The sequence below is a fragment of the Dromiciops gliroides genome, chromosome 4 (genome assembly GCF_019393635.1).
Source record: "Dromiciops gliroides isolate mDroGli1 chromosome 4, mDroGli1.pri, whole genome shotgun sequence".
Classification (NCBI taxonomy): Eukaryota; Metazoa; Chordata; class Mammalia; order Microbiotheria; family Microbiotheriidae; genus Dromiciops; species Dromiciops gliroides.
In genome coordinates, this window is record NC_057864.1 from 437,251,925 (window position 1) to 437,368,155 (window position 116,231).

The 116,231-nt window shown below is 44.2% G+C and overlaps 1 protein-coding gene across 2 annotated transcripts; it reads left to right on the plus strand.

Annotated features, from left to right (window-relative positions):
• The first annotated feature begins 31,100 nt into the window (after positions 1-31,100).
• SLC6A17 (solute carrier family 6 member 17) lies at positions 31,101-95,079 on the plus strand. Of its 2 annotated transcripts, XM_044001596.1 has the most exons (13): positions 31,101-31,847; positions 34,813-34,899; positions 56,875-57,253; positions 63,676-63,833; positions 67,274-67,400; positions 69,231-69,412; positions 71,659-71,769; positions 73,612-73,853; positions 74,145-74,337; positions 76,741-76,933; positions 78,771-78,930; positions 88,179-88,341; positions 89,926-95,079. In XM_044001596.1, exons 3-13 carry the CDS (start codon positions 56,968-56,970, stop codon positions 90,292-90,294), a joined length of 2,184 nt encoding a protein of 727 aa, XP_043857531.1. In that variant the 5' UTR covers positions 31,101-31,847; positions 34,813-34,899; positions 56,875-56,967; the 3' UTR covers positions 90,295-95,079. The 2 variants fall into 2 exon arrangements, with proteins under 2 accessions (XP_043857531.1, XP_043857530.1); XM_044001595.1 differs by lacking the exon at positions 34,813-34,899 and having other exon boundaries at positions 31,102-31,847.
• Positions 95,080-116,231: the final 21,152 nt, after the last annotated feature.

Here is a 116,231-nt window from a genome sequence, read left to right on the forward strand (position 1 = left end):
CACTCACTACTTCCCTAGAATTTTTGCTGCTTTGATCTTCCATTCCCTGCATGTCTCATTCTTGGGCAACCCCTCAAAATCCAGTTCCCCTGCTCTAACAGCAAGGCTGCTGGGCACTGCTGGAGAAAATCATGATTTTTCCCACTACAAATTCATATATTTACATGTCATTGAGCCCAAACCCCTTTATTGTACAGATGAGTAAACCGAGGCCCAAGAAGTTAAGTGACTTACCCAAGGCTACAGAGTCAGTAAATACCTGCTGGTGGGATTCGAATTCAGTTCTTCCTGATTCCAAATCAAGCACTGTCACTGCTATATCACATTGCCTCACAATTCATGGTGGACAAACTTAACAGGATTCTTGTTATTGCTCACCATTGGTTCCTTCCCTTCAAAATGTTCAATCCCCCCCTCCACAACCCTCCCCTACACACACACACACACACACACACACACACACACACAGCTCATTATATTTCCCCCTAACCCTGATCCTCCTTCTGACATCAGTGTTTCTGTCTGTGGCATCACCATTTACTCTGGCTCCCTTGTGTGCCATATTGGAGATATCCTTGAATCTTCTTTCTTCATAATGTCTCATGCTTAGTTAATTACCAAGCCCTATGAATTCCACCCTTGTGACATCTCTGTTCCTTTCTCTCTGTCCTCATGCCACTCTCTTAGTATAAGCCTCCATTACCACCACACTGGACCATCGCAATAGTCCTTCCTGCTTCCACTCCTTCACATCTCTAGTGCATCCTTCATACCACCTCTTATTCATAGATCTAGCCACCACTTCTTGGCTCATAGCATCTTCAGGGGCTCCTAACTGCCAAGTAGAGAGTCGGTTCCTCTCCTTGGTATTCAAGGCTCTCCACAATTTGTTGTCTCCCTACCAACTGAACCTATGTCTTATTACTCCCTCCATGTACTCTATGCCGGCCCAACTGGACTACTCTCTTGACCAGATACACGTTGCACTTTTACAATGTGGTGCCTTGGCTCATACTTTTCCCTTTGCAGGGATGCCTTCACTCTCCATTTTGTCTGTAGGACTCCTATCTTTCCTTCAACCCAAATGCCACCTCCTCCTCATCCTTCGCTTCCACTCCCTACACACACACACACACACACACACACACACAGCTCACATTGCATGTTGTTTTGTAATTCTCTAATGCACTTATTCATTATTATATTATAATTAGGTCTATCTATCTATCTACTCATCTATCCATCCATCCATCCATCCATCCATCCATCCATCCATCCATCCATCCATCCAATCTATCTGTCTATCTATGTCTGTCTATCTATCTATCTATCTATCTATCTATCTATCTATCTATCTATCTATCTATCATCTATCTCTGTGTCAGTTTCTTATCCTCTTGTTGTTGTTCAGTTGTTTCAGTCATGTCTGACTCTTTGTAACCCCATTTGGGGTTTTTCTTGGCAAAGATACTGGAGTTGCTTTGCCATTTTTTTCCCAGCTCATTTTACAGTTGAGGAAACTGAGATGTTCAATGATTTGACCAGGGTCATACAAGTATTAAGTGTCTGAGGTTGGATTTGAACCTGGGTCTTTCCTGACTCTATCCACTCTATCCAACCTCTTAACCTCCTTCTAGACTATAAACTCCATGAGGACAGGTAACTTGCCTTCGATGGTCTTGGTATTTCCCCCAGCCCTTAGCATAGTGCTCTGCATGGGGTAAGTGCTTGTTAAAGTTTGCTCTGTAGAGCTGAGTCTCATGTAAGTGAAGGTGAGTGAAGAACTCATTTTTTCTGTGTCTAGAGGGTCATGCCAGGCAGCTGACCCAGACAGAGATGGATCAAGAGAGAAAATAGAACTCTGCTGACAGGGTCAGGCAGGGCTAACTGAAGAGGAGAATGTCTTTGTAATTGGACATTTCCAAGCCTCTGCACATGATTTTTTATATATTTTACTTTCTCCCTTCATAACCCAGTAAAGTCGCCCTTATTTGTGAGGACAATGATCACAACAGTTCTCAGCTGGACGGCTGCAGATCACGGGGACACCACTTTCTATGGAGAGTCGGTGTTGTGGAGGACTAGAAGGGCCATGGAAAGATGCTTAATGGGCACAAGTAGGCGGCAGCATGGTGCCAACACTGACTAGATAGCAAGAAATGCCATCAAACAACAGCTCCCAGGAAGCGTATGATTGGAAGAAGGAGGCGAGCTGGTCATGAGACCAGAGGGAGCCTTGAATGTTGCTGCACTGGTACCCATGAAATCCAGCGTGGGAAGGAGATCTTTGATAGAAGGTTTATTGAAGGACAGGGCCAGCTAGGTGGTGCACTGGATAGAGTGCTGGCCCTGGAGTCAAGAGGACCTGAGTTCAAAATATCACCTCAGATACTAGCTGTGTGACCCTGGGTAAGTCACTTAACCCCAATTGCCTTAAACATCCAGGGTCATCTCCAGTCATCCTGATCTGTATCTTGCCACTGGACCCAAATGGCTCTGGAGGAGAGAGCGAGGTTGGTGACCTTGCACAGCCCTTCCTCACTTAAATCAAATTCAGTGCAAGTCATGACATCACTGGACTCCTGATGTCACGGCCCTCTTTGAGAACAAAGGACAAACAACAGCAACGACAACAATCGGAGGATGGCACATGTGCGCTGCTGCTGTTGACACCATTGAGGGATTAGACAAGGTGTCCCAGAAGCCTTGATGCTGCTTTATATTTTTGTTGTTAGGTCTTTTGGTCGTGCCCCACCCAGTGGACAACCGTCCATGGGATTTTCTTGGCAAAGATACTGGAGTGGTTTGCTATTTCCTTCTCCAGTGACAAATAGAGAGTAAGTGACTTGCCCAAGGTTGCACAGCTAGGATATTTCTGAGGCTAGATATGAACTCATGTCTTCCTAATTTCAAGCCCAGACTCTAGCCACTGTGGCACCTAGCTGTGTCTGGTTTACTTTATTTGAGCTTAAAACTATACTAAAAGACTCTTGGGAGAACCTGTATATATGATTCTGCATAACCAGAGGCAGCTAGTTGTTAGAATGGATAGAGTACTAGACCTGGAGTCAGGAAGATCTGAGTTCAAATTCGGCCTCAGATACCTATTAGCTATGTGACCCTGGGCAGGTCACTTAACCTTTGTCTGCCTCAGTTTCCTTATCTGCAAAATGAGGATAATAACAATACCCACCTCCCAGGATTGTTGTGAGGATCAAGGAAGGTAACATTTATAAAGAACTTTGCAAACCTTAAAGTGTTATGTAAATGCTGTCATGTTCATCATCATTACCCACCTCAGGGAGTTCAGAGAATTATTAAAGTATTGAATTATATAAAACGCAGCAAAGGTGATCCTGAGTCCAATGAATTAAGTAAAGAATGGTGTCACTGATATCTAGTCCATAAATTATGAGGAATATTTAAATTCCTGGGTTTAATAATAGATATAATTAGAGGTATTTATTTAGGGTGCTCCCTTACATTGATGGAGAGAGCTTCCTTTTTCAGCAGTTCCCTTTATCAGTGAAATCACAGGTACAGCCTCTCTTTCTATCCCTTTCGAGTCTGCAAGTTCCTTTACATGAATTATTTTGTTTGAATCTTACAACAAACTTATGTTTTAGGTACCACAGGAATTATTTTCATTAAGCAGATAGGGAAACTGAGGTTCATTAGAGAGTAAGTGACTTGTTCATGGTTTCACACAGTAAATGACAGGGGAGGAATGTGAACGCTGACCTTCCTTATGCTAAGTCCAGAATGCTTGAAACTAGGCTACTTAAGCTGATAAGGAGAGAAGGAACCTTATCTGTTAGGAAAGGGCCTTTAAATGCCTGGCTCCTGATTCAGAAGCTGTTCCTGGCCTCGTAGGCGCATTGCTTCACAACCCTACCTGAGGTTTTCCCTTTGACCATCTCACAGCAGACATAGAGAAACTGAGGCAGGCATCCAGAACATCAGAACCCTGATTCTCTGAATGTTTGCCCAGTACTATTTGAAATGGAGGGTTGGAATGACCCAATTTCTTGATCTAGAATTTTCAAAATCATTCCCAGAGTTGGCAGAGGTTTGCTGGAGCCTGCTCATACTGGCTCATGAGAGCTGAGTGTTAAATTTTCAGTACTAGCATTGGGAACCAGCAAATGCTACAGATCAAGGCATTATTTATTGTTTTGTTGCTGTCTAGACTTAAGAAAGTAATGGAGAAAACATTAATAATTCAGATTAAACTTAAAAGTGGGTCATTCATTTTCTGAGAGTCAGTTGTTAAATATATACCAGCACACCCCTGGCTGTTTGTTATATGACAGGGGGTGTCCCAAAAGTCTGGGTGCGGTTTGAGCTTATTAAAGTCTAAGACTTTTGGGATGCCCTGTATAAGATAGCTGTCTGTAACAAGGATTCTTAACTTTTTTATTATCATGGATCCCTTTGACAGTCTTGATGAACCCTCTGGACCCCTTCTCAGAATCATGTTTTCAAATACATAAAATAAATCAAAGGAAACCCTCAATTTCACTTAGAGGTTAGTACAAATAAACATTGTAGTTTGTTGGGGTTTTTTCCTGTCCAAGTTCACAGATTCCCTGAAATCTATCCATGGACCCCAGGTTAAGAAGCCCTGGGTCTATACAGATCAAATTCAAAAAGTGTTATGTAGGTCTCTTCTTAGGATATGTCATGTAGATGTGGACTCCTGCTATATACAACTTACTATGTTCTAGGCACTGTGCTAAAACGCTTTACAAATACCTCACCTGATCTTCACAACAACCCCGACAGGCAGATGCTGTTCTTAACTCCGTCTTACAGTTGAGTAAACTGAGGCAAACAGAGGTTAAATGGCCTACCCACAGTCACACAGCTAGTAAGCATCTAAAGGCAGACAATACATGTGAAAACCCTTCTTGGAGAAATTGTAAAGTGTTAGAGAGAGTAAATGCAAATTTTTATTCTGTTACTTGGTTTTGCGGTCAAAGAAGGGAACTGGCTTTAATGAGGTTATTTAGAAAAGTGGTGTTTGCTGAGGCCTTCCCAGTCACCCTGCAGGGAAGCCATCTCTCTGGGACCTTTGAAATGTGTAGAGATCAAATATACCCTAGTTCTGGAGCAAGAATGCCCTGGCCATATGGATTTTCTTCCCCACGTGTCCCTTCCATGTGCATCCATCCCTGGCAGCTCTTCCAGACTTCTCATTGCTGGATTCAAACATTAAATTATTCCACACCCTACAGGACACACAAGAGACTCCTTCTGTGGATGGTGATTGGGATTGTGGGGCCAGAAGAACAGGACCATGAGTACCCCTGGTTTAAGACCCAGTCACAGGAGGGCTTCTCTGGAAAGACAAGGACACTCATCCTATTAGGGCTGGAGAAGTTCCAAGGGACACATGTGCAGCTATAAACCAAGATAGAACTCCCCAACCCTAGAGTCCTCAAGGTATATTTCTGTCCACAGGGAAGAACTGACTTGAAATTTGGTCTCCAAAGATGTCAGTATATATAAAATTCATGCACAATCCTGAGCCCCGGTTTTGTCATCTATAAAATGGGAATAATAATAATTGTACTATCTGCAGTGGACAGAGTATTGGGCCAGGAGTCAGGAAGACCTGAGTTCAAATTTGACCTCAGATACTAACTAGCTGTGTGACCCTGGACAGGTCACTTGCCCCCGTTTGGCTCAGTTTCCTCATCTTTAAAATCTATCATCCTATAATCTATGATGCACAGCTAGGTGGCATAATGGATAGAGCCACAAGCCTGGAGTCAGGAAGATGAGTCTTCCTGAGTTCAAATCTGACTTCAGACACTTATTAGCTATGTGACCCTGGGCAAGTCATTTCACCCAGTTTGCCTCAGTTTCCTCATCTGTCAAAAGAGCTGGAGAAGGGAATGGGAAACCATTTCAGTATCTTTGCCAAGAAAACCTCAAATGGGGTTGGACACGATTGAAAGGAGTAAAATCTTCCTACTGGAGTTCTTGTGTGGTTCAAATTGGAGAGGAGGATGAGAAAGAGACAGAGTCAGAGACAGAGGGATGGAGACAAAGACAGAAAAGAACAGAGAGCAGAGAACTGGCCTGGGAGTCAGGAAGACCTGGACTGGCTATGTAACCCCTATCTATAAATAATAAATATTCCAGTGGCTCCCCATTAGCTCTAGGACCAAATAGAAAATCCTGTTTGTTTTTTAAAATCTTTCCTAATCTAGAGCGTTTCTACCTTTCTGATCTTATTATACCTCAGTCCCCTCTGTCCTCTACAAGATCACGACACTAACCTTCCCAAGATCCTCCATCTTCCAACTCTGTTCATTCTCTGTTCCTCTCGCCTGGAATTCTCTCCCTTCTCTTCCCTCCCTCTTGGCTTCTCTGGCTTTCTTTAAGTCTCAGCAAAAAATCCCATCTTCCCATCTTCCGCAAGAAGCCTTAAATGCCTAAGCCTTCCCTCTGAGATTATCTCCAATTTGTCTTGTGTTTATCTTGTTTGTATGTAGCTGTTTGCACGGTCTTCTACCATTAAACTGTGTGGGACCTCCTAGAGAACACAGGAGCTGAATCTTTTACTTCTCTCTATGTCCCCCAAACTCTGAACAGTGCTTATAGGCATATGCATTGTAGGCACTTAATAGAAGGTTTCTTGACAGATGGACAGACTGACTCTCTCCCAAACTTTGGGTCTGCTTTGTTGTTGGGCCTGGAGAAAATCCCTTAAATCTCTGGGCTTCAGCTTCTCCATCTGTAAAACGGGAATAGCTATTTAGGGAGAAAATGAGATCTTAGTTGGGAATAGATCTTAGGTCATACCTGACAAAGTACAGGTTTGAGAATGTCATTTAAAAAAGTCTCAACCACTAAGTGCTGGCGTCTCCACTCTGCATAGCCCCTCGGAGGTTCTTTCTTTCCCGGCCACTTTGGACCGCATAGCCCCTAGGGGAGAGGCAGCCGGAGCCTCCCGCGGCCCCGCCTGCTCCGGGGGCAGACAATGCAGCACTTCGAAACCTGCTGCTGCAGGGGAAGCACGTCCCCGCGTCTATGTGTCTGGTCCCGACGTCTGCGCGTCAGCTCTCAGAGGAACCATAGCTCCTCCTCGGGAGGCAGCTGGGGGGCTCTGCAGGGCGTGAGTGGGGGCGGGGCCCAGGCACCTGCAGCTGCCCGACGAGGCCGGACGGTGAGCATCTGCCTTGGGTGCCCCAGCCTGGGAGTCTGGGCAGCCCCGTCCGAAGGCACCGCCCGGAGCAGCGGGGAGGGGCGTCCGAGGACGCACCTGCACGTAGGAAACCTGTAAAAAAAAAGTCCTCGCCTCCCCAGCCTCCCGGCTCTGTGCAGCCAAAGGGCGGCTCATCTTTCACAGCTGTCATGTGATTTTGGCAGGCTGTATTTTAAGCCTCTGTTTGACGTCACTCTCTCGCCTGGTCCCTGGGGGATTCTGCCTTGTACATTTCCAGGCTATTGAGGCCAAAGGCTTCCTATCATCTGGGGTCCCTCCTGCTTCCCCTGCAGTCAGCCTCTGGCTTCTCTCCGGCACGGAGAGGAGTGCTGGGAAAGGATGGGCATTCGGGAATGGAGGAGGGGGCGAGGCTGGGGGAGAGGGGCTGTGAATGGCTGAGCCTAGCGGTGATAAGCCCAGGTGAGCCCGAGTTTACATGATGGGTGTGTGTGTGTGTGTGTGTGTGTGTGTGTGTGTGTGTTTGGGGTCACATCACTGCCAGGAGGCAGGAGGCAGGAGGCAGGAGGCAGGAGGCAGGAGAGGAAGGCTATTGTTTGGGTTGGGGAACCGTTTGTCTCCATCACAGCTATCCAAAACGTGCTAGACACTGGCCTGGGCAGTCCTCTGTCAGGTGATTTGGGAAACAAGAGGGAAGAATTAGTGGGGGGAGGGGAAGAGAAAAAGAAAGAGGAGAAGAAAAAGAGAAGGGGAGAGGAAAAGTTAGGAGGGAAAAGAGAAGGAGGGGAAGGGAAAGAAGAAGGAAAGGAAGAGAAAGGGGAGGGAAAGAAAGGGAAGAGAAGCGGGGCTGCTAGGTGGTGCAGTGGATAGAGCACCGGCCCTGGATTCAGGAGTACCTGAGTTCAAACCCGGCCTCAGACACTTAACACTTACTAGCTGTGTGACCCTGGGCAAGTCACTTAACCCCGATTGCCTCACTAAAAAAAAAAAAGGGGGAAGAGAAGGGAAATGAAAGGAAGGGAAGAATAAAGAACAAGAAATGAGGGAAGAGGAAGGAAAGGAAAGGAAGAAAAGAGAAGAGAAAAGAATGGGATAAAAGAAGGGGAAGCAATTTGATTCAACAAATATTTATTCATGCATGTTACAATTTAATTTTTTTAAGGCATCTAGACAATCATTTGGTTCCTGAATATGCTCAGTGCTCTTCTGACTTCAAATCAATGGTATTATGATCCTGTGACCTTCCTGTTTTCTGTACCCCATCCTGTCCTCTATCCTCCATCTTCACCTGTTGAGTTTCTACTCATCCTTTAAAACCCAATTCAGATGCCATGAAGTCTTTCCTGATAAGTACAGAAGAGTACTGGTTCTGGAACCAGACAGCCTGGGTTCAAATTCTATTTCTGTTACTAGCTTTGTGACTTGGGAATTTACTTAACTTCTGTGGGACTCAGTTTCTTTATTTGTAAAGTAAACAGGTTGGACCAATTGACTTTTGTGGTCCCTTCTAGCTCTGTGATTCTATGGTCTTATGTGATTTCTCCCCACCTCTTTCCACCTGTGTGCTGGTAAATGTTTAACAACCAGCTCTCATTCATACACATGAATGTGTGTGTATACACATACATAAAGGACACACTTTTAAGTTTAATCTACAATATTAACATTTTCTCTGTCACTTTCTTGTGTCTAGACAATAAAACAATAAATGAAGCATTGATTTGTAGCATTTGCCCAATTTCTGAAGTGTAAATGCTTACCCTGAAAATTTAACAATAAGCTCTTGAAAGCTCCAACAAACCTCTTATTTCTTTCCCTAAACAGTGACCTCCCCATCTTGTACCTCCCATAACACATTGTTTTGTTACTGTCTAAGGCACTTACCCTATAATTCTGAGTCCTGCAGCTATCTGTGTTTGTGTCTTATCCATTCACTAAACTATAGACTCCCTAAGGGCAGTGTCTTAACTAAAATTTTAATCTTACCAGGGCCTAGAAGAGTTCTAGGCACATGATAGATTAACAAATGTCTCTTTCATCAATGAATGAACTCTGTGCATGACATTGTGTTGAGCCCAGGAAGAGGAGCTTAGTTTCAAAGATTTCAACAGTCTCTTCCCTCTTGAAGCTTACAGTCTAGTTAGAGGGCAAGACAAAAGCACAGGTAATTATAGCTTATAATAGTAAATGCATCATAGAAATAAAAAATGAAGTGATATATAAATTCAAGGGGGAAAGGTCATTACTGGGGGGGGTCAAGGGATGGAGAAAGACTTATTGGAGCCAGCATTTGAGTTGGGATCTAAAGGATGGATAGGAATGCAAAAAAAAGAGGAAGGAAGAATATTCTACTAAAAGGGAACCATTTGAGCAAAGGTACAAAGATGGAGAAATTCAGGGCATGCTTGGAAACAGAGTAGTTTGTTTTGGCTTGGGTGTAAGAGGACATGACAAAAAAGCATCCTGGTTATGCTGAACTGTAAAGTACTTGGTAGGGCAACTAGGTGGCACAGTAGATAGTGCCAGGCCTGGAGTCAGGAAGACCGATTTTCCTAAATTCAAATCTGGCTTCAGACAACAACTAGCTGTGTGACCCTGGACAAGTCACTTCAGCCTGTTTGCCTCAGGTCCTCATCTGTATAGTGAGCTGGAGAAGGAGATGAGGAACCACTCCAGTATCTTTGTTAAGAAAATCCCAAAAGGGGTCATGAAGAGTCTGTCATGGCTGAAACCACTGAACAACAACAAAAGTACTTGGCGGGGCTTAGTGTGAGATAGAGCTGCCAAGCAATGATGGCTCAATGATGGAAATCATGACCTACAGGAAGAGAAGGAGAAGAATCCTAGAGGAGTGACCTGATTAACATCTCAGGACAAGGTAAAAGGAACCTCAAAGACCAGCTAGTCAAACTCATGTCTAAACAGGAATTCTCAATAACATCCCTAAAAAGTGTCCATCTACCTCAACTTGAGGATATCTATTGATTTTTTTTTTTTTTTGCAGGGCAATGAGGGTTAAGTGATTTGCCCAAGGTCACACAGCTAGTAAGTGTCAAGTGTCTGATACCGGATTTGAACTCAGGTCCTCCTGAATCCAGGGTTGGTGCTTTATCTACTGCGCCAGAGGATGTCTATTGAAAAGGAGCCTGCTACCTCCATAGACAGCCCATTCCATTTTGGATATCTGTAATTATTAGGAAATTTTTTCTTACTTCAAGCCTAAATCAGCTTCCCTCCAAATTGTACCCACTGGTCCTATTTCTGCCCTTTGAGGCCAAGCAGAATAAGTCAACAGTAGACTGAGATACCTCTGAGATTGAAGGGGGGGAAGTTATACTAAATACCATAGAATCTTAGACCTGGAAGGGATCTTAAAGGTTATGGGGTATATAGAGTATTATAGACACAGGACTGAAAGATACATTAGTAGTCATCTGGTCCAAGCTTCCCTTTTTGCTAAAGAGGGCTAAAGTGCTGACATGACATCCTCAAGGTCACACAGAAAGGAAAGATCAAACCTTGACCCAGCATACTTTCCACAGTGCCAAGTTGCCTCTACTTCCCAAGTAGTTAGTGTCAAAGCCAGCACTGTCTCTTCCACCCAGCTCAGTATTTTTCCCAATTAGTGATGTGCAGCCAAGGAATAGGGTATGAGTATGCAAGTCTTAGGTTACATTTATTTCTGTTTCTGCAAATCTGCAGCAATGTGTGTGCAGCTTTTCCTAGCCATAGGTCTTCTCTATTGTCCTGGACAGTCCTAGAGGATAGAGTAGACCTATAATTTCAATGATACAGAGAACTCCCAGATGGGGAATGTTCCTTCACCAATGGCACTCCTCTCCAATTTCTAAAAAGCAGCCTAGAATACTGAGTGACATGTGCAGGTTCACACAGCCTGTATATCTCAGAGGTAGGACCTGAACCCAGGTCTTGCTGGCTAAAGACCAGCTCTCTACCCACCACTCCACATTACCTCTCTGTAATTCCTACTTTTGCGAGCCGCTGCCCAGACCACCTGCTTGTCAAACAGCCATTCTTAGGACACTGGCAGGCAGGAAGAGGGTGATTCATCTCCCCCTCACCTTTAGCCAGCAGGTGTGGAGGCTGCTGCTCTTACTCTCTCCTACTCACTGTAAGGGTCATTGAAATCAGAAATAGCAAGATTTTTTCCCTCACTCTTTTAAGGAAGTGACCTTTTGATCTTTTTCTTCTCCCAATCAACAAACATTTATTTCTCTCTCTCCCATCTCCGCCCACGCGATTGAACAAAAGAAAACCCTCCTAACAAATATGCATAGTCAGGCAAAGCAAATCCCCACATTTTCCATGTCCCCAAACATATGTCTCATTCTTGAATCTATCCTTCTCTATCAGGAGCCAGGTAGCGCACGTCATCATCAGTCCTCCAGAGTCAACGGTTAGTCATTGCTTTGCCAGAGTTTCTAAGTCTTTCCAAGTTATTTTTCTTTGCAATGTTATTATAATAAGTAATTCTCATTCTGGCAAGACTCTTTAAAGGTCATCCAGCTTAACCTCCTCATCTCTTTAACATTATGATATTTTAGTTAACAAGCATTTATTTTCTCTCCACACCTCCTCCCCCTCCCATTTGCTTTGTCATTTTACAGAAAGAGAAACTGAGGCCCAGAGAAAGAAAGGCGTCTACTGGTTCATGGAAGAGCTGAGAGAAGACCTCAGGTCTTCTCAGTCCCAAGTATGGTACATTTCCCCCTGTCCCACATATCATAAACACTTCTGGAAATGGCATCTTCATGTACAGGGAGATGGGGTAGAGATAAAGGTCCTTTCGTTAGGAGATGGATGGAACCTCATGAGTAGTCACAGGATAAAATTTGGGAAGTGCTTAGCAGTGCCTAGCACATAGTAGGCACTTCATAAATGCTTATTTTCTTCCTTATTCATTAATGTCTGAAGTAAGAATGCACAGTAGAACTGTGATATCTGCTTACTTTTGGAGTCTGGGGAGCCTCTGCTGAGGTAGGAACCTCAAATGAGTTTTGTTTCATAGATGCTCCCCATCCCACCCATCCCACCCATCCCACTTCAGGGTTCAGGACAAAGACCTTTGGTGGGGGAGGGGGAGATAGACTGGAAGAGAGCAGGAAGGACAAATGCTTACTCTGCTGCCTCAGGAGTGCTGTCCTCGGGGCCCAGTGGATCCATGCAATCCAGACCGTCTCTAAGGCCTGGCTTTCTTATCGATAAAGCAGAGAAAGTGAACCTTGCCTCTCTGGCAGGAAAGGCAAAGCGATGAGCTATAAAAATATGAGATGGATCTCCGTATGGAGCCTGTAGAGATGAGTCTGGTTACTTTATAGTCACCCAGTGTATAGACCCTGGAGTGTAAAAGCTTCCAAGTGGGGCCCAAGGGGAAGCTCGGGTCGGTTTGCAGCACCTTGAGGACACCATCATCTCCACTGGGTTCAGAATATAAAGGTCTCTCAGCCTCAGTAATTGACTTGTATGGCATCCAGGGCCTCCTGGCTTATAATTCACCCCCAGTGATATATCATCTTTAAGGAAAAAGATTCATCACCCAGGCAGAGGCAGCCACGCATGCTTGACTGGAGTAGAAAATGGAATAATTCCTCATCCCTGCCAGCAAGTTTGCTTCCCTTCCCTGGGCTCCAAAGCAAATTTCCTTGTGTTCTCAAGCTCCTTGGGCCCAGGCCTAGGCTTGAAGCCAATTATAGAGGATTGGGAGTTGTTGGTCTTTAGGGACCAGAACAGCACGTGGGGCCTGGGTTGTGGGAATAGTCTTGGACCAGGAATACAGAGACCACAGTGTCTAGGGCTTCCTCTGACCCTAAGCAGCAAAGCAACCTTGGGCTCACCCTTGCATCTCTGCTTCTCTCTTTGTAAAATGGGAATAACCATTGACTTTCCCTATCTGCCTTACAGGGACGTGTGGCAATAATCAGTGAACAAATCATCCAACAAACATTTATGGTCGCTCGTTACCACTGTGACCTTGGACAAGTCATTTATTCTGTTTTTCAGCTATTTCCTCTGTAGAATGAGGAAATTGGCCTCGATAGTCCTTAAGGTCCCCTCCAGTTCTAGATGTGTGACACAGTTAAGGGTTCTATACATAGGGTGTTAAGGGCAGCTGAGGGGGATGCAGTGAATAGAGTGCCTAGTCTGAAGTCAGGAAGACTCGTCTTGGTGAGTTCAAATCCAGCCTCAGACACTTACTAGCTGTGTGACCCTGAGTAAGTCTCTTAATCCTGTTTGCCTCAATTTCTCATCCGTAAAATGAGCTGGAGGAGGAAATGGCAAACCACTGCAGTATGTCTGCCAAGAAAATGGAATCACAAGGAGTTGCACATGACTTAACAACGACAGGGATGCAGGGTTAAATAAGGCATTGGGCTTGCCTTCTAGGATCACAGATTGAAAGGTCTTGGAGATCATCTCATCTAACTCCATTTTACATATGACAAAACTGCTGTCCAGAAAGGTTGGTACTTGCCCAAGGCCACACAAGCGGCAAGTGGCAGATTCAAGATCTGAACCCAAATTTTCTTTATTTCTTTATTTTCTCTATTTTCTTTTTTGCAGGGCAATGGGGGTTAAGTGACTTGCCCAGGGTTTCACAGCTAGTAAGGGTCAAGTGTCTGAGACTGGACTTGAACTCAGGTGCTCCTGAATCCAGGGCCAGTGCTCTATCCCTGCACCACCTAACTGCCCCCCAAACCCAAATTTTCGAACTCCAAATCCACTACATTTTACATCATAGCAAAGAACTGGAAGGGGCCCCAGAGGCTAAATCTGAACCTGCCATTTATGTTAATTGTTGTTTTTATTAGTCAAAGTCAGGATTTGAATTCAGGTCTTCTTGACTCCAGGCCCAGCAGTCTATTCACTGTGCCACCTACCTGACCTGAACCTGTCATTTATGAAGAAATTGAGGCCCAGGGAGATTGACAAGCTGGAAGTGGTGCCATAACCAGGGTTTCTTTCTGGCTCTCTTCTACCCCTCCCCCAGGGCCCTTATTCCTCTGACCCCATCAAAATATGCAATGGAAAGCATGCAGGCTTAGAGGCAGCCTTTCCTGTCTTCTTCCTACTCATCTTCTTCCCACTGTTTTTCAAGGCAAGCCCTGGTGATATCTGCCTTAGTAGCCTTGGTAGGCTCTTTTGGAATGCTTTAGAAAGACATCTCTGAATTGTTCCCTACTCCCTAAAGATGAAGATAGAAGGATAAGCCTGGCCCAGGGTTGACTGATAGAGCCATAGTGAGATCCCAAAGTTTTTAATAAAATCCAAGAGTAAGACAAGACCTGAGTTGTCACCAAGTCCAACCATCACAGACCATGAGACTATGAGCTCCTTGAGAGCAGACACTGGTTTTTGCTTTTCTTTTTATCCTCAGAGCTTAACACAGAGCCTGGTACATAGTAGGTGCTTAATAAATGCTTGTTGACGACTTATTGTTGCTCTTTTTTTTTTTTTTGAGACTATTTTTTTTGGGTGAGGCAATTGGGGTTAAGTGACTTGCCCAGGGTCACACAGCTAGTAACTGTTAAGTGTCTAAGACTGAATTTGAACTCAGGTCCTCCGGACTCCAGGGCCAGTGCTCTATCCACTGCAACACCTAGCTGCCCCCAGTCTAACTCTTAATACAGGAATCCCTACATCAAGTAAAGATTGACAAGGGGTTGTTTCAGTCCTTTGCTTGAATGCCTACAGGGCTGCGAGATTCCTCATGCTTCCATTCCATTCTAGGACAACTTTAGGTATTTAATTCAGTTTCTCAGAGATTTATTAAATGCCCACTGTGTGTGGTGCAATAGATAGAATGTTGGACTTGGAGTCAAATAGACCCTGATTCAAGTCTTGCCTAACACTTGCTCTGTGACCTTGGATAAGTCAGTTTGCTTGCATCAGGCAGGCTCTCAGGATTTATCTACTAAGTGATAAACCTGTCTGTTTTTTTACTGGTAGAAAGAGTACCCACACCAAAGTTTCCCAACACCGATACTGGTGTAATCTGCAGAATATAGATGTGGGAGGGGAGGCACTTTTGGAATTCTTCCAGCAAGCTGAAGCCTGCCTCCTTTTTACTCCCTCCCTGACCCTTTGTTCTAGTTCTAGGCTGGCTAGAGCATTAGTCTAAACTGAAGTCAGGAAGGCCTGAATATGAATCATACCTAAGTCACTTGCTAGCTGTAGGATTCTGGGCAAATTACTTAGCTTTTCTCAGCCTCAGTTTCCTCATCTGTAAATTGAAGGTGATGATAGCACCCATTTGGTTGTTGCTGCTGCTGCTGTTGTCAAGTCGTGTTCAATGCTCCATGACCCCATTTGGGATTTTCTTGGCAAAGATACTGGGGTATTTTGTCATTTCCTTCTCCAGCTTTTTTGACAGATGAGGAAACTGAGGCAACCCCATGTCATAGATTAAATGAGATCATGTATGCAAAATGCTTTTCAAACCTTAAAGTACTTGCACATAGTAAATGCTAGCTGTTGTTGCTGCTACTGTTCTACCCTCTGAAATCATACAGGATTGACTAGTCTCATTTGGGAGGATCCTCAGAAGTCATCTTGTCCTACCCATACCTGAGTAGGCATGCTACTGACATGTGATCATCATTAAATATCTTCAATGAGAGGGAAGCCATTACCTCCAGAGCCTGCCCATTCCACCTCACGTCAAAACTAAATCTTCCTCTTTGCAACGTTCACCCATTGTTCCTGCCTCTACTCTCCGAGGCCAAGGGGATAAAGATCTAATCCAGCTTCCTTGTTATAGCTCTCCAACTTGAAGACAGTTCTCTTGTTCCCACTTTCCTTCCCCTTCTCCTGGCCTCCTCCATTCATCTACTTCAGGCTAAGCATTCCCAGTTGCCTTGACTTCTCCTCATATATCATGGTCTTCACACCTGTGAGTGTCTTGGTTGTCTTGGTTGCCATCTTTAAAATGAGGTGGTTGGATTAGATGGCTTCTGAGGCCCTTTCCAGCTCCAGATCCATGGCCCTAAGAACCCTCCTCTGTATACACTCTGTTTTATCATTATTGGAACAAGAGCTGGTTTTTGTTTGTTTACCTTTTTTTGTATCCCCAATGTTTAGCACAGGGACTGACACATAGTAGGTGCTTAATAAATTCTTGTCGATGTATCACTTGCAATCCTTTTTTTCATAGACTGATTCTTGAGACATTAGAATGCCATTATCGTGTCCCACTCCCATCCCTTAGTCTTCTTCTCTCTAAGCCAAATATTCCCAGTTCCATTTTAAAAGATAAAAATGTTAGGGTTCTCCAAGACCTTCAAGGTCATTTAGTCCAATGCCCTAATTTTAGAGGCAAGAAAACTGAGGCCCAGAGAGAGGTAAAATGATATATCCAGGGTCACATGATATATCCAAGGTCACAGGCAAAGATGACATTCGAATCCAGTTTCTCCTGGGCTCCATTGCCACCATTCATTCCCCAGCACCATGCTACATCCCAACAGTGAAGGTGGCTCTCTTTCCCCTATTTCCTATACTGAGGATACTGTTCTAGAACACAGAGATGTTCCCTCTTCTGCCATCTTTGATTAAAATCCCATTAGAAATCCAGCCTAAGCCTGGTCTTCTGCCCACTTGGACTCACCATCTCCATCCTCCTCAGAGGAAAGAACATGGATGAAGAGCACATTGGCCCAAGGTCAGAGGAAACATGGAATTCTGGGGGTTGACAGGTCTACAAGCTCTCCCAGAACTCTTGGTTTGTGGACTTGCCACAGGCACAGGCTGTAGGATGATGAAGAAAGAATCAAACCACCCAGACTGGGAGTCAGGCAGCCTGGGCTCTGCCCCCAGGTCCTGATACTAACAAACAGGGTGACCTCCCCTTGCTGTGCCTCAGTTTCCTCATCTGTAAAATGTGGGGCTTGGAATAGCTGATCTCCCAGTGATTCAAAGGCACCTTCCCCATCCGCCTCTAGAATAAACATGCTTTTTCTTTAACAATCATGGAAGATCGATAAAGCTGTCAGCATGTCTTTGCCATAAGCCCCAGCTTTGCAATGGATGGAAACTTTTAGCCTGATTATTATTCTTTAAAAAAAATTCATTGCTTTTCTCTCTCCTTCCCCCTGCCCCCAACCCATCTCCTCCCGCCCCAGGACAGCTCAGAGAGTCATCATGAATGAAGAGGGCATGATCACGTGGCCTCATCACCATGACAACAGATCCCAGCAGAAGATGCAGGCATCAAAGTCACATGAGAGCCATGGAAAATTGGCTGGGATATTTATAGAATGCTATGCTGCTGGTGCCTTTATGGAAATGGGTCTATATTTGACTGTGGTACCAAAGCCTCCATTCTGTCTCCCTCCCTCAACCCCCACCCCAGGCACTGTCTAGTAGGGTGTGGCAAGGCACTCCATCTGAAATTGATCTCACCAACAACTCCCCTGATTCTAGGCATAAAAAATTCTTTTTTTATTTCTATCATCTCTCCCCAAGGTCCCCCCAGGGCAACTCCATCACCACTGCTGCAGTTCTTAAGGGAAAGAGATGCCCTCTCTGCCCTTGCAAACAGGGACCCAGCAAATACCTCCCCAGTTGTGGGTGGTGGTGGTGGTGGTGGTGAAGTGGGAGTGAGCCTTGTTTGTGATATGAGGATGCCGGCAGTTTGGCAGGGGTTTTCTTACACATATCTCTAATGAAAACAAGCAGTCTGGCTTGGCTTCCAAGGGACCCCAGGCTTTTCAGTTCAACAAACCATTATTAAGTGCTTTCTATGGAAAGCTGAGGAGTGGTCCAGGAGGAATTTGAGGAGTCAAAGATGAAGTTAGGTGTAGGTTTTGCCTTCAAGGGGTTTATAATCAAACCTATGCCCAATCTCTGGAGACAACGATTCAAATCCTGCTTCTGCTTCCTGCTGTCTGTGTGACTTGAGTGAAATCATTTAACTTCCCTGATGTTCAGTGTCCCTATCTCTAAAATGAGGGCATTGGACAAGATGAACTCTGATGTCCCTTCCAGCCCTTGATCTACATGATTCTATGATTTCCTCTTATATTGCCATAAATTCCTTTAGAGAGCTCAAATAACTAGTTTTTTAAAAATTTTTATATCCCTTTCTTTGCAGCACCTAGCAGAGTGCCTTGCTCAGAAATGCTAGCAGCAGCTAGTATTTTTATAATGCTTTAAGGTTTGCTGGTTGCTTTACAAATATTATCTCATTTGATCTTCACGACAATCCTAGAAGGTAGGTGCCATTATTGACCCATTTTACAGATGAAGAAACCGAAACAGGCATCGGTGAAGGAACTTGTTCTGAGTCTCACAGCTAGTAAGTAAGTGTCTGAGGTTGAATTTGAACTCAGGTCTTCTTGATTACAGATCCAGTGCTCCAGCCACAGATCTAGATCTAGATGGTTCATACATGTTTGTTGAATTTCTTGAGGGAGTTGGCATCTGAGTCGGGCCTTGAACAATTGGGGAGTTTCTTTATTATTATTTTTTTAATACTAAACATTTTTATTTAAAGTTTTGAGTTCCAAATTCTATCTTTCCTTCCCTTCCTTTCCTCATCCCTCCCCAAAGCAGTAAGGAATCAGATATAGGTTATACATGTGCAATTATGTAAAACATTACTATATTAGTCATTTTATAAAAAGAAAAGAAAATGAATAAAAGAAAAAATGAAAGATGGTGAAAATAGCATGTTTCAGTCTGTGTTCAATCAATATCAGTTCTTTCTTTAGAGGTGGATAGTATGTTTCATCATTGGTCCTTTGGTATTGTCATCGTTGTATTGTTGAAAATACTTGTCATTCACAGTTCTTCATCAAACAATATTGCTGTCTCTACACACAGTGTTCTCTTGATTCTGATCACTTCACTATACATTAGTTCATACAAGTCTTTCCAGGCCTTTCTGAAATCATTCTGCTTGTCATTTCTTATAGCACAGTAATATTCCATTACCATCATATACCACTTGTTTAGCCATTGCCCAGCTGATGGGCATTAATTTGATTCCCAATTCTTGCTATAATATTTTTTTGTACAAATAGGTCTTTTTCTCTTTTGGGGATGTCTTTGGGTTATAAACCAAATAGTGGTATTGCTGGATCAAAGGGTATGCACAGTTCTATAGCCCTTTGGGCATAGTTCCAAATTGCACTCCAGAATGGTTGTATCAGTTCACAACTCTACCAACAATAGATTAGCATCCCTGCTTTCCTACATCCCCTCCAACATCCAATCAAATTGAGGAGTTTCAAGAATGCAAACCTGGACATGGCATCTTAGACTTCCTTAGGCTGTCTGGCTGTCTTATAGTACAATCTAATATGGAGAATATGAGTCTCAGACAGAGAATCTAGCTAGGTGGTGCATTGGGTAAAGTGCTGGGCCTAGAATCAGGAAGACCTGAGTTCAAATCTGGACCTCATAAACTTACTAGCTGTGTGACCCTGGCAAGCCACTTCACTTCAGATTGTCTCAGTTTTCACATTTGTAAAATGGGGATAATAATAGTACCTACCTCTCAGGGTCATAAGGATCAAATTATTTAATGACTATAAAGTGCTTAGCACAGTGCCTGGCACATAGTGCTATATAAATGTTAGCTATTTATTATTACTACAGCAATATTCTTATAGGTAGACCTCTCTTTACACAGCAGACATGCTCTGGAAAAGTTGTTTGTATGTGAAGTATTTGTCAATAGAATCCTTACGAGTTATAGCTAGAAGGGATGTCAGTAAAGAAAATTTAGTCCAATTCCCTTATTTTAAAGATGTGGAAACTGAGTCCCAGAGACTTGACAGAAGTCACATAGCTAGCTGGCATCAGAACTAGGGTGTATGACGAGATCTGTCTGATTTAAAGAAATCTGTGCTGAATCCTTTTTGTAAAATGAAAAATGCCTTATAATACTGTTGACTCACTATTTTAGTCTTTTTAAAAATCTGGGCTTGTACATCATAAGAACACAGAATTTAGAGCTAGAAGATATCTTAGAAATCATCTTAATTTAATACCCTCATTTCACAGATAAGGAAATCGTGGCCCAGATAGATCAGAGTTCCTTCAATTGGGGCATACCTATGCTGTGCAGTGAAATAATAAGAGCTGGTATTTACATGAGCTTTAAGGCTCACAAAATGCTTTGCATGTGTTAACACCTCAGCTCACATGGGACAGTCCTCTGAGGCTGTGTGCTGCATTATGCATGTATAAGGGGGTATGACTCCTGATTGGCTGAGAGACTTCTGAGCCCAGAGGCTGCGTAAGGCAGACACACTTCAGAAAAGAGGTTTGAGGAAGACATTGAATAGAGCAAGCATCAACCTTTGAATGGGTTACTGGAGATTTCTTCAGACCTACAGACATGGGGGTAAGCCAGCTCCCACCATTGTCCTTGATTCTTAGCACCTGGACTAAGAACAGACTCTCTGCAGTGAGGTCATTGTCTCTTTTCCGTTGAGCTGAGATCTTATTTGCTCCCAGTTGAAGAGCTCATTTATTCTGGTATATTCTGCCATTAATCCTAAACTGTATAACCACTCTGATTTCTGTTTACTTCTTATTTTGATAAAGAGGTCTACTGGCTATTTGTGGTTGCCTCTGGTGTAACCAGGGTTTGATAAGAGGGAGCTAAACTGGTGAGAATATGCTGTTACCCTACCATTAAGAGCAACCAAGGATTTATTAAAGGAACTGGAGATTTTATTAAAAGAGAAGGCTTGAAAAAAAAAAAAGAGAAGGCTTGGGGTAGGAGACACCAATAATATGGTGGTGGTGGTTGTTCTCATTTAGTCATTTCAGTTGTGTCTGAATCTTCATGACCCCATTTGGAGTTTTCTTGGCAGAGATACTAGAGTGGTTTGCCATTTCCTTCTCCAGCTCATTTTACAGCTCTGAGGCCAGATTTGAACTCAGGAAGATGAGTATTCTTGACTTCAGGCTTGCCACTTTATCTCCCAAACCATCTAGCTGCCCTTAAGAATATGTTTGCTCCCGGGGGCAGCTAGGTGGCGCAGTGGATAAAGCACCAGCCCTGGATTCAGGAGTACCTGAGTTCAAATCCGGCCTCAGACACTTGACACTTACTAGCTGTGTGATCCTGGGCAAGTCACTTAACCCCCATTGCCCCACAAAAAAAAAAAAATATGTTTGCTCCCTCCAAATGTTGGAATGTCATCCAGAAGAAGATTTAGTCCAGAGGAAAGAACCAGGACAAATGGGGAGAAGTTAAAGGAAGATTCCAACTCCAAATAAAGAAAAACTTACTAACAATTAGAGTTGTCAAAAGGTGGAATTAATTAATGACCTCAATAAGTAGAGAGCTCCTCATCACTGAAAGTATTCTAGGATTTAGAGCCATTCCACTTATTTTGCAGATGATCAACCTGAGGCCCAGAAAGGTTCAATGATTTGTGCAAGACCATATGGGTTCTCATGGCAGATAGATGAGTACTGGGATGTCTTAGAGGGGATTTCTGTTGAGATTCATTTGGACTGAATGACCTCTGAGTGCCTGTGACTTTGTGACCTCTCTTGTATGACACATCTTGTGCCTACACAGTTCTCTCTACTGTTTTTTTAGTCATCTGGTAGGTCTGACCTCATGTTTCCAATGGAGATGAAAGAACCTTGAGGTTGAATGATTTGCCTTGAGTCACACAGGGAGGCAGAAGCAGAGGCAGGATTATAATTTTGTGCTCCCTATTTCTTCAGTAGCTTCTACCCCTCCCCTGACTTCTCAAGCATCCTATGTGTTACCCTGTATAAATTCAGTAGACTTACCTTCCCCCTCTCATTCTACCTTGCTTACAAATAAATTTTGGTTCAGGATTCCAAACTTTACAATATATATCAGTGGCATTTGGAGGTGGGCTTTGAATTTTACAGATGGGTAAACCAAGGCTGGAGAGATTTGGATTTACTTTAAATGGCCCAACCATCAGGGCCACAGAGTCCTGAGAGAGCAGTAAAAGTTCTAGTCCTGTAGTCATAGTTGGACACCATCTTCCTAAAGACAGATCCAAAGTCATACACCCATTTCAGTCCCAGCCCTGATGCAAGACAGGCTCATCCAGCCACAAAAGCTCTGAATCTAAGACTTAACTGTGTCCACTGTGTGGTAGGTGCTTTTTAGAGGTTAGAACGTTACAATCTAGTGTTGTTGCCATTCAGTTGTTTTCAGTGTTTGACTTTTGGTGACCCCCATTTTGGGGTTTTCTTAGCAAAGATACTGGAGCAATTTGCCATTTCCTTCTCCAGCTCATTTTATAGATGAGAAAACTGAGGCAAATAGGATTGTTACTTGCCTAGGGTCATACAACTAGTAACTGTCTGAGGCCAGATTTGAACAATCTAATAGAATGTAGTAAGTGCAGAGTAGGGATCAAACAAAGAAAGATGATAAAGTAGGGCTTTCAAAAGATCATTGCTCATTAAAACCCTTACTACCAAGATTAGCAGAATGATATAGGAAGGAAGGATAAATGTAAAGTCTTATACTTGGGTACAAAAAAATCAGCTTCCTAAGTATAAGTTGGGGGGAGGTGGGGAAAGGCAGGAATTGACATCAGTTGTATGAAGAAATGTCTTGAGACTTTAGTGGCCTTCAAACTCAATAGGAGTCAGCAGTGCAATGCAAAGAAGATAATTCAATATTTCACTGCATTAAGGGGGGGTATAGTTTCTATGAATAGGTAGTGATAGTCCCACTGTACTGTATCCTTATTATTTAGGTTACTGTGTTCAGTTGCAGGCATCATGGTTTAGACACAAACCCAATGGGATTTAACAATGGCATCTTAAATGTTGAGTAGGTCAAAGAACAAATCAAAGAAACAATTAACAATTGCATGAAAGAAAATGATAATGATGAAACAACATAGGACAATTTCCAAGATGTAGCTAAAGCAGTCCTCAGGGGAAAAATCATATCTTTATAAACATATTTAAACAAAATAGAGGATTAATGAACTGAATATGCATTTAAAAAATTAGAAATCCAACAAATGAACAAATCTAAAATAAACACAAAAGAGGAGATATTAAAAACTGGGGGGGGAGGAATAAACTAAAATTCATAGAAATTATACATAAAACTAAAAGCTGACTCTTTGGAAAAACTAATAACATTTATAAATCTTTAATTAATTTGATTAAAAAGAAGAGGGCAGAAAATAAAATCAAAACAACAAATGAGGAAGGTGAAAACCAGAAGAAATAAAAAGGACAATCAGTACTATATTCTAACAAAACTGAAAATACAAAAGAAATACCTTTAAAAATAATATTAAAAACTATCAGAAGGCCAGATAGAGATCTTAAATAACCCAATCTCAGAAAATGAAAAAGAACTAGTTGTAAAAACAACAACAACAAACTATCAACAGGGGGTGGGGGTGCGGGGGAGGTGGGAGGCTTGGGGGGGAATTCTTGTTCAGATGGATTCACAGCAGAATCCTATCAAAGTTTTAAAGAACAATTAATGTCAATACTTCACAAAATCTTCTCAAAAACTGAAGGAAAAAAAAGCACCCGAGCAAAATTCTTTTGTGAGATAAATACAGTCCTAATACCTAAACTAGGGAAAGATAAAACACTGAAAGAAAACTATAGACCTATATCATTAATGAATATTGGCTTAAAATTTTTCAAGAAAATCCTGTCAGACTGGTGATTTATCTCACAAAACATGTACTATTTCCAAGTGAGATTTATACCAGGGATGTTCAAGGATGGTTCAACATTAGAAAAACAATCAACATAATAATATTAAAACCCAAAACGTACAAAACCAGAAGATCATCTTGAGAGATGTGGAAAAAGCCTTTGACAAAGTATAGCTTGACTTTGTTTCCTGGAAATACAGAACAATGGGCCAGATCTTTTTCAAGTCCCTCAGTTAGAGTATGAGCTCTCAATTTTTGTTTGTTTTGTTGCTAGTCTTTCATTTTCGAGTAGGATCAGTGACATCACAGGTGGTTTCTTCACTTGTTTGTGAATTTCATTTAAGTGAAACAGAGTTACACAAAGTTATCAACCTCATGGTGTCTTCCAGAGTCATCAAAGTCCAATGGCAAGACAAAAGTCAAGACTAGCACAGTGCCACATAGTAAACTTTTAATAGATGTCTTTTCATTGCCTTTCCCCCACTTCATTCTATCTTCCTTTTCCCTCCTCCTCTCTCTGGGGAAGAAGCCTACATAGGCAGAATGTTTTGTGAATACAATTTGTTGAACTCAAAGGCTGTATGTGAACATTCAAGTTTTAAATCTGTGTGCCTCCTATCCAGTGATCAAAATCTCGACAGAATTTATCCTTTCATTAACCCTCAGAAAAATTACAAAGCAGTGGGAAATCTCTGTCTCCCACATCTTCAATACTCTCTCTGAAATTTATAAGGTGGCAAATTTAGTGTGGAGGGCATCTTTGGTCAGCATTACAAGAAAAATGAGCTTTTTTGGGGGGGGGAAGGGAGTTTGGAAGGCCCTGCCTGGGCAGCTTAATGCCCATAGGATTTACCTTGGGCATTCTTCTTTGCATCATCCTTATGTTGTGGTAGAGCTATTTGTAGGTGTTGTAGGCATCAATCTAGGTTACACTTTGTGTTGTTTCTGAACCTTGCTGTGTAGCATTTATCAGTTTGAGGAATCAGATGATGGCAAAACTGTAATATCAGATTTAATCTGGTTCATATTCTGGTCCAGAGAACAGGATATTATTGGTGGGACACTGAATATTCCTACCTTGAGCCACCCAACACTAGAAGGACTACAACTCAGTGGCAAAGAATTGGAAATTAGGGGAGGTCCATCAATTGGGGAATGACTGAACAAGTTGTCATATGTGATTACAATTGAACACTATTTTATTATAAGAAAAGATGAGCAGGATGATTTCAGAAAAACCTGGAAAGACTTACACGAACTGATACAGAATGAAGTAAGCAGAACCAGGAGAACATAGTAGATAGTAACAGCAATATTGTACAATGATCAACTGTGAATGACTTAGCTATTCTTGGTAATATAATGATCCAAGACAATTTCAAAAGACTCATGATGAACAATGCTGTACACCTCCAGAGAAAAAACTGATGAAGTCTGAATGCAGACTGAAGTGTACTATTTTTCACTTTGTTTTTTGGGTTTCTTTATTTTTTTTGTCTGTGTTTTCTTTTACAAGATGAAGAATATGAAAATGTGTTTTGCATGACTGTGCATGTATAACCTATATAGAATTGCTTACTGTCTCAGAAAGGGGGAGAGGGGAGGGGCAGAGGAGAATTGGAAACTCAAAATTTTTAAAAATGAATGTTAAAAATTGTTTTTATATGTAATTGGGAAAAATAAAATATTATCCACCAAGATGCAGATTTTTTAAAAGCCTACATTCCGGATTACTGAAGTTATCTTCCTCTATTCTTAAGGTGCTATCTTCTCCCAAGGGGGATACAATGTGCAAAGATAAGTAGATAGAATATAATTTGAAGATCGAGAAGACATTAATAACTTTGGGGAATCAGGGAAGATTTCCCAGTGGAGATGACACCTAAGCGGAGGCCTTGAAAAGAAAGATTCTGAGCAGTAAAAACTGAGGAGGAAGCATGCTCCTGGTATGAGGAGTGGTTTGGGCAAATGCCAGCAGGCAGCAGATGGAATGTTGAGTTCTGAAAACAACTAATGGTCCAGTTTGTCTGGTACATAGTTTGGGAAAGGAAGTAATGTGAAATAAAGCTGGAAAGGATGAAAAACTTCCACAGCTCATTCCACACATCAATTGGCAGTACCTGGCATTTGACATCAGAAATGGAAGACCAAACAGACAGGTCTGAGTCCTATAAAATAGATACCTACTTCTGTTCTTCATTGCTGACCATCTGGGTTTGTCTAAATGAAACTAGGAGTGATGAGAACCTTGTAGGACATGGATGCTAGGTCAGGAAGGTTGTGTTTCACCGGACCCTTTTCCTTTTCTTGCTATTGTCTGGTGGTCATTTCCCCTGAAACCATCTTTCTGTTAAATTTCAGGAGTACCCTGTCCCCTCTGAGGGCAAAGAATTTATCTAGTTACACTGTGTTGATGTCAATAGGCAGCTGGGTGGTGATGTGGATAGAGCACAGGGCTTGGAGTCAGGAAGATCTGAGTTTGAAACCAGCCTCAGACACTTACTAGCAGGGACCTGGGAAAGTCAATTAAACCCTATCTGCTTCAGTTTCCATATCTGTAAAGATGGAGATAATAATAATACCTAGCCCTGAAGGTTGTCATGAGGATCAAAAAACCTGTAAAGTGCTTTGCAAACCTCAAAGGTCTCTATAAATGCTAACTATTATTATTATTACAAGAGGATATAATGAGGGTGAATGGGGGCCTATAACCTGACCACTTGAATCTCCTCTAATTTGCAATTCTTTACCACAGCACACATAAGGCCCAACCAGACCTACTCAGTGCTGCCAGTTCAGCAGACTACCCTGAGTAGCCCTGAAATATTGGACCTTACACTGGATTATACTTAAAACAAAGGGAACTGGAGATCTTTATAAATATAAGGGAAGGGTAAGTAGACCCTTGGAAAAATTCCTGGGGTACTCAGTGGTTATACCTATGGTTAAATGGACGTTAGCCATTTCTATGCATCGTCCCTTAATCTTCATCCTCGACCCTCCCTCTTTACTGAGGGAGGGGCCTGATCTGACTAGATTATCTCCTCTGTTTATGTGCTTATTCTGGTTTCTAATCGGACACCAATCATAAAATGATTAGGATTTATTACTTCCAAATCCAATCCAAATCCTTCATGCAACTGCCAAATTAATCTTCCTTACACAGGAATCTGTTCTGTCAGTCTCCAGTTCAAATGTATTCAGTGGCTCCCTTTGCATCTTGGATAAAGTTTAAAATCCTTTGACTGATATATACACCACTTTACCTTTCCAGTCTTATTTCATATTATTTTTCCTCTGTGTAATTTATGCTCGAGTAAAATTGGACTGGAGGCATCCAGATGGTACAGTGGATAGAACACTAGGCTTAAAGTCAGGAAGACCCGAGTTCAAATCCTGTCTCCAACACTTACTAGCAACATGTCCCTGATTGTCTTTATCTTAGTTTCTTCAACTATAAAATGAGAGGGGTTGGACTTTATGACCTTGAAGGTTCCTTCCAGTTCTACATCTATGATCCCATGACCCCATCCCCTGTCTTGGTTCCCAGATTAATGTCCATAGAATGCAAACTCCATGAGGGAAAACACTATTTTCCTTTGTCTCTGTAGTCCCAGTGCCTTATATTCCCTTATTCATTCACTAGTACTTATTAAGTTACTGTTATGTGCCAGGCATTAGGCTAGACATCGATTGACACCAATCAAAAACAAAACCATGCCTGCTCTCAAGGAATTTACATTCTTGCACATAGTAAACATTCAATCACTACTTGTTGGATTGTTAGATTTGCTTGCACTGTCTTTCTTGGTCTAGGCTTTCTCCCCTTTCTCTGTTTATTTGTGTAATTCCTATCCTTACCTTAAAGCCCAACCTACGTGATACCCACAATGGAATTTTCACTGATCCCTCCTATTCCTTTCCCCTCAGACCTCACTGGACAAATGGTTTTGTCCCTCTCTAATGCACATAGTTTGTATTATACTTTTTGTTTGTTTGTACCTTATTTTCCTTCTAGACTAGAAGTTCCGTGAGGATCCAGACCTACATCTTATATAAACTTTTCATTTTTTCCAGAAAAGTGCTCTGCCCACATCAAATAGTGCATAATAAATGTGTGTTGAATGAATAAATTATCCTTGCTTTATGGCTCTATTTTGCCAGCTATGAAATTGGGAAGTATTTGCCTCATGGAACACCCTATCACCCCCTGCAGTTTATTCACACTGGAAAGTAAGCTCCTTGAGAGCTGAGACTTTTTTCTTTTTTGCTTGTATTTGAGTCCTTAGGGTTTAATGCAATGCCTGGCAAATAGTAAGTGCTTAATAAATGGTCCCCCTTCCCTCCTTTCTTCCTTTCCTTCTTCTTTCCTTCATTCCTTCTTTCACTCCTTCCTTCCTTTCCTCTTTCCCTCCCTCCTTGCTCCCCTCTTCCCTTTTTTCCTTCCCTCTTCCCCTCCTTCCATTTTCTTTCCTCCCTTCCCTCTTTCCTTCCTTCTTTCTTTCCTTCCTTCAAGATGCAAATGTAACAGATAAATTTAGACTTGATTTGCTTCAGTTTCCCCTGGCAGAAAACCATGCCCAAAATGTCACACCAATTCCTCACTCCTGAAAACAACTGGAACAAGTATGCCTAGGTTTGACTCATAAAGGGAGATAAAATCAGGTTCTGAGTTGGCATGGCCTTGCCTCTCACTGATTAGAGGCAAAGATCCAGAGGCAAAGTAGAGTAGGGAAAAGGAGACTGGTCAAATATTCCAAACACTCAAGACCTGAGAAAAATGGCAGAGGTATATAAGACCAAAGCAGAAATAATGGTTCAATCAGTCAACCAACCAACAAATATTTATGGAATAGTGTACCAGTTGAGGTGCTTAAGTGCTGTGGGGGATACAAAGAAGTTAATCATTGGCATTTATGCAACCATTTAATGTTTGCAAAGCACTATGAATATGTAACAGCCAGCTATGGACTGGAACCAGGCAGATTGGATCCCTAGAGGAGAGGGATGGCTGGTCCAAGAGTGCTGTGTTCACTGAGGTTTTCTTTAACAATCAAACAATAAACTCCGTTCTTTAGCAATGGCCTTTACTCTAACAGCACATCAAAAAGAGTAATTATGGGGCAGCTAGATGGCACAGTGCATAGAGCACTGGCCCTGGAGTCAGGAGTACCTGAGTTCAAATCCAGCCTCAGACACTTAACACTTACTAGCTGTGTGACCCTGGGCAAGTCACTTAACCCCAATTGCCTCACTAAAAAAAAAAAAAGAAAAAAAAAGTAATTACAAAGCATCTCCTCCCTCCCACCCCTTCAAAGACCACCAAGTCTTGAGGGCCTTGCTGACTTTCCTTGGACCTTTCAAGTTCAGTGTGGGGGTGTGGCATTGTCAACAGAGCAGCTTTGTTGCCCAAATGAGCTGGTTTGTTCCAGGTGTTGTGAACTGGATGGACAAATGTGCTGCTGGCTTGGGCCAATGAAGCAGTCCACTCAGCAGGGCTTTTGCTCTGCTGGACTAGACCAATCCATGTAGGCTGCTTTTGGTAGGGTGGGAGCCTTCCAGGTTAGGCCTGGTAGGTTACTCAGTCATGGAGATCTTCCCAGCATATGCCATCTTTGACAGACTGGCTAAGAGCTATGTTCTCTTTGGCTGGAGTATTACAAGCCTTAGTTCCAGATTGGTAGAAAACTCTTTTTTTTTTTCTTTTTTCCAGGGCAATGAGGGTTAAGTGACTTGCCCAGGGTCACACAGCTAGTAAGTATCAAATGTCTGATTGGAACTCAGGTCCTCCTAACTCCACGGACTGAGCTTTATCCACTGTGCCACCTAGCTGCCCCCAACCTCTTCTTTTCCTCTTGGATTCCTTCAGAGACTCATTCTGTTCTGAGGTTATTTGCCACTGCTTCAAAGGAGTTGAGAAAGTACAACCTCCCTCATATAGAGCGTGCTTGACACTTCAAAAATCCTTTCCTTTAGTTAGGCACTCCACCTTGCCTTAGGGTGATCATTCTCAATTCAGTCAGTTATGCTTCCCATAGTTCTTTAAGGATCTTATGCAGATGAGTGACCAGGAACAAAGATATGAATGAAGTCTGTGCCCTGGAGGCATATTCTGTGTCTACCAGGCTTCTTCCCACAATATGAGTAATTCAAGTCTCTGCCCTTTTCTGGTGTGGAGAAAGTCTATGTTGTCTTCTATTTACATTTCAACGTCCCTAAAGACCTCCTGCTTTCATTAGACTCTCCTAAACACTACCTTTTTTTTTTTTTTTTTTGGCAGGGCAATGGGGGTTAAGTGACTTGCCCAGGGTCACATAGCTAGTAAGTGTCAAGTGTCTGAGACTGGATTTGAACTCAGGTCTTCCTGAATCCAAGGCCAGTGCTTTATCCACTGCGCCACCTAGATGCCCCCAAACACTACCTTTTAAGCCTTACCCATTATCACCTCTATTCTTACAGATGAAGAAAACAGAGGTTCAGGGAAGTTGTGATTTAGCTTTTGCCACCCACCTAGTAAGTGAAAGAGGCAGGTTTCACATGCAGGTCTTCCTGACCAAGTCCTGAACTATAGGTTCACCACAGGAGAAATGGACTCCTGAAAAGTTTGCTTCCTTTATAAGTCAGAGGAGTGGTTGTGTCCGTAAGTCAAAGGAATGGTGGTTGTTGTTCAGTCATGTCTGATCTTGGTGACTCCATGGACCACAGCATTCGAGGTCCAGCTATTCTCCCCTAAGGAATAGTACAGATCTTAAGTGGTTTACGTGTTTGGAGGGAGGAGAGATCACCTGCTGTTGGGCTGCTCGGGGGAAGGAAGTAAGGAAAGGATTTGATTCTTAAGGCATTGGCATCATTTCTATAGGTGGAGAGGAGAAGAGGGAAAGGGGCATTCGGGGCCTGGGGAGAGAGAGGAGAGCAGAGGCAGGGAGCTGGGAGTGTACAAATCGCTTTAAGGGGATGGTAAATATTCCAGTTTGGCTAGGGTGGAGGGATTTTGTATAAGTCTGGGAAGTCCAGGAAATCGGGACCTACTTCTCCTGCAGGATTTCGATCAATGAGGCGCAGGATCTGAACCACAATCGGCTCTCTCTGGAGGCCTAAGAAGCCTCAGATGTGGAGATAGCCTTCCTGGCACCCTCCTGATGTGTGTGCCCAGGCGGTCCTTGGCCAGTGCTTGCAGGGCCAGCCATCTGAAGTGTCGTGAGAAAGTGAGAACGTGTTACTGAGAAAGGAAGACCAACAGATACTAGCCTCAGCTTGGGCATCCATCCCCACAGATGGAGACTAGGGCACCCCTCCTCTCTTCCCACTCCTCAGCCTCCTGTCCTTATCAGAGCTCCGTCTACAGCACGCGTGCCTCTCCCATTGACGCGGGACCGCGAATGAGTCAAGCTTGCGTCACGAGCTCAGCGGAAAGAGTGGCCTTCCGGAAAACCAGGGACAGTACAAAGTGCCGCTGTCCCCCGTGCTGACAGGGGCATCCAGACACGGTGCCAGGGTGCAGGGCAGGGCTGAGCTGAGTTCCTCTGAGCAAAGCACAGCGTGCGCACCACCAGATTAGGCAGCCTCACGTCGGTGCTCGTCAGGAGGAGAGAAGCGTGGCCAGAGACGACCTCACCATCGCGGCCGCCACTACCTCCATCACCATTATCAGGCGCTTTGCCCCACTGGCGACCTGGAGACAGAACCGCCCCAAACGAACCTCCGCTAGCCCTGTGCGGCAGCTCCCGGAGCAGCGGGCCCAGGATAGCTTGGCTGGGTAGGATTGGCGCTCCCGAACGCTAAAAGCAAAGTGAGGGGGGCGGAGGGGGGGGTGCTTGTCGCGTGCGCCGGCGTGCGCAGCTCCGCCTGGAAACGCAGCCCCGGGCTCTGGGCGCTGCACCCAGACTGTCGGGCGTCTGGACACGGGTGTGAGAGCGCGTGAGCTCGGAGCCTCGGAGCCAGGACCCAGCTAGGATCTCAGCTGCTCCGGTTGCACTTAGGGCGGAGGCTCCACGGAGTCCACTGGACAGGTGAGTTGATGGCCGCGGCGCTGTGCTCCTTCCTCCCTTCTTTCTTCACCTCCCGGCGCGGACTCTCCTTGGAGGTGGAGCGGACATTTCCCTGAGCCCCGGAGCCTTTGCCAGGGTTTCCCGTTGCAACTTTCCCTCTGGGCCGTAGCACGGTCCCATTCACTGTTTTCCCCAGCCTAGAACTCCACCTTCCCCTCCAGGAAAGCGCAGGGTGAATCCTTTCTCAGCCCCTTCCCCTGAACCTGCCCTGCCAGGCCTGGGAGTGGAGATGCTGGAAGCCCTCTCCCCTAGCTAGGTGCCAGGCACCTCGGGCTGTAGTCCCTCTCCAGCTGCTCCCACTTCTGTTGCTTGGTTACCGAGCTGACCGCTCTCCAAGGGGCAGAGCACGGAAGCACTCTCTGGGGCGGGGTGTGTGTGTGGGGGGGGAAGGGAGTGCGGTGTCGAGGACGCCTGGGTTCCCAAGGATCTTGGAGAGGGCAGCTAAAATTGCCCAGGCCCAAGGGCAGGACCGTAGGACCCAGGAACCTACTGAGATCCAGGGGCTCATCCCAGCACAAAGAGGTTACTTCTGAGGTTGCATCTCCCTGGATGGGAGGGACGCTGGCCACCCTGAAAGACCTCGGCTGCTGGCCCCAAACCATAGGGACCGCGGCTTCAGCCTCTTAGCATCAGATCCATTTGACCTTGAATATCACATTGGCAAAGGGAGCTGAAGGCTCACCACTATAATGAATATTTAATGCTTCGCCCCAGAGTTTAGCCCTTCGTGAATTCAGAGCAGGGATGTACTCTCATGGGGAATTTCTATTTGTGAAAGGGTTGTGATTGATGGGGTGAGGAGATTTTGGGGTGAGTGACTTGTATGCTATTTTAAAATGTAACTGCAGTTGGGTTCTTCCCGTAACTACGGGAGTACCTCAGAGGTTTAATTGATTTGGAAAAGAAACCTGCTGTTTCTTTTTAGAAGGCCAAACTTATCAAGTCCAAGCTGCTTTACAGTGCAGTGAACACCCTGAAATCCCAGGGGCAAGGACTTCTCTGACTGTTTCACTCTTGGTTGCTGTAGGTTTTTAAAATTTGTCCCAGATTTTCTCATGTGGCCCTGGCTCTTTGAGAGTTATATCACTAGGGCCTTTGTTTAGAGAACTATTACTAGAACTATTCAAATGTAGCATTCAACGCACGGGCTTGAAGCAAGGGGTGGGGGAAGGAAGATGGCAGGAGTTGGGAGGGTATTACAAAGAAAGATTTTATTTTCAAGAGACTTTCTATGTTGATAAGAACTTTGAGAGCTTTAAAAAAATGTGTTCAGGACACAGAATGTGTAACTAGGCTGTCTGGTTATCAGAGGATGGGGGAAGCAGTTTTGCTGTTTTTAGACTAGATGGCTTCTGTATGAATGAAAAACAAAAAAGCTTTCAGGTTGTATGTTTGATTGTCCTTGACAACTTCCCCTTTTGATTCTGACTCCTCAGCTGGCTTGCATCTTTAATGGCCAAGTGCGTGGGTTACATTTCACCAGATTCCTGTGGCTCAGCACAGAGGGTGGGTGACTCAGTGTGTAAGCCAAATTGTGCCCACCAGTTCTGATTAGAGTGAGTTTGTTTACCCTGAGTCACACTCAGTCATGTGCCCAGCCTTCTTTGTGTGTGTGCTGAATGTAACTATTTAGCAGAGATCGTGTGTGTGTGTGTGTGTGTGTGTGTGTGTGTATAATAGTATGAGCCCTAAAAGCCAAAACTTCCAAATGAGGCCATGGGACTTGGTATGGGATATTTCCCATCCTGCGGATGCCAGGCTACCAGACCACCAAGCAGTTTCCAGAGACTAGTTTCCAGAGGTCAATGTGCGGAGGGCAGCTACTGAGCAGATGTCTAGCTTGACCTTTGTGTGTGATGGTGGGGGTGATGGGGGTGGTAGGATGATATAGTTCTAGCCTCAAAGAAACCCCTTTCTCTGGAGCTTTGTGAACCATGATATAGGAAGAATACAATCCTTATGTTGTTTCAAGGGATGAAAAAGTGAAAATGCAGGATTTCCTGTGGTTTGGAGAAAGGTCAATACCTGCATCAATGTGACCTATTTCTCTACCTTCAAGTCTTCCCAGGCAGATGCAGGTATCAGAGAAGGGTTTTGGTTAGAAGGAAGAGTCACTCTATGTGTTGGGAAGGGGTGGTGGTGGTACACAACCAAATCTACCTGGTAATGTCTGGTCTCCCTCTAAAAAACATTAGGACAAGAGACCCAACCCTTACCATGACCTCCTTGTTCAAGTCTTTGCCCTGGACCCTCACTCTAGCCTCCTTCGGAGCTCATTCAGTAACCCCCAACACTTTGGGTTCTTCTTTCATCTTAGCCTTTACTACTCCATGATGAAATTAGGAGACTAAGTTAAAGCTGCCAAGAAGAGAGGGGCTGTCTAAAGGGTCAGGATGGGAGGATCCTAGGGAGGAAATTTAGAATATTGGCTTTATTTTTGTATCACAAATGTTCTTCCTGAAGGACCCTGGGCCTCCTCATTCCCTCCCTTGCTGTGTCTGGACTTGATACTCATTAATTAATCTGCATGTGCTTAGGGTCAGGAATCATGTACATCACTGGGAAGAGCCAGTGCATACCAAATTAAAGATACTGTGATGGGAAGCATGGAAGGTTATTTCTCCATGGGGAACCCCTCCCCTCCTCTTAATCTTCCATGCTTGGCCCTTGGAGAGTAACCCTGATTTGGGAGGGAAGTATAGAGGCAGCAAGAAGATTTCCAGAAAATCGGGCTCCCTTTTCCTCCTTGTTCTATCCCCTTTGTTCCCTGTAGTCCTTCATATCCAGTTTTGCCGCAGTAGGAAATTTCATCTCTAATCCCTTTTAAAGCCACTGAGATAAGCAACAGAAAAATCTAAAGGGAGGAAGGATTTGGACTCCTCAGTGAGTTTGCCCATAATCCTCTCTGGTTATCATTCACTTCCAGACCAGGCTGCAGGTGTTCTCAAATAATCAGATGTCCTGCAAACACCACAGGCACATGATGGGATGGAGGAAGGACCTATCAATTCAGGTATCTCAGGCTCTTTTTAAACCACTCTTTCTGTTCTTTGGCATCCCTGTTGGCTACAGGTCAACCTTGGCAAGTTGTATTTTGGAAAGAGACTTCTGTTATTTCTTTATGAAATGGGTGAGAATCCCCTGAAGATAGTCTCTGGATGAACTTGATTGAACTCCAAATTTTTTTGGAGAGGGAAAGGAACAGTAGGGACCTGAAGCTTTGAAAACTCAGGCTGGTCACTTAAGCATTTTTTCAGGACAGTTAGGGGAGGTCTTTTGACCCAGACCTATGCCCAGAGATTCTGGGGATCTCTATAAGGGACTACTTTTAAAAAACGAATGACCCATTGAAAGTAAAAGTGGGAAATGGGTGTTTTAATGTTAGCCAGAGATATCAGGCTGGACCTAGGTGGCAGAAGTGGATGGGTACCCCTCTTCTTTACACGGAGGGTAGCCAAAGTAAAATACACAGCAAAGGGAGACATTGTTTTTGGATTCAGTTGTTTATGGGTCCAGACAAATCAAGTCAATAAGCATTTATCAAGCACCGTGTGCTGAGCCCTGTGCTAAGAGCTAGACACACCCAGAGCTAGGTTAAATCCCAGTGCTTGATACAGGACCTACCTTTGGCTGTCTCCTCTGCTTTTTCTCACCTCCTCCCTACTAGTCCCTCCCAATTTTGCTTTCTTAAACTTTGCCTGAGTCAATAACAACCAAGAGCACTAATGGAAGAATCAGCGGAGGTTTGAGACTGGCATGTGGTACAAGTGAAAGAAGATTGGATTTGGAGTTAGAAGTTCTGCCATATTGTCCATGTAAAATTGAGCAAGTCATTCCACCTTCTCTGAAGCCTCAGTTTCCTCATCTGTACAATGATGGGGGTTGGGGGGCGGTGGACTAGATGACCTTTATCATATCTTCCAGCTCAATTCTATGATCTTATGATCCTGGATATTGTCCCTGAGAACTTCTGAGTCTGCATTATCAGGGCACAGCTCGCTCCTGGTGAGGGCCCCCAGTGTGTCAGATTTCTTTGTTGAAGGGAACAAGTGCCAAGAATTTGCAGCAGTTTGTGCTAACGACCCAGAACCCAAAGTAAAACTGATGGTGCTCTAAGGGTGTTTATAAGCCGGTGTTGGCATGTGTCACTGGGTGGGAAGCAGCTTCCTCCATGTGTGGCCCACTCAGAGGAAGCCTAAGGAGGAGAAACCCTTGCTCCTTCCTCCTTAACTCTATTCATTCCTAGGGCTGAATGATATGATATTCCCAGGAAGCTGGTTCTCTGTATGTCTGAGAAAGCACCAGCAGCAGCAAGAATAGGCTTTGCTGTCATGGGCACTTTGTCATTTCTGACCAACCTGAGAACTGTGAGGGCATTTTCCTATAAGTGATGTTGGATAATTACAAGGTTCATCATCATTACCATCCCCCTATCACGGTACAGCTAGTCCCCCTCCCCAATCCCTGCCCCAACTGAACACTTTCCAGAAACCTTTGCTTCATTTTGTAGCAGCCATTTTGTAAAGATGTGTCCATTTTAGCACATCTTGCCTTCTCACCAAAATTTTCTTGAAAAGAAACATTCCAGAACAGGGGAAACAGTCATTAAAAAATGAGTATTGAGTATTTGCTGTCTACAGAAAAATGCAAATATGCAAGGACATACATGGGAAGGACATATATGTGTGTATATTTACATAATGCAAATGACATCTGTGCTTAGCTGCATAGATATGTTAAGATGCTATAATGAAATTACTAGAGCTGTATGGGATTTCTCTAGGAAGACTTCCTGCAGTAGGTAAGTTTTTCAAGAGAATGAGCTGATTCCCTGTTAACTACTGAAACACAAGATCCAAAAGTGTATATTCTGTAGGCTTTTTTTTTTTTTGGTGCAGATTGAAGGCCAAAGTAGGGCCATTTAAAAGGAGAAACTGATACCCCAGCTCTCAAGGTCCCAGATGATTCTTATCAGATGTAGTCGTCACCACTAGGATGTCACTTGATCTCATAGAGCTCAATGCTGGAACTCATTTGAAAATAACAAGTTGCCTCTCCTACCACTTCATCATTTCTAATTACTGCTTTAATTGAGTTTCTTCTAGGTTTCGTCTTTCACTAATTTACAGCCTGGTCTTCTGCTTTAAAATGAATTTTCTTCTGGTAGCATTTTCCCCTTTATTGCAATCTTCCTTAAATCCTAAGTTTTAAAAACCATAGACAAAGGATTAAGTGCTACAATATTAAAATTCTTTATCAAGGGAGTTGCAGCCAGTGTTTGGTGTTGTATCTCTAGCATATTCTATTTTATATGTACCTAACAAGGAAAGTGATGTTTCTTACTTTTTATTTCTTTATTTATTTATTGCTGTGAATGAAGGTAAAGGAGTGGTGGTGTTAGGGGGTCCAGTCTCTCCCTCTGCTCATAGAACACTTGGTGATGCTGTTCGAGGTCCTGAAACATGGTGCTTGGCCAGTTATTGGAATCCTGCCCTTTGAGTGACTGGAAGGGGTTCTCTTTTGGCCATTTTCAGGAAAATGGCAGGACCCTATATGAGAATACTGACATGGGAATAAAAAGATGTGGTTTTCCCAATAACTTGGTGGATTATAGTTGTCCTATAAATTGTTCTCTCATTGATCTTTGTCCGCTGCCCACCCCCATCAAAAAGCCTTGTTGAGAAAAGATACATGTAATCCTTTCAGTTCATTTGGAAAAAGACATCAAGCAAGGATTGTGATTAAGGGTATCTGATAAATATTCTTTCAAGTGCTCTTCACTGGTCCATTGTATAACTCAGGTAATTGGATACCCACTGTTCCCTCTGCCACCTTCTCAGATTCAAGAGAAAACATTCATCTTAAGGAAATTCAGGTCAAAGGGTTTGGGGCAGATGCTCTGAGAGCCCATCTGTCAGCAATAGGGACTGTCATACTAAATAAGAGAGGAAGGGAATATATTAATTGGACTTGGTATTTTTCTTTTGAATTTGATTTTTTAAAAAATGTCCTTATTCCAAATTGGAAGAATTATGTTGGTCCCCTGCCTGGAAACAGACACATGCTTCAAAGCAGTTTAATAAGAAAAAATGTCATTATGGAGACGTAAAGGAAATAAAAACTTGTCTAATATCTGTATTTTCCAAACTCTGATGCCCTCTATTCCCCACTGTGAGGAGAATGAAGGTCATGTTGAATACACAAAGGCTGACATCACCTACCCTTCTACCCCTTGCCCTCACCCCTATAACCCTTGCCCTCACAACTATCTATGGGCTCACATCCTTTGCAACCCTGCTGTGCACAGCTTTGGGGACCTCCATAAAATGAAAGGATGGAGCTGCTTCCTGTAGGGGGTTCTCAGTTCTTCTTGGACAGTTCATTGCATCCATGATCCCATTAATGTAGATACACCTGCCACCCCCCACCACTGGTGTAGACCACAGACTACCCAAATTTCCTGTTTCTGTGTCATTCTTTTCCACATCTTTCTGTAAATCTTCCAAAGAAGATTCACTCAACTTGCTAGAGGCCTTCCTCTGTTTGTTATTATTTATTTATCTATCTATTCATCCATTTATTTATTTATCTGCCCATTCGTTCCTTCATTTCTATGTTCATTTATTTATTCATTCATTCATTTGTTTGCTTATTTATTTATTTTGTGAGGCAGTGAGGGTTAAGTGACTTGCCCAGGGTCACACAGCTAGTAAGTGTCAAGTGTCTGAGGCTGGATTTGAATTCAGGTCCTCCTGAATCCAAGGCTGGTGCCTTATCCACTGCACCACCTAGCTGCCCCCTCTGATTATTTTTTTAATACTTTATAGTTAGGCTGTCCTCATGTCTCTCACTCTCATGACATGGCAAGTCCACTGTGATATGGGCTTGATAATGTCTCTTATGCCTCATTACTGTCAATATGCTGTAGCCTGATGATTTCCATCATGTTCTTTCCATTGTCCTTTGGGTTCTCTGAAATTTCTTTTTTTTTCTTTTGAGAGCATGATGTACTTTGATTCACAGCTATTTGGTATCATTGGGAGACATCAGTGTCAAAATAAATGGGCTTTTGTGATGACAATCTACTTGGAATCTCCCACTAATTGTATCAAATGTATTTATGGTCAGACAAAAGAGGGGATATAATAAGAGAAAATACTTCTCTTACCAGTTCAATCCAGAGGGCATGTATTTTCTTCCACACAAAAGGGTGGAGATGAGTTGATTAGGTCAAACAGTTCTTTGTCCCTGTTCTGTTCACTTTTCCCAAGTCTATGTGCCTCTTCTCTCTTTCCTCCTGGATACTTTCTCTTCTCTTTCATTGCTCTCCCTGTCTGTATAATCACTTCTACTTTTCTAGATCATCACCCATAGCATTTGCCTAACTATAGTTGTGTCACTATTGCTCAGTCCTGGGCCCTCTTTTCTTCTTCTTCTTCTTCTTCTTCTTCTTCTTCTTCTTCTTCTTCTTCTTCTTCTTCTTCTTCTTCTTCTTCTCCTTCTTCTCCTTCTTCTTCTCCTTCTTCTCCTTCTTCTTCTCCTTCTTCTCCTTCTTCTTCTCCTTCTTCTTCTCCTTCTTCTTCTTCTCCTTCTTCTCCTTCTTCTCCTTCTTCTCCTTCTTCTTCTCCTTCTTCTTCTTCTTCTTCTTCTTCTTCTTCTTCTTCTTCTTCTTCTTCTTCTTCTTCTTCTTCTTCTTCTTCTTCTTCTTCTCTCTCTCTCATTTCTTTTGGTGACCTTAAGTAGTCCCCTAACATGCTAAATTCTAGATGAGTTGTGAATTTGCATGGGTGAAAGAATTTGACTACACTATTGAATTCATGGACTTGTACTTTTCTCCAAAATTTATTAAGAAGTGACTTGTTCATTGAATCTTTCATTTATCTATCATTCATTCAGCACTTTTCTATATGTAAATATAGTGGTAGGTAGTGAGGGAGATACAAACCTAAATAAGGCAGGAGTCCTGCTTTCATGGAGTTTACAATCTAGTGGGGGGAAATATGACGAGTACCCAAATAACTACAATACAGTAGAACTTGGAAAGTACATTAGAGAAATCTGAAGCAAGGTCTGAAGAGGAAGAGATAATTTATGACAAGGGAATCAGAGAAAGCTTCATGGAGAAGATAGTAAGTAGCAATGACAGAATTGGGCTTCTTGACTCCTGGGGGACAATTTTGCTAAGTATATGAAGGTGGTTAGGACCACAAAATGCTTTCAGAGGGAGGAATGGGGTATGGGGTGGGGCGAGATCAGGTTCAGCAAAATCTGTGAAGGTGAAGAAGCACTGGTGTCATTCATCCATTTGTTTAATCAATATATACATTTATACACACACACATATATAAGTATATGTGTGTATACATATACAAATTCATATACCTACATACACACTTGTGTGTGTGTAGGTAGCTAGGTGGCACAGGGGATAGAGTGCCAGGTCTAGAGTCAGGAAGACCTAAGTTCAAATCTAGCCTTAGACACTTACTATCTGGTGACCCTGGGCATATCACTTCATCCTGTTTACCTCAGTTTCCTCCTCTATAAAATGAGCTGGAGAAGGAAATGGCAAACCATTCCAGCATCTTTGCCAAGAAAAATGCCAAAATGGGGTCACAGAGAGTCAGACATGACTAAAACTACTGAACTACAATTTTATATATGTATGTGTATAAATATGTACATGTATTTATATATACACACACTATACACAGAGAGAGGGGGAGAGAGAGAGAGAGAGAAAGAGAATCTACCATGTTCAAGAGGTTAAGCTTCTGTACTATTTTAGAATCTAAGGTGGAATGGATGCCTAAGATAGAGAGCAGAGGATAGTTAAAAATGAAATTGACTTGGGACATGGAGTTAAATTATACAGAGCCTTCATCTTGGGTAGAGCACAGTTCGCTTTTTAAAGGGCTTTCCCATCCATTAAGTTCTCTGATCTTTTCAACACAGAGAATCCATTATTATCAGATGAGGATCTATTTAGACTGAGAAAAAAATCAGTCTGTGAGACCTGAGGCCCTCCCCACACATAGCCCAAGGCTGCTGTAGAATCTAGTTGTACTTGTGTGTTTAGGCCTCAATAAGGAGCTTTTTGACCCTATTTCTTTGTTGCAAGGAGTAATGTGGGGAGGGAAGGCTAAGATTCAAGTTCCATTATAAGGTTCAGGCCACTCTCCAAAGGTGGGAGTGGAAGGAACCAGGAGTATATGTAAGTGACAAATGTTGCTAAGTCATCCAGAATCCATGAGAAGGAAAATTTACACTCAGTGTTGGTTCAGCAGTTTTAAGAAAACCAATGAAAAAATGAACTAGTTGAGTAAAGTAATAATAGCTTTTTGTTGTTGTTCACTTGTGTTCAACTCTCTGTGACTCCATTTGAGGTTTTCTTGGCAAAGATACTTGGGTGGTTTGGCATTTCCTTCTCCAACTTATTTGACAGATAAGGAAACTGAGGCAAACAGGGCTAAATTACTTGCCCAGGGTCACACAGCTAGTAAGTATCTGAGGCCAGATTTGAATTCAGGGAGAGGAATCCTCCTAAAGCCTGACACTCTATTCACTGGGCCACCTAGATGTCCTAGTAGTGTGTGTCACATACATACGGGCATGTTTATTTATATACACATATATCACACATATGTGTTACATGTACACGTGCATATACCACACACCTGTATTATGCATACACATGTGTATATCACATGTGTGAGCATAGTGATTTGTGTACACGTGTGTGTACACATACACACGTACATGAACATATATACACACATGTATCTATATAGCACTTGATTATTACTGAGCATGGAACTATTATTTGATCCTCACAACAGCCCTATGGGAAGGGGGAAGATATAAAAATAAGTTGCTGTTATCATTTTACAAATGAGGAAACTGAGGCCCAGGGAGATTATGACTTGCAGATTACATTTCAAACTTAATTTTTTGTTTGTTTTGTTTTTTGTTTTTTTGCGGGGCAATGGGGGTTAAGTGACTTGCCCAGGGTCACACAGCTAGTAAGTGTTAAGTGTCTGAGGCTGGATTTGAACTCAGGTCCTCCTGAATCCAGGGCCAGCGCTTTAACCACTGTGCCATCTAGCTGCCCCCCCAAACTTAATTTTAATTAAAATTTTAAATTAAATTACAGTAATTAAACTTAAAAGTATTTCATGCATAAATCCTTGCCCCTGCCCTGATTGTTAAATATTTACCAAGACTCCCCTGCCTATGCCACATTGGAAAGCTGTCAATTCACCTCCATAGTAAAGGTCCCAAGGTCTACGCTCTTTCCCTCTCCCCTGACAAATATTCTTGAAACAATCTTCAAAATTTAGAACTGTGTGTTCAATATTTTGTCCCTTATAGCCCCAATTCATAGGGGATTTTGGAAGCTTCGAGCTAACTTAGCATGACAACAATGGGAAGATGACTGAAATTTGGAGTCAGATGACCTGAATTCCACTTACCACCTGCATGACTTTAGGCAAATCATATTATCTCTGGACTTTATTTCCTCAACTGTAAAAATGTTGGGGTTGCTCTCCAAGGTCCCTTCCAGTCATGATCCTTCCTTGAAGATCATAGTTTATAGAATTTAGAGCTGTAAGATCATCTTGTGTAATCCCTCTTATTTACAGAGAAGGAAACTGAGGACGTTGCCAGGGATCACATGGGTAGCAAGTAGCTGAGGGACTTCTGACTCCCAAATCCAGTCCTATTTCTATTTAAGCATTTCAGTCCTGTTACCTATTTGTGTCCATGTAATTTCCAAATGCTCCTAAGTTATTCACCTATTTGTGTTCATGTAATTAACAAATATTCCTTAAGTCATCCAGACACTCAGTCGGGGCTATTCACACCTGGTCTTGGCCAATGGCTTCAAGGACACAATGGAAAATAGAAGCAGTTCTGATGATCAGGACTGACTCACAGAGAGTGACATTATTAGCTGTCATGGTATTATAGCAAGGGGAAGGAGGACATCACAGGATCTGTCTGGTCTCATCAAAGATGGTGGCTGTCTACACTTTCAGTTGCTCTTCTTAATTAAAAAAAAATAGCAATAATTTCTCCTCGCCTCTGATTCCCTGTGTGCATCGCAGCCCAGGCTCAGCAGGAAGAGACCCTACAAACCATTACCAGCATCCTAGTGACTGCTTTGAGCCTTCCGGATGTGACTCAGCTCACAGGGACCCTCCTCCCTCCACCTCCCTGGGCTTACACAGTCAGGCAGAGGGTTCCTAAACAAAGCTGGGAATGGGGCTTTGAGATCAGCCATTCTCTGCTGTTTGAGTCAGCCCTCTACGTGAAATGGCAAAGAAATGTGGCAAGGAGATCAGCCCTCTCTCTCTACCAGGAGATATTTTTACCTCTTTGTCTTGCTATATTTTTCCCTTCCGAGAAAACTCACTCATCTCTTCTGTTAAACGTGCTATTTTGGGCTCCTCGGTGCCTTTGTTGCTAAGTGACAGATTTGGAACCAGGGGCTTGCACAGTGTACTGAGACCGTCTCTGAAGTGTGCCGTAAGTAATTGAGATATTCCTTTAAGTTAGTATCACAGAATTTAATCACCTGATGTATGGCTCATGAAGGTGACTTTACAACCCAATGGAGATAATACAGGAGAATTACTGGCACCCAGATGACTTAGTTACCGGAGATTCTCAATGAAAAAGACATGGTAGTAAAATGGAATGAGCCCTGAGATAGGAACTGGGAGGGCTAGTTATGATTCTATCTCAGCTGCTAACTAGTTGCGAGAGCCTGGCAACTCTGTGCCTCAGTTTAATGAGGGGTTGTCTGGTCTTCTGTGCTTCTATGGATCCAGTTGGGTAACTTTGGGGAAGGAAAACTACACTGGCTGGAAATACACAGCTAATGTAGAGTCTCACCACTAATAGGTTGAGGAGTCAGTGGGCAGCACCTCTTAGAGTCACGAGAATTTTGAGGCTCCCTGGTGGATGGAAGACCATAACTATGAGATCAGAAGACTCTAAAATGAGAGTCTCATCCCTCTTCCTGCCCCCAGTGGAATGTAAGCTTCTTGAAGACAGAGACTACTTCAATTTTGTCTTTGAATCCCCTGCACTTAGCACATTGTTGTTCAGTTGTGTCCGACTCTTTGTGACCCCATTTGGGGTTTTCTTGGCAAGGATAGTGGAGCAATTTGTCATTTCCTTATTCAGGTTATTTTATAGATGAGGAAACTGAGGCAAACAGGGTTAAGCGATTTGCCGAAGGTCATACAGCTAGTCAGTGTCTGAGACTAGATTTGAATTCAGGTCCTCCTGACTCCTGCCCATCGTTCTATCCATTGCACCACGTAGCTGCCCCTGGCACTTAACACATGGTACACACTTAATAAATGCTTGAATTGAATTGAATGTTATACAAATTTAAGCAGTAGAAAACCCTTAGAAATCATTTTATAGATTTGTAGGATTATAGAATTAGAAATGGGAGGGAGGAACCTTAGAAATAATGTGGTCTTGGCGGGCAGCTAGGTGGCGCAGAGGATAGAACACCGGCCCTGGATTCGGGAGTACTTGAGTTCAGGTCCGGCCTCAGACACGACACTTACTAGCTGTGTGACCCTGGGCAAGTCACTTAATCCCAATTGTCTCACAAAAATAAAAAAGAAATAATGTGATCCATCCCCTTCTCATTTTATAGATGAGAAAATTGACATGCAGGGAAACTAAGTGACCTGCCTAATGTCACTCAGAACCAGGATTCTGTGACAAGTGCTCTTTCGTTCACGTAGGAGGAACAAGAGGTCCAGAGATATTGATGGCTTCCTCAAGGTCACACAGCAAGTAGGGTCAGAACCAGGAACAAATTTCTAGGACTGCAAAATCCTAGTTGTATGGTTGTTTTAATTTTTATTTTTGAGGCAATCCAGGTTAAGTGACTTGCCCAGGGTCACACAGCTAGTGTCTGAGGCTAACTTTGAGTTCAGGTCCTCCTGATTCCAGGTGTTCTATCCACTGTGCCTCCTAGTGGCCCCTTGTGATTGTTTTGTTTAAACTACACTGTACTACCTCTTGTGAGGAAGGGCAAAGAGGGAGAAGGCCATTTCTCCTCTAATCTCACAAATAGAATTGTTTCCTGACATTTGTGTCATTTTCTCTCAGATGGGATGCTTTTTGAGCCTCTGACTAGACACCAAGTCACCTGCTCACTCTCATTCTCACTCATAGGATTGTAGTTCTAGTAGAGACTTCAGAAGCCAGCTGACATCACCCCATTTTAAAGACTGAAGCCCATGGGAGGCTAAGTAACTTGCCAAACATCACCCAGAAAGTAAACATCACAGTCTGGATTTGAATCCAAGATATCTGAACTCAGCGTTAATGTTCTTTCCACTTATATCATGTTACCTTCTGGGTCCCCTGTCTTCAGCCTGAAAATGGAAGTGTGGCTTCTCCTAGCTGGCGTTGAGTTTCTCAGCTTCAGTAAATGAGGAAAAGTTGGCTCTGCTTCTCCTGGTGACTGATTGTTGGCCCAGGGTGCCAGCTGGACATATCACCCTTTGTCTGGAAGGAAGAATGTGGGAGGGAGCCCAGCTGAAGCACAATAGGTGCAAAAGCAAGGGGATCGAATGTGCTTTGGGGCTGGAGATTTATGGTGGCCAAATTGCCTTAAAGATTTTCAAGCCGCAAGTGGACACTGCCCTGTAGTGAGAAACCCCAAAGCCTTCTTCCAAGGGCATTAGCCTCAGATGGAAGCCTCTTTAAATCCTTCTAACCCAAGGCCTTGAGGCTCTAAAGCCTTTTTCATCTTTTCCTTTGACATTAGGAGATAGCAGTGGCCTGGGAAATGAACCCAGCAAACTTTAGGGAGGAAGCCAATTCTGACAAGTGAAAGCGAACGTTTATGGAATGTGGGTGTTCCAACCAACCAATAAGCCAAAATAACTACTTTCCTTCCCAAAAGGCAAACGGAGAGGTAGCCCCAGAAGGAGCAGGTCAAGGTGTATGCAACTCAGTGTAAATGGGAGGTTTTTAAAAATAGAATTGAGTCCAATTCAATTCAGCAAGGATTCCATACTATTATAGAATAATTATACAGGTTATACATTATTACTACAAATTGTTAAAAAATACATATAATTATATAATAATATACATATCATGTGCCAAGTATATCACCTCGAATATTTTTTAAATTTATGTAAGGGAAGACAACGTAGAGCATTTCAGGGAGAGACAGAGATCATGTTAACTATGTTTATGCATAATATGAATCCTAAAGGTGGAATATGGTGGCCCATGCAGTGGGCAGTGACTGTCAAGCATGGACCAGTAGGCCAATGTTGGTGGGAGGATGAGAAGAAGGGGAAAAGTCCCAGATTTGGAGTCAAGTCCTGGGTTCAAGTCCTATCTTTACCATGCATTAACCTGTGAGGCCTTAGGCAAGTCATTTAACATCTCTTGGGCTCAGTTTCGTCATCTGTAACACAAGGAGGTTAGACTAGATTGCCTTCAATGTCCCTCCCAGCTGTAAAACGATGAGAGCAGCATGAAGGAATGAATGATGGGGTCATCAAGAAGGTCAGAACAAGCTAAATGGCTATAGAAGTAGCTGGTCAGAAAAAAAGGAGGGGGCAGCTAGGTGGCACAGTGGATAAAGCACCGGCCCTGGATTCAGGAGGACCTGAGTTCAAATCCGTCCTCAGACATTTGACACTTACTAGCTGTGTGACCCTGGGCAAGTCACTTAACCCTCACTGCCCCGAAGAAGAGGAAGAGGAAGAAGAAGAAGCAGCAGCAGCAGCAGTAGCCAGTCAGAATCTCAAGAAGAACAGAAGGTAGAGGCAAGAAGGGGAAAACACCAAAAAAAATGGAAGGAAAACATGAAGACCTGAGATGGGGGGGAAGGGAATCCAGATGCATATCCGAGGGAAAGCACAGAGGTTTAAGTGCTCATAACCTAGAGAAGGGCTGACCTGAGATTTCCCTTGGATGAGGATGGGGGTGCAAAGGGGATTGGCCAAGGGGGTGAGGAGATGAGGATGAATGGGGGGCCGTCAGAATTCATTTGAGTCAAAGGGGATAGCCCTGGGCCTGGAGAGGATAAGAGCGTGCTCCCCCAGAAAACAAGAGACTCAAAGGGAGTCAACTCAGCCTTGGCCTAACAAGGGGATCCATAACCCTAAGGGCTGGAGCCTAGAAGAGACCCTTGTAGATAAAAAGGGAAAGTGAAGGAAGTACTTTCAAAGCACTGACTAGTAATTGTTCTACCTGCATCAAGAGCACTGAGTACCATGAGACTTCATTCTTTCTCCTCCCTCATCCATCTATGACAGCCCCAGCAGAGTAATCTTCCCCATGTATAACTCGGATGATGTCTCTCTAAGGTTCTAGAGCCTACAGTAGCTCCCTATGGCCTATAAAATGAAATAGAAAGTCTTTGCTTGGCATTTAAGGCCCTTTACAATTAGGATCCAATCTTATTTTACATTACTTCTCTTAATTTATACCATGGTCTAGCCAAAATGGATTTTCCATAGCTTCTTCATCACATATAGCCCTTTTCTTCCTTATGTTTTTGCACAAGCCTTTCTTCTTCTTCTTCTTCTCCTTCTCCTTCTCCTTCTTCTTCTTCTTCTTCTTCTTCTTCTTCTTCTTCTTCTTCTTCTTCTTCTTCTTCTTCTTCTTCTTCTCCTTCTCCTTCTCCTTCTCCTTCTCCTTCTCCTTCTCCTTCTCCTTCTCCTTCTCCTTCTCCTTCTCCTTCTCCTTCTCCTCCTCCTCCTCCTCCTCCTCCTCCTCCTCCTCCTCCTCCTTCTCCTTCTCCTTCTTCTCCTCCTTCTCCTCCCCCCCTCCTCTTCCCCCTCCTCTTCCCCCTCCTTCTCCTCCTCCTTCTTCCTTCTTTGAGACAATCAGAGTTAAGTGACTTGCCTAGGGTCACACAGTAAATGTAAAATTTGAACTCAGGTCCTCCTGATGTCAGAACTGGTACTCTATCCATAGCTGCCCATGCACAAGTCCTTCTTAAGGGCTGGAATAGATGCCCTTCCCCTTTCCCTCCCCATCTTGCCCTGCTGAAATCCTTATCCTTCTTCAAAGCCTAGCTCAGCTGCCACCCCCTGATCTCCCACAAACTGGGTCTGATCCCTGCCTCCTTGACTCTCTTTGACCATTCTTAGGTACTTTATTTTCTACATGTCTTAGCCCTCCTACTAGAGTATGCCAGTCAGGGTACCATTTATCATCTTTCATGCCCTCTACATGGCACAGTGCCCTGAATATGTCACTTAATAAATGCTTATTGAAGGAAGGAAACTGATATTTATTAAGAACCTACTGTATACTAGGCATTCTGCCAAGCACTTTACAAATATCTCATTTTAGTTTCACAACAACCCCAGGAGGTAGGCATTATTAAGATCCCCATTTTACAAATGAGGAAACTGAGGCAGACGTAAGTTAAGTGACTTGCCCAAGGTCACCCAGTCATTAAGAATCTGAGGTGGGATTTTAACTCGGGTCTTCTAGGTCTAGTGTTCTATCCACTGTATCACTTAGCTGCCTCAAATACTATCATAAGAAAATGAATCTCATTTCTACTTAGAAATTCCCTCACACTAAAACCAAATTTAGTCCATGAGCTTTAATTGACTGTGTGTGCTGGAGCATCATACCCAGGGAGAGAAAAGGAAGCCCAAGGGAAGAGTCAGTGAGGAAGGGAAATGACCTCGTCTGAGAGGGAGACCTGTCTTGTCTTTACCCTTGGATGATGGCAGCCGGGGTGAGTCAGAGACCAGTGATGGAACAGAACCCCAGCTGAGGGAGCCTTCTGTTGGGGGACTGTCCTTGGGATGAGGAACACCGTGCCATCTCTGAGACCTTTACTGTTCAATAGAATGATGGAAACAGAGAGCAGGAGTCCTGGGAACTTATGTCCTATGTTAGGAGAACTTGGAAGAGGAAAGACAATGATGGATAAGCCAGAAGTGGAGGCACTGTGGAAAAAGCAACAGACTCAGCGGCTGATGACCTCGGTTATGTCCCAGAATCACATATCTAGAGTTGGCCCTGGTGGCCATGCAGACCAACTGTCTGTCATATTTAACAGATCGGGAAACTGAGGCCCACAGAACTTAGCCAAGGTCACACAGGGAGTGAGTGTGAAAAGTGGGGATATGAACCTTTGGCTCCAGGCAAGTAGGAAAGAAGGAAACAATTGTTTATTGAGCACCAACCATGTGCCAAGCACTTTACAAGTATTACTTCATTTGAGCCTTTCAGTAACACTGGGAGGTAGGTGCTATTATTCTTTCCATTTTATAGATGAGGAAACTGAGGCCTTCAGAGAGTAAGTGACTTGCTCAGGGTCACATAGCTGGTAAGTGTCTGAGGCTAGATTTGAACTCAGGTCTGGAAATCTATCCCAATGCCTCCTTCTAGAGCACCTACTGCCTCGTCACTGTCCCAAGCAACTTCTGAGTCGCTCCATCTCCATGAGCCTCGGTTTTCCCATCTTTAACTGCATTACTTACCTCACAGAGTTGTTGAGAGGCATCACTGAGCACACACTATGTCCCAGGCACCGTGCTAAAGAATGGAGATACAGACACCCAGAATGAAACAATCCTTTCTCCCTTGAGGACTTCATGTCTGTAAATCACTTTGCAGCCATAGACTTCAAGGTTCTATTATGACGGCCTCTTTGGGGTGGGCATTCCCTCCCCCATTCAGATTGAAACCTTTATTCTTAGGATTTTTTTTTCCAGTGAGACAATTGGGGTTAAGTGACTTGCCTAGGGTCACACAGCTAGTAAGTGTCAAGTGTCTGAGGTCGGATTTGAACTCAGGTCCTCCTGAATCCAGGGCCAGTGTGCCACCTAGTTGCCCCCAAAACCTTTATTCTTGAGGAGCTAACTGTGTCTGGGGAAGATATGTTAGCTGGCCCTGAACTTTCTGGCAAGGAGCCTTTCCAGATTCAGCCAGACCAGACAGCAGACGTATGGGGTCACCCTTGGGCTGGACCTGAGGCCCTCCCAGCTTGGTGGGGCCTGCCGGAGCTCGCCCTTTGCTTCCCCAGCCCAAGAACTCAAGGACACGTTCCCTCTGCAGTGAGGCATCCAAGGAGATTTTCAATGGAAGTTTACCACCTTGTAACACTATAAACATGGAATTCTATCTAGAGCTACATCAAGGGAGGCTGTTATTCCTGCTGGTGGTGGCTGAGGGGAAAGGGGAAGACTCTTTTTATTTGTTCTGATCTGGACTTCAAGGGTTCTGTGATGGAAAAGGCCGGGGAGGGGGGGCCCTTTATGATGATTGACCTTGGTCGTTTTCAGGGTACGGGTGAATCCTCCTGCTGCCTGACCCCATCAGTGCAGCTGCAGCCCAGAAGCCTGCATTCACCCTCCGGCCCCCCTCTCTATGCTTGGGGCTCCCACCACCAGTACAGGCTGTCGAAGGGCCCTGGAGAAGAGGAATGACAGACAGTGACCCCGATAGCCCATAGCTTCCTCACCCTCCTGCCACCTGGTGCCGGGGCCGTGTGTCTGCTTGGCCCATGCTCTAGCCTAATTGGGCGTGCTCTGACCTTCCAGTTCCCCAAAGGGTAAAACCTAATGAGGTTCCTTCACATCTCAGTGACCAGACCAGGCCTATTAAAGGGGGGGGGGGAACCCAACCCAAACCTCCAGCTCTCTCCAGGCAGCGTGACCGAATGCAGACCGGCTGGAATCCTGCTTGAGATTTGCCAGTTGCAGCAAAATGAATAGTAAATCATGTCTAATGTGTTGTGCGTCGTCCTGCCTGAATCACGCTGCGGATGAAGTATCTGGACAGTGGCTCTGAGGCCCGGGATAACCTGGTGATTGCCATCTCCGGTGTTGGTGGAAAGGCAGAGGCTCGGCCAGCTTGGGGAGAGGCTGGGGCTCACATCTCCTTCCGGATGAGCCTGCTTCAAGCTGGTACCCGGGGGTCTCAGACATCTCCAGCTTCGTCAGTGGTTGTTCCTCCACAGGCAAAGGCTCCCCCAAGTCACCGGGAGGTTGCTCCTGGGTCCCCAGATTAGGAGTCTAGTTTGCTGAGCAGAGGGAGAACGTTTTTAGACACTCAGGGGACTGTGAGGGTGGGGTGTTTCCTGGGATTGGAGGCCCCAAGGGAAGCAGGCTCCTTCCCTGACTCCTGGAAGTCTTGGTGAGAGGCCTGGGGATTAAGGATGGTTGTGGCTTCCTGTGGCAGATGAGGGGGGTGGGGCAGGAGGGGAAGGCTCCCCTAGTGCTTGGCCCATTCCTGCTTCATCAGCAGAGGAGGGGAAGGGAGAAACTTGGACAGAGACAAAGGAGAAAGGGAAGGATAAAAGGCAGGAGGTAAAAGATGAAAGTGAAGAAATGTATGGGGAGGAGGGGAAGTAACAGGCCATATGTGATAACTGCACTTTGTTGTTCATTCATTTCAGTTGTGTCTCCCTCTTCATGACCCCATTGGGATTTTCTTGGCAAAGATACTGGAGTGGTTTACCATTTCCTTCTCCCCCTCATTTTACAGATGAGGAGAGGCAGCTAGGTGACGCAGTGGATAGAGCACTGGCTCTGGAGTCAGGAGGATGTGAGTTCAAATCTGGCCTCAGACACTTGACACTTACTAGCTGTGTGACTCTGAACAAGTCCCTTAACCCGATTGCCTTAAACATCCGGGGCCATCTCCAGTCATCCTGATGTATATCTTGCCACTAGACCCAAATGGCTTTGGAGGGGAGAGTGAGACTGGTGACCTTGCACAGCCTTCTCTTCCTTAAATCCAATTCACTGCAAGTCATGACATCACCTCCTGATGTTATGGTCCTCTTCAAAAACAGAAGAAAAACAACAATGAGAGCAGATAAGGAAACTGAGGCAAAGCAAGGTTAAATGACTTGCTCAGCTTGGAAGTGTCAGGATTTGAACTCAGGAAGATGTTAAATAGGATGATGGGATTTGGGTATAGGAAAGGTGGAAACTAGGTGTCAGGATAGAGGCCACCTTGGGCCTGAATTCATATATAGGCTCAGATACTTGCTAGCTGTGTAGCCTTGGGCAAGGCACTGAACCGTTTGTCATCCTCAGTTTCCTTATCTGTAAAATGAGACAATAAAGGCACCTACCTCCTAGGGTTGTTGTGAATGTAAAATGAGATAATATTTGTAAAGTGCTTTGTAGGTCTTAAAGCAGGGACTTGGGGGTTCCTAAGACCCTTTCAGAGTTTTTTCAAGGTCAAAATGATTTTCATAATGATACTATGGCATTTTAATTTCCTAATATGATAAATATTGAAAGATATAACCATGTGTGTGTTGGAGCTAGTTTGAGCATTTATAACTTGGAAATCAGCAAACACTACACATCAGGGCTTGATTTATTGTGTGTTTTTTTTTTTATTGTCCAGAGTTAAGAAAGTGATGGAGAAAATGTTAATCGTTCAGATTAAACTTAAAAACACATGATTCCTGCATTTTTTCCCTGGAGAGTTGGTTGTTAAATATTTACCAGCAGATTCCTGGATATATCCTACATAAAGAAAAGCTCTTTGAGGGTCTTCAAATTTTTTTTAGTGTAAAGGCACCCTGAAACAAAAATGTTTGAGAAGGGCTGATCTAGTACAACCCTTTTATTTTATAGTTGAGAAAACTATGGTTCAAAAGCGATTTGTACACAGGGAGTTTCATCCAGACTCTTAGTTGGGAGGGACCTCAGAGGCCAGCAAGACCAACTCATAACTGAACATGAGTCCCCTTACCAATGTACTTGACAAATAGTTTCCCAGCATTTCTTTGAAGACTTCTAGTAAGAGAGAATCAACTACACCGGGTAATTAGTGGTAAGGTCTGTATTTGAACCTAGGTTTTTTGACTCCAGGCTAAGAATTTTTATGTTTGTTTGTTTGACCACATCATGCTAGGGCATTAGGGAGCCAGGTAGGTACTAAGTCATTAGCTAGGTGGTGGAGTGGATAGAGTGCCAAGCCAGTAGTTGGGAAAATTCATCTTCCTGGGTTCAAATCCAACCTCAGACACTTACCAGCTGTGTGACCCTGGGCAAGTCACTTGATCCTGTTTGACTCAGTTTCCTCATCTGTAAAATGAGCTGGAGAAGGAAATGGCAAACCACTCCAATATTTCTGCCAAGAAAACCCCAAATGGGGTCATGAAGAGTCAGACACAAATGAACAACAACTAGGGGACTGGTTGATGGGATCAAATCTGAGCATTCCTTATCCTTGTGCTGCTGGAAATCTGAAAGCCATCATCTCAGCTCTGGCAGCCAGCGTAATGCCATTTCTGGGGTGATTTGGATCCAGTTGTCAGTCAATGTCCCATACTTCCAGATGTGCCTTTTTCCCCTGGGCCACAGCTCTCAAGGGAGAAGCTAAGGAGTAAAATCCTAGGGGAAATCACTCATCCATGTCTCCTTTAAAGGGGGTTCTGGGGTCTCTTCCCTGAAAAGGAGTCATCCCTGGGAAATGAAAATGCAAGGACCCTTTCCTGTTCTTGGATGTTGCTAAAGATGCCAAAGATCTCTTGGATTTAAGTGGAATAGAAAAGGGCAGAGTGCTGTCATCCTCTGACATGGCCCAAATCCTAGGATGCTGAGTCCTGATCTCAAACACCACCCATCCTGTCAGAGTCACAAGTAGGAATCCTGGCACCTGGGGCCAAAGTCAGCTATGGTCGAGACTCCCAGAGAGTGGAGTCAGTTCACTTACAGGGGTTGGTAGGGAAATCAGTTGCTGGGGAAGCGGGAAGGTTCGGTCCTCCGATTCTAGGGAGTCTACTCCCTTGCTCTCCTGGGGTGCATGTCCACTCCTGCTGGGATGCAGAAATGTCAGTCTTCAGACCTAAGTGGGAAAGAATGATGCTACTCCAGATGTTGGTGTCTGGGTAGAATCTCCTTTAGCCCTGCCCTATTTATGGCTCCAAAGACTAGAGCTGTCTTAGGTTCAACTCTTCGTCATGTCTAACAGGCTCTGCTTCGGCATTCATCCTTGGGCTTGGGCTGTTGTTGAAAAAAACCAGGATACAAGGGTAAGATTAGCATAGGAAGTAGGCTGTATGGTTCAAATGATCCCAGTGTCCCTTCTCAGATCCATCCCAGTGTTAATGAGCATGTAGAATGAAAACAGTTCGAACCAGAGGGAAATGAGATATGTCCAATGGCACTTATCCTAATAGGTTGTAGAATTCCCACCCATTTCCCAGACCAGCTGATGTAGTTACAGACAGTGAGGGGCAGATAACAGAGGTGATGAGGTTTTAATGAAGTACAAAGATCTATCTATTCAGATATTTGGCTATCCCTTTAGGAAATGTGAAGAGATTTCTGGGATAGAGATGGAAGGACAGCTTGTCATTGATGTATTGAAGATTGGGTCTTTGGGCCCAATGGGCCGCAGTCACTGGCGGCCTTTGAAAAGCTAAGAGTTAGGGGCAGCTAGGTGGCGCAGTGGATAGAGCACCGGTCCTGGAGTCAGGAGGACCTGAGTTCAAATCTGGCCTCAGACACTTAACACTTACTGGCTGTGTGACCCTGGGCAAGTCACTTAATCCCAATTGCCTCACACACACACAAAAAAATAAATAAAAAAAAATAAAGGTAAGAGTTCCAGCCTCAGAATCAAATGGGATGATTAAATCAAGGAAGGAAACTTATGGAACCTCTGAAGCTCTACTTGAGAGCAACAAGGAGTTCGGAGGGGATGTGTTTATCCCCTTCTTCAGTGATGATGGCGCCACTCACCCAATAGGAGACAATGCCTTTGGTAGTAAGTGTGTGTGTGTGAGACAGACAGACAGGGATGCAAGGGCAGGAAGCAGCTTCAAGGAGCATGTCCTCTGGCTGCAAAGAAGAGGGACAGCTAAGGTTTAAAGAGAAAACTAGCCCTGGCAATCAAAGGTCAAGCTGCAGGGAAAAAAAAAAAACAAAACCAACTACCAGATACAAGGAGCTCAGCTAAGCAACCTACCCATGTGGTGCAGTGGTTAGAATGCTGGTCCTAGAGTCAGGAAGATCTGAGTTCAAATCAGGTCTCAGACACTTGAGAAAGTCACTTAACCTCTGTTTTCCTCAGTTTCCTCATCTGTAAAATGGGGATAATAATAGCACCTACCTCCCAGGGTTGTTGTGAGGATCAAATGAGATAATTTATTATTATTGTTGTTGTTATTGTTATTAATTATTCAATAGAGATGCTACACTCGGTTAGGAAGATCTTGCAGTCACCATAAGAAGAGAGAGGACATCAGGGCTTTGTCCTACCAGAGGCATGAATTGTCTGGGCCACAAATGTTTTTCCTAAATTGTGTATCTTACTATTAGCCTGCTCTAAGTCTGTGGCCATCCTTCCACTGATGCCATGTATTTGTGGAAGTGTGTACCCCAGGTTTATGGGGGAGACTACTATGTAGCCACTATTCTTATTCTGCCATCTTAATAAATGCCTTTGCTTTGAGGAAATTGTGTCTACTGGGTGACTATTAAAGCTAAGTGCACTGGTTGGGGCTTGTGAGCTATAGTTTTAGTGGTAGAGACCCAGTCTCTTAACCCTAGGAGCAGTCATCTGTCTCCTAGTGACACAACCCAAACGTACAAGTGGGGGTGGGCAGTAGCTGGTGGGGCGCGGGGAGCATTAAGAGTGATTATGTAGCTGGGTTGTTACATCCCTGGAAAGATGCTAAGCAGACTGTAAGCCAGCTTGTCAATTTTCTGTATTTCTTTCTCTTAAAAATCTGCCTCTATCCTTACTTTAATGAGGAGGCAGTCTGAAATGCAACAGAAGGTTGGGAGCCTTCAAAGGTTTAGTTTCCCAAAAAAGAAAAAAGAAAAAGGGTGAAAGACAAATGAGGAAAGAGCAAGGGAGGGGGCAGATTTGCATTGCTCATCGGTGTCATTCAAACGTTATCTTCTGTAAAGCTGTCACTGAAGGATGAAGTACCAGTTCTTGGCCATTGCAGTCCTCTGATAATGTCAGCAGTGAGAGATCACCCTGGGATTTGTTGGCACAGAGCAAATGCCGCCAGCTCCAGGCGCTTCTGCTGTCCTGGAGCTTGCCTCTGCAGCGGCTCAGTCTTCTCTGAAGACCAGGCAACTGTCCAGCTCCTGCCCTTGCCCCAGTGGTTAGCACTCTCTTCCTTTTGCAATGGTTTTCACTTTGTAAGTGTCTGGTGTTCACTTCTCTGTGTGCATATTGGATTCTTAGGGGGAATAGGAACTTTCTGGGAGCAAAAAATAGTTTTATTTGTGTCTTTCTATTCCCAGTACCTGTTCCAGCCCCTTGCCCACGTAATAAATGAAGAAAATACTGTATTTACTTTATGTGCACATATTATTTCCTCTAATAAAATGTAATCTCCTTGAGGACAGGGACTGGTTCATTTTTGTCTCTATCCAGAGTACCCAGCTCAATGCTTCATACCCAGTAAATGCTTAATAACAGCTTATTGAATTTAAATGCTTAACAACTGCTTATTGGAAGGATGGATGAATGAACCATGGAAATGTTATATAATAATAATAATTACTGAAAACAAAGTGAACATGTGGGAGTCCCTTAATCTGGACCCAGGCTTGTCTGTCTTAGTGGGGAAGGCCACAGTGACCTCATTAAGTGGACCTCTTGTCAACTTCTCTATGATTAATATTATATAAGGGAACGACAGCATGGATAATCCTAACTCATGAATGACCCCAAATTCCTAAAATTTGAGTTTGGTTTGCATCACAGACTTTTCCTCCAGCAGATTAACTTTCAATGTTCTGCTCTGCTCCGGCTGGGCATGAGATGAGTTCTCAGCAGCCGAGCACACCTCAGGTGATGAGAAGGGCAGGTAGGCTAGCAGTACCCCTCTGCAGCAATCAGTCTGGGATTCATCCTTGGCCGTGGACAATCCACCAAGTGCATACCATGGGGTAAATCTTCCAGATCCTCATATTCTCCTTCAGTGAGAGTGGTCTAACTCCCTTCCATCTGTCGTTCCTTTGTTTTGCAGGTTCCCTGGATGAGAAGGAGCTGAAGACGGCTCCCATCCCACCTTCTCTGTAAGCCCAGGGGTGGGGGCCTTGGGGCCCTTTGGGGGTCACCAATGCCGAAGAACAGCAAAGTGACACAGCGGGAGCACAGTAACGAGCATGTCACGGAGTCTGTGGCCGACCTGCTGGCCCATGAGGAACCAGTGGACTACAAGCACAGCGTCCTGAATATGGCCGGAGAGACCCAGGACAAGCAGAAGGATGTGGAGGAAGACCTGGAGGCTGAGGACAGGCCTGCCTGGAATAGTAAGCTACAGTACATCCTGGCGCAGATCGGCTTCTCCGTGGGCCTGGGCAATGTCTGGAGGTTTCCATATTTATGCCAGAAAAATGGTGGAGGTAAGAGGCAGCCTTGGGGGCAAATTTAAATTGAAGCTGCATTGTTAGCATTCTCTCCTTCACTTTCTAAAGTCTGGCAAATCAACACAATCCTTAAATAATTGCTGCTATTCAAAGGGCAGAAAAGCCCTTAAACTTGACCATGGACATCAGCATCTTCTCCTGTAAGCCTTCCCCTCCTCAGATCCTTTCCCAGAAAGCAACCCCATCCTTCTACTTACTCAGATGACTTCAGAATCATCCCTCTCCCTTTACCCCCATAACCAGTTACCAAGTCTGGACTTCTCTTATGTATCCAACATTTTCTTTTCACCCACATGGTCACAACCCGGTCCCCCTATTACCTTTTTTTGTTTGTTTCTTTCTTTTGATGAGGCAATTGGGGTTAAGTGACTTGCCCAGTGTCACACAGCTAGTAAGTGTCAACTGTCTGAGGTCAGATTTGAACTCAGGTCCTCCTGACTCCAGGGCTGGTGCTCTATCCACTGCGCCACCTAGCTGCTCCCCCCATTACCTTTTGAGCCTCCTAATTGATCTCTCTAGTTCCAGACTCTCCCTGTTCTATTCACCTTCCGAAAGCTGCCTAAATCATCTTCCTGAAGCCTGGGTCTGGCCTTGTCACTACTCTGCCCTCAAACACTTGGTTGCCCTCCCCTCTGCTTCCATTGCAGGAGAAAATTAAAACCCCATAGCTTGGCTTTTAGAGTCCTCTAGTCTGGTTCCCACCTGTTTTTCCCACCATATTTCATATTTCTTCCCTATAATCAATCTGTTCCCTGACCTTGACACTCCATCTCCCACCTGTGTGCCATTGGACAGGCTCCCTGTCCCTCATGCCTGAAATGTATTCCTTCCTCATCTCTACCTCCCAGAATACTTGTCTTCCCGGCCCAAGGGGCATCTTCATTCAGCATTTCCTCCTCTACCCCAGTAGTCTGTGCTCTTTCTCTCCTCCATCGACCTTGAGTTATACTTAGCTGTGTACATATCGTATCCCTCTCCCTACTAGAACGTAAGATCTCTGAGGACAGAAATGGCTTCATTTTTGTCTTTTGATGCTCTGGGCTTGGTACATTGTCTTGTGTGTGTGTGTGTGTGTGTGTGTGTGTGTGTGTGTGTGTGTGTGTGTGTGTGTTTAGTTGTTTTCAGTCATGTCCAACTCTTCATGACCCCATTTGGGGGTTTCTTGACAGAGATACTGGAGTGGTTTGCTATTTCCTTCTGCAGCTCATTTTATAGATGAGAAACTGAGGCAGTAAGTGTCTGAGGTCAGGTTTGAACTCAGGAAGATGAGTCTCACTGACTCCAAGCCTGGCTCTCTATGTACCATGGTGCCACCTAGCTGCCTCCTCTTGCACATAGTAGATACTTCATAAATGCTGATTGAAATGCACTGCTCTAGACTAGGGTCTGATGGTTAAACTTTCTCTTCAAGGGAAAACAGATGCAGGACACACTTTTAAATTGAATCTGCATTGTTAACATTCTCTCCCTCACTTTCTAAAGTCTAGCAAATCAACAAAACAATAAATCAAGCCCTGATTTGTAGAGCTTGCAGATTTCCAAGGTGTAAATGCTCACACTTCATTTACTATCAAGAAAGGGTATGGGCTAACTCCAGTATCATACCAGCTCTAGGAGTATTAAAAAGCAAAATAATAATGTCGATGCCAAGAGCAGTTAATATTTATATAAAGCTTACTGTATGCCAAATGTTGGGCCAAGGGCTTTACAATTATTACCTCATCTGATCCTCACAGCCCTTGGAGGTAAGGGCTATTATTATCCAAATTTTACAGATGTGGAAGTGACTTGCTCAGGGCCACACTGATATCTCTCTGACTCCAGACCCGGGGCTTTAAAGAACTTACAAGGATGAGGAAGCATTTCGTCAGGAGAGTTGGCACTCTGTGTTTTGAGGATATGGTTTATTCCCGTAAAACCTTAGCTAGCTGGGGCCCTTGGGGTTTTTTTCTGTCCTCCATTTCTGTGAGAAAGAGATACATGGCAAGAGAACAAGCTGAAACCAAGGCTTTGTTTTGAGATAAGCTCTCAGGTATGTCCTGGGCTTAGACCATAATAACCAACCACAGACACATGACACCCAAAGATTTACAGGGTCTTTCCCCCACAATAGCACCATGAAGTTAGTAGTACAAATGTGCTTATGCCCATTTTACATATGAGGCTACTGAGGTTTAGAAAGGGTTAAGAGACTTGACCATAGCTACTCCGCTCTTCAGTTTTAGAGCTGAGGCTTGAACTAAGGTCTGCTTATTTCAAGTCTGCCACTTTTTCTATAAACCCACAATGCCCCTCTATTTCCCTAGAAAGCCTTTATCTTCTATCTTTATTCCTATCCTATATTTTCCTATTCTATCTTTTTCTATTCTATATTTATTAATATTCTCTATTTTCCTATATTTATTCCTATTCTATATTTGTTCTTATTCTATATTTTCATTGAACAAATATTTATTGATTCTTAACACTTGTGAGCCATTCTATTAGCAGATGAAGGGGAAGGAGGGAATAAGGAAGAGGGATACAGCGATCCCACCCTCCTGTAGGGGAGATATGCTATTGTAAACCATAAAGTGCTAAGCAAATGTATTATTATGCAGGGATGTGCTGGTAAATTTTCTGGGCAGTGTGGGGCGGCAGGGGGAGGAAGGTATCCAGGGAACACTTTTTTTCCCCTGGGGCAATGAGGGTTAAGTGACTTGCCCAGGGTCACACAGCTAGTAAGTGTCAAGTGTCTGAGACTAGATTTGAACTCAGGTCCTCCTGAATCCAGGGCCAGTGCTCTATCCACTGCGCCACCTAGCTGCTCCCAACACTTCTATATTAAATCTGAATCATTAACATTTTATTTATCACTTTATGAGGTCCAGAAATCAACAAAACAATAAATTAAACCCTGATTTGTACCATTTGCCAATTTCTAAGGTGTAAACATTCACATGGAAAATTTAATAGCTGGCTCTCATGAGCCAGCAGAAGCTGGATTAATAATTATAATTCAAGGTGGAATAAGAAAGCTTAATAAGAGAGGTACAAAACATAATGGGAGCACAGAGGAGTGATAGATCATGTCCAGAATTTTTTTTTTAATTGGGAGGGAAAGGGGATGAAATCAGGGAAGACTGCATGGGGGAAATGTCTTTGGAATCATCATTGATGTTAAAAATAATGACCCTAAGTTATACCACAAGTTTCTAAATCATCAAAGAAAGATCTCATTCTGTCCAGTATGCTTTAATTGGCTGCCGTGGCATGGGAAAGAGAGGGCTGACCTCAGAGGCAAGAAGGTTTGCATTCAATTTCAGCTTCTGACCCATACTGGCTGGGTGACTCTGGGCAAATAGCCTAATCTCTCCCTGCCCCAAAGTTGTCCTAAAAAGTTGTCACCTAGCTGTCCTAAATTGAGGGCCAGAATGGCTAAATAATTTGCTTAGAGTCACACAACTAGTAAAGTGGGATTTGAACTCAAGTCTTCCTAATTCCAAGTACAACAGTCTGTCCACTACACCACCTACCTCTTAATCGTTATCAAGGTTTGGGAGGGTAAGGAGAGGGGGTTAGTATTTAATGAGAGAGGTGTCAATGGTGAAAGTTCTGTGAATTGGCTTCCTCTAGGAAGCCTTCCCTAATGAAATTTATTAGGCTGTAAATGAATGAATGAATGAATGAACGAACGAATGAAAGAAAAGGTTTCTTAGGCACTTACCATGTGTAAAGCACTGGGTTTACAAATAGAAAAGCAAAAAAAAAGTCATCTCTCTCAAGGAACTCTACTAGAGGAAATAGCACCTATAGAGGATAAACGCTCATTGGCTCTGTGTCTCCTCCGTATGTACACATCCATTCATTCATTCTACAAATATGTGCTCATTACACATTGTGTTAACATATAGCTGCAGGTCTGTTCCTTTGTACCTGTTCTTTAAACCCCTCCAGAGCAGCGACCGTTTCTTATCTTTCATTGGTATTTCTCCCCCAGTGCCCAGGACGGTGCCCAAAGGGTCGGATATTATAGGCTGACTGATGAGGGTGGCGGTGGATTTGTCTCTGTCTAATGTATGGGGCAAGGAGGCACAAGACAACATGGTGCCTGAAGGCTTGGCATGGTGCAGGGGTCCTGGCAGCAGTGTGTTGGGTGGCTTGTTGACAAGCAGAACTGACAGCTCATGCCTTTGACTGGTTGTAGGGTGAGGGTGTATTTACTGCAGCGGAGGCCGATCTTGGCACATTTCTCTGCCGAGGGTACTCGTCCGTGTCCAAACATGGTTTTAATTCTCCTGCTAAACGCCCTGTCACTTAGAATCGGGAATATGTCTGAAATGATGCCCTGGGCGGCACGATTAATTCGTCAGCTGGAATCTTTGGCAAGATCTGGTTCATCCTTTGCGGTCATCCTGGTTATGCTTCCTGCGCTGCTAATTTCTTTGCAGATCCCCCAATTAGTTGTAGATTAATAGTGTTTCTATTCAGGGCCTTCACTCTCGGGAAAGATTCCAGTCTCTGCTTTCCTGGAGCTGCCCATTGTGCCATGTCAGCACTAAATGCCCACATAGTCATGGTAGTGTTATGAGTATCTAGCAGGGTGCCTGCGCATTTGTCAGTGTGAGTGATGAAGTGGCTATGCCAGGTATGTTCTACTGAATGGGTTAGTTAGCCTAGGAGAAGACCCGCTTATGCTCACACAATACTTTGCAGTTTTCAAAACATTCCATTTAAAAATGGACATTTCTGGGGCAGCTAGGTGGCGCAGTGAATAGAGCACCAGCCCTGGATTCAGGAGGACCTGAGTTCAAATCCAGCCTCAGACACTTAACACTTACTAGCTGTGTGACCCTGGGCAAGTTACTTGACCCCAATTGCCTCACTAAAAAAAAAAAAAAATGGACATTTCTGTAGTGCTCTCAAGTTTGCAAAATTCTCCTCCTTACTACAGCCCTGTCAAGCAGATAGTACAGCTGTTATTACAGATGAGGAAACCGAGTCTTTGGAAAGTGTAAGTATCTTCTCCACAGTCTTGTGAATAATGAATGGCAGAACTGGGACTGAAAACCAAATATCCAAACTTCAGAGTCAGCTGGGTGGCACAGTGGATAGAACACTAGTCTTGGAGTCAGGAAGACCTGAGTTTAAATCCATCCTCAGATATCCACTAGTGGGCAAGTCATTTAATCTGTCCTTGCCTCAGTCTCTAATTAGTAAAATGAGGATAATAGTAGCATCTACCTCCCTGGGCTTGTTGTGAGGATTAAATAAGATAACAGATGTGAGGCATCTTGAAAACCTTATTGTTATTACTATGACTAAGCCAGTCTACCTCTCGTTTAATGCCAGCCATATATCATGTTTCAGTTGGCATGCGAAAAAAATTCGTTTTTCTCTGAGACTGTCTTGCCTTGTTGAGAAGTTTTGATGCACATGAATTTATTTATTTATTTGTTTGTTTGTCTGTTTATTTATTTATTGGTGAGGCAGTTGGGGTTAAGTGACTTCCCCAGGGTCACACAGTGGCAAGGGTCTGATGCCAGATTTGAACTCAGGTTCTCCTGAATCCAGGGCAGGTGCTCTATCCACTGTGCCATCTAGCTGCCCCTGATGCACATGAATTGAGTACTATACCCTTCCAGGTTGTGAGTGTCTTTGAAGGTAGAAGCAGGTACAATATAGACAAAATGTATGCAAGTGTATGCAGGAAGTCATGGTCCTGGGTCCACCAACTGCCAAGTTTCCACAGTCCATAATATGGGCATGCCCCCAAGGAATAGTGAAGATGACATCAAGATTGTGTGAGATAAAGTCTTCACTGCCCAGCCATTTGATACACTCTTTACCTGAGGCAAAGAGTAGTCAGTACAGTAAAGCCCAGTGTACCCAGGGATGCACATGACTCAGGGGAACCTAAATACAGACACACAGAGAAATCCATCCAGGGAAAGATTCTTCACATCTTCACTGCTTTGCTACAATGAGGTGAGGTGGTATCTTCTGCCCAGACTATCATTGAATCCAGTTCTGCCATTAAGGATTAAGGGCCAGTTTGGGGTTGTACCAGCTCAGAGTTTAGCCTACCTTTTCATTTATAAGCAGCCTCCACAAAGTTTCAGAGCCTGATGATGCCCCTGGTAAGGTTTTTGCCTGCAGCTGATGCCTTCCTCATCCTACAATTCCACTGCTTTGCCTCTCTGGCTAAGGTAATATGGAAGGAACCCTAGGGGGCAAGATAGTAATGGTGGGCAGAAGAAAGAATCAATGAGTTCTAGGAAAATCAAGGAATCCAATGAATTTCTGAGAGTGGGGTTGCCAGTTTTTCTTTATCTTTTCTGCCAAGCATACTCTCTACCCTTACTTCACCCATGCTGCACTAACCTGAACTCCCTGATGCCTCTTCTCTCTCCATGCAGGTGCCTACCTTGTGCCCTACCTGGTGCTGCTGATCATCATTGGGATCCCACTCTTCTTCTTAGAACTGGCTGTGGGTCAAAGGATACGCCGGGGCAGCATTGGAGTGTGGCACTATGTGTGCCCCCGGCTGGGTGGCATTGGCTTCTCCAGTTGCATTGTGAGTTGGGGGGAGGAGAGTAAGGGGAGAAGAAAGAGGGAAGAGAATGAGGAGGATGAACGGGAAGGGAAGAGGAAGTGATCAAGGCCATTCCCTGAACCCAAAAGGAAGAAGAGCAGTTCTTGTGGTCCAGAGATGAGGTCACAGAGGTTCCATCGAGGTTCCCATGCCAGAATAAAGGACTGAGTCTAGCTGGTCCATGCTCCTCCTGACCACTCAGATAGATCTTTCTGTCCCATGCTGAAAAGCTGACTTTTATTTTCCAGGAATCTAGAGGAACATGCCCTACATGGCTCATCATTTCATGACCTTCCCCGTGTAAAAAAGAAATCTGTTGTTTTCACTTGGAGGAGTGGGCAGAAATAAAGAGCCCTGATTAGTCATTCAGCCCCCAAGATTCATCAGCCACCTGATACACATGAGCTGAGAACTGGAGGTGTCCTTCACATGGATCATAGGAACTTAGCGGGTGCTTCAGAATAGTTCATTGAAGCAGAGACAGGGAGTTCTCATTGAGAGGGACTATGCAGTGCAGACAAACTCCCGAGAATGGTGGTGCCTACCGATCAATCAGCCAATAGGCATTTATTAATTACTTATTATGTGCCAGGCACTGTGCTAAGGACTGGGGGTACAAAGAGACAGCAAAAACAATCCCTGACCCCAACAAACTTACATTCTGGGAAGACACGGACAATAATAGCTATATACAAGATGTGAAGAGAAGAGATGCAGGGTAACCTTAATGGGGAAGGCCCTAGCTGAGGGAAGAACTGGGAAAGGACTTACACAGGAGATGCATATGAGCTTTTTTTTTTTTTTTTTGGTGGGGCAAAGAGGGTTAAGTGACTTGACCAGGGTCACACAGCTAGTAAGTGTCAAGTGTCTGGCACCGGATTTGAACTCAGGTCCTCTTGAATCCAGGGCCAGTGTTTTATCCACTGTGGCACTTAGCTGCCCTAACCTGAGTCTTAAAGGAAGCCAGAGGAGCCAGGAGGAAGAATTGAGGAGAAAGAGGATTCCATGCATGGGGCATAGCCATCATAAGTGAACCAAGTTGGGAGATGGAGTCATGTCATGTGGGAGGAACAGCAAGGAGACCAGTTTGGCTAGATTATAAAACATGCAAAGGGGAGGAAAATGTTAGAAGCTTTTGTAAGGGTAGAAAGGGGTTAAGTGGATGGTAGAGGGCTTTAAATTCTGAACAGAGGAGTTTCTATTGGATCGTGGAAGTACTAGGGAGTCACCGGAGTTTGTTGGACATTGCCGTGAAATGGTCAGACCTATGACTTAGGAAGATGACTTTGGTAGCTGAATGGAGGATGGGTTGGAGTGAGTTCCCTGAAGGCTATTGCAATAATCCAGGTGAGAGTTGATAAGGGCTTGTGCAAAGGTGGTGACTGTGTGAGTGAGGATAAGGGATATAGGAGAGGTGTTAGAAAGATAAAAATGATATTTTATAACAGATTGGATATGTAGAACGAGTATACAAGTGAGGAATCAAGGATAATGCAGAGGTTATAAAATTGGGTAACAGGGAAGATAGGGTAGCTAGTGGCACAGAGGATTAAGTGCTGAAGCTGGAGTCAAGAAGACCTGAGTTCAAATCCTGCCTCAGACACAATAGCTGTGTGACCCTGGGCAAGTCACTTAATTCACCTCAATTTTCTCATCTGTAAAATGAGCTAGAGAAGGAAATGGCAAACTACCCTAGTATCGCTGCCAAGAAAACTCCAAATAGGGTCACAAAGAGTTGGAAATGGTTGAAACGCCCAAACAACATACAAAACAGGGAAGGTAGTGGCCCCTCGATGGTAATAAGAAACTTGGGAAGAGGGAAGGGTTTGGGAGCAAAGACAATGAGTTTTGTATTGAGTTTGAGGTGCTGATTGGACTTCCAATTCAAGATATGCAAGAGTTAGATAGTGATTCAAAACCACAGTGGAAAGAAATTAGGGCTAGATATATAGATGTACATAGAGATGCTAGTCAAACCCATGGTAATGGATAAGGTCACCAATCAAGATAATGTAGAAGAAATAGAGAAGAGGGCTCAGGACAGAGCTTTGAGAGACAGACACACTTAGTGTGTGTGACTTGGATAAAGATCCAGCAAAGGAGACTGGGAAGGAGTGGCCAGACTGGGAGGAGGAAAATCAGGAGGTGGTAATTTCGTGAAAACCTGGAGGGGAGAGAGTATCCTGGAGAGGATGGTCAACAGTGTCAGATGCTGCAGAGAGGTGGGAAAGGATGAAGGCTGAGAGAAGGGCATCAGACTTGGCAGTTATTGGCAACTTTGGAGAGAGTGATGAGGCTAGAAGCCAGACTGCATAAGGTCAAAAAGCAAGGGAGAGGAGAGGAAGCAGAGGCAATGAGGATGAAAGGCTTTTTCTAGGAGTGTGGCTGAGAAAGGGAAGGGAGATATGGGTCGACAGCTTGAGGGTAAGGAAACAAGCATTTATTAAGTACCTACAATGTGCTAGGCACTGAGCTAAGCACTTTACAAATACGATCTCATTAGATACTCACAACAGTCCTGGGATGTAGATGCTATGATGATCCCCATTTTACTATTAAGGAAACAAGTAAATAGAAGTTAAGTAACTTGCTTAGTGTCACACAGCAAGTAAATGTTTGAGACCAGTTTTGAACTCAGGTCTTCCTGACTCCAGGCCCAACATTCTATCTGCTGAGCCATAGCTACCCTCTTGAAGATATAGGAGGTTCTTGTGAGGGTTTTTAAAGGTTGGGAGCAAGGGGGATGTGGACATATTTTTAGGCAAGAGGAAAGACCAATAAATTTTGATTTATGATTAGAGAGAAAAGGGTAAGGAATAGAATCAAGAGAAGAGGTGTGTGTGTGTGGGGGGGGGGATTTAGTCTTGGCAAAGACCAGAATAAAGGAAGAAAATATAGGGGTTGGTGTCAAAGGGTTTTTGAGATGGTAGAGAAGTGGGAAAGAAAGAACTCATGGCACATGGTCTTAATTTTCTCAATAAAATATGAGGTGAGGTATTCAGCTGAGAGGATGCCTGGAAGAGGAGGTGTGGAAGACTTGAGAAAAGAGAAGATTTGGAACAACTTCTGTGGGGAGTGAGACAGGGAATCAATTAGGAAGGAGTAAAAAAATTACCTTGCTGAGGTAAAAAGTCCAGTGGAGATTAGATAAAATAAATTCGTTGCAGACAAATCTTGTGATTCCAGATTCCTTGCTTTTTGTATAAGGCTTGATCCCTTAGGCAAATCTTTTTGGGGCCTCAGTTTACACATCTATGAAGTAGGGATAATATTGTTGTCACTGAAAGATCCACCAAAGATCCTGCAGATGTGTTCGGGGACAGTCACTAGTTCTGATAACCCTAACCTGAGCTCTCTGGGCGGTGGCAGAGAGAGGCAGTTCCTGTCTTTATAGGGCTCTCTGTCCATGTGTCTTTCTCCAGGTCTGCCTCTTCGTTGGGTTGTATTACAACGTGATCATCGGCTGGAGCATATTTTATTTCTTCAAATCCTTCCAGTATCCATTGCCATGGAGTGAGTGCCCTGTAATTAGGAATGGAACCACTGCAGGTGAGTCCCTGTGGGAGCCTCGGTTTGAGGGGCAAGGAGATACAAGCCACAACACCTCTGGTACATTGACCCTGCCCTGGCATCACTTGCCCATCAACCACAGGATGGATTTGTTCTAGAATAGATCTTTGTAGCTTATTGTCTGGGGAAGGAGGGGCCCTTCCTGACTAAGGAGTGGGAGCTCTTTGTAAATTAAGGGAACAGGTTGGAGATTTGAAACAGTGAGTCTCATGCCATCTCAATGCCACCTTCAGCAAGATTCCTAACTTCTCCGAGACTCAATTGTCTTGTCTATAAAACAAAGAGGAAATGCTTAATGGGAAGACAATGGGGAAGAGGCAATGTTAGCTGATAAGAATTATTCTCATAACAGTCTACTGTCTCTGGCTTATATGTCACTTTGACATCTGTGATTTCATTCAGTCCTCATACCATCCCTATGAGCACATAGTCAGGATTACCATTACTATTTTGGGGATCGGGATAGAATCTGGGCCTTCTATTTCTGTGGTATTTCCAGGTAAAAAACCCTCCCTTCATCAATGCAGGTTGGCACTTCTGTATACCAGTTGCCCAGATCACTGAGGAGTTAAGTGATTTACTTGTACACAGTTCTATAGTCAGTAGGACTGTGTGTCAGAGGTCTGCCTGGATTCAAGGCTAGCCCCCGAACCTGAATCCCACACTGCCTCCCCATTTTACAATAGAAAAAAATAGACTCTGAAGGGAAAGGTGATTTGATATCTAATAGCTTACATTTATATATAATTTACTATGTGCCAGGCATTGTGCTAAGCAGTCATCTCATTCGATCTTTACAACAATTCTGCCAGGAAGGGGGCTATTATTGCCTCATTTTACAGATGAGGGAAATGAAGCAAACAGAGGTTAAGTGACTTGCCCAAGGTCATGTAGCTAGTTAGTATCTGGGGCCAAATTTGAACTCGGGTCTTCTGTACTCCAGGTCCAGCTCTCTATTCACTGCTCCTCTCCCCCTTACACTTATTTATTCGAGGTCATTATAGCATCATATATTTGGAGCTGGAAGGGACCTTTAGGGTCATTTCATCCAACCCTTCATTTTATTGGTGAGGAAACTGAGGCCCAGAGGGTTTAATTTATTTGCCCAAAGGCACACTTGTGATTTGAACCCAGGTCCATCGATTCCAAATCTATTATTGCTGATAGGCTGTTTCAGTCGTGTCTGACTCTTCATGATCCCATTTGGGGTTTTCTTGGCAAAAATATTGGAGTGGTTTGCCATTTCCTTCTCCAGCTCATTTTACAGATGAGGAAATTGAGGCAAACAGGGTGAAGTGACTTGCCCAGGGTCATGCAGCTACTAAGCATCTGAAGCCATATGTGAACTCAGGAAGATGAGTCTTCTGACTCCAGGCTGGGCACTGTAGGCACCATGGCACCATCCAGCTGCCCTCAGACACCAAATCTACTGCTTTTAAAATTCATCCTTCTGCCTCCCGGGGTACAACCTGGTTAGTGGAAGAGCTGAGATGAGAAGCTGTGTTCTAACTTAGGCTCTTTTCTGCAGGAGGCTCGCCTCGTGATTTTAACGTGAGGCAAGAATTTAGCCAGGTCACAATGTCCTGGTGCTCTCTAGGATCTACTGGGAACCCAGGGTGCCCAGTGCCCAGCATATCCCTTAACCATGACAACAACTTGGTTTGCTCAAAATGAGATCAGAGATTTGATGGGTTGGAAGGAAACCCTTTGTCACACCCCATGGGGTGATATTGGGTGGGTGGGCCAATGGGGCTTCCTTGCCTGTGCTCCTCAGCCCTGAGGCCTCATGGCTTTGGTCATTGGTTTCAGTGGTGGAGGAAGAATGTGATAAAAGTTCAGCTACCACCTACTTCTGGTATCGGGAGGCTCTGGACATCTCCAACTCCATCTCAGAGAGTGGGGGGCTCAACTGGAAGATGACCCTGTGCCTCCTTGTGGCTTGGAGCATTGTGGGTATGGCTGTGGTCAAGGGAATTCAGTCTTCAGGGAAGGTAAGTGGCAGAGGGCTGCAAAGGTGGGAAGGGATAAGGGGAAGTAGGTGTCAGGGGACGCAGGCATCACCCAGGAATTGATAAGGTCTGGGTCCTCATCTTGGATCTATGCCTTTATCTAAGTCTTTTAGGGGGTCTCAGTTTACCCATCTGTGAAGTGGGCAATATTATTCCACCACCTGCCTCACGGGGTTGTTGCAAAGCAAAGACGTATACATTCAAGTGATGTAGAATTATTTTTTAATGGAGCCACAATGAACAGTTCCATGACCAAAGAAGTTGCCACCAAAACTTGGAAGAGCAGACTTCTGTTGGTGATGGCTCCTTGTTGAACCTACGGTCAAAAAGCCAATTGGGTTTGATGGCTGGGGGCAGGGATGGGCAGAGAGAGAGAGAGAAGGTTCCCCATTGGGTGAGTCTTGTTGCAAGAGTGGTTTTCTGAGAAACCAAAGCCAGGGGCTTGGCTGACAAGCAAGCTTGCTGAGAAAACTCCCAGTACTGCCCTGAGAGCTGGGAGCTCCAAAGAACCCACACACAATACCAGAGCTGGAAGAAGCCCCAGAGGGTTCCTAGTCCAATCTGCATCTCCACAGGAATTTCCTCTATGTTATTCCCAACAAATGGTTGACCAGCTTTCATGTAAAGACCGCCGGGTCTTCCTCCCAAATCAGCTCATCCACCTTTGGTTTCTAAGTTTTCCCTTACATCACGGCGAAATCTGCCCACATTACTTCTAGTCCTGTCCTGTAGGGTCAAGTGGGACAGCTCTGTTGTTTCCCTCTTTCCTATGACAGCCCTATCCTAAAATTAGCATTAAGATGGATTAAAAGTGGAAAAGGGACTTTATTGAGCTTATGTGTCTTCAATTAACCCTGTGATCTAAGGTTAAATTTCCTTGCCTTCAAACTCCTGCCTCTCCTGCCCCACTTTGCTAGTTACAAAATCAGCAGATCTTACTTAACCAAGCTTTAGCTGAGGTGGGACTTGTAAATGCATCCCGATGAAACCTTAGAGAGCACTAGCTTTCTGTAAAACACAAGTACATTTGAATATACTTAACAACGCCATTTTCCTTGGTCCTCTTTAAACAGTTAAACCCTCTAACTTGCTGAATATAATCGCTAACATTTATATAGCATTTCAAGGTATAGAAAGCATTTTAATTATAATCTTATACACTGCCTCATAACAACTTTGTGGGGGTAGACTCTTTCATTATGCTAATTTTGTAGATGAGGAAACTGAGGCTGAGAAAGGTTGAGTTTCTAGAGTCATACAGCTTGTGTCCGAGGAAGGATTTGAACCCAAGTCTTCTTGGACACCAAGTCCAGGACTTTGTCCACTACATAGCCTAGTTGCCTAAATCAGTTACTTGTATGTTGAACTTTATTTTTTAAATGTTTATTATTATTATTTTATTTTGTGGGGCCATGAGGGTTAAGTGACTTGCCTAGGGTCACATAGCTAGTAAGTGTCAAGTGCCTGAGGCCGGATTTGAACTCAGGTCCTCCTGAATCCAGAGTGAGTGCTTTATCCACTGTGCCACCGAGCTGCCCCCTGTATGTTGAACTTTATTTTTTTTTTTTTAGTGAGGCAGTTGGGGTTAAGTGACTTGCCCAGGGTCACACAGCTAGTAAGTGTTAAGTGTCTGAAGCCGGATTTGAACTCAGGTACTCCTGACTCCAGGGCCGGTGCTCTATTCACTACGCCACCTAGCTGCCCTATGTTGAACTTTAAACGGAGGGGATGGTGAACAGGAGGTAGGGAAGAGGAAACAAACAGTGTGGTGGGTGTGTTATCCTCAAGAAGCCCTAGCAGACCCCAGGTGAAGCTTTTAACCAAGTGATTGCTTTGCAACCTGCCTGGATCCCACCAGCCCTAAGAAGAGAAAGCCAATTCCTTGGCACTGCCCCTGATCACAGGAAACCTCTATCACCTCACCTCTTGGGGACTTTATAGGCAAGCCAGACAAAGCTGGGGGTGGAGGATGGGCATAGCTAGCATCTACTGGGCATGGCCAACATACCTGGGCACTGCGCCAAGGAGCTCTGATGCCCCAGGGAGGTGCCCGTTATTATAGACCTCAGAAGGGGCTTCCTGCCTTTATGAAGTTGTCCTGTTCTCTCAGCCTGGGGAGCAGGTGGGAGGATTACAGCATCGTGGGATTTTGAGTTAGAAGGGATGAAGGGCAGCTGTCAGCAGGCACACAGTCCTGACCCTGGGGCATCTCGTTGTATTCTCTCCAGGTGATGTATTTCAGCTCCCTTTTCCCCTATGCGGTGCTGGCCTGCTTCCTCGTTCGAGGGCTGCTGCTACGGGGAGCTGTGGATGGGATCTTGCACATGTTTACTCCCAAGGTAAAGCCTAAGATGCTCCCCTGGAGGTCACACACCTGGTGACACATCTCATTGGGCACACCTGTGTCCAGAGAAACTAATCACCTGTCTCACAATTAGGAACTTCTCAAAAGAAAATCCCCACCGGGAATCTTGGTTTGCAGAACAATCTTCTAACTGGACTGTTACTTTAGTAAGATGAATAACTAGGGATGTGCTGGTAAATTTTTAACAACTGAGATGCCCCCAAATCTATGCAAGACATGCTTTTGGGTTTAACCTACATTTTCTCCGTTGCTTTATTTTTTATTTTTATTTATTTATTTATTTAGGTAAGGCAGTTGGGGTTAAGTGACTTGCCCAGGGTCACACAGGTAGTAAGTGTTAAGTGTCTGAAGCCAGATTTGAACTCAGGTGCTCCTGAATCCAGGGCCTATGCTCTATCCACTGCACCACCTAGCTGCCCCCGCTCCGTTGCTTTCTTAGATCTAGAAATCAACAAAAACAAAAAGCCTTGATTTTTAGCATTTGCTCACACTGCAAATTTAAACTCCAACCACCCCTGTAATAACTTGCATATGTGAAGGAGGCTCTTTTAACCCTGCAGAGCACCTTTGCATCTTTTGTGTCATATGATCTTCATAGCTACCCTGTGAGACAGGCAGGGCAAAAGATGATTATTACCGGTTTAACAAATGAGGAAACTGAGACTTGGCTTAAGCGATTTGTCACACAGACAATTAAGGACAGAGCCAAGGCTGGCACCTCCCTCTGCTTACCCCCATTTAGGTGTCCTCCCTTTTGTTGTCCCACAGCTCACAGCTTTCAGAAAGCTAAGAATCAAAAGCCACAGATTCAGAGAATCATAAAAGCTTGGAACTGGGAAGGACCCCCAGGGTCATCCAGTCCAGCCTGGATCTGAACTGGATTCTCTTCTGATGGCATTCATTTCATCTCAACTTAAAGACCTCCAGTAACTAGGAATAATAATAATAATAAATAATTTATATAGCACCTACTATGTGCCCGACACTATGCTAGGTGCTTCACAATGATTATTTCATTTGAACCTCACAACTATGAGGTAAGTGTTATTATTATTATCCCAATTTTACAGATGGGGAAACCGAGTCAAACAAGGTCAAGTGACTTGCCAACGGTCTCAAAGCTAGAAAGTGTCTAAAGCCAAATTTGAACTCAGGTCTCTCTGACTTCAAGCCCAGTACTCTATCCACTACACCACCTGGCCACCTTAGAAATGAGCTTGTTCAAACAAACCCTCTTCCCAAGACAGCATTCTTACTCCGATGGCTGCTTGCTAGCCATGACTTCTCTCTCTGCCTTTCATATTGTCATGGGTATTAGTACCAATGAGGCAATGTGCATGATGGTTGGGTATTTTTATTAATAAGGTAACAATGTAGTTGTCAGGGTGAGGGGATGAGATAAGATAAGGGTGTAAGGCTATGACACTGGACGGATGTGAGGGATATGGTGGGGAAGGAACCTGTTGGTCAGGGACCACCCCTGACTGGGAAGAGCAGGATGGAGGAAATGGAGATGGGTTCTGTTCCTCAATCTGCTGTCCCCATGCCCCCATGAGGAGTCAGGGGACTGCTTAGGCCAGCAAGGGGAGGTGGTGCTTTGGATTGGGGTGGAAGAGGGGTGAAGCCAGAAGAGACTGGGTTCCCTGTTATATCAGAGCCTCCTGATGAAGCTGGGGGAGGGGGTACCTATGTGGGGTTGGTGGGGTGAGAGGAGGAGTCGAAACAAAACCATTATCTCTCCTCCCCTCTTCTTCCTTCCCCTCTTCTCTCCCCCCTCCTTCCTTTCCCCTACTCCCTATCTTCCACTGCCCAACAGCTAGACAAGATGCTGGACCCCCAGGTGTGGCGGGAGGCGGCCACCCAGGTCTTCTTTGCCTTGGGGTTGGGCTTTGGGGGGGTCATCGCCTTCTCCAGCTACAACAAACAGGATAACAACTGCCACTTTGATGCCGCCCTGGTGTCCTTCATCAACTTCTTCACCTCGGTGCTGGCCACCCTGGTCGTTTTTGCTGTGCTGGGCTTCAAGGCCAACATCATGAATGAGAAGTGTGTGGTCGAGTAGGTGACACTCCCCTTCTCCTCCACAGCTTTCTCCCTGCCCCATCTTCCCTTCCTCCCTTGGGGCAGGAGGCCTGGGATGGTCACCCCTACCCTTGGGCTGTGGAAAGGGGAACAGAAGTCTGTCTTCCCCAGAATCCTAGAAAGAAGGTCAAAGGCCTTCCTGCACTTGGTCCATTTTGGGGTGAGGCCTGGATAAAACAAATGGGGTAGAGGGTAAGGAAGCTGCCCTACTGGGGACACTGCCCCTGAATAACCCCCTCAATCCTCCCCCACCCTCTCCACTATCAGGAATGCAGAGAAGATCCTTGGGTACCTGCACACCAATGTCTTGAGCCATGACCTCATCCCACCTCACGTCAACTTCTCCCACCTGACTGCCCATGACTACAGTGAGATGTACAAGGTCATCATGACCGTCAAGGAGGACCGATTCCAGGAACTGGGCCTGGACCCCTGTCTTCTGGAGGATGAGCTCAATAAGGTTTGATGATTGGGCTCTCCCTTTGCAGGGACTAGCAGCAATGATGAAAGGGTCCAGGGTCAGGGGCAATAGACGTTTGGGGGTACAGGGAAAACATTAGACAGGATCCTTGTCATTAGGGAACTCTATGACTTAATTGATGAGGCAAGACAGATATATATTATTATATATGTATAATATATATCTATATATGAATTCATTCATCAAATATTTACAAAGCACCTACCCTGTCTTAGGTAAAGAGTAGTGTAGCATACTTAATAGGGGATTGGTCTTGGAGTTTGGAAGACCTGGGTTCAGATGCTGCCTCTCACCTATATACTGGCTGTGTCTGTGGACAAGTCCCTTAATCTCTCAATGCCTGGGCAGCTATGTAAGACCTCAGGCTGGAGATTTATTGCTAATCTGCATCTCAGCCTTGATGGAAGCTGTTTCCACACTATGAATACCTGACATTAATGAAATCACTGATCCAAATTTCCCAAAACTCATACGCTAAGTACTCTGATGAAGGCAAAGGCCAGGTTCCTGCCCTTATAATCTTGTTGGGTAGAAAAAGTGGTCACACATGAAAAGTTAAATAGATAGGTCAGGGGAGAATGCAAGAGGGGTCAAAAGACATCCCATGCTACATGAAGGGGAAGGGAATAAACATTTATTGAGTACCTATTGTATGCCAGCTGCTGTGCTAAGTGCTTTACAAATATCTCATTTGATATTTACAACAACCCTAGGAGGTAGGTGCTATCATGATTCCCCTGTACAGTTGGGGAAACTGAGGCAGACAGAAGTTAAGTGCCTTGTCCAGGGTCACATAGCTTGTATCTAAGGCAGGATTTGAACTCATGTCTTCCTCAATACAGGAATAGCACTCTATCCACCTTGCCACCTAGCTGTCTCTACATATAGACAACAAAAACTGGAGGTTCTGGGGAGGTAGAGCTTACTAATGAGACTAAAGCACTCAGGGAAGGTTCTATGGAGAAGAAAGAACTTGAAATGGTCCTTCAGGATGGATAGGATTGGGATAGGCAAAAAGCAGAGAAGGGAAAGGCATTCTTAGTGGGAAGAATGTGAGCATAAGCTGGAAGGGGAATGAAGTGTGCAGTGGATGGACCAGTTAGTCTGGGGTAAAGAAAGGGCTCTTTCTGGAGAATATTGGAAAGCGAGTTTTTCAAGATTGGTTGGGGCCAGACCTAAGAAGGCACTGAATATCAGGCTGTTTGGATTCGACTCCTCAGGCCACCCATAGCCAGCTGCTGAAGCAGTGGTTGAAAGCAACATTGTAGGGAGAATCATCAGACCATGTGTTGTGCCACATGGCTTGGAAAGGGGAAAGACCAGATGTGGGGAGATCTGCAATTAGGTTCAAAAATTCGATGACCTAAGTGCAGGATGATGGAGCCCTGACTTGATAGTGGCTTCACTTGGAAAGGATCTGGAGGTTTTGGCTGACCACAAATTCAATGTGAATCAGCAGTGTGACATGGGATTATTGCAGTCCCTCTGGAGTCTGTGATGCTGAGACCACCCCTGGAGTATTGTGTTCCAACTGAGGGTCTATAGTTTTAGAAGATCCATAGAATGTAAGCTCTCAGAGGGCCGAGGGCACTTAAGAAATGCTTCTGTGATGCAATTAAATTGCATTGATAAGGTAGAACCCATCCTAAGAGGGATGACCAAGATTTTGATGGGATCTGGAAACCATATTTGAAACAGGAATGTAGGGGGAAAGAGAAAGACTGGGAGAAACACAGAAAAAGAAAGACAGAGACAGACAGACAGACAGACACACACACACACACACAAAGAATATGAAAGCATTTGGCACTGATCGTGTGCTAAGCGCAGGGAACACATATGTAAGCAAGCAAGGCAGCAAGCAGCTACCGTCATTGAAGTCGCATTCTAATGGGGAAGACTGCACAGAAAGGGGAGCTGGAAGAGGGAGGGGATGAGGCTAAGGAATGACTGCCTTCAGTTTCAGAGGGACTGTCACATGACAGAGGGAGTAGATTTTACTCTGTGTTTCCGAAGTGGGACCCAATGGGTAGAACTTCCAGGGAGGAAGATTTTAGCACTATGCAGAGCTATCCAGCCTTGGAGTGGGCTGCCCAAGGAAACAGCAAGTGCTCAAGCAGAGGACTGACGGTCTTTCATGGATATACAAGGGATTTGGGAACTGGGTGGAGGTTGCCCTCCTGAGCTCACAGCTCTTTTCTCAGTCTAAGATACTATGAGTCTCTGAGTCTAAGATTCCTCATGTGTGCCGTGACTACCCCTGGCTGTGGCCGAGGGCTTGGCAGCTGGTAGCCATTAGGGGTGGTTTTGGTTGCTCCCTTTATCCTGTTGCATGCATACTGAATCTTGTACCTTCCTTCTCCTCCCTGTCCCCTTGGACAGTCTGTGCAGGGGACTGGCCTGGCTTTCATTGCCTTCACGGAGGCCATGACCCACTTCCCAGCCTCTCCCTTCTGGTCTGTCTTGTTCTTCCTTATGCTGATCAACCTGGGCCTGGGCAGCATGATCGGGACCATGGCTGGGATCACCACACCCATCATTGATACCTTCAAGGTGCCAAAGGAAATGTTCACAGGTAAGTCCTTTCCTCCTCTTTTTTTTCAGCCTCATACTCCCCCCCTCCCCACAGTACACCCCTCCATCCTCCATCCTCTGCTCTTTGCAGGAGGACAAAGGATGAACAGCTTCACTGCCAACAGTGCCCAATCTCTTGACTTCAAGAACATCAGCTGCTTTGTTTAGTTCATTTGTAGATCACTTAGTCCCCGAGTGCCCAGAAACCACCCCCTTCAAGCTGGTGTGACCTACGGCGTTCAGGAAAACTGCTAGTCAGTCAGTCAATAAACATTTATAAAACACAACAAGCCAGGAACTGTGATAAATACTGGGGATACAAAGAAAAGGGGAAAATAGTCTTTGGTTTCAAAGGGTTTACAGTCTAATGGGGGAGACAACATACAAACTATTAAGAAAGAAGACGCAGACAAGATAAATGGGAAATTCTAACAGAGTGAAGGCAGTTGTGTTAAGAAAAATTAAGAAAGGCTTCTTATAGAAGGTAGAATTTTAACAGGGACTTAAAGGAAGCCAGGGAAACCAGGAGTTAGAAATGAGAAGGGTGAACATTTCAGGCATGGGAGATGGCCAGGAAATGGAGCATCCTTGAGAAGGAATAGCCCAGAGACCAGGGTCACTGGATCCTGGAGGAGGGGAAGGTATAAGGTGTAAGAATGGAGAGGAAGGGGACAGCTAGGTGGCACAGTGGATAGAGCACTGGCCCTGGATTCAGGAGGACCTGAGTTCAAATCCAGCTTCAGACGCTTGACACTTACTAGCTGTGTGACCCTGGGCAAGTCACTTAACCCTTATTGCCCTGAAAAGGAAAAGAAAAAAAAAAGAAAGTTATGAAGGACTTTGAACACCAGAGAGAGGGGTTTATATATGAACATGGAGGTGATAGGGAGCCACTGAGGTTTTTTGAGTAGAGGAGTGACTGGATATGTTGGGAAAATCACTGACAGGTTTAACAGAGGATGGACTAAAGAGGAAGAAGCAAGGAAACCAACCAGCAGGCTCTTGCAATAGTCCAGGCATGGAGTGTTTGTACCAGTATGGTGTCAGTGTTAGAGGAGAGAAAGGAATGTATATGAGAGATGTTGTGAAGACAGGACTGGGCAACAGATTGGAAATGGGAGTGAAGACTTGAAGGTGACATCTATGTTGGTTGTTAGCTGGGCTCTGTCTCAATTTCCCCATTGGAACTTTGGTCTTTTGGTTGGCAAAGCTGGTGTGAGCTTGGTAACAGTGGCCTTTGAAAATCTGTGCCAACACCTTTCTTGGCAAGTAGGAAAGAGGCCGCTGGTGAGGTCAGGTCTCTGACTTTTCCAAGATAATATTAGTAGCCATACTCCTGTTTGCAACCTAGCAGAGCCAGGGTGGCCACAGGCCTGGCATTAACCATGAGGCTTCCTTCTCCTTTCCCAGACCTTGGTATCATTGCATTCCTTAGAAGGGATATAGAGGGGGGCAACTAGGTGGCACAGTGGATAGAGCACTGGCCCTGGAGTCAGGAGTACCTGAGTTCAAATCTGGCCTCAGACACTTAACACTTACTAGCTAGTGACCCTGCGCAAGTCACTTAACCCCAATTTCCTCACTAAAAAAAAAAGGGGGGATATAGAGGGCATAACGCCTTAGAGCTGAGGCGTTCTGACTCCTGGTCCCAGGGCCTAGCCCAGACTGCTTCACAGGGAATGAGACAACAGATGAATGGTACCAACGGCATCAGGGGTGCTATGGGAATTGTCCTCCCTAGCTGGGAGGAGAGGTGATGGGGAGAGGCTGCTGGGCTGCATCCTTCTTTGTGGGAGCCCACAATCTTAGAGGTTCCAAATTTTCTGTTCTCTTTGCAGTTGGGTGCTGTATCTTTGCGTTTCTTGTGGGTCTCCTGTTTGTCCAGCGCTCTGGGAACTACTTTGTCACCATGTTTGATGACTACTCGGCCACTCTGCCCCTCACCGTCATTGTCATCCTAGAGAACATTGCTGTATCCTGGATTTACGGGACCAAGAAGTAAGAGTCCAACTCAGGGGAGAGGGATGTTGGGGATGGGCAGGGAATGCCTTCCAAGGGTGGGAAGCCTGGGAGAGGGGAAATTCCTTCCTAAGGGGCTCTTGGTCCCTGCCCTGCTGATTACTGGGGATATAAGGAAGGTCTTTCATTCTCAGAAAACATGATTGCTGGGCAGCTAGGTGGCGCAGTGGATAGAGCACCGGCCTTGGATTCAGGAGGACCTGAGTTCAAATTCGGCCTTAGACACTTGATACTTGCTAGCTGTGTGACCCTGGGCAAGTCATTTAACCCCAATTGCCTCACCAAAAAGCAAAACAAAACAAAACAAAAATGATGACTCCAGTAGAGAAAACATGATTGCTGGTGGGCTGGTAATTCACTGACCCTTTCTCCTGGTGCCACTCAGCTCCCTGTTTAATTTTCAGCAATAGAAGTCAGGTTACGCTCACTGAATTCAATGGATTTTTTAAGCACCTATGGTTTATTGAGACCAAGTACTTGGAGAAGGATATAAGCTAGACTGGTTACTTCCATCTCCTTCGGGATGGGGAACCTGGTCAAAGAGAAGAGTTGTAGCTAAAACAGCCAGAGAGTAGTTCTAAGCACAAAATTGGTACCATGGGAAAAGGACTGGTTATACGGGTTGGGAGTCACTTCACCAATTCTGCTTCCATTTCCTCATCTGTCAAATAAGGGGCTTGGACTACATGGCCTCTGAGGCCCCTTCCAGCTCTAGATTTATGATCTATGATTTATAAGCAATTCTAGGAACCCATCACAGCCCTAAGTGCAGAAGAAATTAGGGTGGAGCCAAGAAAGGGCTCTGCCTCTGATCTGACATCTGGGATGGAAAGATAGCTCAGACATAAAAGCCCCAGACTTGAATCCTGCCTCACATACTAACTAGCTGTGTGGCACTGCGCAAGTCACTTGCCCTCTCTCAGCCTCAGTTTCTTCATTTGTAAAATGGGGTCAATATAAGCACCCACTTCCAAGAGTTAATGTAAGAATCAAATGAGAGAACTTATGGAAAGCATATCATAAACCTTAAAGCCCTTTAGAAATTTTCAATAGTATCACTCATCAGAACTTTCTCTTCTCAGTGGCTAACCTGTTCCTCCAGTCTTTCTTCCAATCAACCCCCTAATCCCCTAATTGTTGTTTTCCTTCTTTACTGCTCTAGGGAAAAACACCTTCTCCTGGCACTCTCTTGTCTCCTCCCTATGCTAATCCCTAGCTAATTGAACCCTAACACTCCTTAGTTCCTCTCAATCTCGTTCTCCCTCTTTTCCATTGACTACTTTAGAATGTAGGGCTTTAGGTTATTGAAAATCAGTCCATTCCCCTTGTATTCCTTTCTACCCACACACTCTCCCTCTTCAAACTAAGGGAAACCAGGGGCAGCTGGGTGGTGCAGTGGATAGAGCACCGGCCCTGGAATCAGGAGGACCTGAGTTCAAATCTGGCCTCAGACACTTAACACTTACTAGTTGTGTGACCCTGGGCAAGTCACTTAACCCCAATTGCCTCACCAAAAAACCCAAAACAAAACAACCCCCCCCCACACACACACAAACCCCAAAACCTAAGGGAAACCTAACTTTCTGTCCGGGAGGCTACATCTCTGTAATGCCTCTCCTTACAGTGGCCAGCCCTCTTTCCAGTCCTCCTGCTGTCCTTACAGGGCCAAAAGGAAGAGTCAATGTGTTCTTCCTTCTCACTTCCTTCTTCCAAACCACTGTCCTGATGAAATTGCTCAGTATCCCTTTCTGCTCAGAAGTTCATGCCATGTGGTTATACTGCTCTCTCCCCACCCTTCTTAGAGTCTTCTACCAAACCCTCTCAGCCATGGGGGGCCAAAGCAGCATGCTAGAGGCCTTCTTCTTGATATTTTGGCATTGCTAGAGTTGATACAGACAGCTGGGTGGTGCAGTGGCCTGGAGTCAGGAAGACCCCTCTTCCTGAGTTCAGTGTAGCTTCAGACACATACTAGCTGTATCACCCTAGGCAAGTCATTTAACTCTGTTTGCTTTAGTTTACTTATCTGTTAAATGAGCTGGAGGAAGAAATGGCAAACCCCTCCAGTATCTCTGCCAGGAAAGCCCCAAATGGGGTCACGAAGAGTTAGGCATGACTGAAAAATAACTGAATAACTGAAAGGGTAGACATTGCTTATATAAGCAAGCCAAGTGCAGGGGAGTGTTCCCCTGAGCCCTGCCTACATGACTAGCTCGCCTCCTCTTCTGATCATACAATCTCATAAGATCATAGAATTAGAGCTGGAAGGGGTTTTAGAGTCTATATAGTCCAAGTCACTCATTTTACAGATGAGGAAACTGAGGCAAACAGATTTGGGGAGGTCACATTAGTACTAATCAGTGGAACCAGGATTTGAATCTGGATTGTCTGATTTTGTCTTTCTCCATGACATCTTGCTTCCTTACTCTCTGACGATGTTGTTTATGCTACCCCTTGTGCACAAGTCCTCGTTGGTAATGTTGCAGCCCACTTACATCCACCATATTACACTTTGGGTCACCCGTGATTTTGTTTCTTCAGAGATTGCAGTGTTCTATGTTTTACTCTATGAGATCTTCAAAAGAATAGGATAAGGATCGAGAGTGAGCTCTAAGGATAGAGAGTGAATTTCATTGGGGTAGGGAACTCAAGTGAGGAAGCTCCCTCTACTGATGAAGATCAGTACCTTCTCTTCAACATCTAATCTTACAGAGTTACCTGGGACACTGAGAAGTTAAGTATCTTGCCCAGGGTCACACAGCCAAGAGGAAAGACTTGAACCCAGGTCTTCTTTACTCCAAAGCCAGCTCTCTATCCACTCTACTCTGCTAGTGCTGGAAAAATACTCATGTTTTAAAGATGGGTTATTATTTCAGGAAGCAGCTTGGGATCAAAGGAAGTGCTGTGCTGTTTCTCAAAGGCTATCGTCTTGCTTTCTTCCTCCCACTCAATTCCTGACCCAGGTCACTGGCCATCTGTAGTCTCTGTCCAAGATACTGATAGAACCAGCTCCACAGAGTTCCCATCAAACCGCCTACCATAGGCCAATCAGATGCTATTAAAGAAATTACTGAGGTGTGGTGGCTATGGAAATATTGAACAGGAAACGAACACAAGAGCTATGTTGGAGGTTGTCATTGATCAGACATGAGAGATGAAAGGAGAAAGAATATAATATATTATCTACATTTTGAACTGCGATATTGAGTAACGGTAGTGACACTGATGGAAATAATGAAGTTATAGAGGGGTAGATTTAGGAGGAAAAACCAATAAATTTGGCTTCAGACATGTTGATTTTGATATGCTCGAGACATCCAGGTAGAGATATCTTATAAGCAATTAGATATTTGAGTCTGGAGCATGGAAGAGAAGTCAGGGCTGGAGAGGTATAGATTTCTGAGTCATCTACAATATGGTATATAGTAGTAAAAAACAATATTGCACTTAGAGGCAGAAGAAGTAGGTTTGTACATCGACCCTAGCCCTTATGGGCTTTGTAACTATGGGTGGGTCATGTAAATTCTTAATTTCAGTTGCCTCATTCAAAAATGAGAGAACATTTATACAACATTTCAGGGTTGTTGGGAGAGAAGTAATCCTTAAAGCTCCATAGGAAAGTTCTTGTTATTACATGAAGGTCTTAATTGAAGCCCTGAAACTCCATGAGATTGGCAAGTATGGAGAACCTTTTCTCAAATTCTGTTAGGAAGTCCTTTCTTATGTAGAGCCTAAATTGTCCTCCTGGCAACTTCTACCTACTGGGGTCAAGCAGAAGAGAATGTAATCCTGTTGTGGGTTTTTTTGTTTGTTTGTTTTTGTTTTTGAAGGGCAATGGGGGTTAAGTGACTTGCCCAGGGTCACACAGCTAGTAAGTGTCAAGTGTCTGAGGCCGGATTTGAACTCAGGTCCTCCTGAATCCAGGGCTGGTACTTTATCCACTGCGCCACCTAGCTGCCCCCTGTAATCCTGTTTTTGTATAACAACCCCATAGAAGAGAGATCTGGGTTTGGATCCTGTCTACTTACTTCTCAGGGTTGCAAAAAAGGAAAGCCCTCTATGAACCACAGGTGTGAGATCATTCTATAGTTGTCTTCCCTCTGAAACTACCTCTAATCCAGCCTGTCTCTATCTTGTTTGTACATGTTGCTTGCTTGTTGTCTCTCTATTAGATTGTGAGTTCTTTGCGAGCAGGCACTGTCTTTTGCCTGTCTGTATTCCCAGTGATTTAGTAGAATTCCTGACACTAAAGTCACTTACTCAGAGGGGGTGTCAGAGCCAGGATCTAACCCTGACTCTCTCCACTACAAACTGCTGCCTACCTCTACTTCTGTTAACGCAGCCTCATTGTTGGCTCACGTTGAACTTGTAGCCCACTAAAACTCGTTCAGGTACTGGGTAAATATTTGTTTAATTGAACCTGGGAGACTCTGGGGAAGCTGTACTTCTCACGCTTCCCCAGCAGAGGGCATCCGAGACCGTCCAAACTTGATCTTAGGTTTCAAACAACAAAGGACCTTAAAAGCCATCTGGTGAAGCCCTTTCATTTTACAAATGTTTGCATGTTTGCCCTCACTTGCTCATTGCTTGGGTTCTGATGGCTCAGACTGAGGGTAAATAGCAATTGTTTCTATTCTGGCCAGAAGCTCCAGGGGTCTTCCCCTCCCAGACTGATTCTTTTGTGAAGGTACCTAGCCTTTAACTACTGAATGGGTGTTGCCCCAGACAGACTGAGAGCTGGGAAAGACCTTAGCTTAAAAAGGCCAAGGCCTCCCACTGCATCGGGGTCCGCCCCCAGTCATCCTGACACTGGACTGATGATTCTGGAGGAGGGACTATGGCTGGTGTCTTTGCACAACTCTGCCTCCCTTAAATCCAATTCACTCGCAAGTCAAGACGTCACCTTCTGTATGTCATTGGTCCTTTTTTAGAATGAAGGACAAACAACAAGCATGTTTGCCCACTCTTTGCATGACAGAAATACTAAAAAATACTAGTCCAGTGTAGGTCCAGACAGAAATTCTTATTGGCACTTGGCTTCTGGGAGAAACCATTAATCAAACTAGGCAAGTACTGGCTAGTTGACAACTCTTGTTGATCCCTGTCTAGTGATCTCTTTCTATTACCCTGCACTGTCCTCCTTCTTGAGCACCTGCTCAAGCTCCCTAACAGTGAGGACTTTATCTTACTTATCTTCATCTCTATCTCAGAGCAGAGGATAATTCCTTTTGTGTGTGTGTGTGTGTGTGTGTGGTTTTTTTTTGTTTGTTTTGTTTTTTGTTTTGGTAAATTTCTGCTTTTGGTCTAGTTTCATCAGGGTGGGGTACCACCAGTCCCTTCACCAATGCAGATCTGCAATCGTCCATGATGTATGGTCTTAGAGCATTGCTTGGGGGTGGGGTGGCCCACCAAGAGGGTAAGTGACTTGCTCTTGGTATGTATCAAAAGCAGAACTTGAACCCAGGTCTTCCTGACCCCAGTGTTGATCCCTTATCCACCCTACCACAGTGCTTATTGCCTTGCACATGAGAAGCGATTAATAAATGTGGACAGAAAGGAACAAAGGAAGGAATCCAGATGGCCAATCTTCAACTTGTCCTCCCTCAGTTCTGTACTTTTTCTCACCCCACATATCCAGGCAGTGTCCAAGTCTTGTCAGTTCTTCTTCCACAACACTTCTCACATCACACCCTTTCTTTCTACTCGCATCACAGTCACCCAGGGCTGTGCTTGAGTCAATTAAGACCAAAGAGCTGGTTGTTAAATTTTCAGTGTGAGCATTTATATCTCCGCTACAAACCATGGCTTGATTTATTGTTTTGCTGATTTCTAGATTTAAGAAAGTGATGGAGAACATATTAATAATGCCGATTAAATAGCATGTTCTATGTGTGTATTTCCCCCCTTTTCCCCTTCCCAGATCTGGTAGTTAAATGTTTACCCTTCAATCATCCTAGTTCAGGCCCTGATCACATCTCACTTTAACTATTATACTAGCTTCCTGATTTGTGTCCCTGCCTCCATTCTGTCTCCCTCTCCTATCCATCCTCCACAAAATCTACCCAGTTATATTCCTAAAGTACAGGTCTGACTGTGTCACTTCCCTGCTTGGAAAATTCCAGTGGCCCCCATTAGCTCTAGGATCAAATCGACATTGCCCTGTTTGGTATTTAAAGTCCTTCACCATCTGGCTCCAACTACCTTTCCAGGATTATTATACATTACCTCCCTTCACGCACCCTATCGTCCAGCCAAACTGGCTACCCTGATCCTCTTCAGACGTGGCACTTTGTCTTTAGTCTACACGTCTTTGTACAAACTGTACCCTATACCAGGAAGGTGCTCCCTCCTCCCATCTGCCTCATGGAATCCCTGTGTGTCTTCAGAGCTCAGCCTGAATGCTACCTCCTACACAATGCCTTTCTCGATCCTCCTCAACTAGGAGAGCCTCCCTATCCCAAGGTTACTTTGTATTTCTTTGGATATATCTTGTATATAAATGCAAGAGTGCATTGTTTTTCCCTTGTTTAAAAAGTAAGCTTTCTGGGGCGGCTAGGTGGCGCAGTGGATAGAGCACCAGCCCTGGAATCAGGAGTACCTGAGTTCAAATCCAGCCTCAGACCCTTGACACTTACTAGCTGTGTGACCCTGGGCAAGTCACTTAACCCCAATTGTTTCACAAAAAAAAAAGTAAGCTTTCTGAGGGTAAGAACTTTTTCACTGTTGTCTTTGCAACTCTAACACAACATAATACAATACAATAAATATTTGTTAACCACCTACTATATGCCAGGCACTGTGCTAAGTGCTGGAGATACAATAAGAAAAGGAAAGACAGGCCCTGCCCTCAAGGAGCTTATAGTCTAATGGAGCAACACGGCATACAAAAGGAAGCTAAAATGATGGGGAGAAAGCACTAGGTATGGGGTGTAGGGGCATGATGATGGTAGGGTAGAATCCAAAGAGGGCAGCTGTTGAGAAAGGAAGAACTCACTGGGCTCCTGAGCCCTCTTTATTTGGAGGGTTTGGGAGGAGTGCTTTACTCCTTTCTCTGGTTCTCCAGTCAGAGGGGCAGAGGCTACGGAGGGTCCTGATGAGGTGTGGGAACTAAAGCTGAAGCAATCTATGGGATGATGAGTTTCCTGGTGGTGAGCTTTTCCTGGGGCCAGTCATGATGATGGTGGAGTAGCATCCAAAGAGTATAGCTGGTGGGAAGTGAAGAGCTGGCTGGGCTTCTTTCTCCTCTTTAAATGGAAGCACCTGCACAGTGCCTGACACACAGTAGGTACTTAAACTCTCGATTGTTGAAGGATGGAAGACTTACTGTATTATTATATATTGATTGTATATTGAGCATTAGAGGCAGCGAGGTGGCACCATATTACATAGAGTGATGGGCTTGGAGTCAGGAAGACTCATCTTCCTGAGCTGAAATCCAACCTCAGACATTTGCTAGCTGTGTGACCCTGGACAAGTCACTTTACCCTGTTTGCCTCAGTTTCTTCATCTGTAAAATGAGATGGAGAAGGAAATAGCAAATCACTCTAGTATCTTTGCCGAGAAAACCCCCAGTGGGGTCACAAAGAGTCAGACATGACTGAAACATGCTGATCAACATGTTGATCAACGACAAACAACAAAAGATGGCCCAGTGGATAGAGCACTGAATCAGGAGAAAGCAAGATCTGAATTCAAATTTGGCTTTGGACACTGGTCACTTTGTGGCCCTGGGCAAGTCACTTAAAGGCTGCCTGACTCAGTTTTCTTTTTTTTTTTTGGGGGGCAATTGGGGTTAAGTGACTTGCCCAGGGTCACACAGCTAGTAAGTGTTAAATGTCTGAGGCTGGATTTGAACTCAGGTACTCCTGAATCCAGGGCGGGTGCTCCATCCACTGTGCCATCTAGCTGCCCCTGACTCAGTTTTCTTATTGGTAGAAAGGGGATAAAAATAGCACCTACCTTCTAGAATGGTTGTGAAGACCACATGACATAATACTTGAAAAGTGTTTTGTAAACCTAAAAGCATACTATAAATGCTAGCTATTGTTATCATGGCGCCTAGAGTTCTAAGCTAGGAATGTGAATGGAGACCAAAGAAATACTCTGGAAGACTTTTCAGTATACCTGAGAATCAGTGTATTTATCCTTGACCCTACTCCTTCACATCCTTGAATCCCAGTTCAAATGCCACCTCTCCTCCTGCCATGATTTATCTAGCTGTAAATAATTGGAGCTCTTGGTTTGCGCCTCTCTTGCACATTAATTATATCCCATTCTTTTTTATTTTTGTGAGACAATTGGGATTAAGTGACTTGCCCAGGGTCACACAGCTAGTAAGTGTTAAGTGTTTGAGGCCAGATTTGAACTAAGGTCCTCCTGACTCCAGGGCCGGTGCTCTATCCACTGTGCCACCTAGCTGCCCCCCAAATTTGGCATTCTTTTTTTTTTTTTTGCAGGGTAGTGAGGGTTAAGTGACTTGCCCAGGGTCACACAGCTAGAAAGTGTCAAGTGTCTGAGACTGGATTTGAACTCAGATCCTCCTGAATCCAGGGCTGGCGCTTTATCCACTGTACCACCTAGCTGCCCCTGTTATATCCCATTCTTAATTCTAGTATTTCGTGTTGGTATTATCTATCCTGTTAGATTGTAAGCTCCCTGAGGCAGGAACCACGTCAAAGCTAAGCTCTATCTTCGAGAGTCTAGCGAACGTTTATGTGTGAATGTTTATCATATGCCATATTGACAGGCACAAATTAATGTAGTACAAAGAGTGCTAGACCCGATCTCAGGGCTGTTGGGTTCCTGATTGTCCTTTACTACCTGTGGGTATCTTTGGGCAAATCATGTCACTTCTCTGGGCCTCCAGTTTCCTCATCTGTTAGATGAGAACGTTGGATGAGATGATTTCCCAAGTCCCTTCCTGCTCTCACATTCATTGTATGATCCTGTGAATATGGGACTTTTGTGGTTGATTAGGACAGAGAAAAAAGAACAGGAGATGAAGTTGCTCCCACTGTCCTAGGATTAGGGAGGAGTTAACCGAGAAAGCTTCTTGCTGATGATGAGTTCTGAGCCAGGCAGATGGGGGGTGGGGGATGGGGAGAGAATGTTCCTTATCCCTGAGCAATGTGATGAAAGATAATCACTCAAGCCCTTGGTTGGCTCTGGGCTGGTGGTGGGGACAGTCACTCCCATCTCCTCCAGTTCTCTCTGTTTTCTTCCCTTGCCAGGTTCATGCAGGAGCTGACGGAGATGCTGGGCTTCCGGCCCTACCAATTCTACTTCTATATGTGGAAGTATGTGTCTCCGCTGTGCATGGCCATTCTCACCACTGCCAGCATCATCCAGCTGGGTGTCACCCCACCAGGCTACAGTGCCTGGATCAAGGAAGAGGTGAGGAAAGAATAGGTCACTTTTCCCCAAGCCTCCCTCTCCTGTGAGCTTTTCTGTTTCAAAGGGCAGGGTCACATCAGTTCCACTGGATCCTTCTTGAGTCACTATCATTTCTCAGACCTATTTATTTGTTCTCAGTAGGGAGTTGATGCTCTATTTTGGAGCTGGGGAAACTAAGTCCCAGAGAGGCCATATTAGTTAGCCACAGTGACTAAGCAAGCTTAGCAGTGGAACCAAAGCTAGATCCCAGGTCTCTTGATTCTTACTCTATCATGTTGTCTCTTATCATTTATAGGATGTGTCATTTAAAAGCACTGGTTCCGGAGTGAGAGAACCTGGGTTCTGTCTAGTTTTTTTTTTTTTGAGGATTTTCAATTTTTAATAAGGGAATACTTCATTCAAGTGGCCAATCATTTATTTATTTGTTAGTTTGTTTATTTGTTTATTTTGACATTTATTTATCTCTTTATTTGTTCATTCATTCATTCATTTATTTAGAATTTTCCCGTTACATGTAAAAAATTTTTTTTCACATTTTTTTTTAAACTTTGTGTTCCAAATTTTCTTCCTTCTTCCCTCAAGTGGCCAATTTTTAAAAAAAATTGTCACCCATTTGCCTTTCCTTTCAGTTATATTTTTCAACATTGGCTCTTGTAAAAACCAAACAAACAAACAAAAGAAGCCTCGTTTTTTTGGTAAAAGTTACAACCAAAAGCAAGTATCTCCTGCTTTCAGGGCAAAAGAAAAGAGGGCAGGAAAAGGGAGAGGGATGGGGAAAATGAGATCAAATATATCAAGTATAAATATGTTGCTCAAATTCAGAATAATGATTTAATAACTCTTGGTTATTTCATATGTATCTGGGAACAGAATAGACATGTCCCAAAACCTGTCGAAAGAGGCAGAATTCCAACATTTGGTGCAACATTCCAAGAGGGGCTTAAACTAACATTTCTGTTTCCTTTGAGACTGTTTCCATCATCAAAGAAAAATATTTTGATTTCACATCTTGCAGCAGCAGCTTCAGATTCTCACTTCTCAGAATGATCTTGTCCCAAAGGACAACCTGGTTCAGAGCATTATTTTTTGTTGAATATTCTGCTGATAAATATAGAAGCAGTTGCTTTACATTCCAATCAAATACATTCTCTAGATCAGCAGTTACACGGAATGTAATGAATCCCAGATCACTTCATTCTCTAAGTCCAATGAAGTCTTCTGCATTTTTTTTTTGGCAAGTCACTTATTTTCCAAGGGTCTCAGTTTCCTTATCTGTAAAATGATGGGATAGGATTAGGTGGTTTTTGGAATACCTTCCAGCCCTAGAATTATGATTCTATACTGGGGGTGTGATCTGTCTCTTCAATACTGTGGCAGAGAAGGGAGTGAAGAAAGATAGCCATGTCCCCTTGGGGTGCCTAGGACAGTGACCTATGCCTATAGTTAACAAGCATTGACTAAAATGAATTGGTGAGGAGGGTCAGAGAGAGACCATTCTTGTAGCCTAGAGAGAGAACCAGGCAAGACTGACTCACTGGCTGATGCTTGTACTTAGTGTACCCCCCCCCTTTCTTCCTCTCTCAGGCTGCAGAGCGGTACCTCTATTTCCCCAACTGGGCCATGGCTATCCTGATCACTCTCATTGTCCTGGCCATTCTGCCCATCCCTGTGGTCTTCATCCTCCGCCAGTTCCACCTGCTGTCGGATGGCTCCAATACCCTGTCTGTGTCCTACAAGAAGGGCCGGATGATGAAGGACATCTCCAATTTGGAAGAAAATGATGAAACCCGCTTCATCCTGAGCAAGATGCCCAGTGAGACTCCCTCCCCGATGCCCACCCACCGCTCCTACCTTGGCCCAGGAAACACATCCCCCCTGGAGATGACCAGTGCCCCCAACGGACGCTATGGGAGCGGATACCTGCTGGCCAGCACCCCTGAATCTGAGCTGTGACCATTGTCACTCTACTTCCCACCCTCCATCCCTCACCTGCCTCTGGTCTACCCTCCTACTGCCCATATTCCTGACCGGTGGTGGCACCATCCCCAGTTCAAATGGCTATTGGATTCTCAGAGCCACCACCTTGCCTCTTAGAATCATTCCTGGGACCCTCGGTGTAAGGAACAAGGGATTAGGAACTCGTTCCCTTCCCTACTACCCCCATATTTGCCTGTCTCTCTAACCATCCAGCCCCCTCCATACGTCTGGCCAAATTACATACCCTAGGAGGTGCCATCACTATAGTTTAGGTGCTGTGGTGGCTGTGTCAGAGATGACTCAGGAATTTGGATTCCCAGCCTAGCAGCTAGTCCAGGTGACTCCTGAGGCATCCCTTTCACCTCTTCCCCCATTTTCTACCACCTCTAGTTGTCTCTCTCCTTTGGTGTTTTCTTGCTCCTTACCTGGACAGAGCTTGACAAGGCAGTGACTCCAATAAGACCGCAGGTTCCTCTCTTGGGATCAGCAGGTTACCACCATGTTGGTGATCTGGGAGAAAGATGCAACTCATCCTTGTAGGCACAAGCAATGGGGTGGGCAGCCCCTGGGAGGCCTTTGTGAGAGAGAGCAGGGAAATTGCCGCTGGGGCCTCAGGTAGTATGGATGTAGGGCTTTCCTCATGCCTGATCCTGTTGAGGGGAGCTTGGGGGAGAGGAGGGGGAGTGATGAGTTGATGATGAATGGATTTCAGCACTGAGCGATATTCCTGACACTGCCCAAAGTGTAGGAGATCTCGCTCAGGGACCAGTATAAGGTCTCCCCCAGCTGCGGGAGAAAAGAGGGGAGGTGAATTATTGAAGGATGCTCCTTTTACAGTGTGTGTGCACACGGACACATCTGTCCTGCTGTCTGTCTCCTCGTGTCTGTGAGAATAGCCCTGCCTGGGGTCAGGTGAGCATCTCAGCTCGGGAATGCTTCGTTTAGCTCTGAGTCAAACCTGAAGGCAGTGGCCTTCGACTCTCTCCAGTTCTGGGAGCAAGGACAGTTGGGAGTGAGGTGGGCTGGGGGCAGAGGCTGCTCCCAAATTTGTTTTCAGAAGCACATGATTCCCCCCTCTCCTCCCCTTGCGCCCCCCCACCCCGCCCCCGCCCACCATTCCAGGCATCAGGGCAGTCCTCTCCACAGGCAGCTACTCCCTCCAGAGCAGGAGGGCCCCGGGATCTGGAGGATTCTCTGAGCTCCTAGGAGTGTCAAGGGGACTCTGGCCCAGGACCTGCCTTGCCCATGTTTGGTTAATTAGGCACAAGAGGGAGAAGTCCTCAGGTCTGGGGTAAAGAGTTTCAATTTCACTGCCTCCCCAGCCCTGATGGCCACTCCCCAATCCTGCACAACCCCTTCTGGACTGTCTGCACAATCCCAATGGCAACTCCTTTCAGTGCCCCCTCCCCCCAGGGGTTCTTTTCACAACATCATGCCCAGTATTCTAATCCGGACTTGCCTGGTTGAGGGCTAGCCCCCGCCCAGGAGGCATCGGGATTTCTGAGCACAAACATGGAATCACAGGACCTGAGTTCAAATCCCTGTTCTGTCACTTGCTACCCACATAGTTTATCTGTAAAATAAGCGGGTTGGATTAGATGACCTCTCAATCCTGTGACAGTGGTAGGGAAGTTGTGCAAATGAAGAAAACACTTCGTGTTTCAGAATTTAATTGGGAACTGAGTATCTGATGAATGAATTAACAAATGAATGAACGAACAAATTGCCCTCAAACTTTCCCTGGCTTAGAAACCGATTCTCTGCCTTTAGACAATTCTTCCACGGTGAGGTACTAGGCAAAAGTGCTTGGTCCAGGTCCCTCGGGGAAGGACCCTGAAGTACCTTCCTTGGATGGATGTGGCCAAGGTTTCACTCAGGATCAGGAGGGGACAGACAGACTGAGCCTAGGATCCCCTTCTCCTCTCTCTGTCTTCTGCACCTTGGCCATCCCCTTCCATCTTCTCATCTTTCATCCTGTCCAGCCTCTCTCTTTTCCTGGCTGCTGCTTCTGCTTCTTCCTTGCCTTCTCTCTCCCCCCCACCCCCCCACCCCATCCTCTTAGGGCCTCCTATGTGGGAGGTCCTTACTTATTCCCACAGTAGGGTGAGCATATGAATGAATCTGTCCCAATCTTTGGTGCCCTCACCTCCCAGAGACTGATTACTCCTCCCTCTTCCCACCCCTGTCCTCACCTTTGCCCTGAGCTTGATCTTCAGTGAAATTAGGTAGGAAAAGGAAAATTTAAAAAACCCGAGAGAGACATACATTATATATAATATATATAATATTCTATATATTCTATTTCTATTGTATATATGAGCTGTACATGTCCGTGTAAATGCTGTTTAATGAGAAGCCCAAAGCAGTGATTAGTGGACTATTTTCATCCTCAGTGCTGTACAGATATATTTTCATTGTATATTTGATATTTATAATTTTTTTTTAGTGTTTGGCTGGGTGAGACCCCAGCCTGACAGCCTGCAGGGGCAGGGCACTGGGCTGGGTGGGTGGGTGGGGGGAACCACTCTTTTGTTTTATGTGGGGTTCAGTATTGCATTGTAACCATTCGCTGTAGGCTGGGGCCTGGTTCCCGCTGTGTTGTTACTTACTGTGTGTTAGCCATAGGGCTCCTTTGATAGGTGAGTAGGAGCTTCGTGCAGGCGTGTGTTAGGATTTGTGATTCCTTGTGTCTACTGCTTTCCTGGGCCTTTTACCCACTCCTGCCTGCTGCTGTCCCACACTAGACCTTGGACTGATAGATTGGAAATGAGGGAAGAAAAGGCCCCCACCGGTGGGGGTGCCCTTTACCTACTAGGCTTTTACCTTGGGACAACAGAGGCCTTAGTCTACAGAGTGAATTTTACTCCAGGGTGATGTCTGTCCATCTGTCTGTCTGTTTGTCTTTCTGTAAGTAGCCAGAGTGAGCTATCCATGGATCCCATGTGTCTAGAAGTGGTTTGCATTCATAAATGAGCAGGAACAGAGTAAGACATTATCACCCTGGCCACTCTTCAGAGATAGAGAAAAGGGCAAGCAAAACCCTGAACCTTCTCTTCCCACCAACAACTTAGGTGCTCCCATCAAGTTCATAGTCCCTCTTACCAGAGAAGAAACTCCTCCATGTCACTGGCTGGGGGAGGTCCTTTCATCTATCCCCCTGTCTCTGTGCTTATTGATGCTGACAATGCAGTAAGCTTAACCTGGCAGATTGGCATGAGTATATGGGATGCAAGTTGAGGGGATCTCTGCTGTTCTTAAAGATTCTTCAGTGTTCCAGTTTGGGGTACCCCCGTACTTACTAGGGACAAAGCACTGGGGTGGAGGCGGGGAGGGACAGAGGCAGCCAGGCTGTCTTTACCACAAACTCCAACTTTTCTACTTGATGGAACAAAAGAGTTTGGTTGATAAGGGTAAAAGACTGGCCTCTGGGGCTCTAAGGGACAGATTCATGGGAATGGGGGGTAGGACATGCCTTTTGTGTCCTCCTCTCAACTTCCCTAGCTACTGCTTGGCTTGGTAAAACTTGGTAAAGGGCCAGAATTCATATGCAAGAAGTCCAAGGAAACCAGAGGATCCCAGACAAAGCCCTTCCCTGTACCCCATTATTTCCACTCTCACAATCTTACAGGAGGGGTTCTCCTTAGGTATGGGCAGGCCAGGACCCACCCAGCCCACACCTGGGAGCTGTGGGCCATAACATCACTGGGGAGAAAGAGTGGGCAGGAGCTGAGCACATCCCTGGTTCCCCTCCTGCTCCTATCACCAGCTTTTTGCTCAGGGAGATTTTTCCTCCACCCCGCTAGCAAAGACACTATGCCAGGCACCGAGCTGGGCTCCCCTAAGGTATATGTAAATGTGGACAAGACCGGTGCTAGCTTGGATGGAAACAGGTGGGCACTGGGCAGGGTGAGGTTTCTCTTCCCTTGACCACCCCCAACAGGAGCCAGTTGGGCCCAAGCAGGTGTGGGCAGGTTCCTGGCCCTGATAGCTTTTGCTTTCTAGCAATAAATTCCCCATAGTGCTGGGGACAGTCCCTAAGAAGTGAGTCTGATGTTAGCTATGTAATCTGTGGCCTGTGAGTTGTTGTTAGAAGCTGCTGTTGGTCCTGGCCCCCAGTGCTTGCCTGCAGTATTACTAACTGGCCCCAGTGGCCACCACATTCCAGCCCTCCTCCCCATCCTTCAACCCTGTCCGAGGTTTTCAGCTCATCCACCTGCTCTGAATGAAGGGCATTTGGTTCTGCCTCTCAGAAATGCCTTACATCTGCCCACCCCAACCCCAGGGTGAGCAGAAGGCAACCAGATTTAACACCTCACCGCCCCTACGTTATTTCCCAAACCTCCCTCCCACCAGCTCAATGAGCGTTCTAAAGTCCTTTCTCAGCTTAAAACACTGAGTTTGGCCCAGAATTCTTTGCACAGCCTGGAGGCAGCTAAAGTGGTTTCTCAGAGAGAACAAGCTCTTCTCCCAGACCCTGGAGTTCTGGGGGTCAGGTTTGTCTCCCAACTAGGGTGGAACTGAAGGACTGGGATCTGGAGGAAGGTTCTCAAGGACAGATGGAGGCCACTGTCTCCTCGGCCAGGTTCCATTGTACAGATAGTTAGATACAAGCACACAACTTATAGCCACTTTGTTTTCTAGTAAAAGTTGAAATATAATTCAGCACATACGATCCCTCCCCTCTCCCACCCCCCCACCCCATGATGTAGCCGGTCAGAGCTCTTATTAAAAACTGCCCTACTTCAGGAGGAGGGAACACGACAGTCCTTCCGAACCCCCTGCCACCCCCACCATGGGGCACAATAAAGTATCTCTTCTTACCAAGCTCTTGTTGACTTTGTTTCCTGCTTGGGTGGGTTGGGGGAGGGAAAGAAGGGAAGAGAATTGGGGGGGGGGTAGGGAGAAGGGTAAAGGTTCCAGGGAAAAGGTGGGAAGGCAGAATAGAGAAGTTGAGGGTCATGAAAGGCAGCATGAAGGTGCTGGCTGGAAGAGGAAGGATCTCCAAAGTTTGGGAGGGATTCTGGGGGAATCTGTCCTCAGGGAAGAGCCCAGAGCCAGGCCATGTAGAGGATGGAGCACCAGAAGTCAGCAAGATAACCAGCATTTATGAACTATTTACCAAGTACTAGCACTGTACTAAACTCTGGGATAAGGCAAAACCAAAAGACAGTCCCAGGCATCAAGGGAAGATGATGCCGAGAAGGGAGTCAGTGTCAGAGTGATGCTGCATGGTGAGAAAGCCCCAGAGGACTGAGGGAAATGTCTGAGTGAGACCACAGCTGAAGCTTGAAGAAACAGGAGGAAAACCGGGGATGGTCAGCCTGGGAGCCTCCTCCAAATGGACTCTCCTGGAGAAAGGCACCAGGGGAGAAGGGGGCTGGGATGGAAAGAAATGAGTTTGAATTCTGCCTCAGACACTCACCACCTGCGTGACCCAAGGCAAGACAGTAGATTTCTCTGGCTTGGGCTCTATAGCCTCCAAGGGCCCTTTCAGTTAAGTCCATGGTCTTATGAGAGTGGGGCACATACAGATGCCTTACAGTGGGTATCCAGCAGGGGTCTGTGCTTGCCATAGGATTCCCTCAAGGGGTGGCTACAGGAACAAGGCCTTTGGAGATTTGGGATCACCTCTTCCCTCTCCCCAACCTCCACCTCTGGAGCTGGTTGCAAAACGATGGTCGATTTGAAGAGCTGGAAGGCATCCCATAGCTCATCTAATTATTAGAGCTGGAATTTCGAGAAAGACTCTTTATACCAAGCCCATAAGAGTTCACCAAGTCCTACCCTCTGGGATCAAACAGAGTAAATATAATTCTCCTATCACAGACCTCTTCAAATACGTAAATACAGCTGTCACAATGTCCCCCCACCCCCACCCCTTCCCCAAGCTTCACCAGGCTCAATTTCCCCAGCTCCTTCAGTGCAGAGCCCTCTCACCTTTCTGGCCCCTCTTTTCTCTTGTTGTACTTCAGCTTGTTAAGATCTGTCTAAAATAGGGCTGCCAGAAGTGAACGCAGCACTCCAGCTGTGGCCCAACCAGGGCAGAATGAGAGGAGACCGTTACCTGCTTGCCATTAAAATATACTTTCATTAGAATCATCTAAAACAAAAAAATAGCCATTAGATCGGACTGGAAAAGAAGGCAGGCTGGTCTTGTGATCAAGAGCAATAAATAAACAATGGGATACCCTTAGGAAGGTCCCCTGGCACCCTCCGAGGGCTCATAGATTTAGATAAAAGGGGCAGCTAGGAGGTGCAGTGGATAGAGTGGTGGGCTTGTAGTCAGGAAGACCTGAGTTCAAATTTGACCTCAGACACTTACTAGTTCTGACACCCTGGCCAAGTAATTTTTAACCTCTGTTTGCCTCAGTTTCCTCATCTGTAAAACAGGGATAATGATGGCACCTACCTCTGTTTGCCCACTTGTCTCGTGTGAAGCAGTATGACATAGTAGACAGAGAGCTGGACCCAGACAGTCTGAGTTTCAATTCTAGCTCTGCCATTATCTGTGAGGCAGAGCTCTGGGCATGGAGCAGGAAGACCCAAATTCAGTGTTCTTCACAATTCCAAACTTTCAGAGAAAGTACCCACTTGCATTGGTAGAGCAAGTTTTCTGACCTGGGAATTCCTTATACCACAGTCTATTCCCTAATCTTCTAAAACCAGGCAATTATAGAGCTCATATATTTCTCTATTGTCCATAGGGATAACATAACAAATAGCAAGGTGGCCCAGTGGATAGAGCGCTGGGCTTGGAATCCAGAAGAATCATCTTCATGAGTTCAAATCAGGCCTCAGACACTTACTAGCTGTGTGACCCTGAGCAAATCACAACCCTGTTTGTCTGTTTCCTCATCTGTAAAATGAACTAGAACAAGAGAAAAAAAGATGTAAAGGAAGTAGATTCATCAATATCAGACCTTAGACTATATTATAAGGTGAGAGCATTGTTGAAGTGTAAAATCAATAATTTGTATTCTTTTAATTTTTGATTTTTTTGTTGTTTTTTGTTTTTTTGCAGGGCAATGAGGGTTAAGTGACTTGCCCAGGGTCACACAGCTAGTGTCAAGTGTTTGAGGCCGGATTTGAACTCAGGTCCACCTGAATCCAGGACCGATGCTTTATCCAGTGTGCCACCTAGCTGCCCCCAATTTGTATTATTTTACATTAAAATTCTCTTGTACAAATAAAACCTATGTAGCCAAGAATAGAAGGGAAGGCAGAAAATCTGAGGAACTTTTCATAGACAATCTCTCAAATGGTATGTGATTGGGTTGGAATATTGCTGTGGTGCAGGAGATGATGAACTGGTTGATTTAGAAAAATGTGGAAAGACTTGGACTTGTGAAGGAAAATGCTATCCAGCTTCAGAGAAACAGATGACAAGTGGAAATAAGCATAGTACGCTCTTACACATGTGTATATGAGTGTATATGTATGCAGTGTGTGTTTATAGATATATGTATGTATATACGTATTATGTATGTATATACCATGCTTAATTGAATTGTAACCTTCTTTAGGGTGGGGGGAGGAAGGGAAGAAAATAAAATTAAAAGCTCACATCAGAGAACAAAAAAAACCCACCAAGGAAGCAAAGAGAAACTGGACAGTTTCAAAAACAATGTGTAGTATTTATTACATAGGTTTTCTTGAAATGGAAATTTATTGTTTTACACGGAATTGTCTCATGTTCTGCTGGGTACATGGCAATTTTTTTCTTTTCTTTTTTTTTAATTTTAGTTTAAAAGAAATTTAAAAAATTTACCCAAAGATGAACTAGAGAAAGAAATAGAAAAACCCTTGCCAAGAAAACTCCAAAAGAGGTAACGAAGAGTCAGGCATGACTGGAAAAAAAAAAAAAAAAAGACTGAACAAAACTAACAATAAATAGCTATGGTTGATATGCTTTAATCACTTTACATACGACTATATAAAGGCATTTGGTATATTATCTTCTTTGATCTTATTACAACCCTAAGAGTTAGGTGCTATTATTATCATCCTGTTAAGGGCTAAAATTCTAGCTAGTCTGTCTCAAATATCCAATGAGTGGTCGCCAATAAATTATAAGCTTTAGCAAGAGTTAGAGTTTTAAGCATTTATTAAGGAGAATAAGAATTTTGGTAAAGAGAGAGAAAGGCCTAGATTCCTATCTATTAAAGGGAGAGCACATTTCTAGCTCCTCTCTCCACCAGAGTCCAAAGGAAAGAGTGCGAGACTGAGCGCCAGTCTCTTCCTTCCTCCTCCCACTAGCCCGCGTCACTTCTGACGCCAAAGAAAAGACTCCTGGTCTTGCCCTCAAAGACCTTCGCTTCATGGGCAGAACTCTTCTACAGTAAGTCTCCAGCAGGTGGCGTCATTCCAATCGTTACAATTCCCATTTCTCAGATGAGAAAACTGAGGCTGACAGAGGTTAAGCAACTTACCCAGGTTCACACAGTTAGTAAATGTCTGAGGCTGGATTTGAACTCAGGTCTTCAGGACTCTACACCCAATCCTCTATGCACCACATCACCAAGCCAAGAGAGCAATGCTTTGCTGAAATCCGGGTAGATTACGTCCGCATCAATAATCTGACCTGCCAGGATAGTAGTGTGGACTAAGAAATGAAAATGATACTAAATATTGGAAAGGTGTCACCTCTCCAAGGATTTCTGACCTTGTAGGAAAGCATCCCGTTGATAAGCATTTATGAAGTACTTCTTGTATGCCAAGCACTGAACGCAAACAGAGCTGGAGAGAAGGGATTTTACCTTCTACCTGATCCTTCCCCACCCATTCCCCACAAAATCCCTTAGGTAGCACTTGAGGGAGAAGCAAGAATTATAACATATAGCCACAGCAATGAGGTGGGGGTGGGGGGCAAGAGCTAAGGAGCCTTCAAGGGGGTTGGGTTTGTGGTGTTCATTGACTTCACTTCTGAGCACCACAATTTAGGAAGAGAGGCTGATAAACAGGAAAACATTCAGATGAGAGAAACCAGGCTGCTGAAAGACATTGAGTCCATGATGTGAAGATAGATGGAAGGAATCAGGACATTTAACCTGTAGAAAAGAAGACTGGGGGTGGGGGGAGGTGGGCAGGCACAGGACATGATCCGCATCTTTAGGCATTTGAAGGGCTATCATGTGGGAAAAGCAGGCAGGCAGCAACAAGCATTTACTAAGCCCTTAAGATGAGCCAAAAAGATAGTTGCTGCCCTGAAGTAAAACAACATACACCAGGGAGCTGGAAAAGGGTGGGCATGTGGGGTGGGGGGGAGTACTCACATAGGGGTGAACTCTGCAAGGGAGTCAGAAGGACAGCCAGGGGGAAAATGAAGCCCGGTCAGCCAGGGCCTATCCCTGAAATGGAGGCCCAGGAAGGAAATGGACCACCCAGCATGAGGGAGACTTGTTCCAGGGTGAGAAGGCGACTGAATCATAATGGCAAAGTTCAGGAGGGTCAGAAAGGAAGCACGGTTGGCATGGGTCCATGGAGGGAATTCACCAATGGAAGAAAGGTGGTTGAATGGCAGAGGGATGTTCCAAAGTGATCCGACTTGTTCTTTTTGGCCACAGAGGGCCCATGAGTGGAGGATTGAAAAGGGGCAGGGTTTTTTGTTTTGTTTTGTTTTGGTGGGGCAATGAGGGTTAAGTGACTTGTCCAAGGTCACACAGTTAGTAAGTGTCAAGCATCTGATCCTGGATTTGAACTCAGGTTCTCCTGAATCCAGGGCTGGTGCTTTATCCACTGCACCACCTAACTATACCGCCCCCCCCCCTCCCCCCAGAGGCAGTTTTGAAGTTGATGTGAGGGGAAAATTCCTGATAATGTGAGTGGCTGAGAAATTAAATAGGTACATCAGAAAGTAGTGAGTTCACTTTCATCAGAGGTCTCCAAGCAGAGGCTGAATGACCCCTTGTTGAGTTTGGAATACAGGCAGCTGATGGTGCAGTGGTTAGAGCACGGGGACTGGAGTCAGGAAGACCTGAATTTCAATCTGACCTTAGCCTCTTATTAACTGTGTGGCCCTGGGCAAGTCATGTAACCTCAGTTTCCTCATCTGAAAAATAAATGTCATACCAATTTCAGGGTGGTTGTGATGACAAAATCATATAATATTCATAAAGTGCTTTGCAAAGGACTTTATATATATAGTATTTCTATATTATATAATATTTATAAAGCTCTTATAGCACTATATTGCTGTTTGGTCATTTCAGTCATGTCCGACTCTTTGTGACCCCACTGGGCGTTTTCTTGGCAAAGATACTGGAGTGGTTTGCCATTTGCTTCTCCAACTCCTTCTACAGATAAGGAAACTGAGGCAAATTGTTAAATGACTTACCCAGAGTCACACAGCTAGTAATTGAGGCCAGATCTGAACTCAGGAAGATGAGTATTCCCGACTTCAGGCCCAGAATTCTATCCATTGTGCCATCCAGCTGCCCCAAAGCACTATATAAATGCTAACTATTTTTATTGTTGTACTATGGAGATTTCCATTGACAAAATTTGATAATACTGTGACCCGGCAGGCTCTGGATCAGTTCTCGTCTCTTCAGACACATAGAAGTTGTTCTAGGCATGACCACTAGAGGGGAGAAAAGCCTGTTGAAATTTCTAGCGTTTCTTTTCTGCTATTTCATCTAAGTCAGCCTTGATAGTTTCCCTGGTCTCTGTGCCCATCTTCCTCTCATCCCCATGAAGCAAATGGAGAAACTGAGACACTTAAAGGTCATGAGGCCACAGAGACATAGGAACCCAGGTATCCAACCCTACCCTCTTGCTGTTCATTCAACTTCAGCGGTTGCCTATTATCTCTAGGATAAAAGATAGAATCTTCTGTTTGGGTTTTTATGCCTTTCACAAACTGGTACCATCCTACCTTTCCAGTCTCCTTTCATTGAACTCCCCTCCACTATGTTGGAAGCATAGACCTGCCTGCCGTTCCTCCCACATAGCCCTCTGTCTCCTTTCTCTGACCTCCAAGCCTGGATGGTTTGTCCTACTCACCTCTGACTCCTCACTTCCTTGGAGACTCACTGAAATCCCACTTTCATTCAGCAAGAAGGCTTTCCCAGTAGTCCCCTGATGCCCCAAGGTCTTCCTTCTGAGATGACCCTTCCCCATTTATACTGTATATGTTATTTGCATGTTGCCTCCCCCATTAGATAATAAGCTCCTTTAGGGCACCGGCTCTCTTTTGCCTCTTTTTTTAATCCCCAGAATTTAGCACAGTGCCTGGCATGTGGTAGATGATTAATAAATATTTTTTGATTGATTGATGACGTATTTTATATATATATATATATATATATATATATTTGGCAGGGCAATGAGGGTTAAGTGACTTGCCGAGGGTCACACAGCTAGTAAGTGTCAAGTGTCTGAGGCCAGATTTGAACTCAGGTCCTCCTGAATCCAGGGCTGGTGCTCTATCCACTGCACTACCTAGCTTTACCCTTTACTATATCTTTTTATGTACTACTATATTAGTTACATGTTGCCTTCCCCATTGGAATGTGGGCCCCTTAAGGGAAGAGACAGTGTTTTTGCTGTTCTTTGCATCCTCATCATTTAGCACAGTGCCTGTCATATAGTAGGCATGTAATTAATAAATACTTGTTAGCTGACTAGAGATTGACCAGACATCTCTTTACTGTATGAATCTGGGCACCAAATGAAAAATTGAGTATTTCCTAGAAATGTATGCATTCTTATCTTTCCAAATTTTACCATCATCCTTTACCAGAGCCACTTCCAAAAAGCCTTAGAAATGCCTATTCGAGGGGCAGCTAGGTGGTACATTGGATAAAGCACTGACCCTGGATTCAGGAGGATCTGAGTTCAAATCCGGCCTCAGACACTTAACACTTAATAGCTGTGTGACCCTGGGCAAGTCATTTAACCCCAGTTGCCTCACAAAAAGAAAGAAAGAAAGAAAGAAATGCCTATTTGATTCCCATAAGGAAACTGAAGCCAGGAGAAGGGAAGTAACTGATTCCAGGTTACACAGGTTCTAAATAGCAGACCAAACATCTGAAGCCTGGGGCTTTGATTCCAAATTCAGTGATCTTGGGGGTTACACAAAGCACCCTCTGATTGAAATGCAAATGTGCCCCAAAGGAAGATTAACAGTCAGTGGTCTGCTGGTAAAATGTTTAACAACCAGCTGTCGGGGGAAGACTATTTTTAAAGTCATGACACATTTTAAAGTTTCATCTGCATTATTAACATTAACCCTATCACTTACTTTCTTAAATATAGACAATCAACAAACAATAACTCAAACCCCAATTTTTAGCATTTGCTGATTTCCAAAGCATAAATGATCACACTGAAAATTTAACAATTGGTGGATAGGAGGGGCTTCAGTGCATGTCTCGGTACCCCCCACCAAGAAGAGGACAACACAGAAGAGTAGAGCTCCCAACCTGCCCTGAAGCTTGTCTCTTGTTGAGGTAACAGTGGAAATTACATTGTCTCTGAAGTTAGAGGATGTGGGTTCAAATGTTATCTCTGCTCCTTACTCCCTGGACAAGTCAACCTATTCGTCTGTAAAATTGAGGTGTTGGACTCCAAAGTCCCCTTTAGCTTTAATCGATGATCCTATAAGACCTCCACATAAGATCTGAGACTACCCCCTAGAGTCTGGCTGGTTCAAAGGTGAAGTCTGAGAATCCATTTCAGTCTGGACCTCCTAGGGCCCCAACCAGCCCTGAATGGATTCAGCTTTGCAGAGCAATACAGGGCAGTATCTCCCTGAGGCTACAAGTACCTCAAAACTAAGCCGGCCTCTAGTGAGGCTCCATTCATCCCTTCAACACACCCCAGGTGTGTTTGAGTCATCCCCAGAATCAAATGTCCCTCTTCTCCCTTCTCCCTTAGCCGGCTCCCAGCTACTAGTCCTAGGACCATGAATCTGGGACATTTTGGTAGGGAGTAAAGGATTTAGTGGCAGGTTCCAAGTTCTACCCCTCCCCCTGCCCTGAACTCTTAATTAATTAAATGTAGTAATTATGTACTCAGTAAACTGTGTGCACAGCACTGGGCACCATGGGGTGCTGGGGGGCGGGAGGGGGGGGAATACAAAAAGAAAACATACAAAACACTCCTCCTACTTCTTTGTCAGGCTTTCTTTTATGTGCATTTCTCAATACCTTACCACAGGGAATTATTTCTGAGTTTATATATTGATTCTGTTTTTCTTTGTGAATAAACAGTAGTTAATGGCACTAGAGGTCTGGAGTGTGTGAAGGAGAGAATGAAAGGGGGACACTTGGAAAGTAAGGCAGAGGAAAAAGAACCAGTCATTAGGGTTTGGGTGCAATAGGTCTCTCGAGCCAAGAAAACACCCCTACTGGGAGAAAATGAGGAAGTGAGACAGTTGAGGGTAAAAAGGTCCAGGAGCCTGGCTATCTATAATTGGAGGTCAGGTTAGGAAGGAGCCCTGGGACCAAAGACCAGCTCTCCTTGACTGTTGCTGGAAATCTGTCACTGAGGCTCAAGGTTAACAACCATGGCTAGCACCTGGGGACACCTCTCAACTCACTGAAGGGATCATAGAGGTAAAGCCCCTCTGGGTTCAAGGTATTGGGGGGGGCAGTCCAAAGCCTCAGGGACTTCTAAGCTTACCCTTATATGCATATGTGGAAACCAAAGCCCATAGAGGTTAAGCGATTCGTCCAAGTTGACTGAAGTCATAAATGACAAGAGCTGACATTGAAACCTGTCTCTGCGGGCTCTAAATCCGTCACTCTTTCTACTGTATCACATAGCACCTTCTCCTCCGGTCTCTTCCTGGAACTTCCCCCCCTTTGAACATTCTCCACAACTCTCTCTTCTGTCTTAGGGTTACAATATCAAGGCTCTAAAGCCGGGTTCCGTTCCCCTAAGAGAAAGTAAGCCCCTTGAGGACAGGGTCTCCTTCTTCTTCGTCTTTGTATCCACAGTGCTTAGCATAATTCTTTACACATATTAGGCACTTAAGAAAGGTTTACTGAATTGCATCTTATTCCCCTGCTCAAAAATATTCAGTGCCTCCCTTTTCTGCGAACTCAGCGTGGCATTTAAAACCCTGGCTATCTTATTTCCAAGGTATCTTTCTAGACTCCCCTTTATGTTCTAGCCAAACGAGGCTACCAGCTATTCTCAGAACATGACATTCCATCTCCTGGGCCCATGCCTCTTCCAAGACTGTCCCCCATGCCTGGAATGCTTTCCCTGTCTCTGCCTCTCAGATTCCTTAGCTATTTTTATGGCTCAACTCAGGTTCCCCTTCTTATGGGAAGCCTTACTTGATATTTCTCCACCCAACCAACCAGTTAGTGTTTTCTTCTTCCTCCAGTTACCTTGTACTTACTTACATGGGTACATGCTGTATCCCGACAGTATAATTACAGATAAAAACTGCATGAAAAAATGATCAATCACTCATTCGACAAATAGGAAGAATGAAACAATTCCTACCCTCAAGAAGCTTACATTCTAGTGAGAGATATTTATATTTATTAATGTATAAACAGTTATTGATATAAATTAAGTAAAATACAAATACATGCAACAAAGACTGTCCTCCACATGTAGCACAGGGGTGTTGTTAAGTGACTCAAAGGGTGACAGAATAGACACCTCTAGCCCCTTATCCCTCTGCCCTTCCTCGAGGGAGATTTTGATTCTTTTTTTTTTTTTTTTTTTTTTTTTTAGTGAGGCAATTGGGGTTAAGTGACTTGCCCAGGGTCACACAGCTAGTAAGTGTTAAGTGTCTGAGGCCGGATTTGAACTCAGGTACTCCTGACTCCAGGGCCGGTGCTCTATCCACTGCGCCATCTAGCTGCCCCGGGAGATTTTGATTCTTGACAGGAAGGGAAGCAGGAAGTTGGGGCCGGTCGCTACTCTTCTCAGAGACAGGATACCAGAATAGGGTTATATCTTGGTTGTTTGTTGTCCTTAGTTCTTGAAGGGGACCAAAATGACATTACTATGTGTGAGTCCAACTATGGCTGATTAGACCAATATGAGCTTGGAAGGTTCAAAAGGATTATATCCATCTGCTCCCTTAAATATTGTTATTCCATGGGATGTGATTTTCAGTGTCAAGCTAACTTTTGATTGCTGTTTTATTAATGGAGGAAGCAAGACCCCAAGTTTTACATCCAAGGCTTGACTCCCTTCCCATGAAATGCCAGTTCCACAATGAACACACATAGAAATTAGCAAAGAATCCCATTGATCCAAGTCAAAGCAAAACAAAATTCAGAGAAAGTATGCATAGGGAAATAGATACCGGACAATACAAAGTGAAAGAGCTCTCCTATTAGGAGAGAGGTAACTCAGTTCAAATAGGAGACAGCCCTAAATCTCACCCGGTGGGAAGTTCTTCAAAGTCTCTAGAGTAGCATTCTAGGGACAGGACCATGATGGAGGCTTCTAGCTCCTCTCATGTTGGCTTCTTCCAAGATGCTTTTCCTTCAGCAATCTGAAGTAGAGTTGTCATTATCCAACACAGGTCTTGAAGCTGTTAGCCACCAATGCAGAGCTCAAAAAACCCTAGGGGACTCAAAGAAGATGAAAGAGCTCACCTCTCTTCCATTCTCACCAATTCTGCCTCCTTAGGGAGGCTCAGAGCATTGATCTTCATCAATGAGGAGAGACTCCAATACCAATGGGCTTTGAGACTCTGGTTAGATATACAAAATAGTTAAATACAAGGTAGATTGGGAGGGGGGATGCTAGCAGTTGGGGAGATCAGGAAAGGTTTCATGGAGAAAATGATACCTGAGCGACATATTAAAGGAAGAAATGGACCCCATGAAGTTGTTGTTGTTTGTCTTTCATTCTTGAAGAGAGGACTTGCAGTGGATTGGTTTTAAAAGAGGCAGGGCTGTGCCAAGCCACCAGACTCCCTCTCTCCTCCAGAGCCATCTGAGTCCAGTAGCAAGATATAGATCAGGACAACTGGAGATGGCCCCCTATGAAGTAGAGGTAAGGAGGGGGTGCATTCCAGGCATGGATGATGGCCAATACAAAGACCATCAGATGGGGTGTCATGAGTGAGGATCAAAGGAAAGGCCAGTTTGGTTGGATTTCAACATTTGGAGCATGGGTAGGGTGGAGAGTAGTGTCCAATAAAGACAGATAGGAAAGTTAGTACTAGATAGTTTAGGGTGTTAAAAGCTAAACAGGAGGGTAATAAAAACCCTTGATATATAAATATTATAAAATATAATTATTCTAGGGGCATTAAGAAGAAATTGGGAGTGGTTGAGTAGGGGAATCACATGGTCAGATCTGCACTTAAAGAAAATTACTTTGGTAACATGTAGGATGAACTGGAGTGGTGGGAGGGATTCTTCAATTTTCTTTAGAAACCAGGAGACCAAATTAGAAGGCTGTTTCAATAACCTAGGTGGGAAGTTCTAAGGACCTCAACTAAGGTGGTAGCTTTGTGAGTGGAGAGAAGGGCTTGGATAGGAAGAATGTTGTAAAGATAGAAGCAGCAAGATCTGGCGAGCAATGGGAAACATGGGGTGAGGAAGAGTAAAGAATCTAGGATAACATTGGTTTTATGAACCTGAGACACTGGAAGGATGGTGGCGCCCTCCAAAGAAAGAAGGAACCTTGGAAGAGGGGAAGATATAGGGGAAAGAAAAGGTAAGTGCTGTTATAGACCTTCTGAGATCAAGATGTCTCTGGGATATCTAGTTTGAAATGTCCAATAGGCAATTGGGGATTCTAGTGAGGGTCAGCTTTGTTCAACTGGAGGCAGATAAAAATAGATTTATTCGGGAATCTCTCTCCTCTCCCCTGTATGGGTCATAAGACAGATGTAGACCCAGAAGAGGAAGTACACAGAAGGCACAGACCCAGGGAAAGTAGTTTAATGAAATCACCAGGAGACATCAGCATCCGCCATGATATTGGAGGTCCCATGCTTCTCGGTACTTCTCATTGGTGTCTTATGGGGGACTATTCTATTGCCACTTTTCTGCATAGATATAAAAACATGTATAAATAAAATATCCATGTTTATATGTTTGTATAAATGGAGCACATGGGGTGTGAAGGGTTGCTAAGCTCTTTTCAGGGCTGCTCATCCACCTTTGATATCCACCTTCATTCAACTCTCACTTATGGCTCTAAGAAGCTGTAGCATACACAAAAGCCACACCTCAGTAAAAACCATCTCAGCAGATGAGCTAAATGAGGTTGAAGGTAACCAACAGGCTTTAAACCCTTTGGTGAGTTAAGGAGGTATCCACCCCAAGCATGTGAAGACTTCCCCCAGTGAAATGGGTGGATGAGAACATTTTGTCTCAATGGCCATAAAGATGGACGAAGCAAGTGCTGTGGAGTGCTTAGAGCATGGTCAGACACTGATGATGCCAAGGTCATCCACTGCATCCCTGGCCATTGCCAGTCATCCTGATTTTTTCTTGCTACTAGATTTTAACTGGAAGACAGAGTGATGCTCATGACTTTGTGAAGCTCTGTTTCACTTAAACCCCATTCATTTGTGAGTCAAGATATTACCTGTGATGTCATTGGTCATCTTTGAAATGAAGGACAAACATTATGTAAATATATATTATATATATAAACACAAACGTGTATATTTGTATTTTTGTTGTTCAGTTTTTTCAGTTGTGTCCAACTCTCTATGACCCCATCTGGTGTTTTCTTGGCAAAGATACTGGAGTGGTTTAGCCATTTCCTTCTCCAGCTCATTTTATAGATGAGGAAACTGAGGCAAACAGGGTTAAGTAGGGTCACACAGCAGTGTAAGCATCCGAGGTCAGATGTGAACTCAGGAAGATGAGCCTTCCTGATTACAAGCCCAGCACTCTATCCACTGAAGCACCTCACTGTCCTCCCTGTTATACATTGTCAAGCAGGCTGGTTATGGTCCATTGACAATGTGTGTATGTGTGTGTGTGTGTGTGTGTGTGTGTAAGTTTATATCTACAACACATTTTAAAGATTAATGTGCATTATTATCATTTTCTCCGTCACTTTTCAAAGTCTAGACAAACAAAAAACCAATAAATCAAGTCCTGATTTGTAGCTTTTGCTGATTTCCAAGGTGTAAATGCAAACACTGGAAATTTAAGAATTGTCACTTGGGAGCCTGTCCAAGCTGGCACCAGCACAACCCTGCTTCCCAGAAAGGCAGTGGAATACAGAGGAAAGACAATGAGATTAAGGATAAGATGCCCTTTCAGTCTTGCCACTTACTAGCTGTGGGGTAACCTTGAGGGAATCCCGTAAACTCTCTGAGCCTCAGTTTGTTTTTTTTAAACATGTTAAAATCAAGATGAGAATCCCTGCCCTGCCTCTGATCATAAGATAAAATAATGAACACATGTGAAAATATTTTAATAACTATTAAGTGAAAAGAGAAGAAAATTTTTAAAAATCATTGGAGAACTTATGAGGAATTAAATGGCCATTGAATCTAACTTATACAGATGAAGAAAAAGAAGGGAAATGACTTGCCCAAGGTCACAGAGGTGTCAGGTGTTGGAGTGAAGCACCCCTCCCCAAAGTTGCAAGCAATTAGTATAGGTTATACATGTACAATTATGTAAAATATTACCATATTAGTTATTTTACATAAAAAGACAAGTAAAAAAAAGAGAAAAAGCACAAAATAGCATGCTTCAGTCTGTGTTGAATCAATATCAGTTCTTTCTCTGGAGGTGGATAGTATGCTCCATCATTAGTCCTTTAGTATTGTCTTGGATCATTGTATTGCTGAGAGTAGTTAAGTCATTCACAATTGCTCATAGAACAATAATGCTGTCACTGTGTACAATGTTCTCCTGGTTCTGCTCACTTCACTATACATCAGTTCATATGAGTCTTTCCAGGTTTTTCTGAAATCATCCTCCTTGTCATTTCTTATAGCACAATAATATTCCATTACAATCATATACCATAGCTTGTTCAGCCATTCCCCAACTGATGGATATTCCTTCGATTTCCAATTCTTAGCCACCACAAAGAGTTGCTATATATATACACATACACACACACACACATACACACACACACACACACACGCACATATATATATATATATATATATTTTGATACATTTTTTCCTTTTCTCTTTTTCAGTTACTATTGTTAACTGTTTCCCTCCATCCTATTCCCTTCCCCATGATATTTACTCTATTATCTATCTTTTTTCACTTTATCCTCAAAAGGGATTTTCTTCTGACTGCCCCCTCCCTTAATCTGCCTTCCTTTCTTTTACCACTCCCTTCTTATTCCCTTCCCCTCCTATTTTCCTGCAGGGTTAGACAGATTACTCCACCTAATTGAGTGTGTATGTTATTCCAACCTTGAGCCAACTCTGATGAGATTAAGGTCTTTGAGCCTATTCTGATGAGTATAAGGTTCATTTACTGCCCTGCTCTTCCCCCATCTCTCCCCCCACTCCATAAGCCCTTTCCTGTTTCTTTAATGTGGAACTTCACCCCATTTTACCTCTCTCCTTTCCCAGTGCATTCCTCTCACCCCTCAATTTTATCCTAAAGATGTCATCATGGGGCAGTGAGGTGACACAGTAGACAAAGCATCCACCCTGGACCCAGGGGGACCCCAGCCAAAACCCAGCCTCAGACACAAGACACTCACCCACTGCATGAGCCCAGGCAGATACATGTGAATCTAATGAGCCCTTTCTCTTGTTGGGTGCCCTTTCTACATGTATAAACCCTTTGGCCCCATGAAAACATTAATAAACACACACCCTAAAGAGGTTAAAAAAGGTAAAGGTCCCATACATTTTTTTAAAAAACTATTTATAGAAGTACTTTTTTTGTGGTAGCAAAGAATTAGAAACAAATTGGGTACCTATTGATTGGGGAAAGAATGAAGCAATTGTGCAATATGAGGGTAAAGGAATTTTATTTTTCTATAAGAAATATGAGTGTTGGGGGCAGCTAGGTGGCGCAGTGGATAAAGCACTGATCTTGGATTCAAGAGGACCTGAGTTCAAATTCAGCCTCAGACACTTGACACTTAACTAGCTGTGTGACCCTGGGCAAGTCACTTAACCCTCATTGCCCTGCAAAAAGAAAGAAAGAAAGAAAGACAAGAAAAAAGAAATATGAGTGTTAGAATCATAGAACTAGATCTGGAAAAGACATGAGACCATTTAGTTTAATCCCTTTATTATACAGTTGAGAAAACTGAGGCCCAAGAAGATTAAGTGGTTTGGCCAAAGTTGCCCAGGAGGGAAGTATCAGAGTTAGGATTTGAACCCAGGTCCTCTGATTCCAATATACTACGATTTTATGAATTGATGCAAACAAAGCAAGGTAAGAAGAATCTGGAAAACTTCCATGATGACCACAATAATGTAAAGGAAAGAAACACTGAAAGACTTTAGAACTCTGATCAATGCTGTGACAAATTCTGACTTCAGAACACTGAAGGTAAAGCATGCTTCCTGCCTCTCAGCTGAAACATGGTGGACTAGGAGATAGATGGTGGCATATGGTTTCCATAACAAATGCATTGGTTTATTTGCAGTGAATATATTTATTTGTTACCAAGGGGTAGGGTGGCAGTCAGTGGAAAGTGAGTGATAGGGAGAGAGGGAGGAAGGGATGGAGGGATGGGGAGAGAGAAAGAGAGAGAGAGAGAGAGAGAGAGAGAGAAGGAGGGAGGGAAAAACAAAAAGGAGGAAAGGAAAGAATACCATCATTTAGACATTTAAAAAATGAAAAAAAATTTGAATTAGAAGAAAAGTGAGAAACCAGGAAAAAATTTATAGCAAATTTCTCTGATAAAGGTCTTGTTTCTCAAATATACAGGGAACTGAGTCAAATTTATAAGAAGAAGAAAAAAAGAGCTATTCCCCAGCTGATAAATGGTCAAAGGATATAAACCGGCAGTTTTCAGGTGAAGAAAACAAAGCTATCTATAGTCATATGAAAAAAATAGTCTGAATCATGAATAATTAGAGAGATACAAATTAAAAAAATTCTGAAATACCACTTCATACCCCTAAGATTGACTAAGATGACAGAAAAGGTGAATAACAAATGCTGTAAGGGATGTGATATATAAGTCACTAATGTACTATTGATGGAGCTATGAACTGCTCCAGATATTTTAGAGAACAATTTGGAACTATGCCTAAAGGGTCATAAGACTGTTCATTTGACCCAGCAGTACTGTTACTAGGTCTCTACCCCAAGGAGATTTTTTTTAAAAAAGGAAAAGGACCCATATATACAAAAATGTTTATAGCAGCTCTTCTTTTGTGGTGGCAAGGAATTAGAAAGTAAGGAAATGCCCATCAACTGAGGAGTGGAAGAACAAGTGATGATATATGAATGTGATGGAATACTGTTATGCTGTAAGAAATGAAGACAGGGATGGTTTTAGAAAAACCTGGGAAGACTTATAAGAACTGATGCAAAGTGAAGTAAAGAGAAGTGGGAAACAATGTACACAGGAGCAGCAATATTGTAAAGATAAACAACTGGGAAAGACTTGGTAACTTTGATCAATACAATGATTCACCAGAAATCTAGAGGACTCATGATGAATAATGTTATCTACCTTTAGAGAATTAATGGACTCAGAATGCAGATTGAAGCATTTTTTCATTTATTTTTCTTGCTTTGGGGAGGTATAGTTAATGCAGAAATATATTTTGTATGACTTCACATGCATAAGGGGTATTATTTTTCTTACCATCTCAACGGATAGGAGGAGGGGTGGAAGGAGGAAAAGAATTTGTAACTAAAAAAAAAAGAACTATTTTTAAGTAAGAAAAATTTTCCTTTGTAAAAATGGATGTCCCACCCCAATTAATCCCAGAAGGCCCTGGCATCTCTATGAAATCAATAAATCAAAAGCAGACCAGATTTGAATAAGACTTAATTAATTTGAAAGGACCATAGAGACTTTAGGTCATTAGATGAAAGCAGATAAATAGACAAAGAGAACATCTTGTGATTAGAAAAAGATAATCAGTCATGCCCCATGGGGTTGTGTATAAAAATGGCAAGCTAGTTTGGAAGCCAGTTAGTTGTGTGGCAGTTAAATCCAGTGGTAAAGGACTCCTGAGAAGGAACCAATTTTCAGAAGTTTCTCTCTCTCTCTCTCTCTCTCTCTCTCTCTCTCTCTCTCTCTCCTCCCCTCCTTCCATTGGCCATATTATCAGAGAGAAGGGACTGGTTAGAGACAACATATAATTAGGAGTAGAGAGAAACATGCCAAGGACAAACACAAACAAATATGGGACAATACCTACTGTGGTGAGTAAAACTATATGTGGTCACCCTATTTCTGTCCCAAGTATAGGGAAAATTAGCTGGGGTTTATCATATATTTGTTCCTTAGAAATTAGAGGCTAGGGGCAGCTAGATGGCGCAGTGGATAGAGCATCGGCCCTGGAGTCAGGAGTACCTGAGTTCAAATCTGGCCTCAGACACTTAACACTTACTAGCTGTGTGACCCTGGGCAAGTCACTTAACCCCAATTGCCTCACTAAAAAAAAAAAAAAAAAGAAAAAAAAGAAATTAGAGGCTACTGCACCAGTTTGGGGGCATTAAGCATTTATTAAAGTAGAGAGAGGGAGAGAGAACTGGGCCACGTGGCTCCCCTTCTGCCTTCCCCGGCCAAGAGAACAAGTTTCTGTACAAGCTCACTGCGGGCAGGAGAAGAGCCCACCCATACACATTGTTCAAAGGTAATTGGCTAGCATCCTTGAAATCTATTGGTTCACTGGATTTGAGGGTAGTTCGCCTAGTCGTGCTAATGTCAGAACCAGAGAACAGATCCTCTGGGGGAATAAGGCTTTCAGGAAGGTGTGGTTTTGAGTGAGGTAACTTCCTGACTCTCGGCTGACCTTAAGAAAGGTCAGGCCAGGCTCTGGGGGTGGGGTGCCAAAACCCCTATTATTAATAATTTTCTCACACTACCAAAGGGAGGAAGCAGCCTCTAAAGTGGAGAGAATGTCTGCTATGGACTCTAGAAAGATACTAATCATTAGAGTTTAGTAGAGAGATATGTAGTCATTTCCATTGTCTGACTCTTTGTGACCCAGTTTGGGGTTTGCTTGGGAAAGATACTGGGGTGGTTTGCCATTTCTTTCTCCAGCTCTTTTTTTTACAGATGATGAACTGAGGTAAGCAGGGTGAAGTGACTTGTCCAAGGTCACACAGGTAGTATGTGTCTGAGGCTAGATTTGAACTCATGAAGATGAGTCTGTGATTCCAGGACCAGTACTCTATCCACTGCACACCTAGCTACCTGGAAGAGAGTTATACCTAAGGTGAATTTCTTGCGGGCTCTTCCAAAGAGAAGAGACGTTCCAGTGTCAGGACTTTTGAAGAACACCTTTGCCACCCCTGCTCGCAAAATGTGTGCCTCATTACCTTTAAACCTTAAATTTGAGGCCAATCACCTTAAGGACCTTAAGGGGAAGGTGTGCAGGGGAAGAATACTCCCCTTATTTGAAGGAAATGTTTTGTACTAACCATTCCACCTCAGCAAATAAAATTTCCTAAAAGTTAATTAAGGGGGCAACTAGGTGGCGCAGTGGATAGAGCACCAGTCCTGGAGTCAGGAGTACCTGAGTTCAAATCTGGCCTCAGACACTTAACACTTACTAGCTGTGTGACCCTGGGCAAGTCACTTAACCCCAATTGCCTCACTTAAAAAAAAAAGTTAATTAAGACTACTGGCTAATAACTAATGGCAAACACACCGGTGGGGTCTTTTGAGTAACAGTACTAGGGAAACCAGGCCTTCAGGGTTACCCCAAGAACCTTGAGAGTAGTAGTAGCAGTTACCTTCTGGGGACACAGCACATCAATACAAACAGGCATTGAGGAAGTGGCCCTGGAAGGGATGCTGCACTGTGATTCTGAGATGTCTGACTTTCTGAGGTTGTGTTTCTCATGTTCCTCATCCTGGTGCCCAGTATTTCTCTTCTCCACACTCCAAGGGCCAGGATATCAGAATAAATGCCAAATTTGGAGATGAAAGATTTGGGTCCAAATTCTGCCTCTACTTAACCTCTGTGATCTTGGGCCTTTAATTTAATTAAAATCTCCCTGGGCCTCAGTTTCCTTGCCTGTAAAATAAAGGTGTTGGTCTAGATAACTTCTAAATTCCTTTCCAACTCTAAATAATTTTTCCCATTTAGGGCAAACTAATAATAATAATAATAATAATAATAATAATAATAATAATAATAATAATAATAATAATAATAATCACCTTTCCTTAACTTTACTACTTGGGCTGTCCTTCCCGAAATCCATATAATAAGGACCACACCCTCATCATGAACATCCCATTCCCCCAAAGAAATATCCTCAAAGATCAATGCCCTGCCCCTAATCCCACCTAGGAGACCTACAGGAGTTCATCTTTAGAGACTGAGAACCTCTCACAGGAGGTTAGGAGGAGCTAATTAAATGATCAGATAAAGTCTTGGTCTGAGTCTCTGTGTGGGAAAAGAGTCTATTACCTGCAGCCTGTCTGAAGGAGTCTGATAAAGTAATTAAATTAACCAAGCAGAGAGAAGGGATTTCAAGCTGAGGGTTCTGGGAAAGGAGGGATCCAGAGAGCTAGAGTTCCCTGGTTCTGATCTAGGCTCTAAGAGCTGGTCTTTAGGGGGAAAGGGAGGAAGCCCTGGGGGTCTGGGCATTCAGGATGAGTCCCAGCTTCCTTGGGGCCTCCTAGAAACATACATGAGCTAAAGACAGGAAGAGAAAGAGAAGAGATGCAAGTTGGTCACATCTTTTCACATACTCAGGCGTTCTATGCAGGATGTATGAGCTGTTGGCACCAAGATCTCCCCAGTTACCACACAGCCTTCTACCCTAAAGGGGAAGGGGTGGAAGACAATACAAACTACTTTTCAGATAAGAAAGTTTGAACACCCTGCAAGACAGAACTGGTCTGACAGAGAAGCCGTTATGATTAAACCTGAAGAATCCAGAAAGATTCCTCTGACTCAAAATATCTCCCCAACAAATGCCTGAAATTATACCATTAGAGACCTGTTTATTTAGAAATAAACATTGCTCTTTCTCTTCCAGTATGCTAATACTCCTGGGATGGGTAATATTTGAGTTTCTAATAGAAGGAAGAAAAGAATATTAAACACCTATTATGTGACAGGTGCTTTACAAACATCTTATTTGATGTTTACAATTACCCTGGGAGATAGCTATTATTCTGATTTCCATTTTATAGTTGATGAGACAGAGGCAGATAAAGGGTCAGTGATTTGCCCGAGGTCACACAGCTAGTAAGTTTCCAAAATTGGACTTAAATTTAGACCTTCCTGACTCTGGACCCAGCACTCTATCCAGTGTACCACCTTGATGCCAATGGAATTGGTCTTAGACCCGGTTCATTAAGACCTAGCTCCAAACACTTACTAGCTCCGTGGTCCTGGGCCACTCTATCTGTAAAATGGGAATAATAAAAAATTTCCGGTGTTGGCTTTGCTTCCAAAGTTCCAAGGCCTCTCTCTTTGCCTCTCTATCTTCTAACCTCTCCCTTCAGTTCACCCTCTTCCTCAAACCCTAGGTGCAGGCTAATGTTCATAGAGAAAAAAAAGAAGACAATCCAACACAGAAGTATAGGAGTGTGTTTGGCTGGTGAAAATGACTGAGGTCAAAGGATAGACTTCCCAAACTTTTACTCTCTGGTTCACAGAAAGTAGGCAACTTTGACCTCCATGACCTAGGGCGTCCTAGTCTTGAAGGAGCACAGCCTAGCAAACTTGCCCAATATGACTAGGTGGCAGCATGCAACCCACTCAGTTTCCTAGTTCTGAACAGACTCACTTGTTGACTTAGCCCTTGGCACTGAAGCTGCATAGATCATGTTGGGAAATCTCAATGGAAGGAAATAGTTGTTATTTCTTTCTCACCTTCTTC

Bases quoted from the DNA above. Each gene is read 5' to 3' on its own strand.
- SLC6A17 (XM_044001596.1), top strand. From the start codon at position 56,968: ATGCCGAAGAACAGCAAAGTGACACAGCGGGAGCACAGTAACGAGCAT. The intron at 67,401-69,230 runs GTGAGTCCCTGT...CATTGGTTTCAG, and splicing joins TAGGAATGGAACCACTGCAG to TGGTGGAGGAAGAATGTGAT. The intron at 88,342-89,925 runs GTGAGGAAAGAA...TTCCTCTCTCAG, and splicing joins GTGCCTGGATCAAGGAAGAG to GCTGCAGAGCGGTACCTCTA.